This window comes from Elgaria multicarinata, chromosome 15 (assembly GCF_023053635.1).
Source record: "Elgaria multicarinata webbii isolate HBS135686 ecotype San Diego chromosome 15, rElgMul1.1.pri, whole genome shotgun sequence".
Lineage (NCBI taxonomy): Eukaryota > Metazoa > Chordata > Lepidosauria > Squamata > Anguidae > Elgaria > Elgaria multicarinata.
In genome coordinates, this window is record NC_086185.1 from 11844250 (window position 1) to 11988428 (window position 144179).

Consider the following 144179-nt stretch of genomic DNA (forward strand, 5'->3'; position numbering starts at 1 on the left):
TATAAGGCCATTGAGTCCAACCCCCTGCTCAATGCTGGAATCCACCTCAAAGCATCCCTGACAGATGGTTGTCCAGCTGCCTCTTGAAGGCCTCAAGTGTGGGAGAGCCCACAACCTCCCTAGGTAACTGGTTCCATTGTCATACTGCTCTCGCAGTCAGGAAGTTTTTCCTGATGTCCAGACGGAATCTGGCTTCCTGTAACTTGAGCCCATTATTTCATGTCCTGCACTCTGGGAGGATTGAGAAGAGATCCTGGCCCTCCTCTGTGTGACAACCTTTTAAGTATTTGAAGAGTGCTATCATGTCTCCCTCCATCTTCTCTTCTCCAGGCTAAACATGCCCAGTTCTTTCAGTATCTCTCCTCATAGGGCTTTGTTTCCAGACCCCTGATCCTCCTGGTTGCCCTCCTCTGAACACGCTCCAGCTTGTCTGCGTCCTTCTTGAATTGTTGAGCCCAGAACTGGACGCAATACTTAGTTGTTGTTGTTTTAAAAAGAAGACAAGAAATTTGAGATCCTTAGAAAGGAAGCTGAATAATAATAATAATAATAATAATAATAATAATAATAATAATAATAATACATCTGCATTCCAAAGGAAGCTTTGAAAACCAAAATTATCATTTCTACCTCTGTTTCTAGTGTCCAGTTCATTATCTTTGTCTTCTTGGTGTGGAATGAAGTTGCCACATTTCCCGGTAGTCTTCCATTGAAGTTTATTTAAAAGGCTTTCACTGCAATTGTAATAAATCCTTTGAATGGTCCAGCTTATTCTTCATTCCGTTTCTTTTCACTAGGCTAGGTCTATAAATTAGATCTTTCTTCTCCTCACCAGTCTTGGATGAATGGTTTAATTAACAAGGGAAGAAACAAAACAAGACAGAAAAAAAGGGCTTTCAAATGCTTTAAAAGCTGTTGAGCAATATAATTTCAAAGTTTTTTTTTTAAAAAAAAATTGAAGACACCAGGGAATATGCAGGTGACAAAAAATCATTCTTCAGCTTTTTTCTATAAATTGTGCGAGTTGCCTCGGCGTTGTTATCCTCCCTGCTCCCCCTCCAAAACACACACACACACCCTACCAAAAATAAAAATAAAACTGCACAGATGAATTCATTTGTAAGTTGTGGAGTAAGAGAATGGAGAAGATTATGGGCTGGATCCAGATTTAGTCATGCTTGGAGTAGACCCACTGAAATCAACGGGACGAGTTAGTTCCATTAGATTAATGTTCTCAGCATGACCCAATCGAGATCCGACCTTGCATTCTGTAAATATCTAAAAACAGAAAATTGCCGACATTGGTAATGTACTAGCTAAAGGCTCATTGTTATGATGGCTGGGAGGTGACTGGCTTGTGTATTGCAAGACCCCTTGGAGGGTGCAATAAGTCTCCATGCACAGAGGTACATTGCCCTCCCCTTCAGGAGCCTCATCAGTGATGCCAAGGCACCCCAGTGTCAGCAGCGGAGCCAAGCTGAGGTTTGCCCTCACTGCAACCCCATTCTGAGTCAGCTCTAGACTAGGGTCTCTTAGGTGCCATCAGGGGCCATAGAATTGATCTCTTCCCTAAGGCAATGGGCAATACAAACTCACAGGAACCCCCTAAAGTATGTTATACACTATAAAATACATTATACCCTATAAAATGCAAAATGGCTGACAGCAGTCTTTAGAAACTTACAAACACATTTGGAAAGCCATCCTATGACCTCTAGCCAGAGTCCGAGGGGGACATCAGACAGTTTGGTTTCCTGGAACCACAGTTGGAGACAGTGCTCTGACCCGCTCCCTCCCCTTCACCATTGGCATGGAGAGAACCACACCAGCTGCCTCTCTGGCCCTGTTCAGAATTCACCTTGAAACACAGCTTTAACCATGGTGAATAAGGCTTGGTTAAAGCTGTGGTTTAAGGTGTCTTCTGAACAGGGCCTCTGATTCGCAAAGGCTTAGCCGTGTGCAAAGGCCTCCCAATCCTTCTTCCTTCCCCATCTAGCTAAAATACCTGTGTAGCCTAAAATGCAGTGTGGAAGGTGGGAGCACATCATAAGAGTTCAGTGGGTGACGGTCATTCCCCCCCCTCCCCATTGTGCCTTTGTACAAGAGACAAGTTCTTAACCTGAAATGGTTGTAATTGCTACATTTCCTTGTGACGTCCATTTACGCATTTATACACTGAGTAGCAGGGAGTCAGTGGGCATTCAAGACGGACAGTGCTAATCTATAATGTATCATCAGTGCCTCAAAAGCAAACCATACCTGAAGCCACCAAAGATTACTCGTTTCCGCCAGTTGCAAGGAAACCCTAAGATTCCAGACTCCTTCTCTAGCTACATATGAACTCCCCAATGTTTTCCTTGCTAGCCCACGAACAGCCGATTGAGTGTCCAGGGTAGCTGGTAGTAGTCATCACCAGCCATAAAAAGCCATCATTGCTCATTTTAAGGAAGCCTCTGCTACCCTTCATTGCTCATTAAAGGAACATCTTTAGTGATCAGCCAGACGAATGCCTAAAGTAAAAGTAATCTCCTCTCTGCATGTCCATGACATTATTAAATATTTCTCAAGCTAACAGTACCACAGAGGTAAACATACGCACCAGACCTTGCAGACTTTAATTGTATTTTCATTTCAAATGGCCAATAGGTACTTATTTTGTTTCACTCCCATAAATGGCTGACGCACAAATACATTCACAGTCTGAAAGAGGCACAGCAAAGAAGTAATTTCTTTTCTATTCAACTTGCCCCAGGCTCCAAAGCATCAAAAGAGATCTTGCAGGCCAGCCAGGTTTATAGCATAAATCCCACCTGGGTACTGTTTTGGTTACCATGATGAATGCTGAATTGGAATATAATTGGGATTTGTGGGGAGGGGAGGAAAGGAGAAAGAAAACAGCAAATTGGCACCATTGAAAAATTGGAGATAAACAGTTAAAGGTGAAACCATTATCAGGTTTCCCCATGTCTACACATGGGGAAAGCCCTGTGGTGGCTGTGGATCTGTGCTACTTATTATTATTATTATTATTATTATTATTATTATTATTATTTTCTGTGCTGCATTTATAATTGTTGTTGTTGTTGTTGTTGTTATTATTATTATTATTATTATTATTATTATTATTATTATTATTATCATCCCACCTTTTTTCCAGTACTTGGACTCAATGCAGTTTACAAGATTAAAACATGTACAATTAAAACATATAAATATAAATTTACAAAAGTACAATGGAATTAAACCTGCAGTAAAATTAAAAACATGTTAAAAATTTAAAAACAGTAACAGATTAAAAAGCGGGGGGGGGGGGATTCCAATACATTAACACAGGTCCAGAGTGGTTCCAAAAGCCTGCCTGCCTCCGAAAGTGTAGCACAGAGGCAGGCAGCCCAGCCTTCCTGGGATGGGAGTTCCAGAGCCTTGGAGCAGCCACTGAGAAGGCCCTCTCCCACGTACCCATCAGGCGTGCCTGGGATGTTGGAGGGACTGAGAGAAAGGCCTCCCCAGAAGATGTCAGAGCATGGCAGGCTCATATGGGAGAAGACGGTCTTTCAGATAACCTGGACCTAAGCTGTATAGATGGCACAGACACAGGTTTGCAGCCACTGTGGGCCTTCCCTTTGATGCTGTGATATGAACAAGTCAGGGATTTCCAACGTCAATACAGTGCTTCTGCCATCTGACATTGCTCTGGGGACAATCTAGAGTCAACCCAGGGGTGGAGCTTGATGGAAGGTGACTAGTGATTGGTCACCTTCCACCAGGAAGCGGGCGGTGGTGGCTCTGGTACCTGGATGGCCACCCAGAAACCCTGCACTTCTTCCTCAGCCAACCCAGCACCATGAAGAGAGTTTCCCCAGAGATAACTTTAGGAAAGAATTCCAAAAGTCTTTCTGTATCCATTCAGTGACAAACTCGACATATCACAATGTTGTTGTTGTTGTTGTTGTTTTTCTTCCCCTAAGCATTCTAGCCAAGTGCTATGGGGAATTGGCTATAGTCACACTGGGCAGGGAAGAGGTAAGCCTCCCCTCCCCACACACGGTGTTCCCTTTAAGGCTCCCCCCCCCACATCTCTAACTAGACACACCTGTAGTTAGGTAAGTAAAAAAAACAATAGTGAGAGTTCTGATGGGTTCTGACTGAAAACTGGAGCAGATTTGCTGCCCCACTGACATTGGAGCCACCAGCCTCCACTGTGTGGTGGTGCCCACTGCTTCTCTTTCTAGAACACCGCCCTTGTTGTCTGGGCCGGAACAAGAGGCAGGCGAGCAAGCAAGTGGCAATGGGGTAGAGGAGGGGCAACTCCAACGGTCCCCATAGGCATGCGCAAGGGGTGTGCTGGGTGTACCAAGCAACCCCAATGCCTCATGCAATAAGCTCTGAATTGAGTGGGCCATTGAGTGGGCCATTAAGCTCTGAATCTCAAGCAATAAGCTCTGAATTGAGTGGGCCATTGAGTAGGGATCCAGAGGGGGCTCAGCTGCCACCACCCTGAGAGCATGCCATTGCTCCTGGCAGCAGGAGCAAGAAGAAATTGCTCTGCCGGGAGCCACACTTCAAAGAGACCAGGAGGAGGAGCCCCGAAGGTTAATGTTGCCTTGCAAGCCCCTCCTTCAGCCAGTGTCATCACAAAGCCCCACCAATACTAGGGCCTGAGGAGCATCTCTTCACCCTCACCTCCAATGGCCCTCCCGCAGGCAGGTAAGCCAAATGCAGAGTTGGGCACCTACAGAGTAGGGTGTCTACAGCGTTTAATAAAATAACATGAATAAAAATAGTGTCCTTTATGATTGAGTATTCAATAAATGATCACCTTTAAAAATAAAAATTCCCTGGGTGCACCCCCTAATGAAATGTGTTGCACACACCTGTGACGGTGCCTGGGCAGGTGCCTCCCCTTGACACCAGCCCTGGTGTAATGTGTGAAAAAGCCAGGGATGGGCATGTTGGATTTGTCTCTTGGAAACATTTCAAGGCAGCTATGAAGGTGGTTCTGTGTGTGATGTCATCTAACATAGCACAGTTCATCAAACTTACTTTGCTTTAAACTTGCAATAAAAATAAATCAATCAAAAGCTCAGTCAATCCAGCACAGCGAACATATCCAATTCCAATAAAAAAAGTAACTCTATTTTGGCCTGCAATCATATACCCAGTTACCGGGGAGGAAACTGCATTGAACTCAGTGGGACATACTTCTGAGTAGATACATACAGTACTGCGTTGTTAGGGTGTCCAATTGTAAAGGAACATCTCAGGCATTGGTCAAACCATCCATATATCAACGTTAAGAACATAAGTGCCATGCGGGATCAGACCCAGAGTCCATCTAGTCCAGCACTCTGTTCACACAGTGGCCAACCAGCCATTGGCCAGGGATGAACAAGCAGGACATGGTGTAACAGCACCCTCCCACCCATGTTCCCCAGCAACTGGTACACACAGGCTCACTGTCTCAAATACCAGAGATAGCACACAACGTTGATGTTGTTTTACAACCCTAATCCCCCTCCCCATTTCTCTTGCAGTGGTGATAGAAGATTTGAGCTATATGAGAAATACATCCCAGGTATGGAGGTGAACACTTGACCAGAGAGATTGCCTTGCTACAGATGTGTACTTACATTGTCATCTTGTGAGCAAAAGAGGAGATACACGGAATGAGCATACTTGCAATGTGCAAGTTCAGCTAACTAGCAACATTGAGGTGCCATGCCAGAAATGTGCCACCTTTCAAAGGATGACAGCTGGATGAATCTACCTCTTCAAAGCTCTTCTTAGGCAGGAGGCTTATTGGACTGAATGCCAAAGGCTCAGAGATCATCCCTCTCCCACACACACTCACACACTCCTGGGAACTCAGCCTCTGTTAGAAGGGGAGGGGACATTGCAATGGACAGATCCCAGCATCTACTGTTGGGCCAAGCAAGCAGACTTGGGAGCAGGTGGGAGGCAAGAAGCTTCTCCCAAAAGACCCTCCCTGAGTTAAAGTGCCTGTTGGACTGTGGGTAAACAGTCCTGCTTTAGCTGAAGGCAACTGCCTACCTTTGTTAGTCAAATTAATCTTAGAGGGTAGCTCCTAGCATTCACACTCCCTTCAGATGTGACGAGATGTTTATTTGTTGAAAGAAAGCTTTGTGGATTACAGAGCAGACGTCTTTATGGTCTCACATCAGTGGGATGGCTTGGAATCGCGACAATATGAACCTCTGGGGTTCTCCAGGTGGCCACTCCCCCTTCCCCAGGCCTATCACTTTCCCTTGCCCCCTCCCCCAACCTGTTTCTCCAATGTCCTATCATTTGGTGGTTTCCCCGCTTTGACAAAGATTCCGCACCTCCGTTCTGAAAGGTTGAAAATGCCTCTCCGAAGGCTTAGTCCCTAACAGTAAGAGCTCAAAGCCACCCCTTTTGCCTTCAGCCCTGCTCACCACTCACATTCGACACCCCACCCCAAGATCTTAATGTGATTTCATAGATTCTGCTCCTGCCACTAAGTTATGTTGCATGTGTGCGTGTTCTATCGAAGTTAGCAGAGACTTTCCTCTCTTTTTTTAAGCTCAAAAATTCTTTGTTTCTATCTACATTTCAGATATTGAGTGCTATAACGCAGCACAAAAGCCACTGCCCAAGCTGAGTTTTCCGCTGGACTTCCCGAAACCCATACGACCTGGCACCAAGAGGAGATCAAGACCTTCCATTGTAAAGGCAAGCACAAGATTGAAAATAGAAACATTCAAAACAAATCTTTGGAGCATAACACTAGCAAGGAAGTTCCACTGAAATCAATCAGGGCCTGTTTTCACAAGAAAAAGTTCTAGTGCTTCTCCCCTTCAGGAGCTTAGCAAATCACTAACTGTTCTGTTCTTTGTATGAAACGTTGAAATGAAGTGGACTGGCTCCATGGAAGGGAACTTAAAAAATAGCTCTGTTTTTAGCTGATTGTTTAATATCTGCCCCAATGTGGCCAGCTCATCTTCTACGTTTAGTAGACTACACTTATCAGCATTCCCTCCTTTCTTTGAACTTGTAGAGAATAGTTCTCTAAACAATAAGACAAGTTTCTGGGTCTCATTTTCCTGCAGCATTTTAACCATATTTGCAGCTGTTCTTTCTCCTTTTATGTGCACAAACTTGATCTTCTGAGAAGTGTTGCAATAATAAATTCCGTGCCTTTGCATCTTTGGAGTCGCATCTTGCAATGACTTCTTCTCCTGTCCTGGGTCTCTCTTTATCCAGTGCTTCAAGCTGGTTTCTCAGTCTGAAGCACATACTTGAGAGTTTCTCTGCATTTAGTTTGGGAACCATTATTTGCTGCTCCCAGCCATGGCTGCAATTTTAATAATAATAATAATAATAATAATAATAATAATAATAATAATAATAATTTGTTTTGTTGTGTGAGTGGCTTCAGCCTTTAAACTGGCCACCCACGCAGTCCCTAGTTATTTAAAGAAGGAACCCATAACTGATGTTGAAAATCTGCTATAAGTCACAACAGACTCTCCAACGAATTCTTCCATTGGAGGGATGAATACGTCCATCTCTATATCTTTAGTAGAAATTCATTCTAGGTACACTGGCAATAAGCAAACATAAATTCATACATTGCCAGGTAGCAATTGTCAACCTCTCCAAAACAGCAGCAGCAACAACAACCTCACCTATTGATGAATATATTTGCCAAAACAGGTGTAGCAAAGCTGAAACAATGTTGATTGAAAATAGCCTTTTCCCAAAATTTCTCCGAAGTTCACAAGATCCCAGGTCACTCTTTATCCAGAAAAACAACTGCTTCTTTCATAGGGAAATAAAGGGCTTGTGAAAGGTGGAAATAAAGAGTTTATGAACCCTGCAGAGCACGCGCGCACAAAACAGATGGAAGGGAAATTGGTGGACAGTAAAGGATACGTCTTTAGGCACTCTGGTGCCTAAAGGTATCACAGTGGGGACCCCAAGAGTAGCATTTTAAGAAATAAATTATGGAGAATGTGGAACTTGGGGAAGTGGTGCTCGGTGCCAAAAAGTTGGAGTATTGTCAACCATCCATGGTTTTTCTCAACATAGCAGATGTAACTGCACTTAGCTAAACCCACCTTGTCTTCTATGCTCCTTATCTCCACCCCATTCTCCCCATGGCTGAATTACTAACTTGTAGTTTCATTATTGCCCCCTTTTCAGCAATATGGCAAGCCTCCAGCTATAGCCTTTGGATGTCCCATTCCTCAGATACCATTTCCAGTACCTCTCAAGGTCTCAAAACAGCCCAGCAAAGAAGAAGAAGAAACCCCAGAGAAGTTATCATTGTGGGGTAAAATAAAAGCTAAATTACCATGTTTCAAGAAGAAAGAGCCCCCTGAAGAAGAGGGATCTATTAAATCTGAAGATGAAAAACCACCCAAAGCAGAGTCGGGAAAAAGCGTGCCTCCACAAATTCCGAGTCCACAACCACTGAAGGTCTCTGTCTCAGAACAGTCTGTGGAATCAGACTCAGATAAGCCAAAAGAAAAGTTATCATTGTGGGGTAAAATAAAGGCTAAATTGCCATGCTTCAAGAAAAAAGAGGAACCTGAAGAACCACCTGGAGAAATAGTCAGACCACCAGCCCCAGAACCAGCTGCAGGACCATCCTACGTTAGCGAGACACGTGAGGTCACTACAATCCCTTCATCGCTACCTGCTGCCTCTCCAGAAACTAAATCTAAAAAACATATCCGAGTCAAGAAAAATGACAAATTGAATCCTCCACCAGATGTAACAATCCCAGTGTCAACGTATTCAATATTTGATGAGTCCAAGGCATTGCCTAAGTCCTATGTTCCTGAAGTCATTGTCCATGAACCATCCAAATCACCCAAAGGGATATTGAAAAGCTCAGAAGAAAGAGTGCAACCTGGCAAATCTGTCTCCATCACTTTACCACCAGAAACAGACAGCAGCAAGCTGTCTCCACTTTCGATACCAAAGACTTCGACTACTCATTTTAGAAGTCAGGAGATGGCATCTGTAACTAAAGACAGCCAGTTTCAACAGGCTCCACAGAGAAGAGTGCTTGCATCACCAGCCGATGAATTTCACAAAGAGGTGCCTTCTGCTTCCCCCACCTCTCTCTCCTATCAGAAGCACACGCCTCTGTTTGCCAGAATTTCTGCGCCATCGCAAAATGATGCTGTGAAAGATTCCAGAAAAGTAAGGGAAGAGGCCAACCTTCACCCCATTGCAGCTCCAGAAATAGGGCTGCCTGAGCCATCCAGTTCTTATCCTATAGCTCAGTCACCAGCTGGAGATGTACCCACGTCATCAGCGTCACCCATCCAGATCCACAAAGAGCTTGTTTCTGTGCCCGTCACCTCTCTCAAATCTCAGAGGCAGGGACGTCTGTTTGCCAGAACTAGCGCACCACCAGGAAAAGCTGCCATGGGAGATTTCAGAAAAGAAAACGAAGAGGCCAAAACTGCAGTTACAGTTGCATTTCCTCCAAAGCCTTCAACGACCCAGGAAACACCACCTGCAACTATCCAAGTAATGTCACCAACAGCTATGCAAGAAATGACACCAACATCTAGACAAGAAATGACACCAACAACTAGGCAAGAAATGACACCAACAGTGACGCAAGAAATGACACCAACAATGACGCACGAAATGACACCAACAATGACGCACGAAATGACACCAATAACATTGCAAGAAATGACACCAATAACATTGCAAGAAATGACATCAACAACTACTACTCAGGAAAAGTCATCTGAAACTGTAAGCAAGTCAACCCTGCCATATTCTCAGAAAACACCACACAGAACCCCTGAAGGTAACTTCCGCAGAAAGGCACCTTATTTTGAGGAAATCTACTCACCTGAGCTGAGTCGGCGACTGTATGATGGCCCTATAGAAAATTATGGTGAAAGAACAGTCAGGTTTTCTCCCATTGCAACAACAGCAGCACCTCAGAGCACACCATCATCGAGACGCAAAACTGCACCGCTGGTGAGTTAAAAACGGAGAAATGCACACTATTCTTCTTTTTTTTTAAGCACTTTCACATTTAAAATGCACACTTTTCCAGTTTGAGCAAACCAAAAAAACCATGGCAAGTAAAATGCAGGAGGGAGCCAAGCCGAGTTTCTGAAGGAACTCTGGTGAATTTTGGCAAGCTCAAATATCCCAGATTCTCTGATTTACCTCTTACTGTGCAGCTGGGTAGAATCCTGGATGGAGCCTTTTCCTTAGATTTCCACAAATAAAAGGAACTAGAAAGGTCTTTTTAAAAAGCTGAACATTCAAAAAATGGCCCTAGTACATTCTTGAGGGGGCATAATAATAATAATAATAATAATAATAATAATAATAATAATAATAATAATTTAATAATTTGTTACCCGCCTCTCCCTTTGGATCGAGGCACGGAACAACATTAGTACAGGAATCAACACATCTTAAAAAACTCTTGATTTTACATTGTCTGGGTAGGCCTGCCGGAAAAGGCTAGTCTTCAAAGCTGCCTTAAAAATCACAGAGAGAGTTAATTTTACGAATCTCGTCCAGCAGGCCGTTCCACAATCCAGGGGGCGACAGAAGAAAAGGTCCTCTGGGAAACTGATGTCAGCCTAGTTTTGGCTGACTGAAGTAAGTTCTCCACAGAGGACCTGAGTGTGTGGGGCGGACTATATGGGAGAAGGTGATCCCATAGAAGGCTTAGCTTCCCAGGGCCCTGTGAGGCTGCAGTCCTGCATGAAAAACCCTTTTTGTTTCAAAGATGGTCTTTCCTAGGCCTAATGGGGTAAGATGTCCCAGAGCTCACACCTGGAAGTAGCCACATCATCTGAATGGTACTTACATCTTAGTTGACATACATAGGATTGTGTAAGTGAGCAGTATTTAACACACACACACACACACACACACACAGCATTCTGATTAGCTCCTGTTTTAATGAAACCTTGTCATTCCATTGCTGGGCAATGGCAACTAACAAACAAAATAGCTACAGATTCTTTCCTCTGCAACCATGTGAACCCAGGTGGAGGAAGAGGAGGAGGAGGAAGAACAAGAGGAAGAAGAGGAGGAAATCTTCTTATCTGTTTGTATAAAGTCAAATGCAGTTCAGAACATCTCTTACCCGCTAGCCTCCATACCTCAGTGGTCAGAGCTCAGTGATAGAGCTCATTGGTCTGCTATAGGATTGAGTCTTTACGTCTCCTTGTCACCATAAGGCTACGGAGCTCAGAGGAGAGAGACAGGCTTGAATTCAGTAGATTGTTGTTATCGGAGCAGCAAAAAGATCCAGGGTACATACCCCAGCATGCCGTCTTCTAACAACACCCATCCTTACTGGCTCAGCCAATTTGTATCCAATGCTTGTATTCATCACCAGAACATACAAAGAGGTTCTCAGTTGCAGAAGCTGAACACTCTTTTGCTAGTGATTCCCACACTGTTAAGATTTCAAGACAGAAACTCTTAATGTAATGCTGAATTCAGTTCTGATGTAGATACCTCTAAAACAGGGGTGGGCAGTAAGTGGGAGGTGGGGGCAAATGACTGCTCCCCCAATCATCCATGCACCAATAATGTCAGGGTGTGTGCCCATGTTTCTGACATCAGGAGGTAGGGTCTCACATGCAGACATAATTTGGTTCACGGGTGTACATTGTCTGGGACCCTGTTTCCCTGTGGGATGGGTCCTCCCATTGGGGGAGGCTGGCAAGCCATGAAGCTCCCACAACTGTGTTGGCAGCTGGAGGAGTGACCCAGTGAGTACTTCATCCAGGGACACTTGGCCCATGTGATGCCTTTCCATTGGGAAAGATGCCACAGGGGTGAGTCTCCTGCCTGCCCGTATCCCCTGCTGTTATCTCCAATATGTAAGCAGTGATAACAGTGAGGATTCCTCCAGGGTGCAGAACTTGGAGGCTGATCCTCACTCCAGGAAGAAATCTGGGAAGGCTCAAGTGGCCAGATAGGGAACCTGTGTGAGACAGAATTTCCCTGCCCTGCGTTAAAAGAATTGGTTTCTATGTGAATTAATACCTCTAGCAAGAGAGGAAAATATTATCCCAGTCCAGCTGTATTCAAAGAGCATCAAACTTCTTGATTAGTTTTCTAATACAGCTACCTTATGCTGGAGTCTCCCTTTGAAATTCCTTTGCTGAAGAATGAAAACTTTCAGGTCAGTATCTTGAAAGGTTCTCCGTTTTCTCTAGGGTGCTATTTCTGATGTCAGACTTGTGGAATGGCTTAATGATAGAAGTTTGATTTCATTCAGCAGAGAGAGGTTCCGGTATGAAATAGCTGAATTGGAAGACGGATTCTGTTTGTCATTCCAGCATGTACGGAAGGAATGTTTACAGCCCAAGTCTATGCATGTTTACTTGAAAATAGGTCCCTATTGGGGCGTACTCCCAAGTGGACATAAGATCGCACACACCTGATATATTTTGTTTTACTTTAATTTTCTCACATTTCAGTAATTCTCACAACTCATACTGGGCACATTGAGTATTAAATAAACACTGACCTTCACATTTGATTAATTGCATAATTAGGCATTTGTATACAGTGGCAAAATTGGAATATTTTTCTTCATGCATTTTTATTTATTTGTCATTGTTATTCATCCCACCCTCATGCCTTCTCTCTCTCTCTCTTTCCAGCCTGGAGCAAAATGGGTTCATAAATTCATTTAGTTAAAAAGAAAGCAAGGACGATTTTTCCAGTTCCACCACATCACTTCTCTCCTCTGGGGATTCTTCAAGCAGCAGCTGTTTCGAAGGAACAGCTCTTCTTTTTATTAAAAGCTAGCAAATAAAACATCGCCAACAACCTATGATTAGCAACTCAAAGACCTGGCCTGATTGTTTTGGAATTACCGCAATTGGCAAAGAATGATCACTCAGTGGTAGAGCACTTATTCAAGACTTCAGGGATGGATCCCTCCACCATCGCCAGGTGATAGGACCCAGTAACAGGTAATTGGGCAGCTCCTTCTCAGCCGGAGACACCGGAGATTCTCCGTCTCAACCTGATGCTCTCCAGATCTTTTGGACTTCAGCTCCTGTCAGCCCCAGCCAACGGTCAGCAATGCTGGGAGTTGTAGTCCAAACATCTGAAGGGCACCAGGTTGGGGAAGGTTGGAGTGGATAGGTTTGACAGACAAATCAGGCAACTTCCCATGTTCATGTGCTGGTTCCTTTCTTTCTTTATTTAAAGCATTATTTTATCCCTCTCTTCAGCCCAAAAGCCTCCCAGAGTAGCCTACAGATAGGGCGACCGGAGAGATCTGTAAATGAATCACATAAGTTTGCATTTCTATAAATCTGGCGCATGAATTCAGCAGCAGACCAGTTTTCCAAAGGGCCTTGCTAGACCTACCTTTGAATCTGGCCTTCAGGCGCGGTGAGCCCGTGCTACAATTAGCACGGGCCGTCGCCCCTATCCAGACGTCAGACGCGACGGGGAAAGGAAAGCCCCGTCGCGTCCTCCATTTTTTAAAAAAAAGTTAAAGGGGACATGTGCGCAAGAGCGCACCAACGAAAAGGTAGATCTTTTTTAAAAAAAGTGTTCCCCGCTCCCCCCTGCCCTGATTCCCCCCAATGTCTGATGCCCCCTGCTTGCCCCCCCTCGCCTGCTTGCTCACCTGCTTGCTTGCCCCCCCACTCGCCATGTCTGATGCCCCCTCCACCACCACCCTGGCCGCGATCTCCCCACCCTGGCTCCACTCTCCCCCCCATCTCTCTTGCCGGGTCCACTCTTCCCCCTCTGGCCCCCATCGCTCCCCCCCATGATTCCCTTGCCAATGGCCCAATGGGCACAGAGCTCCTATGGAGCACTGAGCCCAGTGTGCGGCTTCTCCCAGCTACTCGTGAGTAGGTGAGCAGCCGGGACAAGCCATGGAACCAGCTAGACTTGGCTCAGCCCAGGGCTGCAGAAAAACCGGGCCACAAGCGGATCCGGTTATCCCGGGTCAAGGGAGGGTTTAGCCTGGCCTGACCCCGGGATCCCCTGTGCGTCATCTGCACACACAGCAGGGAGCCCACGCCTCGCATCGGGCTAAACCCTCATCTAGGAAGGCCCTAAGTCACAAGAATTCCGTGGATGATTTTTTTTTTAAAAAAAAATGCAAATTCGGGCAAATTGGAAATAATCAAATTCCATTAGTGAGTGGATGATGGAATGAAAGGCACTGACGACCTGCAAAACTGATAATGGATTTTACAAAATCCATAACCCCTGTTTACAGATCACTGAAAAAACAACACAGATCCTGATCTCAGGCTAACCATCTAAAAGACATGGTTAAAAGATATGATACACGAAGACATTAAATTGATTTAATTGGCTTGTCTGATCTCTTTTTAATCTCCCTCTCCCTCTGTCTCTCTCTGGCCTTTGCTAGACCAGGGGTTATCCCGGGCTGATCCCCGGGATCGCCCCAGTGCATCCAGATCCTGGGGGATCCCGGGCTCAGGGAGGGATCATCCCTCCCTGGCCCCGGGATAAAGCCCTACACTTTGGGCCCACTTTTTCTCGCAGTCTCTGGCTGAGCCCAAGACCATGAGCATGTGGCCCATTTCTGTGGCTTTTCCCGGCTCCGCGCAATTACTCACACGTAGCCAGGAGCTGTGCTGCGCCCATCGGGGCTAGGGTGGGGGAGCAGGGAAATCAAGTGGGGGTTTTTTTTTAAAAAAAACCACTTACCTTGCTGCTCATCCTTTCATGAAGCCAGCCCTTTAAAATATTTTTTTTTAAAAAAAATGGTGGGCGCGTGATGGCTCTCTTTTTGAGCTCGTCGCTATTCACATGTAAATGAGGGCGAGCTCTCGCATTATTCATAATATGAGGTCTCCCGTCCTCTCCCCCGGATTTTCACTTAGGTCTAGCAAAGGCCTCTGTGTGTGTGTGTGTGTGTGTGTGTGTGTTTGGCTACATATACATATGTGTGGCTACTGCCTCTTTCCTGGTAAAATGGTAAGAACCAATGGATATATGCAATAAACATAAATGACTGTCTGACCAATAAAAATAAGTAATAAGAATTCTATCTGATAGCCTAAGCCCACATAACTGACTCCCCTTTTCAAATATTAGCCTATCCACCAGTCATTTACCTACACCTGCTCTCTCCAACCTGGTACCACCAGATTTGTTGCATTGTTACAACTCCTATTATTCGCAACCAGCGTGGAGTTGAGTTACAGTTCAACTCATCTGAAAAGCACAAGGTTATGGAACAGTGATCTATGCCTCTTCTCTATCGAAGAACATAAGAAGAGCCCTGATGCTGAATCAGACCAAGGACCCATCTAGTCCAGCACTCTGTTCACACAGTGGCCAACCAGCCATTGGCCAGGGATGAACAAGCAGGACCTGGTGCAACAGCACCCTCCCACCCATGTTCCCCAGCAACTGGGGCCCACAGGCTTACTGCCCCGAATACTGGAGATAGCACACAGCCATCAGGGTTAGTAGCCATCGATAGCCTTTGCCTCCAGGGATTTATCCAACCCCCTTTTAAAGCCTTCCAAATTGGTGGCCATCACTACATCTTGTGGTAGTGAGTGTCGTATTTCTCAGAAAACTTCTGCTTTTGATGGGAGGCTTTTGATGGGAGGCTTGCTAAGTAATCCACAAAGCTTCTATTAAGCAAGAAACATCTCTTCTACCTGAAGTGAGTAAAAACTCCTGGAAACTCCCCCTAGGCAAAACTATGCAAACTAAGCAAGACAATTGTCCGCTCAAGAAGAATAGGAAGCCTGTTCCCAAACGCCTGTAACTTCAGAGAGCCTGGTGCAGAGGTAGCTTCTGGCGCAGTCCTAGTTGGACCAACTTTTTTACGCCTTCCTTCCGCTTTGCGCGTTTTAGCTTCCAGCGGACCCTAGCATCAGCCAGCTTGTTGGGATGCTCTCCTCTGGAAGAAAGCTCTCTTCCCACTGAATGTGTAGGATTTGGCCTTGAGGAGATAAGCTCTGGAGAAGGCTGACTCCCAGCTGGGGAATCGCCCGTGAGAGCTTCCTCCCCCACTGGCACAGGCTGGCTGGTGTCTGGCGCTGCGTCTTCTAGTTCTGAATCTGATTCTGATTGATTACCTGAAACACCTTTTCCCAAAACAGGAGCAGTAGGGTGAGACATGACAGCGAGTTCCATAATTTAACTAAGCGCTGTGTGAAGAAGTCCATCCTTTTATTTGTCCTGGATCTCCCACCAATCAGCTTCATGGGATGACCCCAGGTTCTAGTATTCTGAGAAAGGGAGAAAAATATCTCCTCATCCACATTCTCCACACCAGGCATAATTTTGTACACCTCTATCATGTCTCCCCTGAGCCTCCTTTTTTCCAAGCTAAACAATCCCAGTTGATGTAACCTTCATCGTTTTAGTTGCCCCTTTCTGCACTTTTTCCAGCTCTCTAATATCCTCTTCATCTACATTTATGCCCTCTTCCCACTTTTTCAACTGACACTACTCACCGACACCCACACTAACTCCACCCACCACTCTACCGCACTCCCCTACTGTCATTCATCTTTCCATTCATTATTCTTTTACACTCTTTTAGTGCTTTTTCTGTCATGGCACTGCAGCTTTGTCCATTCATTCCCTAGGAAAACTTGCCTGGTGACTTCTTTACTAGGGATGTGCTCCGCTTCTAATCGGACCGGAGAAGCAGTAGCGGAGCGGGGGGCTTCGCCTGCCCTTAAGGCGGAGGCGAAGAGGATTGGGGGGCCGGCGGAGCGTGGCGAAGAGGATCGAGGTGAAGGCGGATCCTTCGCCTCGATCCGGAGCTCCGCCGGAAAGGTAAGTGGGGTTTACCGGGCCCTGCCGCTGTCGCCCATGCGGCGACGGCAGCAGGGCCCGGTAATGCCCCCCGCCCTCCACTCCCTTACCTGCCTTCGTCTGCGGTCCGTCAGCGTCTCCAATTGAGCCCATGGTTCCAGCAGGAAGTCTGGGCTGCACTTGCGGCCCAGACTTCCTGGTGGAACCACGGGCTCAATTGAAGACAGTGACGGACCGCGGACAGAGGCAGGTAAGGCCCCCTCCCCCTTGGTCCCTTACCGGGCTCTGCCGCCGTCGCCGCATGGGCGGCGATGGCGGCAGGGCCCGGTAACCCTCCCACCCTCCTCTCCCTTACCTGCCTCCGTCCGCGGTCCGTCAGCGTCTCCAATTGAGCCTGTGGTTCCAGCAGGAAGTCTGGGCCGCACTTGCGGCCCAGACTTCCTGGTGGAACCACGGGCTCAATTGAAGACGGCGACGGACCACGGACGGAGGCAGGTAAGGCCCCCCTCCTCCTTACCAGGCTCTGCCGCCGTCGCCGCATGGGCGGCGATGGCGGCAGGGCCCGGTAACCCCCCCTATGGGGGGGGACCGGAGCTCCGATCCGGATCCGGAGCTCCGAGCGGAGCGGAGTGGGCACAGGCGGAGTGGGGGCGGGGTGGAGTGGGCCGATCCGAAAATGGCGGATCTTAAAGTGAAGCGGAGTGGGGGGTCCGTGCACACCCCTATTCTTTACTGCGATATAGGAATCAAAGCTAAGGATGTCGTTTCCCCAAGCTTTTAACTATCAAGCCTTTTAGTGATATCGTTTTATGCTGGTTTTATTCTGCACTTCTGTTTTAATATGTTCTTATTGTTCTACTGTTTATTTTTTATGAACTTTTTATAAGCTACCTTTTTGGAAATGTATGTGTGAGTGTGAATGTAGGGTTTACATTCCTTAAATTGATAAATAATGCTTGAATTGCCTTACAGCTTGAAGTGCATCAGCAATTTTCAAAATGTGTTTCATGAAAGAATTGCAACAAAGGTCACACATACATACACACACACACACCTACCTTTTGGAGATTTATTATATATATATATATATATATATATATATATATATATATATATATTTCTGATAAAACCTGCTCTATAATCCATTGAACTACCTTAAAAGAATTAAAAGATCTAGCTGCCTAAAGCTCAGAATATGTTTGTGGAAGCGAAGCAAAGTAATAAATGGCAATGAATTCTGAAATATTAATTTGGCCTCTAGCACTTAACACATTGTTCTGCATTAATTAATCGGAGAGGAAGGTTGTATCACTTTTTGTTGGGCGTTTGGTAGACACTTCTATCCATAGCTAATCTTTCAAAAGAGTGGAGGGGAGCTCTATAACTGCATTCTTTACTGTGATTTATTAAACTTTACTAAACAACATTGCAAAGGAAATGAAATACAACTCTTTTTAATTAACATGTTGCTTCATTGCTTTGAGTTGGGCACATATTTTTGCAGCCTTAACTTAAGTGATCACTGCTGTTGGTTTGCTTTTTGTGTGTGTGCTTTTTTGCTCTTTTAAATATCTGTTTGCTTTTTGAAGGGAAGTTGAAAGGTTCAATTTTAAAGCTCCTTCAGATGGGAGGGATCACATTCCCTTACCAAGGCTCTGCTTCCTGCTTCTCTTCCGCAATTACAATGAGGCCTCATGATCCTTCTGACTTTTTGGGTTTTAAGCAGGAGGTACCACAGGGAACTTTACACGAGGAAGAGAGCAGCAACCACATGGCTTGTACAGCTTAATGCAGTTGAAAGGGACAGCACTGTCTAGTGGGCATTTTATAGCCCACCCATGCCTACACATGGCAGGAAAACCCAACTAATATTGATATATCCCAGAAGAGTCAGGTTTTCAAAGGTTTCTTTTTAGCACTAAAACCAGAAAATGGAGCAGAAGAAACACAGGAGGCTGACAGTGTCATCAGAATGGCCCGCAAACATCCGTGAGTGTGCTTAAAAAACACTCATTTAAAGCAGCTCTTAGACTAAAAAGCAGAGCGAATAACCAGATGCTACATTTATTCTGCTCCAGTGCAAGAGATCTACTGGTAGGTATCTGAGTGATTTTTCAGGAGATCCAAACTGGTTTCTGACTCCAGCTAGTTTAACGATAACAAAACGAATAACAAGAAAGAAAGAAAGAAAGAAAGAAAGAAAGAAAGAAAGAAAGAAAGACAGACCCCTCCTCCACATGCCACCTTCCCCAGCTGCCCAAAATAGGCTGCTGAACTGAAGAAATCTGGGAGGGAAACAGGGAGTAGATTCTTGCTCAGTTTTGATATTGATATATTTTTTTTAAGGCAAGCTGTATTCTGTCGTCTTTTGCTCCTGAATTTTAAGGATGTTCATCCCCAACTTACTATTTTGCACCTGGCTCTTGTTGTTGTTGGATCATAGGGTTCCTATTTACACACACACACACACACACACAAACCCAAGCCTTAAGTTCGCCCATTCCTGTCCTAATGACTTATCCCAACACTACAAATATAGAGCAGGGATAGAATAAACTGGGCGATGGCTCCATCTTCTGACCAAAAGGGGGAGTATAAAAAGGGGGAAATAAAGAGAAATTCGACGATGAGCAGAGATATAGCAAAAAGACTTTGCAATTTCTCAGGAGTAGCTAATCTGGTTTAGAGATCTACCCTAGATCACGCAGTTTTGATTCTTGAAAATCTCCAGTCTCTAATCGTACGATTTTCTAAAAGGCATACCGCCTTTTTCTTAGTAGCCTTCCAATACTGTTCTAGAATAGGTCCAGCTCCTTCTGAAAGATCAGACATCCAGCTTGGGGCTGCTCCTAGATCTGTCATTGTCACTTGAGAAGCAGGTGGCCAGGAATGCCATTTATCAGCTTTGGCTGGTATACCAGCTGTGACCTTACCTGGACAGAGATAGTCTGGCAACAGTTATCCATGCTCTGGTAACCCTTCCGTCTACCCAGTTGGGATTACTGCAATGAATTGGGAGGGGCCATAGCTCAGTGTGATAGAGCACATGTTTTGCATGCAGAAGGTCCCAGATTCAATCCCCAGCTTCTCCAAGAAGGGTGAGGAAAGAATCCTGCCTGAAACCCTGAAGACCCACTGCTGCCAGTCAGTGTCGACAATACTGGACTAGATGTACCAATGGTCTGACTCAATATAAAGCAGCTATGTTCCTATTGCATGTGGGGCTACCTTTGAAGATGGCTCAGAAACTTCAGTTAGAGCAAAACAGAGCTGCTAATTTACTAACTGGGACTTGCAGATGCGATCATGTGATGTGAGTACTTTGTCAGCTGCACTGACTTACTGTCTATTTCGGAGCCACATTGAAAGTGTTGGTGTTGACCTTTAAACGGGGCCCTACCATTAGGCAGAGTGAAGTAGCTGCCTCAGGCAGCAAATTAGATCATGTCATGAAAAGATAGCAGATTTGTAGTTCTTTGATTTGTTGTGGTTACATCTTGACTGCCAGGAACGCGGAGAAGTGCTGGTGGGCTTTACTGGCTCAGGTGCCTGTGGAGAGTAGGGATGTGCTCCGCTTCTAATCGGACTGGCGAATTAGAAGCAGATCGGGGTGCTTTGCCTCCCCTTAAGGTGGAGGCGAAGAGGATTGGGGGGCCGGCGGAGCGTGGTGAAGAGGATCGAGGTGAAGGCGGATCCTTCGCCTCGATCCGGAGCTCTGCCGGAAAGGTAAGTGGGGTTTACTGGGCCCTGCCGCTGTCACCCATGCGGCGACAGCGGCAGGATCTGGTAACCCCCCCTCCTCTCCCTTACCTGCCTCCGTCCGCGGTCCCTCAGCTTCTTCAATTGAGCCCGCGGTTCAACCAGGAAGTCTAGGCCGCACTTGCGGCCCAGACTTCCTGCCTGAACCGCGGGCTCAATTGAAGAAGCCGACGGACCACGGACGGAGGTAGGTAAGGCCCCCCATCCCCTTGGTCCCTTACCGGGCTCTGCCACCGTCGCCGCACGGGCGGCGACGGTGGCAGGGCCCGGTAACCCCCCCCCCCGCCCTCCTCTCCTGGCCTTACCTGGCACCACTCCCCTCCACTGCGGAGCTCCGATTCGGAGCCGGAGCTCCGCAGCGAAGAGGAGCGGAGTATGGGCGGATCGGCCCGCGGGGCGGAGCGGGGGGTCCGTGCACACCCCTAGTGGAGAGTGTCATTTGCTGCTCCCCCTCAGGCAACAAGATACCTGGATTTGCATATCTGTACCTATAAATTAGTGTTGCAACTGTGAATGCAAATTGTGGTCCTCTTTTGTCCTCTTCTTTTGAGATGTGTATGCGGCCCAGCTTACTAGGGAGACCCCCACTACTCTAAAATGCTTCTTCACTATCCAAAATCCATCTCTCTCCATGTGTCTGATTCTTTTTGATTCTGCATCATAGAATCATAGAATAGCAGAGTTGGAAGGGGCCTACAAGGCCATGGAGTCCAACCCCCTGCTCAATGCAGGAATCCACCCTAAAGCATCCCTGACAGATGGTTGTCCAGCTGCCTCTTGAAGGCCTCTAGTGTGGGAAAGCCCTCAACCTCCCTAGGTAACTGATTCCATTGTAGTACTGTTCTAACAGTCAGGAAGTTTTTCCTGATGTCCATCTGGAATCTGGCTTCCTTTAACTTGAGCCCATTATTCCATGTCCTGCACTCTAGGAGAATCGAGAAGAGATCCTTGCCCTCCTCTGTGTGACAACCTTTTAAGTATTTGAAGAGTGCTATCATGTCTCCCCTCAATCTTCTCTTCTCCAGGCTAAACATGCCCAATTCTTTCAGTCTCTCTTTGCAGGGCTTTGTTTCCAGACCCCTGATCATCCTGGTTGCCCTATAGATCAGATGGTCTATAGATCTTTTTACAGTCACCTGGATGACATCACCCCCATACTATATCTTTGATGGTTTAATCTTTGTTTACTGCACAGTGAGCTTTTGTTATGGGTCAGTAAAGGCATGCAATAAATAAATACATAAATAAATGGGGAGTCAATTAGAAGTGGGGGATATCTCAGACAGGGCTCAGGGACAGGAAAATTCTTGGGCTTCAGAGGAGCCGAGGAAAGATAGGAAAACCATGGAGGTAAACCTTCACACAGAGCCAAGAGAAGCTGTTTGTGGTTGGAGAAGAGAGGAATTCTGGTGGATCTATGGGCTTGGGAAAGTGCTATAGGAAAACAGCAATCTTAGAAAGACAATGTTTTAGGAGCTACTTGTGTTGGAGATCTTCTACTATGGCTGGTTCGTTGACTTGCTTGCTTTTAAACAAAGCTGCAAGAAAAGGCTTCAAAACACTTTCCCCTGAAATCCAATATCGGGCTAGACAAATTAAAACTGGCTTTTTAAAAGAAACTGAATGGCTGTCACTGTGCAAATCGGGGAGGGGAGGAAGCTGCTTGGTTGGCTGAAAGCTGGTATAATTTTATACAAACAACCCAAAAAATGTTCCAAGGATGGAGGAAATGGCAGCCGGACGTTGCTGTTTTCTGTTTGATATTACTGTCTTTGAAATATTATATCGGCTTACGATTTGTACTGGAGCAGAATTGTTACAGGCCCTGGGCTTGAACAATAAACTAATCAAGTACTTTGAATAACCTTCACTTGGGGCAACATTTCACAAAGACTAAGAGCTTTATCACACCAGCGTTATACTGTGCAATCATCACTGCGAATTGCGTGCAAAGGACTCTGAAGTTTTCCAGCTTATAATCTGCTTTTATTGTGAAGTACTCCCATGCATCCTGCTTTAATTGTGCTATAAAGGCAAAAGACTCGCCGTATTTTGATACTAGTTTTTGAGCGTTATCGTCCAAGCGGCCACTGGGGTACAGGAGCAGGATTTGAAGAAAAATTAAAACAAATGCTTACATCTGCGTAAGCTTGAAAGATAAAGACATCAAAATTGGCACAGTAATAGATATTAAGGAGAGCTTTAAGCATACCAAATTTGAATCGGATTGGGTCATCTGTTGATTTTTTATGATTTTTTTACATTCCCCACCCCTTAAACCCATTTCCTGGTATGCAAAGGATCTTGCCGCCTGGTAGCAACAACAACGCCGACAGTTTAGCACTGTAGGGATAATTCGACGCACGTGGGATGAAGCTTTAATTGCTGCCAGTGTGACTCTGCTTGCCCCGTTCTGCTTATTCAGGTGTTGTCCTCCTGCCTCCTCTTCTATATGTGTCAAAAGGGACTATTAATAGGTTTCAGAACTGCCAGCACAAGGACATCCAAATCTGATTCTCTCGGCAGGGGACAGGGGGAGGAAATATCTTCTTCAGCTTGATGCAGAGGGTGAGAATTGTTCTGATGCTGTGCACAGGCATTTTGCAAACCCTTGCGAGAGTGACTTTAAAAAAAGAAAATTATTATTATTATTATTATTATTTATTTATATAGCACCATCAATGTACATGGTGCTGTACAGAATCAGAGGTTGCAGTTAGGGTGTGTGCATTTGCCTTGGAAACAAATGACTGAGCACCATTCAATTCAGTTATAGAAGTGATGGGCAACGTATGGGCCTTCTCATGCTTTGGCCTACAACTCCCATCATCCTTCATCATTGGCTAGGGCTGATGGGAGGTGTAGGCAAAAAAAATCCAATGGGTCGTTCTGTGCTTTGCTGAAACAGCCTGTACAGGTCACAGAAGGATTACCTTGGCCTTGAAGAAGTAGCAGGATATCTGGCAAGTTCATGTGATTTTTGGAAAGAAAACATCAAAGTAGCAGGCAGCAGAAGACTGGCTGGATCTCCCACTGAAATCAGTGGCAAACAAAAATGAATCTGAATAACCGAAACAAATGAAATAGTTTCAAATCCATTACAAAAATGAATGAAAAGCAAATAAACAGTTAATAACGAAAACAAATAGAGTAACTAAAACAACAACAACAACAACAATATGATTCCTGCACATCTCTAAAGGACATCAGGCAGGAGAGCACTTAAAGTTTAAACCTTAAAGCAACGTGCATATACACGTGTCAGCCAAAGCAGACTCAAGTCCCACAGGCATGTTCAAGGATGCGTGCCTGTCACTCACTATTCGCTATGGAAAGTGCCAGTGCAATGCGCCCATTTTGACAGTGCAATTTGTAACCAGTCTGATGAAAGACGTCATCCCTCCCTGATCAGTTCACCGCACACCGCTATTAGGTACCACAATTGGAAAGGTGCATTTTCTTGCCCTCCCCAGCCAAACTGTCAACAAGAAGGCTTCTGAGCTTCTTAAGCAAGCTCCTACATTCTCCAACTCCATCATGATAAGGAATGTTCTATCTGCAGAAAGAGTTGCATTCCCCCCAAAACACTTGTGGGGTTCAATGCTGTGAAAATGGGGCAACTCTGAAGCAGAAGTGCAACTTTATTGGTAGTATCCCGCACCACCACCACCAGGTATTCCCTCCACTATTAAAGGCTGGTGGGATATTGAACTATGATAATCCAAAACAGGAACACACAACAATTAGAGTGTGCTAACAGAGGTGGGCAGAGATCTCCAGATCTTTTGGCCTACAACTCCCAGGGTCCATCGCCACTTGATATGCCAGCTAGGGCTGATGGGATTTGTGGTCCCAAACATCTGGAGGGCCATAAGTTGGCCATCCGTAGGATACTCTTTTGCTCCTAAGGTAGAAAACGAATAAAACTGATAGCACAAAGATTGAGTTCAGTAGGCAGCCTGGGACTGGTCTGTTATGCATATGTGAAGCTGCCTTACTGAGTTAGACCATTGGTCCGTCTAGCCCTGATTGACAATGGTCTTTCCCAGCCTTCCTACTCAGAACTCCAGCTAGAGATATCAGGGTTTGAGCTAGTAGTGAGACCATTGTTTGCCTTCTCTGGACACTGGCATATCGTGTTCCTGCTGCTTGGGCATCATGTCATTCCAGAATATGGGGGCTATTCGTGCGTGTAGAGGTAACGAAGGTTCAAGAGAAGACAATTTAAACCCTCCTAGCACTACTGTCAGCCTCCTCCTTCAAGGCGGAGCTGTTAAACTTTCCCAAATACATCCACCAGGGTATCAGCTGCAGCCCCAAGCATGACTTGAGGGGCAGAGAGGGAGATACCTTGGATCCATAAAGATTCTATCCCCATGGTCAGGTACCACATTCCAGAGTTCATGAGCTTTGAGTGCCTGTAACTGGTGCTAGGAATATGAGACAGGACAAGGATACTGTTGGATGGCCATCCACCCTACTGTCCAAGAGTTTCTCTGCCAGAGCTGACAAAGGCAGTCTTGGCTGTGTTGTCAAGAGTCCTTGGGATTTCATGGTGTCCAAGACAACCATGGAATGACTCATTCGTTATCAGTCGCCAGATGTGGCAGGGCATACACTTTTTTTGGTGTTCTGTTTAGGTATACTGGAGGATAATTGAGTCAGGGGACCCTTTGGTGGCTCCGGTCTCATGGGAAGATCATTACCTAATCAAGTTGGACCTTCTGGTTGCCCGCAACCTCTGTAAAGATGCGGTATTAAATTTGATGATACACCTGCCAGAGGATGATGAATTCAGCCGGTTTTCCGATATCTCTGAAGAAAGTTTCCTGAAGGTCTGGTTCTGTTGAAACCTTAATTGCTGTCTGGAATAGAAAGGTGACCAAGTCTAGAGATATGATTGCTCTGATTGACCAAACTGAAGAGGTGTCATCTCCTCAACAACTAAAATTAGATGGCAGAAAACTTGCTGAAAACACAACGAAACACAAGTAAGCATCCATTTACAGATTAATGGTGTGGCAGTGATGGCAAAATCTTACTTTACTATCACCATTGCATCCACACAATTTTGACCAGCAGAGCTATTTAAAGTGGTCGATCATCTTCTTGGTTAGAGGTCTTGGAGAGCAGAGTGCAGAATGTTCAGGAGCCTGCTGTGGTTAGTTTGTGTTACATTTTGCAGAGAAAATAATTTGCATTTACACCAACTCAGAAGCCATGGTTTTAACAGTCAGGTATGGATGGGACTATTGTTCTGTTATGGATACTTTTCAGCTTGTGAAAGCTCAGGTTGTGAACAAACTGATTGGAGAGTTGATTTCGATCACTTATTTTCTGGAGCCAAGCCCGTCTTGGGTAATAGACACAGCCAGGTTGAGTTTAGGGACTTGGATTTTGGAGGTAGTTAATACTTTAAGAAAGGCCATAGTCCCAACTTTTCTGAAGGAGGCAGTGGTATGGCCTTTGTTAAAGAAATCATGCTCTGACTAGATTTTGTTGTTGTTGTTGAGAAGTCTCATCTTGACACTTACCTGTCTTTTTGGAACAAGGTTCTGGCCTGGGTTTGAGATGGAAACAGCCATCCACAAAAGCTTATGGCAGGAACTGAACAGGGGGAACACAACTGGTTCATTCTTTTGGATCCCTCATCGGCTTTTGATACCCCTGACCATCTGGACTGTCCCATTGAGATGGTCTTGTGAAGGGGGGAACTGTATTGCATGGCTCCAACCTATCCTAGCAGATTGATCTCAAACATGGTGCCGGAGGACGTCTGTTCCACCTGATGGCAATTGGTTTATGGGATACCTCAAGATTCTATATTGTGCCCATGCTATTTAATATTTAAATTGGAACTATGGGTGCAGTCATCTGGAGAGTTGAGCTGCAGTATTACCAATATGTGTATGACACCCAGCTCTATAATTTCCCTCAGCAAGTCCCAGGGAGGTTGTGGAAATCCTGAACTGATGCCTGGAGATAATCTTGAGATCAATGAGTTCAAACAAGTTGAAACTGAATCCAGACATGGAGAGATTCTATTAGTCTGCACTTCCTCCAAAGGACCAAATTTAGAGTTCGAGGGATTCTTCTGAACTCAGTCCTAGTTGTAGAAGTGAAGGTGGTGGTGGTGGCACAGGGCTGCTATGACAACTCCAACCCTATTTAGAGAGGTCAGATATTGCCTTGGTTGTTCATGCTCTGTCCCACGCTTTTCTCAACCTGGTGCTCTCTAAATGAGCTGGAATACAACCCCCAGTCAATGAGCATGCTGATTGGGGATGATAGTAGTTGCATCTGGAGGTACCAGGCAGAGAACAACCTGCACCTCCAGGTTGTGATTCATTCACACTTGATAACCCACACTCACAAGTTGAACATGAGTTGAACGTAGGTTGTCATTGAACTGGCTTGTTGAGCCATGGGTTGCTATGTTGTCTGAACACAGCCATAACAAACCATGACTTGTTAATCACAAACAACCCAAAGTTCACAACCCAACCATGGATTCTCTTCATGGGTTGTTTGTGGTTACAAACCATAGATTCTTAGCACAGCTGGGTTCAGACAACACAACAACCCACAGTTCAACAACCCAGTCTCTCAGACTACCTGGAAGCTTCAGTTGCTACACAAAGCAGTCGCCTTGATGTTGAAGGGGGGCAAGTGAATGGAACATATAACCCCAATTTTTATCAGCTGCACTGACTGCCAGTGCATTCCCAGAGCCACTTCAAGTGCTGGTTTTGTCTTGTGAAGCTCTAAAGGCTTTGGGACCAGTTTATGCGGCAGGGTCTTGCTATTTACTGTGTTATCTGTACAGCACCATGTACATCGATGGTGCTATATAAATAAATAATAATAATAATAATTTGAAGGACTGCATATACCCATCTGAGCCTGCCTGACCATTAAAGTCCACCAGTACAAGCTGATGGGTTGGTGGGCACAAGAGATGGAGCCTTTTCAGCAGCAGCCCAGATTTCACATCTCCCACTCCATTGTAGTACATGCAGCTACAACACTGCCAGTTCTAAAACAGGTCTTAAAAAGCCATTTATTCCGGGGTGCATTCTCAAAAGCGGTTTTAAAATTAATGACCCACTTCAGGATCGGGCATTCATATTTGTTTAAGAACGTTAATATTGTAAACTAACATGTAAGTTATAGTTGAATTCTATGCTGCTGTGTGGTTTTGTGTATTATGATTTTGTTTGTTGTGAACTGCCTCAAAAGGACTATGTTCAAAAAGGCGGCCCATACATACTGTGAAGGAGGGCCAACATGGCGGTAGTCCTGCCCCATTAGTTTTGCTCAGTTTGGCTTCAGCCTCCGGACCGGGAGGAGGAAGATCAGAGGGGTGTCAAGCCCTCCTTGTCTTGTGGGAGCAACACCTGTGTGAGTTATTAGTTTAGCTCCAGTAGCCAAGGCTGCGCTAATTGGGGGGGTGATCGGGGTCAGCTGGGAAACGGCTTGGCAAGGGAGGGAGGGCCAAGGATCCACGAGGAGCCAGGGATTGGCTAGCGTGAGTCATGAGGCTTCCGAGTCTGAGAAGAGATAAAGGAGTGGGCAACCAGGGGCCAGACATCTTCCCCGGATTTGTGCGTGCGTAATATGGGAGATTCCCGGTGAGCTGGGTGAACGCTTGGTCTTCAGTTAGGTTTCTTATGTTCAAGTGTCTGGAGGTTCCAGGGGAATCTGCTTGCCTAAGGGCATGGTTTTGGGTTGGGTTAGAGTCTTAGTGATTGCTGTGTGGAACTGTTGGGAAATGGTTTGTCGTGAAGTGTGTTTTTAACCTGTTAATCCATTTCCTGTGTAAAGCCTGTTCTTAAAGTATTGTCCCAACTTCCCCCTCCCACTTTTTAGTGTTTTGTTGTCTGTGTTATTTCTGTGTCCGACTGAAGACTTACGTGTAAGTCTAGACCTTTTAATAAACTTGCTTCAGTCCTTAAACATGTGTGAGTGCTTTATTTCCCAAAGGGCTGGCTTGGGCAGGGTTAGGGTGGGGGCTAACCGGGGAGTTGGATGTTTGGTCTGGAGGCCTACCCAGCAGGACGGTTGGGTTGACCCCAGCCTTCCTTCACAGATACTACTATAAATAAATATAAACATTTAAAACACACGTTTTGCTTTGGAACGCTCCAGAACTACAAATGATCAAAGTTTTGTCACTTTAAAAGCCTTATGAATTTACTTTTTTTATTCTAGTACCCATAGACCTTTTAATTTGAAGATGCTCCTTATAGACTTTCAACAAAACCAATATATACACGTTTCTAGGTTGTCTTTGGCATCTATCATGAGAGAGAGAGAGAGAGAGAGAGCGCACACCATTTTTAGCAGCATGGGTGCAAAGAACAACATACTACGTAATACAATACTGGATACACCCTTAAGAGAATGTAGTACAATGCAAACTTTAATGTCAATATATACAGAGCCTTAAAGAAAATATTTTTTTTTTTAAAAAAAAAGGAAGGAAAAAAAGAAAAAACTGAATGGAATAAATACAATATGATACAAATCCACAATGTTCTGAGAAATGAGTTACAATATTGACAACAGGGTTGATGTGGTAAATGAGACTGTTGTGTGTGATTTTAAATCTTTAGGAAGTGTTGCACCCCAAACAGCATGTACCGTATTTCTTCAATTCTAAGATGCACTTTTTCCCCCATATAAACATCTCTAAAAACAGGGTGCGTCTTAGAATCGCGGGTGTGTCTTAGGTTTTTTTTCCTCTTGTTGGTGGTATTGAAATTAGTGTGCATCTTACAATCGATGGCGTCTTACAATCGAAGAAATACGGTAATTATAAATTGCACAATTGGGTTTTCTCCTAACGTTTTCGTGGTTTTGAGAGTCACAGCCAGTCACATGCCAGAACAGTTTTAAAAATGTAAACTAGTCAATGATCCGGTTCAGACACAGCATAACTCAGCTGAGAAATATACAAACCATATGCATACACACCCCAACCTTCCCTCTATGGCATGCCACAATTGAAGCCTTCCTCAGTTAATTAACCACAGTTAACTATTATGTTCAAAGACTGAGGCCTTAGCTAGACCTAAGGTTTATCCTGGGGTGGTCCCTGCCTGCTCCCGGGATATCCTGTGTGTCATTTACATAGACAGGGATGACCCCGGGATAAACCTTAGGTCTAGCTAAGGCCAGAGATTACAGTTTCAAGAATGGGAACAAATCAGGATGCGAAACCAGCTTAAAAAACCATTGCTGTGGATCCTGGCTTTCCCACTTTGGACGCAACAGTCAACTATGGTAGTCTTCAGTCACACCATGCGGACAGAGAAGGAGTGGCACGTGGTAACACAAGGCCCATACGTATCTTGGCTATGCAATGTCAAAACCAGACCACTCAGTGCAAGAATGCCAAAGTGCATGGAGAGTTGGAAGAATGCAGCATAAGCAAATGACCACCAAAACAAACATAAAACAAAACGAAAAAACCCCACGCCATAATTTGAACATTTCCATCCAGAAAGGAGATGGCGCTTCTGCTTCTTTCTTCAGCAACCGAACCAAACACACCCACCCACCCCAGCTTAATAAAACTTTCTGGAAAGGATGTACAAGATTTTGGGAGCGGGGAGAGGCTGCGGGATACATGCCTCATTAAAGGAACTGCCCATTTAAGAATTTAAAACTGCATTTACTTATATCTTCCCAAAGGAAAAAAAGAAAGGAAGATGGCTTTTGATTTTAGTTTAATAAGGTTTTATTACTCATCTATTAGTTTCAGGCTACTCAGTATCTCTATTTCCATCTTATTTTAATTAACATAAATAGTTAGTTTTATCTTTATCCCTTAACAATACTGCAGGGTGGGAGCAACTGTCCCTCAATCCACATAGGAGACGCGGATCTAAAAACTACTGGAAAGTTTTTCCGGTGTAAGCTTCACTGAAATAAAGAAGCACTGTGCAAGGATTCAGATGGATTCTCGCACAACTGCCATTCATTTCAGAGGGACCTGTGAGAAGACTTTCCTACAGCATCATAACCATAACCAGCCTGTAGTCACTTTCCGTAGTACCGAACACAGAAAGAGAGCATACCGTCAAGCCCAGACTGAATATAGATCTGTACAGGCACAACCACCGATTTTCACCAACAGGACTATTCTAAAGACAGGTAACATTGGTTTGCCTAAAAATGTACCTCCTATTGGATAGCATAATAAAAATAATCCCTGTAACTAACGCTAAAGTTAGGAGTGAACTTTTAAAGGAGGAATTTACAAAGTAGTTTTATTTAAATGCCCGCTTAAAAGAAATACATGCACAGTGCCCTTTTTTGGGTAGGACATATTCCACAAGTGCTTCAACATCAAAGATAGACGTCTTTTAAAGTACAATTTTGTTTATTCAAGACATCTCAAAACTTCTCAGGAGTTATTTCTCTTCATATGACACATTCTGAGGATGTGTGCACTCGCTAGATCACTTGCATTTGAGAGGTTTAAAAAACAAACTCAGTCGCTCATACAAAAGACTCGTTTCTGGTGTCCTAGTGCAGGGTGTGGGCAGAAAGTAGATCTCCAGATGTTTTGGGCTTCAACTCCAACGTTTCCTGACTACTGACTACTCCTATAAGTGTACAACTGTTTAACATTTAACATTTGGGAATATAAAACATAATGCACGCTTAAGAGCAATAATTTGGCCCCAAAGAAATAGTCACATTAAATAGCTAACGTACGTGGGTTTGCATAGGACTATGTTTTCTGGAAAGTGTTCAGTAAATTGGCATACTTGACAGGTTGTACGCGTAAGATCGTTCACATGGCTACCTACATTTTCAGGGAATTCCCCTCTCCTGCCCCCCAGCTAAAGCATTTTTGTAATAAATCAAGGAAGCCACATGCTAGAAGTTGCATCCACGCGATCTGATATCTGAACAAGTTTTCAAAGAGGCTCTTGCCTAAGAACAGCTTCCTGGACAAGCGGATCACCACGTCAATTGCAGCCAGCACTTTTTAAAATGCAGATTTCTGAGAAATGTCGGCCAGAGCTTGAGGGAGGGAGGGAACAGTTTTCAACAACCTACCTAATTCCTGACAGGTAGTTGAGCAAAGAGGACTTCAGAGACATCAAGAATATTATTGAGAAACTGTGTGGGGTCTTGTAATCATCCATCAAATTTGCCATAGCCATGATTCCCCCCCACCCAGGTGACGGAGTTAAAGCTTTGTGTTCATACACACATGCCATAGGTGGAAATTCTTTGCATTTGAACAACGTGCAATACTGCTTCGAGGTTCCACCTTTGCAACTGAGTATGAGCCTGCCAGTCTATCCTCAGCAGCGGTGCTCAACAGCCCTGCCCTTAACAATGGGCCCGCCAATTAACCATTGGTCAAAATTCCATATGAAGATTCTCAAGAAATAATATCTTTAGAGAAGCAACATTTAAGAAAAAAAAAACAATTATACAATTGGAAATAAAAGGACAAAACTCTAGAAGGGTAGTGGTGGAAACAAACCTACTTTCACAGTTATAAAATCAAGATCACTTTAACAGGGATTAGTTGATCCATAAAACTCTTTAACAAATTTCCCCCAATTAGAGCAAGTTCATATGAGTGCCTTGGAGTACACAAGGCCACTTCTGAACTTGCAACCAGGAGGTGGTGCAGTTTGTATGAAGTGACCTCACCACAAAGGACCCACACACACAGCGGTTGTGATTTCCGCAACGGCAGCAGCTCAAGGAAGGAGATGCTGTGATTGTGCATATCATGTCACCCATACACCCAGCTCCCTAATGGTGGTGATACACGGCATCTGCGCATGAGCACTTCCCAAGATACTTGGGTAGTGCCAATAAATAGTGTGAACCAGCCCCTGGTGTAGCAAAATGCACGCTGAAGGGTAAAGTGGTGATTCTAGACCACTTGAAAAGTAGAGACTATGGGAACCATGGAAGGCATGAGCAAGATTGTTCAGATTTATTAATGTAGGGTAACCAATGAGAATATTCTGAATGTTCTATTTCCTTTGTGCAGCCATCTTTAAAATTGCCTGTCAAGCGTTCGAAAAAGGCACTTCATACTTTAGGCATAAGAATGAAAGACGATTCACAGTATTATTCAAATCAGACCTATGTCCGTTCAGCACTGAACCCTGTTCTGTAAGCAGGCTAACCTAGATGCATAAGGAAATGAAAGATAAAACACATACACCGCTCCTGGTCACTCCTTCTCCTTATGACAGTGAAGATGAAGGGCAACATAACACAGTTAGATGGATGCCCTGATCATCCATCCTAGTTGACAGTTATGATCCTAACTTTCATTCATGTGCTCTCTGGAGAGGAATTTCCCCCCAAAGGGGATACCTTGTTCATTTGTTGCAACAAAAACACACACACAGAGAATAATGAGGAGTCTTGCTGTGCCTTAAAGACTAACAAATAGATTGTGGCAGAAGCTTGTGTGGGCTGGAAACTGCTCCATCAGGTGCAGGTCTCTGTTATATTTATTGTTGAAATGGTAAAAAAGTCAAAATGGCAATATTTAACTTTTCCATGAATGGAAGGCACTCTGTATCTTTTACCTGTTCCGCTATATCCCCCCACCCCCAAAGTGGAATTATCAGGATTATATGAAGATCACTAAAGTCAGAAGATGCACCGATTTATGATAACTGACTTAAGTAATACTTATTTCCATTAACTGTCTTTGCTCTGGCAAAGTAAGTTGCTATTAAACAGTGTCACTTTCGAATTGCCTACAACATGCTTATAACACCAGCAGAATTTGTTTTTTTAAAAAACCCACTTGTATCATGTACTCTTATTCTCCGGAACCAACACCAGCGTGAATACTGAAATAATCAACCCAAAGAGCCGGTTAGCCTTTGGATGGCTGTCATTTTTGTGGCACTATATACAATATCCAAGATCTTTTTTATTGTGGTAACCATCCGTAAGGGGTGGTATCCAACAGGGCACAACCTCTAACATAAATTATGTTGTTAGCATAAATTACTCTTGCACGATGCACCAGCTAAGGCTACAGATGTTGCACTAAAAGGGGTTTATGCTAGCACAACATAATTTTAAATTAGTGGTTGCACCCCGTTAGATACTGCCCTCTGTTGTTTGACATTGTGTAATCAAAATTACAAATGTGAACCATTTTGCCATGACCAAGCAAATCCATCTGTTATCCTGTTCTTCCAGTATTATTCGATGCATCAGTTTGCCTTGCACTTTCACATGGTCTTAGCTAATTAGTAATCATCAGCACATTTTGAAAGTTTAGTGTTCACATTCATACTGGTTAGAATGTCAGACTAGGACTAGAGAATCTCGAGTTCAAATACCATTCAACCACAAAGTCTGCTAGGTGACTTCATGCCAGACGATGCATGTAAACCAACTCTAGCTCAGAGTTGCTGAGTTTCACCCTCCAGTTAAAAAGAGCAGGTAATAGGTATTGTGAAAGATCCCTGCCTAAGACCCAGTCACAGTAGACAATACTGGTTTAGATGGTCAGAAAGCCTGATCTGGCACAAAGCAGCATTCCTATATGGATAAAGAGGAACATATACCATATATACTCTCTCTTGAGCTCCTTAAGAGGAGGGTGGGATTAAAAAAAAAAGTAAAATGACATTGGGATGGGGGGGGGAATGCAGTATATTTTCATATGCATTATGGTCAGAAGCTAGTTTATCATATAGTCCCAGCTTTCCTTTCTAGACATGTTGGACATACAACTCACATTGGCCATGCTGGCTTGGGAAAATGGGAGTTATAGTCCAATACATCTATAGGACTCCAGGTGGGGAAGGCTGGTATATTCCTTGAAATGATTTCATGAATGTATAAAATAAAATAATCCAGGATATTTAATAATACTCAAAATATCAGCAAGGTTTTTCCCTGCGTATTTCGTTGCATGTAATTCAACAAGCTCTCGCTCTCTCCCTGTGTGCATTAGTGGTTATTCCAAGAAATCAAAATCAAGTAGGTGATTATATACTTTCAACATGAAGTTTTTGATTAGCAATAATAATCCATCCTCGTAACAAAGTAACTAAGGAGCTAATATTGGTGTTTTTTCCTCTTTGGGTTCGAGGCTTATGCCATTGCAGATTCTGTAACAAAATATCAGGGAATTATTATGCCGCCTAGGCTAAAGCTTAATGATATGTGCTTCTTTTATAAAAATCACATCCTTCTGAGAAAACATACCAATTTGCAATTTACCCAGATCCAATATGAGTTAACTTAAGCATTTGCTCTAAATATTCCTAGGTCACATTCTAGACTGGCCTTCTCCTTATGAAGTACCACAGCAATTATCATCTGCTATGGCACATGAAGCTAGAAATGGCAGCAAGATTTTTCTCTCCCCCAGAACCCACTGAGACAAGTTTTGATCCAGCTTGGATCAGAAAAGTTCTAGAACACATTTCAAAGCTTAGATCCAGCAGTTATAGGAGGACTTAAAATAAGACATGGATATTAGCATTTACCTTTGAAATCTTTATAAAATGTCTGAAAAATGACATCATATAACTTTTTTTTTCTATAAAGTGTGAATAAATAAAGACCATTGTGAAATACGTTATGTGATAAAAACATCAGTATCTTACAATTCAGGGTGAATTAACTGCTACCCCAATATGAAAAAGCCCTGCCAAAATAGTAACCAAATCATGGAGGAAAGAGGGAAAAGCAATAACAGAGCACAGTGGATTACCAAGGTAGATTCACAAAACTGCCTGTATTAAGTAATACCAGTCTTTCAGTTCTCGCTTTTGAGGGCTTATATTCAGAATCTCAGTGCAGATACAGAACCTTTCTACACCCAAGGATTATCCCAGGAAAATGGAGGAATTGTCCCTGCCTGCTCCTGGGATCCCCTGTGTGCCATTTGCATGCACAGGGATGATCCCACGACAATCGCTGGAAAAAGGCAGGTGTAGAAACAGCCATAATATCAGCCCTTCTATGGTAAATGAAAAGGGTACAGCCCATGTTATGGAAATGGAACACACTTACTCCCTTATCACAGAAGGGTCATACTGTTGGAAGGGGCTTGTCTAGACCATCTCACAGCCCTAGGATATTCTATACCTAAATGTCTTATTCTATACCTAACGCATACACAACAGACACCTATTCACCCTTTTCCTGAAAACCTCCCATGATAGAGATGCCATATGTTAATATATATTTATATATCTATATATCAGGTTATTATCCTAATCACCACCACCACAACCATCACCACCACCATTCAACGGCCTTACATGAAAGCACACCCAGTCCTATAGTTCTAATGATGGCTTTCACACTATAATTCAAATGCAGGGTCATGGCTGATTCTCTTTGTACACTTTCTTCAACTGCTTGGCACCAGGCAGATCTAGGGCCTCCATTTTAGCACTCGTGCATTTTGCACTAGCATATCACTTTTGGTTGGCCTTGTCTTGTTGTACCAATGAGCTTAGGGTGAATGGAGTCCATTGGTAAAGTGACCCATTTACAAAACTAGAGCACATAAGTCGAATTTCTCTCTCTCTCTTTACAATAAGGCCAGATAGCAAAAATACTGAACACTGACTCTTTTTCTTTTTTTTTCAGTTTTCAATTTACAACTTCAGTGTCTATGGTCCCCTAAACCATTTCTTTATAAATTGGGCAAAAACTATACAGTATTTAAAAGTATTAACATAATGCAATAGGACTGCGTACAGAAACTCCTCATGATCACTGGGATGTACCCTGATGCTTTGCTTCTATGAACCACTGACACTTCCCACAAAACGTATTATGAATCCCCCTGAACCTCTGAACGTTTCTTTTCTTTTCTTTCTTCAACAGAATTCAAGTAGTGTAGGAGGGACATGTATATGCCTTTTAAATCACAGGCCAGGCAGATACAGAGCCACTTATTGGATTTTTTTTCCCTTGCTCCACTTTGGTGTAGTGCCCCAGTGGAACTATAAGTCTGTTGACGTTAGCTTTTTCATACTCCGCCGTTGAGCTAAGCTGGAAGCTGCGACAGGCTCCAACACAGGCTGAAATGTCTTGTTATTCAGTGCAGAATATGTGGCAGCCATGGCCCCCTGGAAAATAATGAAGTCAAAAGAAATAATCACATCCTCATTCCTCACCACCACCACCACATCTGGGCCATAGCTAGACCTAAGGTGTATCCCTCAATCATCCAGGGGTCAAATCTGTTCATCTAGGTGACACACAGGGGATCCAGTGCTCAGGCAGGGGTGAACCCTGGATGATCCCAGGACAAACCTTAGGTCTCGCTGTGGCCCTGATCTCCCACAGATATCGACAGAGCAGAAGATACTAGTTTTACCTTTACAAGATGTGGTGCATCCTGCCTGGTAAGCTGGTAATGTGGCAGCTGGTCCCTACAGGCTATCCATGAATGCTTAAGAACTTGTTCTGCAGTATATCGTTGGTGTGGATCTACATGTAGCATATGAGATAGCAAATCCTGGATTAAAATAAAACAAACAGAGCTCAATCTCAGCAGGGGAGTGGAGTGCTAAGGGTTGGAATAACTCTTCTGGTATCATCAGTCATACCCCATTTAAAGTGAACTTTTTTTGCTCAAGCTTTCAACATGGCTGGCATTCCAAAAAGGTAACAGCAGGCAATACAGAGATCAACTGAACCCAGCCAGCTTGTTTGCTCTGTTTGCATGAGGAGCAGAGGCTTCACCACTGACGTCAGTGGGAGACAAATATGTGCCTGTTAGGGGATGTGTGAACAGAGTTCTGCCGCTCTTTGGTGATGTGAATATGGAAGTGCAGTGAGCTTGATACCAGAATAATGGCAAGGAGTTTAGTGAGTTCCCACAGCTATGTCCGATACAGTGGCCTGAGGGCATACGGGCATACTTGTAGTTAACAAAGTAGGCCTCTCACACAATGTAATTTACAGCTTCACCTGTGAATAACCATGCAGCTGCTTGGCCTCTGCTGAATTCCTTTATGCCTCCAAGATAAGGAGGAGGGCTTTCTCCGCAGTGGAACGAGCTCCCCAGAGAGGTCCGCCTGGCACCTACACTGCATTCTTTTCGTCGCCAGCTGAAGGCTTTTTTATTTTCTCAGTATTTTAACACCTAAATTTAAACTCTGCTGTTTTTATTCTGTATTTTAATCCTATATCAATTTCTGCTGTGTGGTTTTATCCTGGTTGTGCTTTTTATATTGTATTTTGTATTCGGGTTTTTAGATTGTTGGATGTTTTATTATGTTCTTAATGGTTTTAATTTTTGTGAACAGCCCAGAGAGCTTCGGCTATTGGGCGGCATAAAAATGTAATAAATAAATAAATAAATAAATAAATGAATAAATGTTTTGCCCTGCCTCACTTAAAAGCTGAGAAACTCCCCCTCTCTTGCTGGATAGCTGGAGCCCTGTTCTCACAAGAAATCTCCCAGCCTGTGAACATGGGAGATAGTTATATAAGCTGGTGGTCTCGCTCCGGGGGGAAATGTGCACTGCTGGGCTGGAGGAATTTGTAGGTCTGTGAGACAATGCCCTGTGCACTGTGCGGACAGAAGCACAGTCAGCTATGACAGAAACCTCCTTCGATCAGCTGAAGGGACACGTGAGCTATCTTTGCATTTCTTTCTGCACCAATTTATTATCTGTGTAGACTCAATAAACTGTTTATTTGATGTATCCATGACTCCATTTCACTTTGGCAATCCTCGCATCTGGTCTGATCTGGTTTTGTGTAGATCCGGATCCCAGAATTAATACAGGAAGCCCATCGTGAAAGGCTGTATTGCAGCTCATGTGGGGCTTTGTATTTTGACCACAGGGCACTAAGTACACATTTTAGGAATGCAATAGATCAGGTTGAGAAATATATTTTGTACAAAGTATCCCCGTATTACCTTTGGCTATCATCCATAACCTACACTTCAGCTTGGTGCAAATGCGAGGTTCGCAATGTTCTAGTAGGACTAGTAGATTGGAAACAATACATCAGCACCAGGCTTTATTCATGTAAAGTCTCAACAGAGTTTCATAAATCTAGAGCAATTCTTCCAGAACTAATAAATTACACAGATTGTAGATTGCAGACGTTAATGGAGAGTTCTATATAATAGTAATATGTCCATTGTTTTGCATATATTTTATCCTATGCCTTTACTACAGGGATGCACAACCACGTGTTGCCGACTCAGGGGTTGCGCACACACACGCACATCCCAGGGATCCAGATACATATGATTCCTTGCTGCTAGCAGAGGTAGGGGAAGAGCAACTGGGAGGGAGCAACTGGGAGCAACCTCTGAGGGAGGGAATGGAGCAGCAGCGTTCAGAGGGCAGGAGCCATAGAGCCCTTTGAGTAGTAGGCAGAGTGGCAGCTTCCTTTTCAAGAGGTTGCTTGGAGGGAAAAATGGGTAGCGGAGGGAATAAAATCTGCAGGAACAAGATCAACAGTGGTAAGACTTGCCTTGCCACAACTACTATAGTTAATTGCTGGTGGCAACAAGAAATGGGAGAGATGGGGGGAAGCAGGTAAAAGCTTAGGAGGATGCATGTGGACTCTGGGTTGTTCACCTCTGTATAATACGGATTTCTGTGCCATTTTAAAATCATTTTACTATCAAGTGCCAGAGGGATACAACAGGATAATCAAATGTGGCCACGATTTACGTAATTAGCTATATAAGTAGAAATGTAAAGAGATATACATATCTGCAAGCGGAGTTCTAAAATAACGACCTGCATGCTTTTTATTACCTCTGGTAAACGTTCTTTGGAAGCACATGTTGGAGAGCCTAAAATGATGTGTTAGGTACCGCTTTCAAGATTAAAAAAAAAAAAATAACTTTGAAATGTTTAAATAAAGTGCTTTAAAATTATTTGTGAGTTTTCTGTAGTTTGCACACTTTAAATTATTAAGCTCTGCCAAAAATGTTATTTTGTTATGCTTACACAGTTGCTCTATCTCATAATTACAGTATTAAACTCATTTACACCTTTGCTGCATCTGAAACAGTATCCCAGTTGCCTCCGCTTAAAGAAAAATTTCCGCTGCCAATTCGTAACAGGATTTCCTCAGGGGTATCATTGGGACCATTGGCAAAAGGCGTATACCTGGGTTTCAACACAAAAGAAAAAGAGTACAATAAATTGTCTTCTATTGCATTCATCTTACACCAGTGTGGCTTTTCCAACACATCAACCTCTTTGATCATTTAAAGAAAGACCATCAGAGCCTATTCACTACGATTAAAAACTGCTGAATTTCATACAGGATTATAAATGCTGTGCCACAGCTCTGAAGATAAGCAACATTCAGTATTATGATTAAATGAGGAGGAAAGAAACAAACATACCCAGCCAACATGGTATAAAGCAGGACACCCAAGCTCCAGATATCACAAGCAGCATCATAACCCTGTCTCATGAGAACCTACAAAATAGATAAGAACACAGGCTACATCTTACTGTCTGAAAGAATTATCAGTGGAAAACCACAAGTAAAAAAGGCCTTAGAGGAAATCCAAAAAAATTTACATGTTTGTTTCAACATGTTAAGAGCATATTTTATCCTCAACAGTTTTCATAATGCTTTACTAACTGTCTTGAGTTAAAAGAACAGTTGTCAACAAATGTGGTAAATAAGTTATCAGCTAAGATATAAGAAAAGAAGATAACATAATAATTTATTTTTTATGCTCACCACTCCAGAATCTATTTTAGATATGGAGCGGTATATAAATATTGTAAATAAAATAGATAAACAATTCATCCTATCCCATCCCCCCACCCCCGGTTAGAAGACAAAGATATGTTACAAGGGCAAAGAGATTTTACAACGTAACTACTTGGAGATGCTGCAAAAATGTGCGCTAAAATGTACATACCTCTGGTGCTACAAAGTTGGCAGTGTAGCAAGGGGTTAAGAGTAGCCCATTCTCCCCCCGAAGTTGTTTTGCAAAGCCAAAATCACAAATCCTGATGGAGTCAGCATTATTAGAGTCATCCATATATAAAATATTACTGGGTTTAAGGTCTCGATGTACTACCTTAAAAAACACACACAAACACACACACAAGACATCAAATGTTTATACTGAAATATGGAAAAGGAAAAAAAAGCAGCATCTGCTATCATGCATGGGTTTGTTTTTCAAATGACAGCCCAGATAGATGCGACAGTCAGGAGTGCCTACTATGAGCTTCGGCTGATACGCCAGCTGCGCCCCTTCCTAGAGTTAGAAGACCTAAAGACAGTAGTCTGGTAACTGGTAACTTCAAGGCTTGACTTCTGCAATGCACTCTACATAGGGCTACCTGTGTGCCTAATCCGGAAACCAACTACTAGTAGTTCAAAATATGGCAGCCAGGCTGGTCACCGGTACACCTAGGGGTGACCACATTACACCAGTTTTAAAATCTCTTCACTGGCTGCCGATTAGTTTCCGGGCGAAGTATAAAGTGTTGGTATCACCTTTAAAGCCCTACATGGTTTGGGTCCGGGCTACCTGTGGGATCGCCTTCTCCCGTACAATCCGCCCCACACACTCAGTTCCTCTGGGAAGAATTTACTCCAGCCAACAAAAACAAGACTGACAACTATTACCCAGAGGACTTTTTCTTCTGCCACTCCCAGTTTATGGAATGACCTGCCGGGAGAGATTCGTCAATTTAACAGTCTTCCGGAATTTAAGAAAGCCATAAAGACTGATCTCTTCCGGCAAGCCTACCCAGTTGAATTTTAAGATGCCTTTTTAAGAATGTGCTGTTTTTAATAATGTATTATTTTTTAATGTTTTAATTAATTATATGTATTTTATGGTGTTTGTATTTGTGTTGTACCCTGCCTCGATCCAGAGGGAGAGGCGGGTAACAAATACAACATCAACATCATCATCATCATCATCATTATTATTATTATTATTATCTTTTTTTTAAAGAGTACTTGAGACACAGGAGCAGAATAATATGCATATGGACACAGTATGGGTGATTTAATTTTTTGAGTCAATTTACAATTCAAGTCCAATCTAAGTATTATAACCAGATTACTAATTAAGCTTATTCAACTGCAGTAAAAAAATAAAAACCTTCTGAATTGATGTTCTCAATTCTTTCGCAACACTAGGTTCAGATGACTAACAAATAAAGATATATCGTTGGGCTTATGTGTTTCAAAGTAACATTTCTGTTGCATATAACTCTTATTCCGTTAGTTATCTGACTAAACTTTTAAAATGCAATATCCTACAGAGCCTTGGTTATTATACAGCAGATGTGGGCAACACATGGCCTGCCCAAGCCATTTTTGTGGGCCCTGCCACAAACCCACCCCGCCAATTGACGGCAGCAAAAAAGCCACAATTTTCTTTTAAAGAAGTCACACAAGGAGCATGTGTCTGGGAAGCAGAATTGCACTCTTGAAGACCTCCCAGAAATCAATTCTGCTCCCTGAATGCCTTGTTTTAAAGGGAAATTGTGCTCTCCTTCCCACTGCCTTTTGGTGGCAGTGGGAAGGAGGGCAGCCCTGGGTCCCACAGAAGTTGCCCACCCCTGCTATACAGAGTATTACCGGATTGAACTTATTTTTTAAAAAACCCAGCATGCCTCCTAGGAATTAACGTTTAGGAATGTAATTATTACACAACATGGGAAGTTATTTGGACGTGCTCAACTTACTCCTTGACAATGAAGGTAGTCAACTGTTTTAGTGATGGTATACAATACAGCACTTGCTTCCCGTTCTGAGAAATACTTTTGTCGGAGAATACGATCCAGCAGCTCACCTCCCTTCATCAGTTCTGTGACAAGGTAGATATATTTACCATCATCGTACACCTGTAGAAGTTTAATACAGTTGAGAAACAAGTATTCCAAGGAATTTGTACAAGGTATATAAATCACATAGTCCATCTGGATACACACTAAAGAGGCAGGAACTGTGGGTGTAACTTGCTGTTCTCAACCCTCATTTAGGAGCATTCCTATGTCCATTTTAACGAAGTTTAGAAATTGTCACTTGCAACATTGAACCAAGGGATGTAGAGCCAAGGGATGGGCATTCATGTGAGGGAAGCAGTGCTACAACTCAATGACCTACACCCTAAACCTAGCCTTCAAGTCAAGATGCTTATCTGTACTTTGCATATGCAGAGTTATCTTGAAGTCATTTCAGACATGGTGATAAGCAGGGAAAACAGGAAATGCAAGTCAGTGTTTGTTTCCTATCACAAGCCAAATGGTTCCCATGGTGGATTCAAATGTACATTTATCATGTCCATACCATTTCCTTTCATTGCATATGTGAGTCCTTACAACTGATTGAAAACCAGGCATCAATTAAGGCCGGGAAACATACTATCAAGAAATAAATGAATTTATTTTTACAAAAATATTTCTTGGTCGCCTTTCAGGGCAGGAAGCCTCCCAGCGTGGTGTACAACAATAAAACCCATTGTAAAAACTGATGTAGTAAGAAAAACAAACAACAACAGCAAGCAGACATTCTAAAAAACAAACAAACATCAGTTTGATACAAAAACAGGCATCAATTAATGCCAGGCGCCAGGAACATACTAACAAGAAATTTATTTATTTAAAATAATTCTTGGCCACCGTTCATGGGCAAAAACCCCTCCCAAAGCAGTGTACAACAGTAAAACTCATAATAATAACTGATGCAGCAGGAAAAACAGTAATAACAGCAACAGCATCAAACGTTCTAAAAACATCAACAAACAGCAGCGTGAACCAAAACCTATAATGCACAATTGCAGCTACGACACACTCCGAAGATGAGCTTACATGACAAGAAAGATGAGCTTACACTGCTTACTCAGGTAGCGTTGCTGCACAGATTTCTGCCTGCATTTGTATATCTGTGATTGTTGACCTAAGCAAAGAGGTGTAGTCTTTGCCATTGCAAGGCTACATGGGTAGCTGAAGACACATCACAGCAATGGGTTATGATGATGACTTTTTAATGAGGTACACTGAAATAATGAATATTTTTCTGACAGTTATTTAAAAGGTTGCCTTTTCCATATTCTATTGGAGAGGGAACCACAGGACATTGTTACACTGCATCAATGTTTGCAGACCAGACAGATACTATTTCAGAAACCAACTAGAATACATACATCTTTTAAAGTAATAATGTTAGGGTGCTGTCCATAGCGCATCAAAATCTCAATTTCTTCAGAGGGATCTCTTTTACTTTTGTCAATTATCTGGAAATATCAAATGGCATGAAAAGGTTATACAATATTAAATTCAACACTGTAGGAAGAGGCAATAATGAAATCAAATTAGGCTTGTCATTAAAGTCCAACCCCCACCCCCCAAAAAACTTACATCATCTATGGAAAATTTTAACGTTCAGACTCTGGTGCATTTCAAGGAAAGGGTGTTCAATACCTGTGGGGCAACCACTGAATCTCTCTTGTCATCAACCCCTGTGGTACAAGGTTGGTGCAGAAGTTGATAAATAGTCAAAATTGGGCTTTTAGACAAGCTTAAAAATGGTAGCTTGCGAACAAGGCAGCAATCTCTATTGGACAAAACTACTTAGGACTCTATAGATCAAAAGAAACTTTGAATTGTTTCCTGAAGCTAATTACAAAGACTGTACAATACCTGAAATCTGTTTCCTGAGCAGATGTAAATTCTTTACAGAACAACCATAAGCAAGGCATTTAAGAGCCTAGATTTTAATTACTAAGCTAAGTAACTAGAGTGGGAAAACACTGCTTACTACTGCTACATCTGCCCTCGACCATTAGCTGAATATATCAGCTGGAAGTCACGACTCATATGCTCAAGTTTTATTTATAGCTAATGGTAATTACATGTCTGTCTGGAAAAAGGGGACAGCACTAATGGTGAGGATCTGATAAACATTTGGCTAATACAGATCCTGTGTCATACAATTATACAATTGCATACTATGCCCTTTTTTCCTTATTTCCATTTATACTCAACTTTCTCCTCAAAGAATCAGGTGATTAACAACTTTTTGGTTTATAGGACACAAAGAATGAATACAATGGCACCTTAGAGGCTTACTCTAATTACTTGAATATCCTAGGTAACTCCAATAGAGCATAAGTGTTTTCATAGGTCACAGCCTAATTCCACAGGTGTATAAAGGTGAACACTACATATGCTAGGATATAATCATTTATTGCAAAGTTTACAGGTAAAATAACTTATGAGTAGGCTTTTTGAGAAAAAGTAAAATGACAGGCCTATGTTTTATAAATGCTAGTTCTTGAAATCTCAGCATAAACCAGGTAAGAATTAAAAGCTTCAAATTAATCAAATATTGCTAAGAAAGAAGATTCAAGATCTATAAAATACTTATTGAAAGACATGAATTCCATGTAGATTCTTGTAAATTTTTAGATATTTACTAGTAGTGCCTACGAGGGAAAAAGAGTTTCATACATACCTTTACAGCAAACTCCATGTTTGAAGCTATGTGGATACAGCGCTTACACACTGAGTAGGAACCAACACCGATGTCCTCCTTAAGTTCATAGGCATCTGTAAATAGTGCACTATTCCCATGAAGTTGCTAAAAGCAAATATAAACTGTCATTTAAAACTTTGTATTATTAATATACACAATTCTTAACAGAGTTTTATAAACTCCAGTAAACGTTTAAACAATTCCCAAACATATTATACCAAATATACTATTTATTTATTTATTTATTTCATTTGTATACTGCCCCATAGCCGAAGCTCTCTGAGCGGTTCACATAGAATTGTTAATTAGATGTTTTATCAGTGCATCCAATGTGGGAGAATAGTGAGAACAAATAGGTGGAGCAATGAGAACAAACCAGGAATGCTGCTGGGTAACTTTATTCATTCTACTTAAATACTGATAGTTTTGACAGCTCTAAACAGGAACCCCAGCAGGGCAGATGAGAGAAGCATAAACCAGACCACATTCTGGTAGTCTGCAGCAAAGTTCATACAGTCACTTAGCCAAACACTGTTGTTATAGGGTTATGGGGTGGAGGGAGTCGGAGCACCCATGCCATACACAAATGAGACATTGATTCTGAACTCACAGTTCAGTTCAACTTGCATGTGCAAGAATGAGCCACAGATTCCTCCTGCTCTTGCTGCACAACTGGAAGGAGTTGTTCAAAAGCTTTTGCTCAACCACATTTTGTCATGCTGTCCAGACAGACAAACTGTGGTTAACATAAACCATACTTTCAAACAAGCCAATTTCCAATCACACCTGCTGAAATTGGTTCGTTGGAAAGTAACCATAGTTATGATTAAATAGTTTATCAGTCTGGATGATATGGCAAAACAAAGTAAAAGCAGAAGCTAAAGCTTCCAAACCATTTCAAAGCTTCCCACAGGAGGAAGAGGGAAGAGTATGAGTCTAAGGCTCACGGCAACTTGTCCCTGCTTCTGCATGTCACACTGAACCACGGATTACTTTGGGGTGCCAATCTGGCTACAGTGTCACCTAGACGCTCCACAAAAGCCCATTTGCTTTCACCTCCACGTTAAGTGATTTAAATAAGCTGTGGCCAGGAATATGCATATCCCCCCCTCCTGCCCCCCATCCATAAACAACCATCTTCAGATAGGCAAGTGTGTGACAAAGCCCTTTCAAATTCTGAGACCAACAACTTTCTATCACTATCTTTATTTCTGAAGATGCTGTAGCATCTTACAAATCAGAAAAGCTGAGGCTTATATAAGCAACAAATTCTTAACAAGCAATTATTACAAATCTTAACATACACTAATTGGAATGTGTTGTTTCAGTAGGGAAAACATAGGTGGGGGAAAAAAACGTTACCTGTACTATTGGCAATATATTGTTGAGAGGGGAGAATTTGTGGTCTTCTATGGCAGTAGTTGCAACAAAGCTAAACCCTTTGAAGAGCTGGTGAGCATTAGCACTAGGTGGAACTCCTGGAGAATCTAGTGGTGAATTCACATTACATTAGTATTGCTCATAATATATCTAAAATGTAATATATTTTATTCACTACAGGTTTATAAAACACCCCCCCCTTTCTGAAAAATAATGGTGTATAAATACCAAATTGATTTACATTTCAAGAATTTAGCAGACATATAAGCAAACAGCAACCTATGAGAAAGGTAGAAGGGAGAGAACAACTTGGACTTATTGCCGAGACATTTTTTTTTTAGAAAAATACTAAGCTTGGAAGTAACATAGAGTAGAATAAAGGTTTTAAAAATCTAAAAAAGGAAGCAAGTTACTGATATCTTCAAGATACTGATACAGCTAATGTTCCAAATATATTGAAGAGATGATTGTAGATGTGATCCCATTCTTATGCCTGATTTTTAATTGGAATATTATACTAGTGTGTGACATACATATGGTGGTGGGGGAGATAATGCATTATATTCTTACCTTTTGGTGTTTTTGCTGTGAATTCTGGATCAAAACAAAATGTGTCTTCGGGTCTTCCAGAAGCAGGTTTAAATGGGGGCTGAATCTCTCTCCTGTATAGTTTCTGGAATTAAAATCACAAAATATTACTTTCACAGATTTCCATGGGTTGTATCCAATTGTGTCCCTCAACTCATGGGAAGTTCTTTGCCCCAGCAGAGAAAAAAAAGCAATTTTTGCAAATTCTCCTTTCTGCTGGAGCTCCATGGCCACTTCCCACAGTGTTCCAAAAGGACCCACAACCCTCTGGAGTAAATTAGGAGAAGGCTGAGAGGGTTGGAAACGGAAGGAAGAATTTGCTCGATTGAAGAGCCCTCTATAATTGGATACAATCCTATATATTTTGCACAAAACTCTCCTACGTTAAAGGATCAAAATTTAGATGCTTCTCTTTAAACTGGATTCCACTGATTTTCTACTACTTTTTTTCTAACACCCCCCACCCCCAAAGTCTCTGTTCATATCAGGAACACTTGTCAAAATAGTGAGAGAGAGAGAGAGAAAGGAAAAGAAAAGAAAAGAAAAGAAGGATCATTTTCTCCCAAGTCATCTCTTGCACACACTAAAACTTTTATTTCTTTCTTTGATAAAAATTACACGAGTATATGTCAGCTGTTTTTGCTTCAACTGTTTGACATATTTCCCCACTTTAAAAAGCTGCAAGATTTACAAAGAAATGTGTTAAATTTCAGTCATTACTAGTACAACAGTATGCCAATAGAGACATTTGTTTTGTGTACTCACATTCCAGTCAATAGTTGAAAAGAAGGGATGCCTCTTTATTTCTTCAACACCATCAGGACCCGCTCCTGTAATTACAGGGTACACAAGGTACTAAATTACTGTAAATCAGGGTAAAGAAATATCTTTGGGCATCCAGAAGAGGTCCATTCACCACCTTGTCCAGGTTACATAACAAGACAGTTTCAAAACTAAAGAGACTTTCAAAATCAGCTTGAGGTGGGACACAGTGGTCACAAAAACACGAGTCAAGGGCTACCTATAAGCCCTTGGACACACCTAAAGCAGCTCTTTGGATCTTAGGCCTTAGCTAGACCAGGCTATATCCCGATACAAACCCTGGGATCGTCCTTGTGCGTCCAGATGATGCACAGGGGATCCCGGGATCAGGGAGGGATCATCCCTCCCTTGCCCCGGGTTATAACCCTCCCCTTTGGGCCTGGTTTTTCCACGGAGCGTGTGGCCCATTTCTGCGGGTTTACCAGGCTCTGCGCAATTACTCACGTGGAACCGGAAGCTGCACCCATCTGGGGGGGGGGGGGGGGGAGCGGGGAAAGTAGTTTAAATTTTAAAAACCCTTACCTTTGCGCATGAGCGTTCATGTGCTCTGTCCCCTTTAAAAAATAATTTAAAAATGGCGGCCAAACTGCCTCTCTTCCTGAGGTCGTTGGCCTTATGTGTAAACAGGGGCGAGATCTTGGGTTAATCGCAACGCAAGGTCTCCCCTCCTCTCCCCCGGACTTTCAGTTAGGTCTAGCTAAGTCCTTTTCCTCTCTATATAGCTAACCAAAGAGAACGTCTGAGGATATGAAACAACTCCATCTATGGCAGTTAAAATAAAACAAGGGGTTGGATTCAGACTTGGGACTGAAGTACAACTGATTTCAATGGGTTTTCTCTAAGTATGACCAATCTATAGCCAACCCATGAATTCTAAGGCTCACAACATGTCTTTTTGCACCTGTAGCTACACCAAGCTCATTTTACAAAGTAATTTTAAATGAAAACAAAGAATCAAGAATCACTGACATTGTAGTATCAGTACATCACTACAAAAATAAAATCAAAATCAAAATCAAAACCCTGGTCACATTGATTAGGAAGCTCGCACCAGTTTCTTTTTGGCACCATAGTACTTTTTTAAATTCTTCATGCTATCGGCCCAGCTATATAAATGTGAAAAGTTCTTTGTGAAAGTCTTGACTTTCTATTGTAGCAGTCTCACAAACTGCATGAGTAATATTAATGAATTATGGCTCACCATGATGAAGCTAAGCATGATTCATTACAAATTGGGCACAAGTAGTTCTTAGACGCTTAAAAAGGAAGGTCACCAGGTTGCAGTTCTAGAACATCCCGTTTATTTGCTGTCCTCAATTTACATGGGTTATTTTTTATGCCCTCTTATTTCGTTTTTTAATGGCACGCTATTAATTGTGGTAGGACGCAGCAGATTGTGTTACTGTAGCTTCCACGGTATCTTAAACTCCCCCTCCAGTACCTTTGTTTTACTTAAAGGTGACACAGGACTTTACTAGCCTCCTCACCTCCAATGTATTCGTAACACATTTTGGCCCTGTTCAGAAGACACCTTAAACCATGGTGGTGAAAGCTTTTTTTGTTAAGGTGTCTTCTGCACAGGGACTTTGAGACCTGCTCCTTCCAGTATTGCCACAGAGTAAGTTGTGCCATGGTAAAGAACAGGCTCTCATAGTACTTGGTCCTAAGCAACAGGATAGCGTGGCAAGCAATGGTGCAAATTATAAAGACAATCCCCCTTATTCTTATGTTGTGCATCTTATTTACATTTCCCTCTATGCTAGTGGCTCTTTCAAAACTTTTTTTTTGACTGCTGTGCTTTCTGGACAGCATGAATCACTTAACAGATACTCTGGAACAGTATTAAAAGGGCTGAAGTTCCATAACACCCAGTGTCAGTGTAATCTGGTTAAAATACCGTATTTCTTCGATTCTTAGACGCACTTTTTTCCCTAAATAAACAGCTCTAAAAATGGAGTGCGTCTTAGAATCGATGGCATCTTAGAATCGAAGCAATACGGTAAGAGGAGGTAAGAGGAAAAGAGGAAGCTCCTGCAGCAGCCTCGAGCCATGCGAGCGAGGAGGAGCTGGGAGGGTAAGCGCCTGGTTTTTTGTTAGTCAAATTTATTCGTAAGTCCCATCGATTTCCATGGGACTTACTCGTGTGTCGTCGTCCCCTGGTGCACAGACAAGTAAAGAGCGGGACTGGAGAGTTAAGCGTTTTAGCCCCTTAATCGCGTCTTCTCCTCTCTCTCCCCGCCCGAAAATATTGTTTACTCTTTGTTTCAATGCCCCCCCTTCTTCCCGTGCAAACAGCGGTTTCTTCTCTCACAGAGGGAAAAAAGAAAAGGACACAACCATTAGAAGAAAGCGCGGAGGGGGGGGAGGAGGTTGGCTGGGCGGTGAGGGAAGTATTTCTTCGATTCTAAGATGCCCCTTTTTCCCAAATAAACATCTCTAAAAATGGGGTGCGTCTTAGAATCGATGGCGTCTTAGAATCAAAGAAATACGGTAGCACCAAACTTCAATGCCGTTAAAATCCCAGACTGGTTGACTTTGGGAAAGCTCTCTCTCTCTCTGGGCCTGTTCACATGTCACAATAAGCCACGCTAAAAACGAGCCATGTTGGATTGGTTAATGAGTCACTAAGCCATGCTGCTGCCGGTAGACATTCAAGGTGTTCACCAGGTTGCCATGGTTTGTTTCTCTGTTTGTCCTCCCACCTGCTTCCAGCACGTATCCCAGGGGCCTTTGCAGAATAACTCATCTATACACCTGCTGTGATGAGATCCTCCCCACATCTTTCTTGTCTTGTGAAGTGCCTGTGTTCACATATATATGCCATATGAAACTGTAGTACAACACAATGTGGGATTAATCTTTGGAGTGTGTGCATTGGGGGTGGTGTCACTTTTTAGGATGAGGTTTCTGAGGGTTATTTTCTATTTTCTTTCTTTAACACTTCAAAAAGGCCTCCTTGGCTGCTTCTTGCAGCCAGAGAAGAGCAACATTCCCCTTGCTAGCACAGCTATGCATGATTGACCTAAGGGTAAGCATGTGCAGCCCAAATTTAGGACTACGGTGACTTGCAGATTGTTAATGTTTCACGGCACTACTTGTTTAAGGACTAGACAAGTTTTCCCCAATCTGGATTCCTCCAGATGTTGTAGACCGTAGCTCCCGCCCCTGGTCATTAGCCATGCTGTCTGGGCTGATGGGAAGTGTAGTCCACAACATCTGGAGGGTCCCAGTTTGGGGAAGGCTGATCTAAGCAATACTAACTTACCTAACCTATTTGAAGGATTCCGTTTAAACAACATCCTCAGAAGACTTTGAGCTTCAGGACTAAGGAACTGCGGCATTCCAAGTTTTGCTCTAGGAAAAGAGAGAATTCACATTCAAAATATACTCACTAAACAAGAAATCAAATGAACATAAGAAAAAGCAAGCAGTTTGTGAGCTTTTCAATACACTGCAATAGCACAGAAAATTAAGTGTGCAATCCTGACTGGGGCAATGGGGCATGCTGGGAGTTTTGGACATTTCTTTCTGCCTAAACTGTTTTTAACTTTCTTAAACCGCCCAGAGGGCTTCGGCTATGGGGCAGTATATAAATTTAATAAATAAATATGGATAGGATTGCACCCTAAGTGATTTAATCCAAATATTCTAAAGTGCACACTTAGCAAGAAGGGTTTTAAAAAGAGTTTTAACTATTCATGACACTGACTTCACATATTATAACAAGTAGAGCATTACATTTTCCAGTTTAATCTATTCTAGCTAAACAAATGAACTTTTTGAAAATACTATATTCCATGGTGCTTTCATTAGCTGGCTGGCTGTTTGGTGGTGGAATCACTTACAAAAATGCTGTCCCCATTCTCCACCAGGGGTGGGAAACCTATGGCCTTCTGGATATTGTTGGGCTTCAACTGAAGGCCACTGGTCAGGAATTATGGGAGTTATAATTCAACAACATCTGAAGGGCCAGCAGTTCTCCCTTCGTCACACTTAGAATCAGCGGGCAAGCCTCAAGGACAGATGCTGCCTCTCTTCTCAGAATCAAGTCATGAAAGCTCTCACCACAGCAGGAGAGGAAAAACCAAATATACAGCCTTGCAAGGAACCCACTGTTCAACAATTGTCTGAGAAACTTATCTGTCATTACATAAGACTTTTAAAAAAACAACACACTCACAAGAAATGAAGACAGCAATCTTAACATTTGCACAAAAAGCTGCCAGAGCAGTTTTCCTCCAACATTGGTCTAATGCCATAGTTTGAACTACTGCTGCAGGCAAGCCTGAAGACCTTATTGCCAACACAATTCTAAGGGTTAAACTATTTGCCCCTAAGTTTGATTTCCTATTTAGAAAACCTAATAAGCACTCTAAGAGGACTGAAAGCTTTTAAAAAATACTTTTAAAACAAATAAAAACATTCAAAAGTTCTCGCTGTAACTTATACATCTTGTAGACAAACATCTTCTAATAACTTTGGTAATGAAGGAAGCCTTTTTCTAAACTTTTTAATAATTTTCTACGTTACAGCCAAGTTGGTATACATATGGTTATGCGTTGTCAATGGAATGCAATTCATGTTATATTTCCCTCATTTGAAAATACTTAGAAACAGAATAATTTATAGATAGATAAAATAGAAAAAAAAATACTTACTTGAGTATCATATTCATAGTTTCATTTCGATCTTTACCTTGAAATGGTAGTGTACCAGTAAGCATTTCAAACTAGGAAAGAAACAAACCAACAGCAAACATTTAGAAAATAAAATTTTAAACTGTGAAAGTTGGATTTTTTTTTCTAAAAAAAGCTTTAAGGTTCATTATAACATCTTGTCATGATGGCCTGAATTCCATTTATGGCAGAAAAGCAGCATACAATTAAGAGTTTAATATAAACAGTTCTGATAAGTTTGGTACTAGTAAAAATAAAAGAAATTATCATTTGCTTAACACAGAGTGATATTCCCTGCATTAATGCAATATTTCATACGAAAACCCACGGTGCCCTTGCCGTAGTGGCAAAATGGAGGATCTGCCTCATTATTTGTTCTACTGCCCTATCTATTCTCAAATTCATTCTAAATATTTAGATTGTGGGGGATTTTTTGAGAACAAGTCCAGCTGGTCTGATTCAGAAAGAATATACTTTTTGTTTACATGCAATAACAAGACTGAAGTATTGGCACTGGCCAACTTCGCTCTTACAGCCCAAATGTATAGAGCAAAATTTCTGACTTTGCAGAATGTGTGATTTGTTTTAGCATTGCTTTTATTAAGCATGTTGTAACCATTGGTTGAAACAATAAAGCTTTACTACTACTACAAAAACCCACGAGGGCTGATAATTCATCTGTCCATGAGTTTGTTCATTATAACCACAAAGGCATTTACACAGTGTAATATAATATTCCTCATTCAACCCCTTTGCTCTACACCAAAATATATTATGACTGTCACTGTCAAAACATTGTTTTAAACGTTGCTATGTTTTCAGCTACTTACTTTGGTTAATACACTTTAATTAAACTGCTTTTAGCTCAACTCAAGAAACAGTAGGCAGTACCCAATGCTGCTGATGAGCCAGCGGGACTGACTGCTAGTGAAATGGAAAGCTAGTGTTTCATAAAGCAATGAGCCAAAATGCTCATTTTTTGGAATGGAGCAGGTCAGAAGAGCTCACAGAAGAGAACTATCTATCACATTCCTGAAATGTATGTTCTGTTTTGTTCCGGAGGTTGCTCTAGAAAGTGTTAGGTTCCTGTTACGCTGGCAGTAAGTTCTGCTGGAGCAACTCTGGCCTTAGCTAGACCTACCTGTTAGCACGCGACGGAGGAGGGAAGATCTCGCAATGTGGTTAGCGCGAGATCCCTCCTCTGTTTACACGCGGTGACCTCAGAAGGAAAGGCATCACGCCCACCATTTTTTAAATATTAAAGGAACAGCAGCGCACGAACGGTCATGCGCAAAAGTTACTTTTTTAAAAAATGTAAATTATTTTCCCTGCTCCCCCCACTCTACCACCGATGGGTGCAGTTCCCGGCTCCTCATGAGGAATCCCGAGGAGCTGGGTCAACCCGCGGTGCCCGGCCATACGTTCCATTGTCTCGGGCTCAGACCGGAGAAAAAACGGGGCTAAAAGGGAGGGTGAGATCCCGGGGCAAAGGAGAGATCATCCCTCCCTGAACCCAGGATCCCCTGTACGTCATGTGGATGCACAGGGACAATTTCAGGGATCACCCCGGGATTTCACCTTGTCTAGCTATGGCCACAGTCAGCAGAAGCAGCACCTGGATACTGCCAAATTACCAAAAAAAAAAAAAAAAAAAAAAAAGAGTCAAAGACAAAGTACTATTAAAATTTAAATTTGTTCTCAGATTGTAACCTCAGCAACGTAGTACTGTACTAAATCTGTCCACAATTTTGGATGGATAGCATTCGTATTTCCTTGGCAACATTAAGAAGCACATCTGCTTGTTATGTAAAAATAGGCAATGAAATAAACAGTACCATGAGAACACCAAATGACCACCAATCGGCACTCTGGTTGTGGCCTCGCCTGTTTACCACTTCAGGTGCCATGTACTCCACAGTGCCACAGAAAGAATAGGCTTTCTTCTCTTGATCGACGGATTCTTTGCTGAGGCCGAAGTCTAAAACAGTATTGTAAAGATATACCAAGTAAAGAAACTTTGTGCAGCAGTGGCTACAGATTATTCAAAATATAAACAATGGCAGTCATTTAGGGGTATGTATATAACCAGGGGTGAGGATCCTGTGGACCCCCAGATGCTGTTGGGCTCCAATTCCCTTCAGCCTAAGCCAACATGGCCAATAATTAGGGTTTTTTATATTATGTTTGATACTGTATTTTTAAAGTTTAATTTGTTTGCAAACTTTCCAGAGAGCTTTGGTTATTGGGGGGTATAGAAGTATAATAAATAAATGGAGTCCATCAATATCTGAAGGGTCACAGGATCCCCTCCTCTGTTATATACACTAGAAATGGGAATCATTACAGCTAATCAATGAAATCTCAAATTAAAGAGAAAATCTGAAATGCTCCTGTACAAGCCCCTCTGAAATTCATGCAAACAGCATAGTATTGCTTATTGGACCATTTCCAGTAGTATAGTGGCTTCAATTTCTCAACTTTAATTTATATTATATGACTGCCCCAAATGACGCATGTTAGGTAAGTTGTGGTTGCTGTGCTGAAGGATTCCTGTAAATATTTATTAACTCCTCCTTGGCTTATCATATTTCACGCAACATAAAAAGCTATTTTTTAAAAAATGAACCTACAAAAAGTAAGGTATGTTGCCAGCTTGAACGGATTATGCATATACAAAAAGAATGTTTCTTTTTATCTGTACATTCAATGAGGCACCCGATGAGTACACACAATGGATAAAAAGCAAGCACAGCTTAGTAAATTAAATGAACAGCTCTCTTAACAGGATACTGACTCGGTTCACACAACCATTAGGTAGTAAAATAAACCACAGTGGCTGGTTAACCACCCCTGTGCATACTGGTCATGTGCCACCTGATTTACCTAATGGCCCTCACTGGGTGTGGCTTGTTGTGACATTCAAATCAGAAAAGGGTGGGTGGCTGGAGTGATTAATAAACCGCCCAGAACCCACAGCCTGTTGCACCCTCACTGGGTTTGGACATCATGATAAGATGCGCCCAGTAAGGGTATTTAGGTAAATTGGACAGCCCATGCAGGGGTGGTTAACAAGCTACTGTTACCTATTAACCACCCTTGTGTCATGCAAACCAGGCCACTCAGTAAACAGGGAAACCCTCATCAAATCCTTGTAATATATTAAGCATGTCATTCAGAGTCAAAGCTAAATGGTTCATGAGACAAATGGAAAAGAGTTGGTGTTTTTTTTTATCTATCCTAGCAAATTATGGGTATGATCCAAAAAAGTCAGATAGAAACATGCTGGCAGCAGCTCACATTGACAAAAAGACAAGGTGCCATTTGGTTTTAAAAAGCCACTGTTATGAAAGTTTTGAGGAGGAAATATGTACAGGGCATAGCTTTTGGGGACCATGGCTTTGATCACTGCATGGCTTCCACCAGTGTCCAGAAGCAGAGTCTATAGATTAATAAAAGGGTACCAAGACAAAGCTAGTTGCTTTCAACTAAGAATCATTGCTGCATGTATCTCTCTTTTTTGTGGACAGTGAACTTCAATTTAAGGCAACTTCCTCTTTGTATCCTAACAGAAATGCTCCCAGCATGAAAGAGCAGTGTGTTCTTATCAGTGCCGAATTGCCTAACCAACAGGTTTACATACTGCTTCCCCCTCTCCTCCCACACACTAGTTTTCTCTCCCCACTTCATGTTCTGAAGCCAACTATGTTGCAACATTATGCTTGCATGTGGGAGGTTAATTTTAATTAACCATGTTTAGCTCCAAGTTGTGATTTGCAGCTATGGCCAGGGTTTAAGTTGTGGTTCGAGCTAACCATGGTTAGGCTCTGAAAATGAAATGGAGGTGGAAATTTGCATGAGTGATGGGAGGCCTAATGACAGTTAGAATCATAGACAATAGTACTTCAGTTCTAGGTTGAGATGAGAGATCTACATGAAGCTGGTTCTTGAAAGCCAGAACTGGCTCTTGAGCCATCACAAAAACCAGAAGTTAGCTCTAAAGTTTACATTCACAGGATAGTAGGGAGCCAATTGCCTATTGAACGTTTTCATAATCCCCTATTCCACATAGATTTCATCAAGGTGTAATGGCGGGGAGGGGAAGCAAGTATGTTGTCCTCCTTCATATTAAAGAATTTGAACATAGCCACAAAGGTATGAAACTGTCCAGGAACTGCCCCATGTCACCCTCACTACTACGGCAACTGCAATAAAGCCGTACAAAATTGTTTTGATTTATTTCCAGAGGGTTTTTCAATCTTTGCTTTGTAGCTCAATTGTGGGACACCTATATATACTCTCAGGACTACAGAAACCACTTTATCTCCTTTAGCTTTATGACACTTAGAACTGCTTATGATAATCTTGAAGCCTTTAGTACAGAAACAGCCAAATGGCAGCTCCAGATACCACTTTGTATAAACCATATAACAAGATAAATTTCTAATTTAGACCAATTACTTCTCCAATAAACAACCATTTGTGCCTATGCAGATATAGGAAAGGAAAGGAACCTCTCGTGCAAGCACTGAGTCATTACTGACTCTTGGAGGGACGCCAGCTTTCGCTGACTTTTTCTTGGCAGGCCTTATAGCAGGGTGGTTTGCCGTTGCCTTCCCCAGCCGTTATTACCTTTCCCCCAGCTAACTGGGTAACCTGAACACAATTACTTTCACCTTTGTATCATTTATACCAAGATGATCTTTATGACAAATTTTCCCATAAATCTCTCAGAGAAATAACATTCAGTATATATATATTCAACTCATGAGTTCAAGTACAATCTTTTAAAACATAGTGCGAGATCTCTTTTAGCTCTTGGTGCCGCTTTAAAAGCATATATGCTTCACATCTTGACACTGTCTTTCATACAGATTCACTGACCTTGCTAACAACGCTACACTGAAAGCTGAGCAAACTGAATATGACAACTTACTCTCACTTTTTTGTTATAGCTGTGTGAAAAGCTGCCAAAACTTCACCCATACGTGCCCCACTCTGTTGTTTTGCACCATACTATAAGGCTGAAGAGGAAAATTTGAAGATTGCTTATTAATTAGACTCTTCACTAGCAACTTCCAAATGCATGGATTCCCCCACCCCCACCCCACTTTCAAGCTCTATTGAAATTGCAGCTTGCAAAACAATGCAATACACTGGTTGATTTCCTCACCTAAAAATTCCTGAAAGTCTTAAGTGGCCTACTTTTTTTATATAAAAAAATTAATTGCCTTGAATGTGAGGATTACTCTAAAAATATTGTCTCTCTTTTGAACACCGGTGATGTTCAACCTGTTCTGGAAAGGGTTGCACTCCCACTGAACAATCAGCTTGGTAGTTTTTTTTTGGGGGGGGGGGTTCTCTTGAACCCAGAACTGTCACTTGACACACAAGTGGAATCAGTGGCACAGAGCACTTTTTATGAGCTTAGGCTGATATACCAATTACGCCCTTATATAGACAGAGATCGCCTAGCTAGTTATCCATGCTGTGATAAACTCTCATCTGGATTACTGTAATGTGTTATAAATGGGGCTGCCTTTGAAAACAGTCTGGAATCCTGAGGTGTTCAAAACTTTATGACAGTACTTTTCCAGCTGCACTGGCTGCCAGTCCATGTCTGGGCCCAATTCAAAGTGCTGGTACTAACATTGAAAGCCAGGCTATCTGAAGGATCACCTCCTCCCATATGTATATGCCCAGATGCAAAGATAATCTTCAGGGGTCCTTCTCCTTGAGCCCCTGCCAAAGGAAGTGAGGCAGGTAGCTACAACAAAGAGGACCTTTTCTGCTGTGGCACCCTGGCTGTGGAATGAGCTCCCTAGAGAGGTTCGCCTGGCACCTACATTGTACTTCTTTCAGTGTCAGGTGAACACCTTTTTATTTCCTCAGTATTTTAGCATCCTATTCTTTTAGTTCTGCTACTTTAAATCGATATTTTAAATTTCTGCATTGCTGCTCGGTTTTATTCTGGTTGTACTTTGATATTGCAGTTTTAAGCTTCTATATTTTATGCTGCATCTTGCGTTTTTAATTTTTGTGAACCGCCCAGAGAGCTTCGGCTATTGGGCAGTATAGAAATGAAAATAAATAAATAAATACCAAAGTGCATCACAACTGACACATGGTAGCCATACAGAGATAGTACCAAACACCACATCCAAATGTAGAACTGGGAACATCAAGACAGGAAGCAAAGTCCAAAATGATAACTCAAAATCCACACAAAATCCTACTTGGCTTTATCTCTCTTTTCCAAGGGCACTACTTCTAAAATATCTTGTTTTATGCTGACTTGTGCAATTACTCTATTTCTTCGATTCTAAGATGCACTTTTTCCCCATATAAACATCTCTAAAAATGGGGTGCGTCTTACAATCGAAGAAATATGGTAACAGCACGAGAACCTACTGTTTTGGATGATACCTTGGTGTCTATAGCACAAAGCAACAAAAAGGATGAGAGAACAGTTTTTAAATTCAAAATCAAGCTAACCATAAATTGCTTAAGCCAGCCTACTGCATACCCTCCTTTCCTTTCAATGGCGCTTGTGTTGGGCTGCTACACAAGCCTCATCAAAAACCAATGGAAGGGACACACACAGTCATGCTCAAAGCACCAAGTCATGACACAACTGTGTACTTTGATTCTTCTATAGAGGAAAACAAATATACAACAGTCTATTTTTTTAAAAAAAAAATAGCATCAGAAGAATCAGATGTTAAAGACCCTCAACATTTTACACTATCTTAAAATGAATAAAATGTAAATGATTTATCATGCACAGGCATACACACATATACATCATGTGAAACGACAGTGATCTGAACACCATTTTGGTATTCCTTTGCATGAACAAAAGGTTTTATTATCCTTTTAAAGCATTATTTTCTTGCCTCTTGTTAAAGGCAAAGAGCAAGCATTTCAGCTTAAATCTCCTTGACTACATTTTTTCAGATAAAGAAATGGCTTATCATTAACATTACTGTATATCACTCTTTGATCTAGGTAGAAGATTTGTGGGGGGGGGGAGGGTGTTTCTAAAAAAACTAAACAAAAATTCTCAAACTTTAATACACATATGAAATCATCATATGAAGGCAGTATCCCTATTCTACAACGGACTTAAATTCTGTATCTTAAGCTTATGCTTTGTAGCTACTAACAAACGTTTGAAAAGTTGTATTTGCATTTGATTTAAAGTTCTATTTAATAACTTTACACCTTGTTTTACAGTTTGTTTACTACTGTTCTATGAGCCATTATTTTTTTTAAAAAAAAATACTATGAGTGCTTAATGTAAAGAAAAATGATGAATACATTTTGAAGTTGAATAAATATCTAAGAGGACAATCGCATTAGCAACGTGAACACATCTTCCTTTGAAGATGGTTTGGAAGCTTCAGCTGGTATGCAATATGACCCAGATGCTGGTAGGGGCCAGAAACTTGGAATATGTAACACCAATTGCACTGGCTATGTTCCAGGCCCAATTCAAAGTATTGTGGTTAACCTTTACCTCAAGTAGCTTGAGACTAGGTTATCTAATGGACCACCTTCACCCATACGACTCTGTTCAAACATTAAAATCAGCTTCGAAGATTCTGTTCACGTGCTCGCTGGTAAGATCAATTAGGGTGGCAAGCACAAAAGACAGGGCTTTCTTGGTGGTGGTCCCACAGCTATGAAGTTGTTTCTGGAAGAATTACATTTTGCCCCATAGTGCAGCATTTCAAACAGTCCTTAAAAACATATCTCATCCAGCCTGCCTTTATTTCATGTATGTTAGGCTATGAGATTGCCCTCCCAGCCTTATCCTTCCAAATTGAAATCTTACTGCTTCTTTCAGACCTTCAATGCTGAGGTGTTAGAAATTTGTATCGATTCATCCATTTTTTTAATCTATACATCTTCTTTACAATGTACACCATGTTGCAAGGGCATGGCCCTGAAAGGCAGCCTATAAATACTTTCAAAACATAAAAAACAAACTAGACAGGATGCCTGCCAAACTGGGCCATCTGCCTATTCTTCTATTGCATACACTCCTTATAGCTAACCAGCCATTTTTGCGTTTACCTGGATTCAAGGAACTAAACTAGAGCGTGAACATCCGTTTCCATCATAATTTTGGACTGAGACATGGAACTAACAGCTGACATCCACTGCAGAGAGGTGGATTTAGATTACAAAAGTCTTGAGGGGATATTAATTGTGCTTTATATTTTGCAGTTCTGATCCACCCAAGAACACACTGCTAGAACCGCTTATACATCACTCCTGGAAATCCTTCCAACTATCCTTTGTACCCAAAGATGGCATTGTACTTGGAAGGCACTTCCACGTATGCAAGCTAGGTACGCATTTTTAGTCATTCTTTCCGCAGCCCTCGCCCATTGCTATTCTGGTCCGACAACTACCAACAGCACATGTCTAGGGGGCATGGGGTGAGGGCAGTGGGGAAGTTCCATTCCATGCACAGAATGGAAGTCATGATCCAAGCCGATACGGTTTCCTTTAATATCTTGTAGCAGATTAGGGTTTGTTCATTGTACCCTGATTTAATGAAAAGTCTGCCTGAAGTTCTTAATATTCACCACTGCGATGTATCATAGCAGGTTAGCCAGCTGGACAGGACACTGGAAAAAGACACGAGAGATGGAAAGCCACTTCTGGCAGTGAGCACAGTATCCTGGCTAGACTTTAATCTTTGTTAATCTAAAAGTCTAAGAATGACTGAAGCCCCCAAACATACAAGCACATATTAAAATATCTAGAAATGACACAACCTAATACAAAATACCTGCTATTAAAACTATGTGCTCTATTCATGAAAATATTTTTTTTAAAATAGCTATACTAGTAAGTTCCACCTACCTGTTAACTTGATATGTCCTGCTTCATCAAGCAAAATGCTGAAAATTAAAATTCACATTCACCAATACACATAACAAGAATATTTATAAGACATTTTAATAATGCAACTGAACAAACAAGAATTATGCCAATATTATGTATATATTCTGTTAACAAATACTCCATTTTTTATATTAGAAAAATAAAATAGTAAAGCTAAGCTTTCATGTAATTCTGCATTTATATTATGAGAAACACAAATACATCTTTAAACAAGAGTACTATAATAGAGGATAAAATACATTTTACTTTACTTTTCTGGCTTCAGGTCCCTGTATACAATTCCCAAGCTGTGCAGATGATCCAAAGCAAGGGCCAGTTCTGCGAGGTAGAATTTCACATCTTCCTCTGTAAACATAACCTAATAAGAACTATATAGATTTACATTCTGATCTTGTTAAATTTCTGCATATCTGTTTATATATTAAGATTTCAAAGTAATAAACTGTTGCATGCATTCACCATAATCCAGGCTGACCGGAGCTCAGGCTGCATATACGCCATGGGAAAAGCCAGGCACTAGAGAGGGTTCAAGGCTAATAATGAGCAGATGGGAAGAAGGGCAGTGCAACAGTGCTAAACTGCCTGACACATCATGTGCTCTGGTAGCACATCCACTTCTTCCATATGAAAAGAAGGTTTTGATTGCAGTCCAGACACTTCTTCCTCCACCCAACCCCTCCCACTGATCATCTGGTAAGCAAGATGGGGAGATATCCACAAGTGGTTCTGCATTCTCAAATATATGGATGGGGGCGTAGGGAGATTGTCTATAAAGTTAAAAGGTAGATGGGATTTAACATGCAAAAGCTGGTCTGAAAATAATGAAAGCAACCGTCAGTATAAAGATGTCAGCAAATGTTTCGTTTAGAAGACAGCCATTTACCACAAATTTTGCAACTAGGAATCAAGTAGGAAGAAATGAAAGTGCCATTACAGTACACGTCAAGAAGTTCACGTAAACAAAGACTGATAGAAGAAAACAAAAAACCAAAAGCAGAATCAAGGTTGGTTTCTATTTTCTCTTGTTTTGGGGACAAACAAATTCCTAAACATACATTTTCATGTTATGAATGAGAAATTCTAGCATTTCTCAATCCATACGTTCTACAACTTACTGCACCATCCTTGCGTAAATAAATCCCAGTGCGTTCAGTTGGGCTTATTCCCAGGTAAGTGTTCATCTGGACCTCTGTGTATGTGTTGTTTATATATTGCATTTTTAAATATATATATATTCGTATTTTAAATGTTTTTAAATGATTTAATATTGTAGCATTTTTTATTTTTTTTTGTATATCTCTGTTTCAACTGTACGTGTTTTAATTTGTAAAGCTGCGTTGAGTCCCAGTATTGGAGAAAAGGTGGGCTATAATAACAATAATAACAATAATAACAATAATAATAATAATAGGATTAGAGGCCCAGCCATTCATTTATCCAACTTGCTTATTAGTTTTCTCAGCACTCAAGTTATCACCAAACACCAAAGCCCAGGGGTAGATATCTTGTGGCCCTCCAGAGGTTTTTGGCTTATGACTACCCTCAACATTGGCTTTGTTGGCAAGGGCTGATGGGAAGTCATGGGCTAAAATGTCTGGATGGCCCAAATTTTCCCACCCTTCATCAAAATCAATCAGGAACTACCCCATGTATTTTCCAATGATCATTAAAAACCAAGAGAAAAGGAAGTGGGTATGTGTTAATACTTTGGCTTCTGTAATTTAAGATACTCCATAGTTGATTATTCTCTCTAATGATTACAGTTTAAAAATAAAAGCCAACAACCAGGGGACATTTTTTGAAAGAAGAAGAAATGTGGAGAAGTGTATAATAATCTCCCAGCATGTGGAGAAATGTATAATTTACTTATTAATAAATTGTATCTAACAGAATGTTTTACTCAGAAGCCTTGTATTTCATTCTGATGAATTCCAAAGACAGACAACGGCACAATCCTTTATAGAGCTGGGATAGTGTAGCACATATTTATTCACTGCATTTATATCTTGCCTTTCCTCCAAGAAGCTCAAGGTGACATATATTATTTTTGGCTACCCCACCCCACCATTTCATCCTCACAACAGCCCTATGAAGTAGGTTAAGCTGAGAGAAAGACTGATCAAAGGTCCCCCAGTGAACTAGGAATAGTGTCAAATTTGGGTGCGGAAGATCCAAGATCAAGTTCTTGCTGCAACTGTTATTTTGTTAACATGGTGGTGATCATGGGACAGTCTGCATCTCTCAGCCTAGCCTACCCATTACATCAGCTTTCTTCATCCAGGTGTAGTCCAGTTGTTTTGGACTTCAGCTCCCATCAGCCCCATTCTACATGCCCAATGGTCAGGAATGCTGGGAAATGTACTCCAAAACATCTGGAGGTTACTGGGTTTGGGAATGGCTGCCACAAATGGATGTGAGGATAAAGACATATGGGAAATTCCTTGGAGAAAGAGCAGGATGACATTTTTATAATTTTATATTTGTATTTGCCATCTAATTAAATGTAAATACATACCTCTTTGGATAATCTTGTGAACACATCGCCTCCCCTGAGAAAATCCAATATTAAATATAGCTTCCCTTCAGTCTGAAAGGCTGATTTGAAAAATCAAATCAGTATCAATGTTACATGACAATAGATAAAATATATACCCAGAGTAAATAACTTAATATATAATACGTTTTAATTCAAGAGCACGTGGTGTTTCCAGAGTTAAAACTATTCAAGCAAACGGGATTAATAGCATTACATTTAACAAAGAATAGTTGCTCAAAGTACTAAGTTCAGACCCACATATTTCGCTACTTCCATTTACAAACTAACCTAACGAGGACTTTTAGTTTATACTCAAATACTTAAATATCTAATTTTATAATGCGAGCGACTATTGAGCTTTTAAAGTAATGCAGGGGAAAGTCATATGGGTCTAACTTTTAATTCAACATATGCCTGTGTGATTTAACACATGCGTGTTTAGCAACTGGGCGAGGAAGCCAGGACAGTAAACTCTTCCCCTTCCCTTCTCCAGTAACTTTAAATTAAAACAAACAAACAAAGACTAAGCTCTAAATAAACTCCCTACCTTCTCCCAGTAAGAACCTCCTAGTAAAGAAACCCTACAACAGCAATAATAACAATAAAAAAGATCCGTTATGAAGGCAGAAAGTCAGCAGGGGTGTGGGGGCTTCCCAGTGTATTTCACTGAGTGCCACATGTACGACTATCTGCCTGCTGGACAGAAATCATGGGCATGTGCTCGGTGTAATGAGGTTCTGGCTCTCAGGGAACAAGTTTGTTCCCTTGAGGCCAAGGTTGCTGACCTGGAGAAGAAGAGAGACAGAGATGAGACCTTCAGGGACCTAACAGCAACGTCACACTTCATTGGTGACAGCTCCTCTGCAGTCATGGAGAATGTGGGTCTCGAGGAAGGAGGCCGTCACTCCGAGGAAGAGGGAAATGATCCCTTAGAAGGGACCCATTCCTCAGGAGATGTGCAAACATCCTCTCGCACCAAGGATGTGCCTCCGGGGGGAGGAGGGCTTGTGGTAGTAGGAGATTCGATCATTAGGCATATAGACAGTTGGGTTTGTGATGGGCATACAGACCACATGGTGAATTGCCTTTCTGGTGCAAAGGCTGCAGATATCACGCGCTGTCTAGATAACATAGTAGACAGTGCTGGGGTGGAGTCAGTTGTTGTGATCCATGTTGGTACCAACGATGTGGGGCAATGTAGTCGTGAGGTCCTAGAAGCCAAATTTAGGTTGCTAGGCAGGAGGTTGAAATCCAGAACCATCTCTGAAATGCTACCAGTTCCGTGAGCAGGGCCAGCTAGACAAGCACAGCTGAGAAGTCTCAATGCGTGGATGAGATGATGGTGCAGAGAGTTGGGGTTCAGATTTGTTAGTCACTGGGGAATATTTTGGGACAAGCCGAGCCTGTACAAGAGCCTGACAAGCTGGGCCTGCGCTTAAACCAAAATGGAACCAGACTGCTGGCGCTAAACATAAAGAAGGTGGCAGAGCAGCTTTTAGACTAAATTCTGGGGGAAAGCCAACAGGAGCTAGGAAGCATCCAGTTCGGGTTAAATCATCTAAAGGAGACGAATATGAAAATGTTTTTGATTGTCCCAATACAAAGGGGAGCAAATTGGCCATGAGTACAGGATAGAACATGATAGTCAAAGAGGCTAAAGTGCAACCATGAAAAAGGGACACATCACACACATATGGGGAGGGATGCCATGTATAGGTGTTTCTATGCAAATGCTAGAAACCTCCGAGCCAAAACAGGAGAATTGGAGTGCTTGGTTTCAAAGGAGAACGTGGACATAATGGGCATTACGTGGTGGAACCGAGAGAACCAGTGGGATACGGCCATCCCTGGATATAAACTCTACAAGAAGGTCAGGGAAGGGCTTACTAGGGGCGGTGTGCACCAGTATGAGTCTGAAGCATCATAGCGGAGATGCTCCAGCCCCTTAATCATTTTAGTTGCCCCTTTCTGCACTTTTTCCAGCACTATAATATATATATTTTTAGGTGTGGTGACCAGAACTGTACACAGTATTCTAAGTGTGGTCACATCATAGATTTGTATATACAGCCAGTATGATACTGGCAATTTTATTCTCAATTCCTTTCCTTATAATGGGGAACGTGGGTGGGAGGGTGCTGTTGCACCATGTCCTGTTTTGTTGGTCCCTGGCAGATGGCTGGTTGGCCACTGTGCAAACAGAGTGCTGGACTAGACGGACCCTCAGTCTGATCCAGCATGGCACTTCTCGTGTTCTTATCTGCATAAGCAGCACCCTTGATTTTAATTCTGCTGAACATTATTAGGACAGACAAGCAAATATGTGCAACAAATAGCCTTCATGAGGGATTACAGTTAGCACTTCAATCTGGTCATGTTGAGGCAAAAATCTCACATTTAGCAGACTGTAGTGAGTGAGAGGCTAACAACACAGCACACATTAACAATGGTGCAAAATATCCTTAAGCAAAATACAGACTGAAAAGATAACCCCATCTTTAAAAACTGGTGCTTATTAAACTATGATTATTTTCCGATTGTCCAAATGCAACCTTAACACAGATTGAATTGTGAATCAAATTTCTCATATCTTCAGTGTCAACACTTCAAAAAGTGTCTCTATGTTTTCTTTATTTTGGTATTTATAGGAAATATAATGCTTTATAACAGGAGAAGAGTGCTGGACTAGATGGACTAGTGTGCAATGAGGAATACACCAGGTGATGGCTCCCAAGAGAGTACCTCTTCATGCAGGGCATAGCTATAAGAATGGAATTCATTACCGCAAGATGTGATGATGGCCACCATATTAGATAGCTTTAAAGGGAGATTTGCCTGATCCACCATGAATTTGTTTATCAAAGGCTAGTAGGCATGATGGTATATACTATCTCCAGGATTACAAGAAGCATAGCTCTTAATATCAGCTACTGGGGAACAACAGCAGGCGAGGGTTATTGTTGGGCTACAAAGGCCTTTAGTCTAATCCAGCAGGGCTTATGTTCTTTATGAAGCCAAAGTCATTGACTAAATTGGATGCCCAGAACATGTCTACACAAGGTCATTAGTGTGGGCTTGCCTATTCCCAGTCAGGAAGCACGCCCTGATAAGCAACTCTTAAAGAAAGATGGGATGGATTAGTAGTTCTAAAAGGTAAACTTTTTATACAAGTTATGTGCCTCCTATAAATTTGGGGAATAATGTTTAAATGAATCCAATTTCACTGAAATTAACAGAAACAGTATCATGCCACTAGGCTGTGGGGATCATAAACATATGTAAACAACATTAATTCAAAGTCTAATTTGCCCTCCAATTTTATTAAATACAATTCAAATTTTAGAAGTGGGACACTGTTCTATTTGATAAATCTGCTCCAATTCATGCTACTACCGGAACAAAAATACTCACCATAGTGCAGTTTGACAATAAAAGGATGATTTACTTCTACTAAAATATCTCTCTCCATCTTTGTACGAACTCTATCTCGAACTGCAAACAGAAATAAAAATGATCTATTTAAACAAAGCGTTTGACTTAAAACATTTTCCTTCCAAGGCTGCTTATCTCTAACAATCCCAGTTTACTCACAATCCTATTCTCCAAGAAATTTATTTATTATATTCTTAGCAAGATTAATGTATCTCCACCCCCACCCTTCCGGTTAAAATGTGTGGATATTTGTGTCTCTTGTTTATATACTGGCACATAAACACTAAAACCTACAATAGATGCCATCCGTGAAAGACTTTATCTATGCAAGAGTTTTTCTATTTACTTCCATGGAGATTGCACAGGAAGTATTCAAATGATTGTACTTGTCACTATGCATGTGTGTATATATATATATACACACACACCCCAAAACATCATGAGAAATTCACTACAGTAGTATGATTTAGTGCTACGATACACAGTTTCCAGAGGGATAGCTGTGTTAGTTAGAGGCTATTCACATAACACGCTAACCCACACTCACTAGTTGAGTGTGGGTTGTTTTGAACTGTGCATTACTGTGTTTGAACACAGCCAGGGTGGCTTGTCAACCACTCCGAACAACCCAACAACAAACCATAGGTTCTCAAGTTGGTAAGCCACAGTTCGGTTAACAAGACACCCTGGCTGCGTTCAGACAACATACTCACGGTTCAAAACAACCCCTTAGTTTGTTGCAGAAAAAATAGTAAAGAGTCTTATGGCACCTTAAAGACTAACCAATTTGTTCATTCTGGGCTAAGCGTTTGTAGACCCTGTCCACTCCATCAGATAAATGAAGTATCAACCTCAAACAGGCTGTTTCATACACACACGTGGAGGTGGGAGAGGGGAGATGAAACACGATTGTAGAACGGAATTAAAATGCAAAGAACTACAGACAGCAATTATTACCATTTATTCATTTTTACTTTAAGCAAGTTAGCTCATAGTTATTTGGGAACATTTCACATAATGTCTCTGCAAGTCAAAAAGAGGGGCATGGAGCTATGCTGCTTCCTGATCCTTAGAAAGTTTTCACTAAGCATTGCCCACACACTTTCAAGAGCATGTTAAGGATTAGCAACTTGTTTCTGTTTTGTTTTTAAAAGAGAAAAGATAGATAGCTAAGAATCTCAAGGTTTTGATTTTTGCTCCAAGCACAAAGCAATGCTGCTGAGCAGAATAATTACAGAATCTACACATCTGTAATTGTTCTGTTCAATTGGGGGCGGGGGGGATCCTTACATAAAACTACTTCGGCTTAACAATATTGTGGTCTGGACTGTTAAGCTGTAATCCATAAACAATTCAGGGGTGAATATTTCCATTCAGATATAAACACTAGCCTCTTTTTCCTTGGCCTAGGGTGCCCTGCCCCATAGTCCCATTCCAACCTTCCAGATCTCCTGTGGAAGCCAGCAGTATTTAAGGTCTTGATGTAAATCTTTGCTAAACCCTATAGTCGGGGCGGGGCGGGGGCGGGCAGGGGGAGAAAGCAGATCCCCAGTTGGGACTCCAATTCCCAGAAGCCTCTGCCAGGCCAGCCAATGAACAGGAATGCTGGGAATTGAAGAACAAAACATCTGGACATCTACCTCTTGCCTACCCTTGCTCCAGTCATTTGAATCAACCCAATCTAAATTTGGAGGAAAGTGAAATTCTATATTGCTGAAATACAATTCATTAAGAAAATCAACAATATTTCCTGCGTTTTGAATAACACAATCCTGTGTTGCTGTTGTTTTAAATCACGCTACATATGTTAATCTGCTCATTGTTTCAATAAAGTCTGTGTTATCACCCAACAGCATTTTGTGAATGGCAACAGTTAAGGTAATTATCACTGCCTGTAATGAATACAGAATGACCAATTTGAGTCATACATCTGATGAAGTGGACGGTGTCCACAAAAGCCTGGGCCTGAATAAATTTGTTAAGTCTTTTAGGTTCAAGAAGACTCTTCATTAGGTAGGTACAATAAACTAAATTTGGAGAACCCATACTCACAAGCTCATAAATTAAATCCATTTTAAGACAAGCCCTAAAAATGGTATAATTTAAAAGGCATGGCTTAACATGTAGTCTTAGATCACATTTTCAATGTCTGGAATAAAGTCCTTTGCACTTAGTATATGTAACCAGTGCCTACACATTTGTGATTAGGCAAAGGAGCTTTTACATCACAAGGAGCAGAACTGAGCCTCACTGGTTAAAAATGACAGCTTCACTGAAGGAAGCAGCTGGGTTAAATAGAAGTCTGCTATCTTTAAATTTTGTACTTTGATGTAATCAATTACCCACAGTCATGATACCCCTATGTCCTTGAAGAACTGTAGTCAAACAAGTAAACCTAAACATATTTACTTAGTACTTAAGTACCACTACCTTCAATCGAATTGCAAGTATCTTTAGGATAGGGATAACTACTGAACCATAAAATCCTTATATTTAGCAACTAAACAAGTATGCAAAGCCAATGAAAGTAATTCCTTTACTGTGTTAATAAAAAGCAAGCACACCTTTCAAAGAAGCTTTCTTCAGAACTTTCATCGCATACAGCTGTCCAGCATCAGGACCAATAATTTTCCTCACAAGGAAAACCTAACCAAACAAGAGAGATTCTATATTTCACAAGCAGTAAGATTGAAGATAACAAAAAACTCAGGGCCTCTAATTAGCCAAGCTTGTGCAAAACCTGCTATGTAAGTCTACAATAATACTTCCTATAGACATATTCTATAGAAATAAAATATAATACACACATTAAGAATGGATTGATAGGCATGTCTCTTATCAATATGAAAACTATTACAAAATCTATCTTGTACTATTACTATCTCCCTGGGGAAGAAAGGGGACTGACATAGTTTCATCTAAGCGTTATACTTATTCCTTGAATGCTTTACAGATTCAGTGCCATTACATGTGATACTGAATTTGCAAGTACAAGAGAGCCCCCAAATTTAAAAACAAACAAACAAAACTCTTAATTCTTTTACTCCAAGACCAGTAGAGTAAAATCTAACCGTGTTTAGGAGATTAGGTACAAACCTCAGGCTCACATGCTACTTTCCAAGACCCCCTCCTTTTCAATTTTTAAGTCAACCACGGTGTAACATGGCTATGCCTATACTTGTATTTAGTTTGCAAAACCATTTCTAATCATATTTGCAAACTGTTGTTGGGAATAATCAAAGGTAATAAAGACTCTGTGCAGATATATAACAGTGCCCCATGGGGAAGGAGGGCATGTGTGGTGTAGGGGCTAAGGTGTTGGGCTGGGAGTCAGGAGATCCGGGTTCTAATCCCCACCCTGCCATGGAAACCCACTGGGTGACTTTGGGCCAGTCACAGACTCTCAGCCCAACCTACCCCACAGGGTTGTTGTTGTGAGGATAACATGGATAGGAGGAAGGTTGTGTATGCCACCTTGGGTTCCTTGGAGGAAAAAAGGCGAGATATAAATGTAATAAATAAATGTGAGAACATGAGGAGGGGAAGGAGGATATGAGGAAACATCAGGAGGAAGGGAGGAGAAACATGTAAGCCTGTGGGATGCTCCTAATCTTCTAACCATGGTTAGGTATCAATCCTATGATCCCTTGGATCATTTTTGTGAACCGCCCAGAGAGCTTTGGCTATTGGGTGGTATAAAAATTAAATAAATAAATAAGAAAGCATCCCAAGGAACATAGGATTGTTTGTAGTCTTTCTCCCAAGGCAATACACACTGCTACGGCCTCAGGTGGGGCATTCTAAGTTCTGATCCCCGGTCCCCTCGCAGCCGCTATAGAAAGAACTGTACCGACTGCTCCCCAAGGTCGCAAATGTGGTCTCAGAAGGAGAGAAAAGGAAGTGTTCCAGTGGGTGGGGAGGGGAGAGGCCAGGATACAAGAACTCCTATGGCCTCTCCAGCTCTGCCCCAGCCCCTGGCAGCCTGCCTCTCTAGATGGGCACTAGATGTTTTTAATTTTTGTGAACCGCCCAGAGAGCTCCGGCTATTGGGCGGTATAGAAATGTAATAAATAAATAAATAAATAAAGGCTGGTCTAGAGGAAGCCTTCCATTGGAGGCTTCCTATGGAACACACTCTTAGGTGATCAAGCTAGATTAACTTCTGCATGAGGGCTATCAATATTAGAATTAATATGACATAACCAACATTATGTTTATTACGCACACCAATTTAGAAATGGATATAAAATGCTTCCCTTATCATATGGACATATTTCTACTCCTGTTCACATTTTAGCCCTTAGTATTAAGCAGTGTTAAGAGCAAAATTTGTAAATATTACTATATAAGAAACTGCTAAAGCAAAAGGAAAAATGCAATAATGATTTTTTAAAGTTGTGTTCTGGAGACAAAATTTAATGTTTCAATCATGGTGCAGCAAATGAACAGGCATGTACTTAAAGGGCAATTTCATAGCTTTTCAATTATAATGACTATTTGTTTTCTTTCAGGAAAACTAATACTTTTTTCCCCATCTTTCTCCTTCTACCAATTCTCATTAAGATGACTGAAACTTTCAAAAGAGTAAAGTGTCTTGTGAGAGAAGGAGGGGTTATATTGAAGTTTAAGTTTCCCCATCACACAGAACTCCATTCTCCCATCTAGCACAGAAATACAAATCAACCATGTATTCAGTTGAATGACCGGGCCTATTAGGACATACAATACAGCAATCAGAATAAAAAGTCACGACTTCTGCCTTACCTTTCCAAATGATCCCTGACCAAGGACTTTAAGTAATTCAAATTGTCTAGGATCTGCCTTTTCACATCCTTCTTTCACATGGTGGGTAATAGGTATTTCTTCTACATTTCCTTCATCCTATTCAAACAGAAAACAAAAACAACAACCACTGAAATAATAAATTTCCGTGCCCCTATTTGTAAGGGGCAATGTTTTATAATTTATTAGTATTTATTAGTATTAGCTGGACATCAGGAAAAATTTCCTGTTAGAGCAGTACGACAACAGAATCAGTTACCTAGGGAGGTCATGGGCTCTCCCACACTAGAGGCCTTAAAGAGGCAGCTGGACAACCATCTGTCAGAGATGCTTTAGGGTGGATTCCTGCACTGAGCAGGGGGTTGGACTCGATGGCCTTGTAGGCCCCTTCCAACTCTGCTATTCTATGATTCTATGATTCCTGCATTGAGCAGGGGGTTGGACTCAATGGCCTTTTAGGCCCCTTCCAACTCTACAATTCTATGATTCTATGGTAAGTAGCATATGACTCAATGATTTCAAATTAAAAGGAAAAAAATCTATGTGTTTTGGAGTGCAAGCATTCAGGCCGAAGTAGAACCAAAAGTGCCACCACCACTTGCAAGGCAAAGAGAAATAGGGTAGGGGTGGGGGTATCCTTTTCATAATTATATGGGCACATAAACCTCTTGAAATCTTAAGGCCAAGTTGTGAACGGTCATCTTCCCTCTAAACACACAACTAGAATCACAAGGTTTATAATGGTAAACTTAAACACCTGCCTTATTCAACATTACACCAAATCATAGCTACGTATGAAACAAACAAACTTCAGTGAGCCTCAGTTTGCACACTTGCTCTTCCCCTCTCCTCTCCCATGCAGCCGGGAGGAGGAGTACTTTTTTTGTTGAAACACAGCTTGTTGTGTTGTCCAGAGACACAAACTATGGTTAACATTGTATGATTAGTCTAAAGAGCCAACTTCAACCTGTGCCTCATTTTAAACCAACCATTATTAATATTAACCAAGGTTTGTCAGTACAAATAACACTGCTTAAGTTTCTAACCCACGCACCCACCTACCCCACGACATGCCGGAGGAGCAGGGAGCACATGATCCCAAGGCAATGTGACCTGTTGCACTGCATCTTTTGGACTTTAAGCCTGAATTCAGCAATGTCCTATTAGTGATCATTATTTTTCGGTAGAATAAAATTCAGCAAGATAAAATGCAATTACTTAAGTAATAGCAAGCATGCTTCCTATGCAAGGGTTCATAGCCCGTGGCCCTCTAGGCCTTAACTGCACCTGATCCTCCCCTCCCTCCACTGCCAACACCACCAAAACCCCACCAACAACTCCCTGCTGATTGTACTGCTGTAATGGCTGCCACTCTTGCCCCCAGCACCCCTTGCTAGCCTTCTCTCCCCTTCCTCTCCCAGCGTTCTTGATACAGGTCATTCTTTCCCCACTAGCAGCCAAGAAAGAGCAACCCGTATCAGGATCGCTGGGATGTGTGTCTACACATGCATGTGTTTGTGAGTGCAGACATGTGGCCCCTGACCCTCAAGGCCAAAAAAGCTTGTGCACCTGTTTCAGTGTGATATTCAAATGCAGCCAGTGAGTCAGAACATTGGTCCATCTAGCTCCATTATTGTCTACGCTGACTGGCAGGGATTCTCAGATTTTTGTCTGATTTCAGTCAAAACCCCTTTTTGGTTCAACCTAGGGGTTAAACTTGGGACCTTATGTATGCAAAGCATTGCTTTACTACTATGCCACATCTAGTATTAGAACTAAAGTCTAAAACGTTTTCTGAAAGGTGAGAACTTGTGTGCATCCATCAGGGGAAGAAAAATTCAGCTCCTTACATCCTTTCAATAGTGGAGCCCTCCTCTTTGCTGTCAAAATGATCCTTTTGTAAGAAACCAGAGGATGGTGAGAGCCCTGGAGAAGATGGAGCATGGCCTAAGACCTCTCAGGGTCAAACCCCCTTAGAATAATCCCACTCAGCAGTTCCTTATATTGGCTGAGGGGAAGCAAGGTGCACTTATTTCCCTTCTGCCAACATGGCAACACAATTAATCTTCCCTGATTACTCTAGAGTCTGTACAGTGCCTTCTGCAGCAGTATGAGGAAAGTGTGAATGTAGAACTCTCAGCCAGTCAGGTTAGGGAAATACTAGAATAATTCCAATTCCTGCTTGCTCTGAAAGAGTAGATGACCTCTGGGTATCCACATGACTAACATCCACTTTAGCGGGGAGAAAGAGCGAGTGAGTGTATATGTACGTATATATACATGCTCACACAGTATATACCGACACTCACACACATTTTTTACTCATGGGATACTGTCTTACAGACATAGGTATTTAGATAACATTAGAGAAAAGTATCAAACTTCCGCAACATTATATGACTCATGCCTACAAACAGCTGCACGAGGATAAGGCATACCAAGTCATTGTATCAACATTAGATTACAAATCACGACATTATGTAGACAATGAAGATATGTTATCCTAGTACTGTGAATTAACTGACTAGCACAAATATTTAGGATCAAAGTACAAGACCTGAGAAACCATATAGCAAACCTTCCTCTTTGGCTTGGACAGTAGTACATTAGATATACAACTGCGTATAATTGGGTGAAAGCAATACATACAGCAAGCTTCATCAACTCAGTGCCCTCCACATGTTTTGGACTACAATTCCAAGCATCCCTTGCCATTGTCCATACTGTCTAGGGCTGATGGGATTTGCAGTCCAAAACATCTGGAGGGCACCAGGATTTGGAAGCCTGTCGTAAAGGAATGAAATAAAATGCTTTAAAAAGATCTTCCAATTTCCCCTATTTTTTAGCTTTCAGAACTGACAATTCATATTTGATATTTCTTTGAAGTATAGGATCTTTAAAAGTTCTCCTGTGTGCTTCATAGATTTTTCTGGCAGCAGACCTTCCTCTCCACCAGCAGAGAGAGAGGTCCACACAGCTTCCAACAGTCTCTCAGCTGGTCATATTGGGAGCTCAGGATTGCTCCTATAAGAGATGGTAATTTCTTTTTCAAAATATGGGAACCCAAAAACTGTTCCTTTAAGAAGTTTATGTAATTTTATTACGATATGACTGTGAGTTAGCATTTTAATTATAGGGTAACAGGGTCTCACAATGTGGAAGACAACATACCCATGCAGGGAAAATACACACATGAGGAAAGACATCCATACCTTCTTTCCTAACATGAATATTAGAGATTTTTTAGTCATCTGACAATTGGCAAACAATAAAAATTCCATATTCCACGTTAGGGAAATACTTTTATTAGGCCAACCCAAACAGTGTACAAGCTTTCTTCAGAACTCTTGATCAAGGATGGGGAACTTCTGACTAGTCTGCCAGGTCTCCCAGCAGTCCACCTATTTATTTATATATTTATTACATTTTTATACCGCCCAATAGCCGAAGCTCTCTGGGTGGTTCACCTGCCCTTGCTGGGCCTCATGCCCATAGTGACAGCTACACTCTGCCCCTCCTTGACTTGCTTCTGGTACACTGAATCGAGACTTTAAAAATGCTCCCTGAAATCTGGGACAGAAAATCAAGTGTTTTGCTGTCCCAGTTTTCTGCCATCCGTACCAGAGATCTTCAGGGCCCATTGTTCTTCTCCACACCCTTGTCTTGCTCTCCAGAGTTCTTTGGGGCTCTTTATACTTCTCTGCTGCCCTTCGGAGCTGTTTGTGGCTGATTGTGTGCTGCCAATGTGGATGTGCTCATGCTCGGTCATGGTTAAACTTTTCCTGTTGAAGTCCTGAATGGTGGATCATTTCTTTTCTTTTTGGTGGGGTTGGAGAGGCTGCAGAGAACTGAAAGTGCAATCTGTGGAGGCATGTGTTCCTTTTGGTTGATGTCTGTTTGGGGATTATTTTTGTACAGCAGGGCTGCAGAGATCTGAAAGTTTGGGTTGCTGGCTTAGATTTTTCTTTTCTCCTGCAGAGAAGTTTAAGGCTGTGATCCTTCGCATACTTACCTGGAGATAAACTTCATCAAATTCAATGGGGCATATGAGTAGACATTCATGGGAAGATTGGCAAGATCCCACATTTGTTGGTCCTGTCCACTTACCATTGACTCTGCCCGCTACGGGAATGCAGTCCTCAAAACAATTCCAACATTGGAATTTGGTCCTTGGGCTCAAAAGGATTCTGTACCCCGGAAGATAGTCAACAAGGTAAAGGCACGGGATGAGGAAGAAGAGAGGTAATATGCTGGCTAGTATTGAAGCCATGGATTCTGCATTTAGTCATAGCCTTAAGATATAACATGGGAAGAGCTTGCAGACGTTTTAATTAAGCTCTAGTACAGCTTTTCCCAGTCTGGTGCCTGTCCTGTTCTGTGGTTACTTGAAGCTCACAGTGGAAGCTATGCACGGACAACCCCCCAACCCGCTTCAGAGGCCGATTCGGGCATGATTCGCTTTGGAACTGATCTGACCCACTTCAAACTCCAGATCCGAAGCAAGATTCGGAAATCCGTACTATTCAGATTTTACATCTACCCATTGACTTGTATTGAAAACAGAAATGTCCATAACTTTTTTAGTTTTATGATAAATACATGCACTTGCAGCCTCTATAGAGGTCAATGAACCTGACAGTTAGGTCCAGTGGCTTTTGTGCTAGCCATGCATAACGTTTCCTTTCTACTAAAACAAAAGGTTAAAAAATAGCCCGATCAAGACACACAGGGGATTAGAGTCCTAATCAGGTGTTTAAGTTGACAATAAGGAGGTTACTATCCCTAAGCATTGGTGTAGGCGTTTTTTGAAGTGCAAAATAACCCCTCTCCCCTAGTTTCCTTTTATCTGTCTTGAATCTGCCACTATTCAGTTTCACTGGATGTCCTGAGACTCTCATTAAAGGAAGAAAAACCTCTCTTTGGCTGCAATACACATTACCTGGGAACAAGCCACTGAACTCAGTGGGGCTTATATTTATTGCAGTGCTCCACTTTCTCTACTCCATATAATTTTATAAACCTTCCCCCTTATTTACTTTTCTTCTAAGTTAAATAGTCCATGCATTGGCTCTATTCAGATGACACGCTAAGCCACGGTAGTTATGCATTTTGAGCTAAACATTATGACTTACCATGTCATGTGAACCATGACTTAGTGTGTAGTGTGAACCATTTCTAACCATGGTAGCTACATAACCACAGTTTAAACATGATCACTAACCATTTGCTGCAAAAGAGTTAGCGACCTAACCATGGCATTATTTATTTATTAATTAATTACATTTATTGTCTGAACTGACCCACTGAAGTGTTTCCTTATTGAGGAGTTGTTCCAGCCCCGATAATTTTGGCAGCCCTTTTCTGCACTTGTAAAAGGAAGGGTAAGTTGAAGCACACATTTCTTAAAAGTGCACATAATAGCCTGATCATGTACACAAGGAAAAACAATCGACAAGCAAACAAGCATCAGGCTTTTGCCACAGGTAAGAACAAGTGACAGGCTTTTACCACAGGTAATTTTCCCAGTGTTCCTTTAAAAAATAAAAAAAATAAAGGGCATCTTACAGGGAGCTAAGTCATAGCCACCAGCAATACCATCCAGCCATCACTCAGGTGGGCATGTTCAAGGCTGGCATAATCCCCCTGGCAGTGACTGTCACTGGCCAAGGCTCAGTTCTCCCCTCCCAGCTCTGGTTTTTCCCCTTCCTACTCTTAGCAAGTCGTTACATGTCCCATACAGGCTGTCTGGGCTTCTGAATCATCCGAAGCATTTCGGATCGATCCGATCCACTTCAGACAGTTCCAGTCCAGCTTTGGTTTGGAATTCCAATCCAGAGCCAAAGCGGTGCATAGCCGTAATGGAAGCCAACATCATCTGATAGGGTCAGATCTGGACCAGGCAATCCAGTCTTGATCAAACAGCCAGGTCAAGGCAGATGAGACTTAGTCAGGTACATAGAGTCTGAACAAGGTAAGTGCATCAGGAACAGCAAGCTAGACAAAGGAAGAAGCTCTCTTGTATAAAGAACAGCTGCAATCAGGACCATGGATAGCTCAAAATGAACTTTGTTGGCTAGAGTTCTCTCCTACTAGAAATATAGGTGTCTGTTGTCTCAGCAGGTAGGTAAAGCCAGCTGATAAGATCTGTTAAAGGTTTCTCACCTGATTTTGTAGCCTGAGACTTCTGTGAGACTGGGAAGATAGTGATTTTGCCTCTGAGTCCGAGGATGATGGTAGGGCTGTGTCCTCTGGCTGGGACAGCCGTGAATAAGGCAGTGATTGACCTATCCCCAAGCAAGTAGCCTTAGTCTCATTCTCATCAGAATCCTTTGCTGCACACTGGAAGGCCCAAAGGCTGGGGGGGATGGCAGTGGCCTCCAGATGTTTGGGACTAAAACTCCCAGCATTCCTGACCACTGGCCACGCTGGCTGTAGAGGTCTAAAACACTTAAGAGGACACCAAGTTAGGGATGACCACTCTAGTAGGTGTGGTGATATTTCTTCATCCCAGCAGCAATAGGGAGGGTCCTAGGTTTAACCACGAGCCATCACTTACTAGAGCCTAATTTGAATGTCTACAGCCTCCTCCTTCATGATGAATATTTCTGGAGAATTCAAATGTTTGCACACTATTTTGTGATCTCTGGGTTGGCCTAATAGAGATATTGCCCTAAGAAGTATTTGATATTTTTTCTTGTGGCCAACACAGCTACTTTTGCTTTTTGCATAAATAAAAATTACTGTCCAAACAGCTGGAAATATCATCATGAGCAGAAATTTCTATAATTTCTTGTGAAAATGTTTTCAAACCAAAAAAAGAAAAAGTTAGATTTAAAAAAAAAGTTAGGAGAAATGATAAGAGCTTTATTGCACAACAGATCCTTCATTATGTCACATATATATTAATAATAGCCAGACTAGTTTAGTCACATCAGACTAAGAGACAAAGATAGAATACCCACTATGTCAATCAGCTGTAAGAAAATGTACAACAATGGTAAAATGGTATAATTTATTTGGTTTATTTGTGTGTGTTTATTCTTATATTAACAAATCTGATAAATAAAAGGGAGTAAACTTTAAATCAAAAATAGAAACCACCATTTTGTTTAACTAGCCTCCAAGAAAATTCATCATGCAATCACCTAAGAACTAGGGAAGTTACATATCCAACACAAAACATATGGGGGATAAACCTGTCCAGATCTATCATATTAAAAAAAATGTGTTTTATTTGCATTTACTGCTTACATTTCAAAAAGAGATATTAATCCACAAAGCAAATTATTGCTGCAATATGCATGAAACATTTCTGATTCATTAAGGGATAAATTGCCTCCAGTTCCTCATTATGCTGAGAAATATAGAAGCTACAAGGTCTATGTTTTCAAAATTGTGATGCATCTAAGATGCATAACAGCAAACCAGAATCGTTTTTAAAGTACTCAGCTTGCTCCAACCATACACTGAAGCTATAAACACTACGAGCTCTAAATTCCCAGTGTATAAAAACACTTACGTCAGTCTCTCATTCTTCCTCTCACATGAGATTAGATGGCATCTAAGTACTATTCTCATGCATATTAAAAATGCATCCTTTTAAAAAGAAAAAAGTAGTTCATATGCTAGTATTCATGTTGCTTAGTGACAGAAAAAATAGAAGTCAAATCAATCAGCCCTAATAAAATCTTTAATAGCTACTGATGCCACACGCAAGACATTCAACAATGTTGTTTTCAACTTAAAATAAATCTGAACATTTGCCTGAAAAAAATACAATTTTAATAGTTCATCTGTTTCAGTGTTTACCACCCTCTTAAAGTCACTATCCTCTGACATCACAAATTGTTTCTCTGGAAACTGAAAATGATATAAGTAAATAGGAACTTAAGGGGGGAAACATTGTTCATGTAATTGTCAGTAGAAATGATAAAATGCTCTTCTATAACACAAATTTGAACACTTGCTGGCTGACTAACTCTAGACCCCATACTAACTCAATTATATTCCTCCGTATATTCACTAATTTGAAAAGCTACATCCAGTGGATCCTAAATACTGAGTAGCAGCCACATAACATAACAGAAGGGAACTGAACAGAACTTGGAAGCTCAACAGCTGTTTAGCGTGGGCAGTAGTAACAGAAGCCCAGCATAAGTATCAGGGACAGAGAAAACAGGTGTTGGGCAACTGTAGAGTGGACTCAATCCGTTTTTCCTTAACATTCAGCCCTTTTCATCCTTGGTTTCCTGGCCTACATCTCTGCAAACTTCTCTTATCTTTACATTTCCTTACTCTTCCTACCTTCATCTATTTACGAGTTTTATTTGCTAATACAAAGTTCCTTTAGTTTCTGCATTCCAGCCCCTTAATTAGTATGTCACAATCTGGAACATTTGCAGCATAAATGAAGGCCAGATGGGTGTAGTCTTGATGTGCGGAACTGCAGCTTTAAGTACTTTTACAGCTACTGTAAGCAGCAGGAGTTACAACAGGAATGGGCAGCAGGTAGTTCAGGATCTACTGGTAGATCCCTGGGTGATTTGCAGCAGCTTGGCAAGGGTTTCTGACTCCCAGGTGGTTTAGCAATCACAACTAAAAAAGCTGCCTCCGCAGACACCTAAATTAGATTGCTGAAAAAGAACATTTGGGGAAAACCAGGAGTGAGTTTTTACGTGAAAGGACTTGTGAGCTTGGTTTTGATATTGAGCACAAATTCCTGGGCTGAGCATGTGCTAAGCATGTGTCTGTTCTTTAATTCTTAGTGTATGTCTACCTGTGCCACTATTTTGCACCTGGGCACTGGCTGCTGTACCTAAAACTTGTAATAAAAAACAAAGTAGATCCTGCAAACCTGAAATCTGCCCACACCTTCCTTGCAGAATATCCTCATGTAACTGCATGCAGTATTGTATTTCATATTAAATAATGAATAGATGACTTTTAAAAAAAAAATGTAGATAGATTTAGTTTAAGCAGTGAAGGTAAAACTTCTTCAGTTTTAAAATGAAGCTTCAAAATGTAACATATTACTAAAAACTAGGAGTCTGCAGGAAAATAAGCCTCTCTCTTAATATTAGAGGCTGGCATCATCCAATCAAGCTGACTGGTGGGAGATTCAGAACAGTTAAAGTACTTCTTCACACAACATACAGTAAAACTATGGAATTCGCTACTGCACTGTACTGATGGCCACCAGCTTGGATGGCTTTAAAAGGGAATTAGACAAATTCATGATAAAGCTATTATGGTGATTGTATGTATCACAAGTAGTATGCCTCTGAAAGCCAGTTGCTAGGGAACCAGAGAAGGAGGGTGCTAAACTCTGCTTGTCACGCTTGTGGATTTCCCATAGACATCTGGTTGGCCACTGTGTAAACAGAATGCTGGACTAGATAGGCCTTTGGTCTGATCCATATTCTTATGTTGAGCAGCACAAGAGACTCAATGAAACAATTCGTAATCCCATACTATAAATGAGTTGAGCAGTAGTTTTCCAGTACTACCTTCTGGATTCAGTCATTCAAGTAGAGGAAGAACCACTGAAGTACAGTAGCCCCAATCCCCAACCCAAGCAGCCTGTCCGGAAGGATAACATGGTCGATGGTATCAAAAGCTGCTGAGAAGTTCAAAATATTGAGATGTCCTCCTATCCTTCTAATATAACATAATCCATTAGGTTGACCATGGCAGCTTCTGTACCAAATCTAGTCCTAAAACTACATTGAAATAGATCCAAATAAACTTCACCCAAGAGTGATTGAAGTTGCATGGGAACCACCCATTCAAGTACCTTGCCCATGAAGGTTATTTGTGATGTATTGATAGTTGTTAGAATCCTCTGAGTCCAAGGACAATTTCTTCAGAAGCGGTCTATGAAACAGCCTCCTTCAAATATGCTCATGACATGTGGTTCTATATTTAAGTAACTAAAATTCAGAATTGTATTTCTTCCAGTTGGTCTTAATTTCAACTAACTAGTGTTTTAAGCAACTTACTAGTGCTTTTTATACTGTATTTTGTATTTGTTTTTAACCTGTTGGTTGTTTTATTATGGTTTTAATTTTTGTGAACTGCCCAGAGAGCTTTGGCTATTGGGCGGTATAAAAATGTAATAAATAAATAAATAAATTTATCCATATTGCTCATTTTGATATTTGCACATCTAATAATAATAATGCTTTAACTGTTTTACATCTTTGTATGTTACCTTGAATATTTGGAAAGGCAGTTAACACATTATTTTAATTAATGAATAGATAATGTAATTAGAACTATTCAACTCTTAAGGAAGCATTAATCATCTCTTGGAGCCAGATGATTAGTCCTGTTAGATGTTATAAGCAATGAAGGACAAAATCTGAGCAAAAAAGTGGCTGGATACACTCCACTAAACACCTTGTTCATATTCTTAGACTGCAGCAACTGTAATTCATCTAGTAAACTAGGGTCAGATGATGATGTATTGGATTCATCTCGGGGCTGTATTGCAGAATTGGTAGCATCTAGGTTGAGCGTTGTTGGAAGTGACTTTATCCTCACTATTCCTCACTCATCCTTCTCTTAATTTTTCCTCAGAGTCCATTTCTCACTGGAAATACTCAGTCTGGTAATACTCAGAAGTAATTTGGTGCAGTCTGAGAACTAGTTTTCCCTTCAAGCAGATTTGTAACTAGTCATCATCTGGATTGTCTATGGCAAGTACATATGGACTCCCAAGTGATAGGCAGGGAAGCTTTACAACACAAGTCTCCCACCCCACAACACCTAAGGTCACATATGACTAACAAAGCACACATGGACAGGCATGAAAATAAATTATTATTATTATTATTATTATTATTATTATTAATAATAATAATAATATAAACTATTACTTCTGTGAACTGTGAGAATGTATTTCCAAGGTTTCGTTCAAGTATAACAAAAATATAAAACCTGAAGTTTAACTAAATCTTCAAAATGAAGGCAAACTATGCCAAAGAACATTGCCAATATACTACTTCCTCCTACCCTAAACAAGTATCAGTACTAACTGCAATGCATATATAATTGGAATTAATAAAAATACTACTTGATTTGCATGCATCAATATTTTAAAACTTGAAAATGCCCTAACTATTTCAAGAAAGATTACACATCATCTTTCAGGATGTCTAGACTGACCCACGTATCTGTATTTATATGTACTGCAGTAAGCTTGTGCAAAAGGAAATCGTCCCTGCTAAAGAACCAGGGTAAGTTTCTCTTGCTTCTTTTTGATCTCTCATTTTGTCTCCCAAGATTTATGCTAGTTTGGTTACTAATACAGTGCATAAACCTCCCAAAGAAGATTATATTCATCTATTTTAAAATGTTTTGATGGCAACTGCCATCATTATGAACTACTGAAAATATACTTACATTATAGGAATATGGTTCTCCTTCCTCCATAGGTTCATCCACCATTTTAATGCCATTCAACTGCAGAAAGAAAGTAGTAATAAAGTTAGAGAGAAAACAAGAATAAACATAGCATACTTCCAGTATACATGTATTGGTCATCCAATGATCCCTCATCAAAAAGGAAATTTGAAAGGCTGATGCCAAACTGCTGAAATTGCTCTCAATATGTGATTTGCTGTTTGTGTGCAGTACGCAGTTTACAGGTAATGCAATCTCTGTCATGGAAGTGACATGCAGGTGTTCTGTACTACCACACCAGTGTTTGTCCAGAATGTATTAATAAATTAGGCCTTTATTTTAGCTAAAAGAAATAAAATAGGAAATGTCAAAACTATATAATCACCACTATACAAAACAGTTTTGTAAGGTACTAGCATATTTGAAATAAGAACTTGAGGCATCACACTTATTGCGTCCTGATTACTTTGCATACAATTCCAACTATTTCATCAATATTTCTAAATAGGTTATGGAATCTATAGAATACAGAATCAACCATTGTTAAGTCTCTAACAAAAGGAAGTTAGTCTACATGATGAAGACATACATATTTCTGCACATTTGCAGGCAACAAGACAAAGTCTTTCCAGCCGTGCTAGATTTAACGTCAAGCACTTCTGAGTAAAGTTCTAGAACATGTATGGAAAAGAAGGGCAAAAAAACAGCATTTCTTATGAATAGCAAGAGTGCCATTTCTAAAGATCAAATTCAAGTCCCATGCCAAGTGTAAGCAATCCTCCAAAGTTGTAGTGCTATACGGAATGTTGTTGCTACATTTTAAGAGTTTTGGAAATTGTGACAGTATTAGCCTCATGCATACTGCTAACGGCTAAACTGTCCATTATGTTAAACTTGTGATCGCATGTAACAACTTTAACATAGCAGCTGGTGGGGGGATTGGGATCAGAACCATAGCATGCATGAAGCTGGGGTCAATCCACCAAGATTATGATGAACATCTCGTCACTCCAGGTGATATTTTCTGTGTGAATGGATTTGCTATTGATGCTAACAGCAATTTCTCTACAGTCAAAGTCCTATCCCCATCCCCATCCCCACCCCTGTGGCTGCTTTCTCTCCCCCACCCTTTCTCTCTTTTTAAAAAAGAAATGTTTGGTCATGGTTTTAAATAAACAATAGGGTTGATACACAAAAAGGCAGCATATAATTTGCAGTCGAGCCAAGGGATGTTTATGCTTAGCAATCTTACATGTGTACAAAGAGAATGAAACAGAAAGATTTGATTTCACAATTGCTCCCCAAAGAAGATATAAACTCTGGAGTGCAAAAGTCCAGAAGTTTTAAATTATGCTTCTGAGTAATATAAGGGCTCTACATAATGACAAACAAATCTTTTTTTATTATATCACCAGTTAGTATGAATTCTTGTTCAGGAAAAAGAAAGACTTGAAAATATATTTTTAAATGAATTATTCAAATTGCCTGAATTTAAAAGTCAACCCACTCTATTGACAGAATTAAAATACTTAAAGAAGAGCATAAAGAGGTATTTAGAAGTGCCTGTGCATATGGGTCCTAGGATTCAAATTACAGGAAGACAAACTACTTTAAAGTTTCGCAACATTCTAAAAAGTTCAACAAGGGAATCAATTGCTAACAAAGTTTGTAGCTTTCAAGGAACAAGGCATATACACATTGTTTTATTATGGAATCCTGGGTATTCAGCTAGATGGCTCACGAAATCTCCCCTTAAATCTAATTATATTACAATGACTCAAATAAGCCTTACTAAGTTACACTATACATAACACTATTCAATCTTTTTTTCTCTTGCTATCAAGTTGCTAAATTTGGTTAAACAGTTGAACCTTACTAACAGGGATATGGTCTTGCCCTGACATGTAGAACATATTAATTAAACACTGGAAAAACCTGATAAACAAGGCAAGGATAATTATTCATTTTTGCTATATTAATTACCAAACAATTCAGTAACAAGTCATTATTAAAACCTCTCTACCTAAAGTGGCTCACAACAAGAAATAAAACATTTAAAAATTCAATAGCAATAAAATATAATGTAGCATAGAAACACAAGCCCAGAGACTAAAAGCAGCTTAAATCTAAAACTGGTTTTAAATGCCTGGGGAAGGTCTTCGCTTGGTATCAAAACAATACATTAGGCACCAGGAAACCTCCCTGGCAGAGGTATTCCACAGCTGGGGTACCATCACCAAAAAGGCCCTCACCGTCATAGCCACTCATTGGCCGGGTTCGGATGATCAGTGGGAGAAACAATGCAGCATTATTGTTTCCCACACCCATCATATCAACACAGTAAGTAAGAAAGAGACCCTACAAGAAGGGGGTGCACCTCACAGGACTGGGAAGAATGTTTTTGGCAAGACCCCCACAAACCTGATCAAGAGGGCTTGAAACCGATGGGTGGGGGGCATAAGCCCTGAACAAAGTATTACAGAGAAATACACAAAGGAAGAGACAAGTCAGCGGAATTGGATCCCAGTAAATTGTAGGTAAATACAGCAAGGAAACTGGGAAGGAGCAACACCCATGGACTCAATATCTAGATAATAATGTGCAGCGCATAGGAAATAAACAGGATGAACTTGAAATCCTTATACAAGACGGTATGTACAATCTGATACATATCTCTGAAACTTGGTGGGATAAGACTCATGATTCGAATATAGCCATTGAATAGTATACCCTGTTCAAAAGGAGTAGACCCAACAAGAAGAGAGGTAGGGCAGCATTATAGGTAAAGAATGTATGCAACACTGTGAACATCCATGAATTTCAGAATGGAAGCCCTGTTGAAACCATTTGAGTAAAGACAGAGGGAGGGAAAGGCAAGAGTCATATTGTTATGGCAGCCTACTATAGGCCATCCATCCATAAGGCATGGATGATGCCCTCCTGGAACAGATGACAAAAGGGCCATGTATAAGGGATGGAATGATGGACATGTTACCAAGGAGTAGAATTGCCCAAACCTGTAATGATGGTGTAAAGAAAGCAAAGGCCCAAAAAGAGCTGAGGGGATGCTAAAAACAAAAAGGGCTTCTTTGGTTATGCCACAAGTAAGAAGATCAAGGAAGGGAGAGGTCTGTTGCTTAGGAAAGATGATGAATTGTTAGCAGGTGATAGTGAGAAGGCAGAATTATTTTGCAAAGGTCTTCTCCCATAAGGGCACTGTGTTTAACCTGGGACAAGTAGAAAAAAATGTTATAGGAAGATATTTGCAACTCATAATAAGTAAGGACATTGTTAGAGAGCACTTAGCTACTTTAAATGAGTTCAAGTCTCAAGGGCCAGATGAATTACATCCCTGGGTGCTGAAGAAGCTTGTGGACCTTACTTCACAGCTGCTATCTGTAATCTTTGAGAACTGGGGACGGGCAAATGTTGCCCCCATCTTCAAGAAGGGGAAAAGGGTAGATCCAAGAAACTACAGACCAATCAGCCTGACATTAATACTAAACAAAATTTTCAAACATATGATTAAGTGGTCAGTCTGTGAGCATCTAGAAAACAATGCATTAATTAATAGGAGTCAACAATGGATTGTCACGAATAAGTCATGCCTGACCAACCTGATATTGTTCTTTGATAGAGGTACTAGTTTGGTAGATCATGGAATGCTGTGGACATAGTATATCTTGATTCCAGCAGAGCCTATGATAAGGTTTACCATGATATCCTTGTTGACAAGATGGTAAAATGTGGATTGGATAATACTACAATTAGGTGGATCCACGCTTGGTTGAGCAACCATATTCAACAAATGCCAATTAATGGTTCAGCATCCTACTGGAACGAGGTCTCTTGTGGAGTGTTACAGGACTCTGCCTAGTTCCTGTGCTGTTCAACATTTTTATAAATTACTTGGATGAGGATGTTGAGGGGTGCTTATCATATTGCAGATGACATGAAGTTAGGAGGGATAGCCAACATCATAGAAGGCAGAATCAAAATTCAAAAGGATCTAGAAAGCCTGGAACACTTGACCAAATCTAACAAGATGACATTCAACACAGTAAGTACCAAAAAACTCAGACACAAGCATAGGATAGGGGATACCTGACTTGGCAGCAGTACATGTGAAAAGGACCTAGGTGTTTTAGCAGATTACAAGCCGAATATGTGACAGCTAAGAAAGCTGATGTAATCTTGGGCTGCATTAACAGAGCGTCCAGATCACGGGAAGTAACAGTTCCACTCTATTCTGCACCAGTCAAGCACATTTGGAATACTGTGTCCCTAGGCACCCCATTTTAAGAATGACACTGACAGGTTAAAGTGCATCTAAAGATTAACTAAGATGGTGAGGGGTCTAGGAACCAAGTCTTATGAGGAACGAATGAAGGAGCTGGGTATGTTTAGCCTTGAGAAGGGAAGTTTAAAGGGAGACATGATAGCAGTCTTCAAATATCTGAAATGCTGACATGCAGCAGATGAAGCGGACTTGTCTGCTGCTCCAGAGGGCAGAATAAGAACCAACAAGTGGAAATTGCAGAAAGGCAGATTTCTGCTAAACATAAGGAGAAACTTCCTAACAATGAGAGCTGTTCAGCAGTGGAAGAGATTGCCTCAGAAGGTGGTGAGTTTGCTTTTGTTGCAGGTATCGAAGGAGAGACTGAGTGGCTATCTGTCAGGGATGCTGCAGTTGCATGATGCAGCACAAACCTTCATCAAGCAGGAGGTTGGACTAGATGATCTCTGAGATACCTTCGAAATCTATGATTCTATCCCAATTTTTATGTAGGAAATAGAGATTGTGGGGGTGGTGTAGATTTACCAAGGGAAACTGGCAAGTGGATGGGAGGAGCATTTATCCCCTTTTGCACCAATTCTCCTGTGAAAATGCTTTTGAGCCCTAGCATTGGTATTACAAGGGACAGACAGAATTGGGAACCCTGAGTTTGTGCTTTGACATCTAGTTTCACCCTGAATTTTAGCAGATAGGCACATCACCATGCTTTGCCTACCTTCACCACCACTAATCAATTTAGATGATTTCAAAGCTTCAGAAATTAATTCCTATTGAAAGAAGTTGCATGTGTTCACAGCCTTTTATATTGCATTGTAATATAAAAGTCTTATTAAGTCTTATTAAGGCAACCAAATCCGGTTGCCTTAACAAGACAGTCTCAAAAAAAAAAAAAAAGACTTAAAATTACCAATCAACACAACCATGTAGAGTTCTCTTGTAGACTTAGTCCAGGGTTTGATTATTCCTTTCAACAAAAGTTTGATTTTGAAACACAATTTAATAATGACAGTGAAGAACAAAATAAGCGGTTCTATCAATAAAACAGCAAATCTCAAAAGCCTCTTGTATCCACTAGCTCACATAAAGCAATTAAGCATTTACCTAAAATCAAAGAACTATCTGCAGCTGCCATCCCACTGCACCCTCAAATAGTACTAGCTTATCCAAATTCTTATTCTCAGTTATTACTTTTTTAATTATCTATTTTATATACATGGGGTTGGATCTGGGACTTGCCTTCCATCCATGGAATGGCTCTGCTCTTGGAAGGTGCCTCTACCTGATCTTTGGGGATCCTCCCCTCTCCCTCACACTACAACTTATTCATCCCGTTCCTCCAACCCTGTATAGCCATGGGAAGCAAGGACAGGCGCAGCTGCCTCAGGCTGCCTAGCTGCACTCACCTAAATCTGGATCCACCTGCCACGACACAGGTTCTGAACAACAGCCCCGGCCGCGGACACTCCCTGCTCAAGCCAAGCACCACTGCTTGATACGCCTGAGGCGAGGGACAAACACCGCCTTTCTCCAAACTATGTGGAGAAAGGGGTTAAATGTAGAAGGATTTCAATAATAAAATAATGCGCTGTGAATTATATGTGCTGAGGTGAATTATTGTTAGAGTGGGTGTTAAATGTAAATAACTTCAGATAATAAATGCCAAAATGATTAAAATTTATTTTTAAAAGTTCACAAGCTTTGTTTCAAATTAAAACATTTCAAAACCTTTTTGAAACCTTTCATCCAATCCTTTCACCCATTCACATACACGCTTTCCTTTCTCTCACACAATCACTCTTGAACTTTATTATCACTAGTGTTTATTATACACAAAATGTCTATCTGCACCCCACCCTCACAAAACTCGACTCTCTATACTGAACTTCAATCTCTCCAGAACCCAAGTACTCTACACACAGAGAGCTAAAGCACTAAAGGCTAAAGACTCTAAGAGTACCTAAAAGTCTCCCTCAATCCCCTCAGTCATTCCCTTATATATCACTCCTCCCCACTCCTAAGACATTCTAACTCCACCCACTCAGGTCAACATTCTAAGCACCACAGACTTACCATTAAGGAACTGACTTGTGGGGTGTAACGCCACCCCACCCCATTGAATTTCTTCTGGCATAATCTACATAATTACTTGTAATAATAATTACAAGTAATCCCCCAGTTACTCGTTTTGAAACTGTAAAACCACTGATATGTTAGTTCCCAATAAAGACATAGTTCCAGCAAACTGAAAAGTTAAGGCAAATCCTTGTCAATGGCCAAACTAACAAGGGACTAGTGAAAATCAATAGGAACATGGAAGACAGACAGCGCTGAAACATTAATTAAAACCATTTTCCTCCAGTAAAACCACAAGTGTAGATTTACACATAGGAACAAACTTCTGAATGCCAGAAACCAAATAATTACATAAAATCAAGGTATTATCTGTAGCCAAATAAGTTTTAAACCTTATTTTGGATGAACAGTTGTAAACATCCAGCATGTCAGTGCTTCATTACCTCTCTGTAAAATGAAAGAGTGTAATTTTGTATAAACACTCACTGCCACAACTACCCTATTTCTTTGATTCTAAGACACACTTTTTTCCCCATATAAACGTCTCTAAAAATAGGGTGCGTCTTAGAATTGCGTGTGTGTCTTAGGTTTTTTTTTCTGTTGGTGGTACTGAAATTAGTGTGTGTCTTACAATCGATGGTGTCTTACAATTGAAGAAATGGGCTGGATGAGGGCCAATAAGACGGAAGCCCTGTGGGTGAGTGGTTCCCGAGTACAGGAGACAGGCTCATTGCCTGTTCTGGATGGGGTTGCACTGCCTCTGAAAGAACAGGTTCGTAGTTTGGGGGTACTCTTAGACCCATTTCTGTCGTTGGAGGCTCAAGTAGCCACCATGGCTCGGAGTGCCTTTTACCATCTTCAGTTGGTTCGCCAACTACAGCCTCTCCTGGACAAGGATAGCTTGACCCCGGTGGTACAGGCATTGGTAACCTCAAGACTGGATTACTGCAACACGCTCTATGTGGGGCTGCCCTTGAAGCTGCTCCGGAAGCTGGAGCTAGTGCAGAATGCTGCAGCTCGGCTGTTGTCTGGAGCTGCCCCTTTCCAGCATGTGACTCCTCTGCTGAGGGAACTGCACTGGCTGCCTATTCGCTACGGGCCAGGTTTAAGGTTCTTGTACTTGTGTACAAAGCCCTAAACAACTTGGGACCAGGATATCTGAGAGAGCGCCTTCTCCCTTACCAACCTGCCTGGTCACTGAGGTTATCCAAGAGTCTGCGCCTGGTGGTTCCACATAGATCCATCCTCCGATTGGAATCCACCAGGGGAAGAGCCTTCAGCGTGGTGGCGCCCCTCCTGTGGAATTCCCTGCCTCTGGAGGTCAGGCAGGCGCCAACATTGTACTCCTTTCGGCGCCTCCTGAAAACATCTTTATTCCAAGAAGCCTTTCTTTAATATGCAGCCTTGGATTTCTGTTTTTGCTTCTTTTACATTTTGTTTTAACTGTTTTATTCTGTTTTTATTTTCATTTTACCTTGTACACCGCTCAGAAATTTTTCAATGGGGAGCGGTATATAAATACTCTAAATAAATAATAAATAAATACAGTATAATAGATTCCATGACAGACTACAAGTATACCACATTAATTTTGGAGAACACCTCGATAGCTTGTTAGGCTTACTGAAATTGAAACTAGGAGCATGTGAAAATTAATGTTAGGCTGCAATCCTATGCACATATACTTGGGAGTATGCCCCATTGAACCTAATCAGACTTACTTCCGAACAAACATGCATATAGAGTTGCATTGTTAATCATTTAACATGGCCTTAAAGTGCCACCACTTTTCAAAAACCTATACATAATACATATAGGTCAGGATCTAAAAAAGTGCATGTAGTGTGCCCAAGGTTTTGGGTATTCCTAGTAAGATTTGATTTTTCCTTTGAACTGCAGTCCTAATACCGTATCACAAATTGCTTTGGAAAGTCTCCTAAACTTCAAAAGTAGTTTGCCATAGTGTATGTATGCACACTGTTCAGGAAACACAAGCCCAAATCCTCCTTGAGTGCATGGAACTAATTGTAGCATTCTTTGTCAGGCTCCAAAAACCGTACACAGAACTGAAACACAAATTTTGAATAAACTATAAAGCTTATACATTTTAGGGTTATTCAGTAATCTACAGTTTCAAGTTTAAACCAACACTCAGAAAATGTTGTGTCCATGTTAACTATCGGTTATGACTAGCCAGTTAATAGCCATATAGACATTTTTATGTCTGCAATACACAAGAGGGCTAAATGCATTCTTGTAAATAGCTACTAGCCTGGTCACCTAAGGCCAATATTAACTCCAGGCAACCAAGTATTAATATATTTCACTAAAAAAAATCTAGCATTATCATTATTAAAAGTTTAAGAATTTTGTAGATAACATTTACCATTTCTCTCCTTGCTAGCAGTGGACTTTCCTTTGACATATTAGTCATTTCTAGCTATGGGTTGTTGTTGTTTTTGTTTTTTTAATATTAGGTTCAGCTAACCAATTTTAAAAAAATTACTGAAATAACTTTTGACAAGTTTATTTAAAGTGTTATGAAGATTCATCCCTGCTTGTGGACCTTTATTATCCAGTTTATATCAGTGGTTTTTCAGGTGTGCCTGTCTAAGGAGCTGACAGGCACACCTGTTATTTCTTCCCTAGGCTTCCTTTTACATACTGCAGGATTAACACATGGCTGTTGTGTCAATGTTGTGCTAATTTTGTTACACCCTGAACAGAAATAAAGTCTTGTTCTCAATAGTCACAGTAAGCACAATGGTCAGATACTGTGCATCATTCACACTTGCATTGTTGTTTGTGGCTTATGGTTTCTGTGTGTTCACATTTCCTTCAAGAACTTTCTGTTCAAGAACTTTTCCTCATCTATCCAGAATCCTTTTAATACAGCACGAAAGCACTATAGAAACAAAGAGGCCAGATGAACTCTACATAAGCAACCGCCCAAAAATGTAGTAATTGGTACTGACTATAGACACATATTTCACACTATCAATGATTATAGGAGGTTTGAAATCCTAACAGTCTATTTATGCACACACAGTACTCTTTGGAAAATGCAATTCCTTTGATGGGGATGTTTGCCAAAATGTTATTCCATGTTTAGTGAGTTGACAACCTAGATAAATAAATCAAAATAAAGACAACTATAAAGAGCAACTAAAAGTATGATGTAGAGACCAAGCTGATAATCTAAGGATGCACTCTTCTTTCTCACCAATTCCACAATGAGAACACATACAAAAGAAGCATTGAGCTGGCAAAGCAACAGAAAGGGCAAGGTTCAATTCATATTCATGACAATATTTGCTGTCTCCAAATCCAACAGCATTGTCCTAAGTAAATATTCCTTTTGTTATGGCTGAATAATTTCATTTCAGGCCACTATGTTATTCTGGCTTTTGTTTTCTTCATGAACTTCAAAGAGTGAAACATTTTCCCATGTACAAATCTACTTTTCAGAAAGAGTAAGAAAAAAGAAACTAGAAGTCTGAATGTTTGGGCCTAATAATCTACAAAACTAAGAAATATTAACAAGATTTGAAAACTGCACAAATTGTGATTTAATTTATAATATAATTCTATATTAAAAGGAATCACCCTCACTCAACAAATACCCAGAATATTACAGGTGGAACAGTTTCTGTAACAGCACCCACTTATCAAATGTACAACTGGTTGAAAAACGTATCCGATAGAATCCAAGAATGGATGCGGAAAGCATTATAGGTGAATCTTAATCTGTGCAAAGTTAACAAGTATATTGTGACTGACTTTAGTAGTTTTCACAATCTATCACAGATGCAATCAAAGATTTCATTACTATTTCCATATCATCTGCTAAACATAAAACTAGGAATTGGATCCACAGTGATGGTCTTTTAAAGGCAACTTTAATTTCAAAAACATCCTCAACTCATTTGATAGCAAGCAGAACCTAGACAACAATAATTCAGTATATAACATCAATAGAAAAAAATGCAGAAGGTATCATTCCATTTATATTTTAAAGCAATAGATTTTTATAAAGATTGACTAGAGTGAGAGAGAGCATAAAATGCCAGGACTCATGCACAACAACCTCATACTTCTGGTTTCAGAGTAAAATAAAAGTGATCTCCTTTCTAGCAGCAAATGCATGAGCAGACAGGAGACTGAAGCTGGACTGGGAGACAGGAAGCACTGAGGAAAGAGGCTTTGTATAAGCATTAACAGGCTGGAAGGGAATAGTTGAAAACACAAGGTTCTTTAAATGGGAGACAAACCTCACCAAGAAGTCACAGTTACTAAGGAAGGCTCAGAACAGAGATGCAGAGTGGCTTGCAAGTTTGGCTGGCCTTTCCTGCTTTCCTTCCACCAGCTCCACCTCCACTGTTTCTGCTTTCAGGGTACAGCAGGGTATGCAAAACACTTGGATGGGTTAGTAAGAGGCAGCAGCATGAACACTTTGCCCCACAGAAGTTTATCCCCTCTCAACTGAGGGACTGGCATACAATCCTTTTGGCAGCCTGGTCCTCAACGCATTTATCACAATGTGTAGTTTGGGCTCAAGTCCCACAAAGTTTAATAGGAATTACTCCTGAGTAAGTGTGCACAGGAGTGCAGCCTTATAAAACAGTAACTACCATCAGAACTGTGACATACATGTTAACTTAACTAGCTATGTAATATTTGAACGAAAACAAACATGCCTTCTTGCACACAGGCTCTTTGGAATAATGCTAAAAAATTAAGTGTTTGTTGCCAGTGCAGCTACGTTATATTTTAACAGTTCCAAGCATAAACACCAATCTTCAGCACACTAGGGGTAACTGGCTGTTTTTATTTAGATAACTAATAATGTAACGTTATAATATTTTCCTAAATTACTAAGTTATATACACCCTGATTAAGTATTCAATCACTGAAATATTTCAAGTGCATACAACTATAATGGAGAATTGCATAGCAATTACAGTGCTCAGGAACAGCACTCTATGGACACACAAACAGAGAAAGTATAAAATGCTAAGATTACAATGATGCAGACAGGTAGCCTGCTTAAATCCCACTGACTTCAATCTATGCATGCTTACTTTGGAGTTACATCCCACTGAATTATGTAGGACTTGCTTCCAGGAAACGAAAGAAAGTGACTGCATTTAAGATTTCATTCCTAACAGAGGACTAAACTGTCAACTTATTCCCTTATGCATATACATAAAAACACAATAATCTCTAACTGTAAAGGAATCCCTCTAAGTGGGCCATTAAAAAAAACTAGTATGTTTAAAAAAACAAACTTGAATTACAACCAGAGGCAAGTCTGACCAGTTTTTTGAAACAGTATTTAGATAAGATCTTTCATTAACATAGCATGCAAATTGGCATTTAAAGCATATATGTAATACTTCAGTTCAATTCTCATCCACCAATTCCAGAAACCTGGGGTCTACTGCAAGGTACAACCTCGTTTATATTATTATCGCATAAATACTTCCATATCATATAGCACTCCATAGTAGAACATGATTATTTACACAGTGTGAGTTTTTTGAACTCAATTTCCAGCAATAGCCATTTTGGGATTAGAGCTGCTAAGAGAACTGACCAATATTTAAATAAATTCTTACTGAGATTGTTGCTTATTTTTTACCATGAAACAGCTGAGTTTCTTAGAAAATATATCCAACATTGTTGGAATTGTCATTAATTGATGCATCGAGTATGTTTGTTTAATGAAACCTCTGGTGGTATCTGGGACAGGGAAAAGAGTCAGTAGACAGACTACTACAATTAAGCCACATAAAACAGGACAAAAGCCATTCTGATAAAAAAACAAACCTGTAACAACAGGTTAGAAGTGAATACAGAAGATCCTAAATCCAAATGGGATTTTCTAATATCTTGGCAATGATAACACAGAATATAGAAGCTGGGCATACCAATTTAGGGATGTCACGATATATACACTATTCATCAGGTTCCATTCACCTGAACAACATCTTGCAGGCTCTAACCTTGTACAAGTTGTTTTCCATAATAAATGAGCCCTTGGGAGGACAGGAGGTTTGCCACTTTCTCCTTGGCCTAGAAACAGTAACCACATAGGTTCTTGGATCCTCTAAGGACATGTAAAGCCCAAAGTGTGTGCGGCTTATAGAGATTTAAAAAAAAAACAGGAGGAGATGAAAGATAGAATAACTGAAGGGAGAAATTGTAAGGAGCAGCTAGAATCTTAAGAGATTCATGAACCTAACCAGGTTTGGTCAGTGCAAGGATGGAAAACCATATGGGGAACCCCATGTACTATATTGTGCTCTGTTAAAGGAAGGCAGAATAAAAGTATAATAAATATAACAAGACGTTATTTAAGGTGGCTGGTAGTAGCAAATCAGGACCATCTGAAAACAGCTTGACATCTTTTGAAAGGTACAACAAACTCTTATTTTTGCATTAAGCTGTACAGAATATTCCTTATGTCCACTCCCAAATCAAGTGGTTGAGATATTCACTGCACCTCTTATTTTTAAAATGGAATGCTAGCCTCATCCAGTAGGGCTGATATATACAAGACATAGCTGGAATTTAAAAGTCATTAGGGCTAGTTAAAGGAGACATTTGAAGGGCAAAGCTAGGCACTCTTGAGGGCTGAAGTTCAAATAAGGGTTGTGGAATATAAGGTGGAAGTGGATAATTATTTTGGAAATTAATAATCTTACAAAGCACAGTAATTTACTCCAGTAATATATTCAGAATAAAGTAGTTCAGTTTTGCAGGAGCATAACTACTGAAGGAGCAGTTTACCACCACCACCCACTGCACTGGTAGCGTACAAAACATTTCAATGCTGAAGTAAGAGAAGGAATTTATTGTTGGACTAATCATTATTTATAGTATTACTATATTGCCTTCTAAGACCAACCAAGGTGGTTTACACAAGGTCCAAAATATAAAAGCCACAGCAAAGTCTGGAGTAAACTACTGCTGACTGAGAAAGTAAGAAAGAATACATTATATTACAGTCTTTGTTAGAGTAGTAGGGTACAACGACACCTGGTTTGCACGATCAAAACAGGCCAGTGACTAGATTTAAATCCTGGCGCATGCTGGGCACCATTTCCCTAATTACCTGCCCAGGCACAGCTTGCTGTGTTGTCCAAACCCGGGCAGCATGGCTTGTTTGAGGAGGAAACAACCCTCAAATAACACATGGCCTGTTGTTTGACCACACAAAGCAGGTAGAGGGGGTGAGGAACTGTTCAGTTCCAAGAATTGGGAAGGTCTCACTCCTAAGAGTCAAGAAATAAGGTGGTACATAGGGGGCATAGTACCCCAGAGGGGCATAGTGAAAATCAGGGTAGAAAATGGATGCATCAGTGCTTTGTGTTTGGGATTACCGAGCAAGGAATACTAAGAGAACAAAATGAGAAGTGGTTGTTAATAAGGAATAAACCGGGATCAGGTTATAAGAAAGTATGGACTGAAGGCATCTCACAACAGTTCAGAACTGGGCATTTTCAGGACATGGATCAAATCTGTCAAGGTAAGGAAATGAGACAACCTGTCACACTTGGGGAGGGAACCAGTGGAGAAGTGAAGGGAGAAAAAGAAAAGACTTTTAAAATTGAGTGGTAATAGGAATTGGATGTGTGTATTGGGGGGGGGTCATCTTGGGGTGTCATTGGCCTGGATTGGGGAAGGAAGAAGGGGGAGAGAGGAGATGGAAAACAGAAAGAAGGGAACTGTGGTCTGCTTTGATTGATTTATGGCATCTTTTTCAGACTGGCTGCTGCTGCTTGGAGAAGCCTGTGATTGAAAGGCAGTTTGTAAGTCGAGTACATTAATAAATAAGGCAAGTTCGTCAGTTCTCTCAAGGCAAGGACAATTAGGAGCAAGCAGGAGAAGGGGAAGTTATGGATGTGTGTTTGGGGAGCCAGGAGAGTCTTGTCTAAGAGGTCTGGATTAGGGGATGGGGGGGGGGGGCGGGATGGGGTTTGACAGCGAAAGTGAAGAGGGGAGGATTGAGGAGGAGACACGGCAGATTTATACTTATGGGGGGTTGAAGAAAGAAAGGGGGGAGGACTGAGGGGGAGACATGGCTGACTTATACTTATGGGGGGTTGAAGAAAGAAAGGGGGGAGGACTGAAGGGGAGACATGGCTGTCTTATACTTATGGGGGGTTGAAGAAAGAAAGGGGGAGGATTGAGGGGGAGACATGGCTGTCTTATACTTATGGGGGGTTGAAGAAAGAAAGGGGGAGGATTGAGGGGGAGACATGGCTGTCTTATACTTATGGGGGATTGAAGAAAGAAAGGGGGGAGGACTGAAGGGGAGACACTGCTGATTTATACTTATGGGGGGTTGAAGAAAGAAAGGGGGGAGGAGTAGGCAGGCGAGCTGAAGGGCCAAGGGGGAGGGGAGGGCGATAGAGGACACGCCGCGAGGTCGCGTGGAGTGGGCGGCGGTGGGTGTCACGAACTCTCCGCGTGCCTTTCACAGACGCCCCCTCCCCCCAAAATACACACACACACCCCTCAGACACCCGCAGGTCTCCACAGACCCACGAGGAGCAGGAAGCGAGTCGTGGAAGGAGAACGAGGAGGAGGAGGAAGAGGAAGAAGGGAGCAGGTAACCCCTAGCATTCCCTTCATGGAAACCCCCACCCCACCCCACCCCCGCGCGCGCGCGCCCTCCTCGTCTTCCTCCTCCTCCTCCTTCTCCTCCTCACCGCCCCCCTCAGAAGCGCCGTCTCTTTTACCTCAAGTTCTCCCTCTCGCCGCCTGCCTTCCCCTCCCCTCACGGACCCAGCGCGTTTCTCCCGCTCACCTCTCCGCCTGTGCTGCCGCTGCTGCTGCCGCCGCCGCCGCCGCCTCCCCCTCCGCCGGAGATCTCCATGAGGCCGGCTGCGGCGGGGAGAGAAGGAGGCGGGGGCGGGGGCGGAGGGCAGAAGGGCTCCGCTTCGGGCTCAGGCGGAGGCTCCTCCGCGCCCTCCGGCGGCGCGAAGGGCACCATGGCGCTGCTGCTGCCGCCGCGGCTGTCGTCGTCGTCGTCGTCGTCCTGGTGGCGGCCGCCGCGCTGCTGCTGCTGCTGCTGCTCCCCCCCCTCCTCCTCCTCCTCCTCCTCCTCCCCGTCCTCCTCGTCGTCGTCTCCTTCTCGTCCTGGCCGAGGCGGCGCCGCGGCGGGCAGGGACGGGGCAGCCGCTCATGCTCTTCCCCTCCCCTCGCTCTGAGGGGACGGGAAGGGAGGCGCAGCGAAGAGAGCCGCGCTCGCCTAGGCAGCGGCGGCAGCTCCGGCGCGGCTCATGGCTCCCAGCAGCCTTCCCAGTCCATGGAGGAGGAGGCGGCGGCGGCGGCGGTGCTGCTGCTGCTGCTACCCGGCGAGCGGGGGCGGCTCCGCGTTACGCCGGCCCTCCTCCTCCTCCTCCTTCCCCTAACATGGCGGGAGGGGAGGGGAAGGGGGCGGTCCCTAAACAACTGCGAGTGGAAAGGGGGGAGAGAGAGAGAGAAAGTGACGTCAGCTCGGGTAGGAGAATCCCCCTGCGGGAGGGGGAGCGGCAAGCGCCGCGCAGGGTCTCTGGGTGGGTGATTGGGTGCGTAGGAAAGAGAAAGTGGGGGGGGGGGGGAGGAGAGAGGGAGGATAGCAAAAGAGGGGGGGGAGGTGGAGGTGTGACGTCAGCTATTGCGTGGGCTCGGAGAGGATGACGTGCTTGGTGATGACGTCGGCGCACGCCTCTTCCCCTCTTTCTCTCTCTCCCCCCCCCCCAAAAAAAAACCAGGACAATGTTCAGGAGACGGAGAAGATGCGGCAGCGACCCCTGTTACACCGCTCCATGCAAAGCGGTCCTGCATGTAAAGGAGGGCAGGATCTACGCTACTGCTTTAAAACGGTTTATAGCAGTAGTGACAAGTTGTTGGGGGTCAGGACACCGGCCGTATACAGTTTTCAAAACGTTTTCAAAGGGTCATATCCTGCTTGGTGGTGCTGGCTGCTGGGTAAAGTGAAATAAAGCACAATAAGGGTGATAACACTCAACCACAAAGTAAGGGTAAAGTGAAATGACAGGGTAAAGTTAAGGGTAAAGTGAAAAGACAGCCGAAGAGGGTGGTGGGGACAGCTTGAAACTTGGCTGAGAGACTGAAGTGGACTCTAGCTGATGCCGCACAACCCGGATGTGTGTGTTTGCTCGCAAGTCATTGGCTGAGTTCGGACGACATGCTAATCGACTGGGGGTGGGTGGGTTAATAGGAACAGAATGGGATCAACCGTTGATTAGCGTGTCGTCCGAACTCAGCCATTGAGTTCAGTGGGGGTGAACTCCCAGGTAAGCCTGTATGTAGGGCTGCAACCTTAAGGGCGCGATCCTGTGCATATCTAGGTAGGGAAAAGTCTTACAACTTCCAGTATTCCCCAGTCAGCCATGCTGTAGGGCTTTTTTTCCTGACTAAACATGCATAGGATTGTGCCCTTAAATCAACTGCAACCCCTAAACACGCTTTCCTAAGGAGTGCTCTCCTTTGACTACAACCGGATGTGCCTTGGAGGAAACACTGCACGGTTAAAGGTGCAGTGTTTTACAAAAGTGATGATTTGGGTGGGTGGGTGGATGTGTTTTCAGTGCAGACGACAAGGCTACGCCTATGAAATAAAATAGGGGGTGAAAAGAGAGAGGACTGACGGACTACCGGAAGGATGGGAGGGTGGGAGGAAGGAAGATGCAAAGTTGTAACCTATTTTCATGTCAGGTTGCTCAGAATGTGCAAAGTGCAAAAGCGTAAGAAATCTAGTTCAGAGTGCCTTTCTTCCACACTAAGGCCTGTGTGCTTGGCTGTGATCACAAGGCCTGCCACTGTGTTCAGTATTTACCATACCATAACATGCCATACTTCCATGTACTCCTGGAAGAAAATGTGATGTTTCAAAACAAAATTGTCTACATCACTGCAGATATGCACAGGCTGAGCACCACCTAGATAGTTGGGTAAATAATACTATTTAGTATTTATATAGTACTTTTCCTAAATGCTCAAAGCATTCCACTTATGTTCTGACACATTGTTAGAACATCCCTGTCATATAGGCTACTATTTGTGTCATTTCCACATTGCAAATGGTGGTGGAGAGGCTGAGTTTTAAACACGGTGGCGGACTCACAGCATATTTTGGAGGTCAGGCAGGCTCCAACTTTGTACTCCTTTCGGCGCCTCCTGAAAACATCTTTATTCCAGGAAGCCTTTCTTTAATATGCAGCCTTGAATCTCTGTATTTGCTTCTTTTAAAATTTGTTTTAACTGTTTTATTCTGTTTTTATTTTCATTTTATCTTGTACACCGCTCTGAAATTTTTCAATGGGGAGCGATATATAAATATTATAAATAAATAAATATTTTATTTTGCTATGGCTACAACCCTATGCATATTTATGTTGGAGCCTTCCACTTAAGATGATACATTTTACTTCAGAGTAAACATACATAGGATCAGGTTGTATGCTGATGCCCCTGAGTAAAAGTACCCCCTCGACTTATAGGAGTAGGGAAATACTAATTGGTTAAAGGAAGCAAAGTCCAAACAGATTTTTAACGTTGCAGCTTCTCTGGAACAGTATGGGAATGTACCTCAGAGTAGTGTTAGCAAACAGATCCTCCTGTTCTCCAGTATTTGCCTGGCACAAATACACATTTTAGTTTTATATCGAAAGAGAAAGCAATGCTTCATATCTATTGTTTCTTTTCCTATCCTCGGTGAACAGGGCAGACCATTCCTGCTCCCATTTCTTTCTGACATCCCTTGAGTTATTGACAGGCTGTCAACCTGCCTTCATCCCTGCTTAATCTTCTTCCCTTCAGCCTTTCCACATACTATTGTTCTTCCAGCCCTTTTGTCATCACAGTTATCCTGTCTCTCTCACACACATACATACATAAATGCACATGTCTCCTGGGTAAATATGCTTAATATGTTCACCTTTCTACATATGATTTAGAGACCACTGGTCAAACGGGTGGGTCATATCTGTGGCATTACATTTTTCTTTGTTTAAGGGAAGTGGGAGGATAGGTTGGGAAAGAAAGTGAAAAAAGAATTCTGATCCAGTAATCCTATATTATTTAAATTGGCTTCCATCACACACAGACACCCAAAAACCCTGAGAATTTTATTTTAATGCACAAGCCCATGCTATGTATTCTGTTAGAGACTGCCGGCACTACCCTAAACTGCAATTTATTTATTTATTTATTACATTTTTATAGCGCCCAATAGCCGAAGCTCTCTGGGCGGTTCACAAAAGGTTCCCCTAGTAAGACAGAGTGATTTCCCCAACAAAGGAGGAAAACAGAGATTACATGGAGGAGTAGGGGGATATACATTAAAAAAAAAGCGTTCCATATTGCAAGTTTGTCCTAGGTTTGAAAAGGCTGAAGTCTATTGCTTGATACCGTGTATAACCCTCATAAATCATTTCTTAAACCAAGATGCCCCAAACTGATTGCTGTAAACCAGGCAAGTTTGCCTTAGGATGCATGAAAATGTACGCCATGTAGAACAGTAATAGTGATGTACATTTGCCAAAGGTGCACTTTTTGCAGCCTGAACATTCACCTGCTCTAGAAATCATGGTCTCTTCTTAGCCATCCCACATTTCATTTGTAGGCATCTAGGGATGTGTACACGCAACCATGGCTTCACCGAGAAACATGATAAGGGGCTCCCCATAGTGTGAAAATCCCCACTTGTGTTGATTCAAGCGTTTTAGCACCATTCCTGTGATTAATTCTCTCTCCCACCATTTCCTGTGTCACCACAGCAGAAGCGGGCACTGCAGTCACTTGTTTAAGCATCTGGGTTTGGCTTCTCCGCAGGAACTAAAAGATGTAGGCGAGGCAATGTTCTTTGCTCCCTCCCATGCCATTTCTTTGCAACCATCCATGTCCAATGACCTTAAAAATATTGTGCAAGGGTGACTAGCTAGAAATACCTAACACTGGCGGGCGGGGGGGGGGGGGAGAGACACTGTTTAGGACAGGTTGCACAGACACTACATTAAAATTCTGCATTAGTGATACTCACCACTACACACACAAACACTGATTCAAAGCATATTTTTCTACTTTCCAGTGTTTCCAAGTTGAAAATAGGGACACAGTTTTGTGCTTATAATACCCTTCTCCCATCACCAAGGATCACTGACTTAGTGCATCTCCTTCACCCCCACCCCCCAATTATTATGGCTGCAGTGTTTAATTAATTAGATCAATCTATTAAAATAGTCTTAATCAACTAAAAATTGCTCCAGTTAATTGGGAAGCAGATTTTTAATTCTCATTCACACACACGCACACACATTATTTTTAGTATAGGTAATTATAAATGCTGAAGATGGCAAGCACCATCTTAAAAGAAGCATCCACCTTTTCTATCACACAGGAGGAATTGTCTTTTAAGATGATGGCTGCTATGACTCATGTGCATTACTTTTTAAAAAAGTAAGTAAGAAAGCTGGCTTCAGAAATGTAACTTTTGTACTTCTGCAACTTTAAACAATAAATCAATTGAATTAGCAACTAAAACTCATGTGATGAGTTGACCAACAGTGCAATTGTATACATATTTACTCAGAAGCAAGACACAGTGGCCCCATTCAGAAGACACCTTAAACCATGGCTTTAACCATGGTGGTTAAGCCAGAAAGCTGGGCTGTGTTCAGAAGACACATTAAACCATGAATTTAGCCATGGTGAACAAAGCAAAAAGCCTTATTCACTGTGGTTAAAGCCATGGTTTAAGGTGTCTTCTGAACATGGCCTGCCTTTCTCACTTAACCACCATGGTTAAAGCCATGGTTTAAGGTGTCTTCTGAATGGGCCCATTGAGTTCAATGGGGTTTACTCACAATAAAGTGGATATACAATTGCATTGCCAAATTTCTATAATCAGGCTTTCCTTTGCCTGCTATATATGATTCGTTTATTTATTCATTCATTTATATCCCACCTTTTCCCCCTCAAGGAATCCAAGGTAGCTAACTCTCCATTTTATCCTGACAGCAACACTGTGAGGTAGGTTAAACCAATAGTCACCCAGTGAGTTTCACAGCCGAGTAGGCTTGAAACAGAATCTCCCAAGTCCTAGTCCAACATTATAGCTGCTTCACTATATTGGCTCTTAGTATTCATTTACCCTACAATAAAGTAGCTGGTTCTGCACTGGCTTCTGAAACAAGGCATATGAGAAAACTGACAAGAACAATTGCCTTAAAAATACACATCTTTAATGGAATGTTTCATCCCACAATGGATCTGGTAGTCATTATTAAAGAATGGTTGCCAATCAAAGATATCCAACAATATCTATTCGCTCAATAGGTAGTTGTGGAATGAGGAAGGTCAGCTAGTTCTATCTAGTACACTTGTGTGCTATATACACTATTTTTTTTGTTTTTTAAATGCATCCTCAAAAACTTTCGAAAGGGCAAAAGGGAAACCATGATTTTACCAAGGGCAAGTACCAGGAAACCAGGACTATACCTGATATATAGGGATAGTTAGAACGGATTTATTTATTTATTTATTACATTTCTATACCGCCCAATAGCCAGAGCTCTCTGGGCGGTTCACAAAAATTAAAATCATTCAAAGTATAAAACCATAATATAAAATACAATATAAAAGCTCAACCAGATAAAAACAGCAGCAATGCAAAATTACAAATTTAAAACCATGTTATTTAAAATTTATAGATTGTTAAAATGTTGGGAGAATAAAAAGGTCTTCACCTGGTGTCTAAAAGCATATAATGTAGGTGCCAAGCGAACCTCCTTAGGGAGCTCATTCCACAGCCGGGGTGCCACAGCAGAGAAGGCCCTCCTCCTGGTAGCCACCTGCCTCACTTCCTTTGGCAGGGGCTCGCAGAGAAGGACCCCTGAGGATGACCTTAGGGTCCGGGCAGGTACATATGGGAGGAGGCGTTCCTTCAGATAGCCTGGCCCCAAGCCGTTTAGGGCTTTAAATGTTAATACCAGCAATTTGAATCGGGCCCAGACCTGGACTGGCAGCCAATGAAGCTGGAAAAGGACTGGTGTGATGTGGTCTCGTCGGCCAGTCCCTGTTAGTAAGCGTGCTGCCCTGTTTTGTACCAGCTGAAGCTTCCGGACCATTTTCAAAGGCAGCCCCACGTATAACGCATTGCAGTAATCCAAACGAGAGGTTATCAGAGCATGGATAACTGTAGCTAGGCTATCTCTGTCCAGATAAGGGTGCAGCTGGTATATCAGCCTAAGCTGGTAAAAGGTGCAAACATCACCTCGCCGGACAGATGAACCACCCGCTAACAGTACCTCCGTCTTGTCTGGATTGAGTTTCAGTTTATTAGCCCTCATCCAGTCCATTACCATGCCCAGGCATATGTGCTTTATGGTAACTGGCCCTGTTCAGAAGACTGAACAGGGCCTGTTACAATAACAAACCTCCACATTTCATGGAAATGTTGCCCTTTCAGATTGATTCCTCCAATGCAAAATTTGAAGGTGTCTTCATGTCTTTGCTTTCATTTGGCATTGCTTATAACTTTTAGAGCATCACAGAATACTCTAGTGAGTGAAACAAGAACAAGGGATTGCATGGGCCTGTCAATTTCCCCCTCTTTACTTTTTGTAACATTGGCAAGAAGGATGTAACAATCTGGTGCACCACATGGTTCAGGAAAGGATTCTCTCTCTCTCTCTCTCTCTCTCTCTCTTTGTTCACCGTGAGTGATCACATTTGTATATCTGGGTACAAGTTACAGGCTGTTGTAGTTTATCTGAATATGTTGGGAAGGACTACATGTTTTATTCAACTAACCATAATACATTGTAACACAGTTATATGATTCCAAAAGAACTGAATATCGTAGGTGTTGAGAAATATGCACACATGTAGCCATATCATGAATAACAAGTTCTGTCTTTTTAGGAAAATATGTGGTGCCTTTGTCAAAAGCCTAGAAATTTAGACTCATTGTTTCATAAGAAGGGCTTTACCCAAGGCAGCATTTGAAATGGCCTATGGGTGATAGCAATAAAACAATCTAGAATAATCCAAAACCAGTTTATATGCAAGGATGTAGGACTTTGGGGCACATTTATTATCTCTTCAAGAGAGCGTCAAAAAGTCTGCTTCAGTAGGCTCTTTACTGCCCCCCCACCAATATTACTGCTTTCTAGTACTGACTGGGTCATTTTACTTTCCCAAGAGAAACGTACATCATTTTTTTAAAAAAAATATTTCCTGCATCTTCATGATAGTTATACCAATCTTCACGATGCACTTTCAAAGTTAGTTTCTTACATTCCTATTTTCCGCACAACTTTCTAGTATGGAAGGATCTGTACCCCTCATAGAAGAGAAATATTTCTCTAACTGCAACTTTTTTGAATATATCGATTCAAATAATATTGAGTCAGATCATTGCCTGCTCTGAGTGGTAGCAGGTTGCCTGAGAACTTTCCTACCTCTGCGGTCTTAACTCCTTTTAAACTGGAGATCTTGTACATGCAAAATATGTATGTAATGGAATGACTGGTTAGTCTGGATGGAGGTGGGGGGCGAACATATACACACACACACACACACAAACACACACTGAAACAGTTTGATGTGCTTGACAAAAAGAATAGAGGCTTCCTTTCTAAATGTGTCAATAGCTACTCATATATCACCTTGTAGCTCACCCAAGACAGCTTTATCGACATTTGTTTTTCAAACTACCATCTAAAACAGGTTTATTTATTTATTTTCCAATGCAATACTCTTTTCAGTGGTCTGTGCTCTTCTTTACCACCAGCATATTAAGCAACCAAACCGGTATATTGTGCTACCCCAAGCATCAAAGTACTATAAATGACCCTTTGTTGTCACTCATTTCTATATACTCCAAATATTCCCCAACCTTCTGCTATAGGGAAGTTAAGAAAAAATAGTTAGTACTACGACAACTACATAATACACTCATTCTATGTCTATTTTGTGTCCAGTCACAACACCAAAACTGTAAATGTCACTTTCCCTACTAAGAGGATGGCCAGTTATTATTATTATTATTATTATTATTATTATTATTATTATTTATATAGCACCATCAATGTACATGGTGCTGTACAGAGTATTGTCCTACTATGCAGTGAACTGGCCTTTATTTATTTTTATTTTATTTTATTACATTTTTATACTGCCCATCAGCTGAAGCTCTCTTCTTATTTGAAGATCTGTCAGAGTGCAGTCCTCTGGTGGGTCACCCAGACCAACGGCTCATCTACACCAAGCAGGATATTCCACTATGAAAGCGGTATAAAAGGCAGGAGCTACACTACTGCTTTATAGTGGTAATGAAATGCACTGACAACTGTTGGAGCCCATGACACATTTACACCAAGCAGGATATTACATTGTGAAAGCGGTATATGGGATGTGTCAATGGGCCCCAACAGTTGTCAGTGCTCTTCAATACTGCTATAAAGCAGTAGTGTGGCTCCTGCCTTTTATATACAGTTTTCATACTGCTTTCATAGTGGAATATCCTGCTTGGTGTAGATGAGCCCCTAGTCTGGTTTAAAGTCGCAGAACAATCCAAAGGAAAAACAGTGGCCTTGAAGTTACTGATCTATAGTATCTGGACAGCAGATTCTGTAGGCACTCAAGTCACCTGATCGCAATCTTCCCCACAACAGTGAGATGTTTTATAGTTACTATATCTACATTTGCATTAATCCTCCAATTTGCTGCCAATTCTGCAAAGTGTCATTCTCTCTTTCCTTTCTTGCCAATCCTGACATGGACTCTCAGCTTCATCCCATGTACCTGTTTCCCTCAAATTTTCCCTACAGCTCTAAGGTGTCTGCGTTGTTGTTGTTGTTGCTGCTGTTGCTACAGGGCGGCAAGATCCTTTGCATACCAGGAAATGGGTTTAAGGGGGGGGGAATGTAAAAAAATCATTAAAAAATCAATGGATGACCCAATCCGATCCAAATTTGGTATGCTTAAAGCTTTCCTTAATAACTATTACTGTGCCAATTTTGATGTCTTTATCTTTAAAGCTTACGCAGATGTAAGCATTTGTTTATTTTTTCTTCAAATCCTGCTCCTGCATCCCAGTGGCTGCCGGGATGATACACTAGAAAACTAGTATCAAAATACTGCGAGTCTTTTTCTTTTATAGCATAATTAAAGCAGAATGCATGGGAGTACTTCACAATAAAAGCAGATTATAAGATGGAAAACTTCGAAGTCCTTTGCATGCAATTCGCAGTGATTGCACAGTATAACACTGGTGTGATAAAGCTCTCTGGCTCAGTCTAACTCTTCCCATAGGCCAAAATGCTGTGATATCTATATCAAGACATTTCTCCATATCAGCAGGGCAAATCCATTTGGAATGGATGCTAGTAATTTCCCTTTCCCACTACTATTCCAATCACTTATACTATTATTATTATTATTATTATTTATTTATATAGCACCATCAGTGTACATGGTCTCACAATGGAACAGCATGGCTGCTATGGACTAAACTCAAATGTCAACCTTCTCCACACAACCTTCTCCAACTGATTGGCAAGGAGGGCACCAGGTTGGGAATGGCTGAATTAAAGCAAAAATAAAGTTTAAACAATACAATTTTTCATATGAGAAAACATTAAAATGCATAGTCAAGTAAGGCCCATCTCAATGAGTCCCTAGGTTAATCGGACATCATTCCCTACCTTAGAGGGGAAACAGGATGAGGCTACAGAGGGCCTTTGCCACACATTATGCATCCTGACATTCCAAACTGTCCCCGTGTTTTTACAGGGATTGGACTCTTTTCCCCTTTCAGTAGGGGTTCCGTAAGGCTCGGTGCTTGGCCCGTTGTTGTTTTCTTTATACATGCTGCCCTTGGGTAAGCTTATTCAATCTCATGGCCTCCAATATCACCTGTATGCCGATGATACACTTTTATTATTATTATTATTTATTTATATAGCACCATCAATGTACATGGTGCAACTTTCTCCTGATGTTCACGATCATTTCTCGGCATGTCTTTCAGATATCTCAGCCTGGCTGCTTCATCATCGTTTGAAACTTAATATGGCAAAAACTGAACTGCTTGTTTTTCCTCCTAAACCTTCTCCTCACCTCTCATTCTCTCTTACTGTCAACGATGTCACGCTTACTCCGGTCAAGGAAGCTCGTAGTCTTGGCTTTATATTTGATTCCTCGCTCTCCTTTATTCCTCATATTGAGGCAGTAGCTAAATCCTGTCGCTTCTTCCTGTATAATATTGCCAGGATTCGACCATTTTTGTCTGTCTCTTCTGCCAAGACTCTCGTTCACGCACTGGTTATCTCTCGGTTGGACTACTGCAACCTTCTTCTCTCTGGCCTTCCTTCGTCTCACATCAGTCCGCTGGTCTCTGTCCACCACTCTGCCGCTAAGATCATCTTCTTGGCCCGCGCTCTGACCATGTCACTCCACTTCTGAAATCTCTTCATTGGCTTCCAATTCACTCCAGAATCCAATATAAACTTCTCCTGTTGACCTTCAAAGCTTTTCACGGTCTAGCTCCTGCCTATCTCTCCTCTCTCATCTCACACTATTGCCCCGCTCGTGCTCTCCGCTCCTCTGATGCCATGCTTCTCGCCTGCCCAAGGATCTCCACTTCCCTTACTCGGCTTCGTCCTTTTTCTTCTGCTGCCCCTTACGCCTGGAACGCTCTTCCAGAACACTTGAGAACTACTAACTCAATCACAGCTTTTAAAACTCAGCTAAAAACTTTTCTTTTCCCTATAGCTTTTAAATATTGAGTTTGTTCTGATTCTATACTGTTAGCTTCACCCCACCCGGTGCCTGTTTACACTTCCCTGTGCCTGTTTGCATTCTCTTCCCCTCCTTATTGTTTTACTAGGATTTTATTAGATTGTAAGCCTATGCGGCAGAGTCTTGCTATTTACTGTGTAATCTGTACAGCACCATGTACATTGATGGTGCTATATAAATAAATAAATAAATAAATAAATAAATAATAATAATAACCACACAGCTAGTAGTCCTTAAGTTTGCTTTTGGATGTGCAGTTTGTAAAAAATCATCTACTATCATGCAAACTGTCAGTACTATTTGCCCTATCACTTGATGCTACATTATGAAATAATAGTAAGTGCACTTGTACTTTATAAAGTGTTATTATTCCGTTAACTGGTTTTTCTATCAGCCAAGATGAAAAATCTCTTCATTTTATAAAGACTGATTGCTCCGTTTCTCAACAAGCCTGATTTATTGCTGATATGCTTGTTGAGATTTAAATGAGAACTTTTCTTTGTCTCTCTCTCCCTTTCAAAATAATAATAATAATAATAATAAAGCAGATTGTATCTTTTCAATAGTATGTTATTTTGAAATAGTAGCTTTGTTAATGAGTTTGTGTTACTGAATAATGGGATCTGATTGCATATTCCTACAGTGGTTGAGAGGAGGGCATGAATAAAATAAATGAAAAGACTTATGTGTAGCGATGAACAAAACTTAAGGATTGTTATTGATAATGGGTAGCCTTAGGGCTAATAAAGTGTTACTAGGATTGGGGTGCCGCTTCTCAAAAAGAGGGCCAACCTAAAGATTTGCCAAATAGGCTCAAACCCTGAGTAGGCATAGTGGTAGAAGAAAGTGGAAAAATTAGGACATCGGCTGATCAGGCGCCTGGCAGAAGATGGGTGGAGGAGAAAGGGAGTTATGGAAAGGGTGAGCTCAATAGAAAGGTGCACTGGGGGGAAAAAAACTCACATCTGGCTTAGAAATAAGAGGAGGCAATGCCCAATTGTCAGGGAAAGAGTGTTGTGGCTATCTGGCCAGAAATTTTATCTGTTTGAAAAATCAAGGAAGAAAATATTGTTTGGAGGTAACTAGCAAATGCTTTAGCTGCGGGACTCTAGTAAATACACAGGTTTTACCATCTGGTATTATTACACAGCTTCCATATATTTGCATAATTTGCCTCAACTGCTTTCTCTTCTTCCATAATGAAGGCTACTTCCATGCCTTCTGTTCAACTCCCTGAGAGACCCAGCTTGATTCATCAATTCTTTATTTGGACTACATTTCTTCCCTACATCAGCTTTATTCTCAATGATGTCACCAGTTAATGGACATGTAATCCTTCCTTCCTATTCCAGCCTCTCGCGTTGATTTACTGTCATAATGCTCGCTACCCAGAATTCTCATTAGCACTCTATTTCAGGAATGCATTCTTTTCCGAGAAAGTATTTAGAAAGGTTTTATGCCTGTGGTTATATCTGATACTAAGCTGAATGGGGCTTAAACATACACAAAAAGCTAAATATGTTCAGAAGGGTTTTCCTATACCCAGTTGCCCTTAAAAATCCATGTGAGAAAGATCTCAAGATTCCCTTGCATATAAAATGTAATAGAAGGGGGAGAGGCTGTTATTAACCGGGGTGGGCAGAGGGTAGATCAGGATTCTCATTGTTTAAAACAATAGCAATAACTAAAAGCCATCCTCTTAACAGTGCAATTCTATGCATGTTTACTCAGAAGAAAACCCTAGTGTGTTCAATTAGGCTTACTTCCTGGTAAGAGTATTTATTTATTTATTTAATTAATTAATTTATATACCACCCCGTAGCGAAAGCTCTCTTGTCAACTAAGCTGCAGTGATAGGACAATGATAGAACAATGAAGTGATGAAGCGATAGGACAATGAGGTCAATTCTGATATTGAAAATAAATTCCTTGGCTGGGCATGGGGTCAGAGGCACCCTGCTCCATAATTCTCAGAGTACATCTGTACCCCTGAGACGTCTTTTGCACCTATTTCCAATTGGTGAACTTTACGGTTCTAGTAAAAACAAAGTAGATCATTTACATATGAAGTCTTCCCATCCTAGTAGTATCATCTTTCTGATAATTTGTAATCCCCATTTTGATCCATAGAGTCACTCCTTTTTATCCATACAACAATCCTCTGTAGTAGGTTAGGCACTAACAGAAAAAGGGAGAAAGACACACACACACACACACACACACACACAGAGGCTATGTTCAGACAACACAATAGTCAATGGTGGATTAATAGTCAACCGTGGTTGATTATCGAGGGGGTACTCCTCATACAACATGATTATAATTAACCATGGTATTGATTAAGGCCAGTGTCGAGTTGACTATTAGCCAACAGTGTGTTTAATTGACACATCCCCTGCCCTCCCCCCTGACATCCCATCAGCCATTGCAAGTTTTGCCAGCTGGACTACAGCAGCAGTCACTACTTTAGTCACTCTTGCTAGGGGACTCCAAAGTCGCTGAAAATAACCAACTGTGTGCAATGAAATAGTCAATGGTGCTGGACACACGAAATGATAGCCGACGGTTGTTCAAATAATCAACTCTGCACAGCATTGGTTATTTGCCTTGGTTATTTCAGCCAAATAACTAACCGTGGTGTGAAAACATGCTCCACAGACCACACAACCATTGACTATTTAACCCACCATTGATTATCGTGTCGTCTGAACCCGGTCTAAGATTTATTTAGCATATTTACATACCATTCTTTCGACAAAACATTCTCAGAGCAATTTGCAATCCGTAGTACAAGATAGTTGACAAGTAGGACTCGACCTTGGGGGAGCTAGGGGTGGCGACGGCCGACAGAAAGCTCTGGCATGGACTGGTCCATGAAGTCATGAAGAGTCGGAAGCGACTGAACAAATAAACAACAACAGGTTTCAATAAAGTTATTTGCAGCCTCAAGTGGGATTGGCATCCATATGCAGATCTTTCACGTTATGGAGAAGAGTCGGAAAGGAGAGTTTACCTGAAAAATAGCAGGACCACCTCCACCAAGCTTCCTCTGCTGCACGCAACTATAGAGGAGAATTGGTGTGTCCTTTGAATACTTTCAATTCATCACAACAGTGAAAGCTGCCCGGACCCTGCCCTCTTTTGTATCTAGCCACTCTAGAGGGATGAAGAGGGAATTTCACCAGGTGCTGCATGCATACAAATGACACCTGCTGAAATTCCCTTCTCTACACAACGGTTAAAGATACAGGAGCCCTGTCTTCCTTTCCGTAGGGTCACCTTAGTATAGGTGAGGCCCAACAGTCCTGGGCAGTGTCCTGTGTGGATGGTATATACCTTATAACATTTCCAGAATCTTCTGCAAGGTGCAGAAGTTCTGCGGCTGATGCTAATAAGTTCCTTAGCAAGACAAATCAATCTGGAAAGTATTTCCTGAGGGCACATCACTTGTGAATCACTGTCCTAAACTACTCTGTGGTGTGTCTAATGAGAATATCAGAATATCTGGCATGGCCTATTCTATAATGCACATCATCTGTAATATTCAGTATAGGCCAACTGTAGAGACACAATATTGGACTATACAAGTATGTGATATAATCTAGTATGATTGTTACAATCTTGACTCCCAGCTATTTCAATAGTTGTTGGAACAAGTAACTGCTGTCAAGATTAAACCTTGTCTGACTTATCTTTCCCCCCCCCCTTTCTTTCTTTCTTTCTTTCTTTCTTTCTTTCTTTCTTGTAGCTTGCAAGATTTCTATTTCAAGAACAATAGCCTGGCAATTTCTATCAATCTTTATATCTTAGTCATACCTTGATAACAGGCTAATCTCAGCTCCTTTCCATTCTTTTCTTCCTCTTCCTGAATAATACTTTTAATAAAACCTTACACAAGCATAGAAAATAATTAGATGCCATCAGTACAATCTGTTCAGGAAAAGATGGGTATATAGCAGAACACACTTTTCAAAGATTTTTCTTGACAAGATAGCATGGCATATATGAATCTATGTCTGTATATACACACACATGGTCTCTCTCTCTCATACACACACACACACACTGTAGAACTTTGATGAGAACCACCTTTGCAATGTATGTGTGATTTATTTAGTACTAGAGATTAATGATCAAACCCTTACATACAGTTTTTGATAGTATTCCAGTGGGCCTTTTGTAAGTGGTTGTAGAATTCCAATCTAAATCAAAAGATGAAAATTTAAGACAATGTTATTCAAGTTAGGGACTAACATGTCATACTTTCAAACAAACCAACAAACCACTAAATGACAAAAGACCATCTGTCACTGAGGCTTGGAAGAGAGTGCCACTACAGGGCTCACAAGTGATCACATACCAAAAACACACACTCAGAAAACAGAAATTCCATTTTCAGTCCCTCAGCAAGCCATAGTGATCCTGACATTAGCACTAGGTCCCAACTATCTCAGCAATGATCCAGCAAGACCTCACATTTAATGGAGGGGAGCATAATTCATTGATGGAGCACAGAGTTTGCACATCAAAGGCCTCAGATTCAGTCCCTGACATCTCCAGGTAAAAGGTTCAAAGGTGAAAGGGCTGGGAAAGGCTCTCTCCCTGTGTCCTTGGAGATCCACTGCCAGTCAGAAAAGATGATGCTAGATGGATCAATGGCCTTTCTCAGTGTAGGGCAGCTTTGCATGTTCACTCCCCAACAGATTCAACCTAGGGCAACAGAGAATCAGGAAGCTACACAGCACTACCAAAGCTCATGCCTCTACATGGACTCTGCCCTGTAAAGACTTTTCAGGACCAGAGCTGAGGATTACATTGAGTCAGAGATCAGGGATTACAGCAGCATTTAAGGACTTCACACTGACAGTTGTAATGTCTCATCTGTCCCAGCTCCTGGCCAAACAAGACTCTTGATGCCTCCTGGCCAGGTCCCTGGTGGCATTCTGGTATTCAAATTTCCCACTGTGTCACATCTTAGTTCCTCAGTCCCACCACGTCCACTTTTAGTGCAATTGAATACCAGCTCCACACTTTACAAAATTGTTCTTGCCAAGGTTCTGCAGATTAAAACCCCACTAGCTCCTGCTTTCTAATTCTCAGCAGGATATGGCCATCCCATGCCTCTAATCCACTGTCTGGAGGCCATTCTTATTTTCATTCATCCTCTGCTTGCACTGGAGTCCTGTGACTTTGGCCACAGCTAGACCTAAGGTTTATCCTGGGATCATCCAGGGTTCGCCCCTGCCTGAGCACTGGATCCCCTGTGTGTCACCTAGGTGAACAGGTTTGACCCCTGGACGATCCAGGGATAAACCTTAGGTCTAGCTACGGCCTTTGTCAAAGCCACCATGTTCCTTTACAATGTTGTGCAACTGACAGCCATTCCAAGAAACAAATGAGAGTACCAGGCAATGGCAAAGGAAAAACTTTGGTGGATCAAACTGGGAGGCTTAACAGACCTGATATAGAGATTGCTAGAATTGTCTGTTTTGCTTCCTCTTGGATTCTCATTTTTTTTCACTCTTAAATCTGGTTCATCCTGAACTTTGAGGATTCCTCCCACAATCTTAAATTCAGTTTGTCCTGAACTGTAAGATTTTGTTTGCTTTTCTCTTAATACATGCATTTTGTTTGCAATTTTGCCCAATATACATATTTTTTTTACAAAGAATCATAGAATAGCAGAGTTGGAAGGGGCCTACAAGGCCATCGAGTCCAACCCCCTGCTCGATGCAGGAATCCACCCTAAAGCATCCCTGACAGATGGCTGTCCAGCTGCCTCTTGAAGGCCTCTAGTGTGGGAGAGCCCACAACCTCCCTAGGTAACTGATTCCACCGTTGCACTGCTCTAACAGTCAGGAAGTTTTTCCTGATGTCCAGCCGGAATCTGGCTTCCTGTAACTTGAGCCCGTTATTCCGTGTCCTGCACTCTGGGAGGATCGAGAAGAGATCCTGGCCCTCCTCTGTGTGACAACCTTTTAAGTATTTGAAGAGTGCTATCATGTCTCCCCTCAATCTTCTCTTCTCCATGCTAAACATGCCCAGTTCTTTCAGTCTCTCTTCATAGGGCTTTGTTTCTAGACCCCTGATCATCCTGGTTGCCCTCTTCTGAACACGCTCCAGCTTGTCTGCATCCTTCTTGAATTGTGGAGCCCAGAACTGGACACAATACTCTAGATGAGGCCTAACCAGGGCCGAATAGAGAGGAACCAGTACCTCACGTGATTTGGAAGCTATACTTCTATTAATGCAGCCCAAAATAGCATTTGCCTTTCTTGCAGCCATATCGCACTGTTGGCTCAAATTCAGCTTGCGATCTACAACAATTCCAAGATCTTTCTCGTTTGTAGTTTCTATTCCCTAAATGAAGTTACCTAATATAATAATTCTCATATAATTTTCACTAATATATACATTTTGGTCCAAAATTCAAAGAATAAATTAGTTCAGGTCCACGAACTGGTTTCAAGGTACCAAATTAGGTAAATTCACATTCAAATGTGAACAGAATGAATTTCTTCCCCCATCCCATGCCTGATATGGCCATGGGCTGCATGTACAGAGAGTCTGGGACAAAAGATAATCTGTTTGAGTGTGGGTGTGATTACTTTATGTATAGGACATCCTACTTAAATATCAAGCAGTGCCCCAGGTGACTCAGTCATGACTTTCCAATCTCACATGATACTGTACAAAAGCAGATTTTTATCCAGAAGATACCACTTGGAGCTCGGGAGAGCTAGGTCAAAATACCTTCTCTTCTATGGATTTGCCAGGCACGAGCCAATCTCTCGGCTCCAGTTCTCCCACTTGTAAACCAGAAATATAATATTTTGCACATTTCAATAAACAAACAAACACCACATTTAGAAAATGCCTGCTATTGGGCCATGTGCTGCATAAATTAAAAGGAAAGTCCCTGGCTGTCAGGATCTGTCCTGCAGCACCACCTGGTGGCCGCAGTGCACCTTGCTGGCTCCAGAGTAGTTGTAGGATCCAGGCTCATATCATCAGGCACTCACAGATGGCCTGATGCAGACCAGCTGGGAACAGCCAGGGAAGGGCTATATAAGGACTGCATTTCCACTCCAGCCTTTGCCACAGCAACATGGTCTCCTGTGCCTGCTTTAGCCTGTTCCTGTGACTCCAGCCCTTGCCTCTGGCCCTGCTTGGACTCTGTTCTGCCTTTGGACTCTGAACCCTGCTTGTATCTGGACCTTGCCCTTTGCCTCTGGCCCTGCCTGGACTCTGTTGCCAGTTCCACTGCTGTCTATCCTGGCCCTGGCATTCCTGTGCTGAGGCCTTGCTGCCAACACCCTTGCTCCTGACACTGGCAATGGCTTGCCATCTTGAAAAACCTGAGACAGGAAGTGGGAATAAGAATGCTTAGCCACACTTCATCCCTTGAAGATGTGAGCCACTAATGCAGAAGAAAGGGTCCCCAAGCATGTGTAGAACATCTTTTCTTTGGGCTCCATCACACCTACTTTTCTCCCCGGGTTTGTCTCCGCAATTTCTAGCTCCGTTTCATTAGCGTGTCAAGCTAATGGCCCCTTTCACATGGGCTTCTGGTATCATGCTATATGGATGAAACTTCCCTTTCACTTGTTTGCCTTTCCACTCCACCCCACTTTGCCCCTTCTCCTTCCACCTCCTATTCATTGGTTGTAACATTGTGATGGGCGGGGGCTCCTCCCCCCATCCTGCTCTGGCTTTGTTGTCTAGCAATTTACCAATTTAACGGTTCATTGGCTGGGCTCTGTTTCTGCAGGCAATGGGTGTGGGGTTGGAGCAGTAAAAGTCTATTTGACTGACTCAGCACAAGTCTGTTGGGTCGGCACAGTGCTGGAGGAGGAGAACCACCCCACCCTCCCCTTCCGTCAGCAAGCTCTCCCTTCGAAGCACTCCCCCCCAACAAAGGAAATAGCGAGCGTCCGGCACTACACAGGGGCTGAAGGGCACTTTAATCATTGGGGAAATAATCCAGACTTTCCCTGCTTTAGGAAAACACGAAAAAGGGAGGGGAAGAGGCAGGGTGTCTGCAGGACAGGCACAACATTATCTGAGTGCCGTTCTGCAAACCACAAACCAGGCATAACGAGAGTGTGATAAAACGCTGGTGTGATGGAGCCCTTTATCACCGAGTGACCATGGCCATAACTGGGATTCCCACAATCAACAGTATTCAATTTCAAAAAAGGCTAGAATTCAAATACCTCTCTTTTTAGAAATTAATGGCGGGAACTGACTGTTCTAAATAGTTTTGCCTTGTGCTAGCCACAAAGGCTCCAGATTTCATTTTTGTCTTGTCCTGCTTTTAACGGCTACGTCGAAAATAGCAATTACTTTTGGGATGTATTTTTAAATAATGGTTTTTGATACAGAGAAGGACGGCGATGTGAATCACAGTTTATATAATTGTCTTCCTCCCGTTACTGCCTTTATTATTATTCTTTAAACCAATTAAGAAGAAAAAATACAAATCCAAGGCTAATAGGGATTTCCAGGTTCTTTACAGGAGTTTTTAACACCTTGTAATAAATGAAAATGTGATGGGCACAAGACGTTGGGGAAAAAAACAAAATAAAAAAAGTTAAGATAGCAAATTTTGACAGTTCAAGGGCTCCCTCCCTAATTAATGGGTAGCTGTAAACAACCATCGTGCAGGTTGCTGCATGTTACTGACTTTTCTTGAACATCCAGTTTGAGCTGTATTCGGTGTGGCTGAGTGGGGTGACCTGGAAGGTGGATTTGTTTTGTTTGTTTTACTGAGTCTTATCACCTGAGAGAGAAAAAAGGAGGAATATCGAACTCCTACATATCCATCATTTTCAGTCACTTGAATTTGCATGACACTGAACAACTAATAGTAGTTTGTTGTTACAGTGCCTATTCTCTGGATCCCTTTAAGAAGCAAATAGTCAAGTAGTGACTTGCGTGATAACAGATGATTGACTGGTTGGCACTGCTAATTGTCCATTCTTTAGACAAAGCTCTCTGGCAGTTTACAAATAATAATAATTAGATTACTGCAACACGCTTTATGTGGGGCTGCCTTTGAAGACGGTTCAGAAGCTGCAGCTGGTGCAAAATACAGTGGCCAGATTGATAACTGGAACCAGAAGGTTTGAACACATAAGACCAATTCTGGCCCGCCTGCATTGGCTGCCTATACATTTCCAAGCCCAATTCAAGGTGCTGGTTTTGACCTATTAAAGCCTTACACAGCTTGGGACCACAATACCTGACGGAACCCCTCTCCCAACATGAACCTACCTGCTCACTGTGCTCAACTTCCAAGGTCCTCCTCCGGGTGCCTACTTGGAGGGAAGCTCGGAGGTTGGCAACAATGGAGAGGGCCTTTTCAGTAGTGGCCCCCAATTATGGAATGATCTCCCCGACGAGGCTCGCCTGGCGTCAACATTGTTTTCTTTTTGGTGCCAGGTTAAGACCTTTCTCTTCTCCCAGGCAGTTAACATGTGCTGTTTGTTTCTAACTGACCCCAGAATAGCTGTTTTTACAAGGACACGGTTGTTTTTATGCTTTTTATGTTTTTAAACTTTTTATATTTGTTTTTAATGTTTACTGTTTTTAACTTTTGTAAACCTCCCAGAGAGCTTAGGCTATGGGGTGGTATATAAATGCAATAAATAAATAATCCACAGTAAAACAATGTCAGACAAGAGGGAGTTCCAAAGATGTCATGCCACAACAGAAAAAGCCCTGTTATCACCCTCTTCACTTCCAAAGGTGGACAACTCGGAGCAGAAACACAATTTTATATATCAGGCAATGCCCAACTTCCCAGAAAACCTGTACCCACCCACCATCTCACAGCTGGGGAGGCATCCTAACTTAATGATAGAGAACATGCGTTGTATTCAGAAGGTCCCAAATGTCATCTCCTAGCTTCCCCAGATAAAAGTATCAGGTAGTAATTGATGAGAAAGCTCTGTTTCTTCCTGAGATCCTGGAAAGCTGCTGCCAGCCAGAGCAAACAATATTGAGCTAGATGAACAAATAATCTGACTTAATATATAAAGCAGCTTCCTAGGGCCTAGGTAGCCCATAACAGATAAACTATCAGTTATGACCAACACAACTTTCAGCTGATGTCCATGATGCCCATGGGGCAATTCTTTTTTAACAGGGATCAGAAGAAGGAAATGCTGCCCTCTCTCTGAAAAGCGGCACAAGGCACGTGTGAAAGGGAAGAAAGACTGACATAGCAACAGAGAAACTGATTTTCAGTTTTGAAAAAAATTGTTGGAATGCTGTTGTATATATAATTGCTTATCGTTGTAAACTGAATGGTAACTTCCTGACTGTTAGAGCAGTACGACAATGGAATCAGTTACCTAGGGAGGTTGTGGGCTCTCCCACACTAGAGGCATTCAAGAGGCAGCTGGACAGCCATCTGTCAAGGATGCTTTAGGGTGGATTCCTGCATTGAGCAGGGGGTTGGGGTTGATGGCCTTGTAGGCCCCTTCCAACTCTGCTATTCTATGATTCTATGAATATACTAATTTGAAGAGTGGGATGTAAAGCCATCAAAACTTAGTGGCTCTCAAAACATTCTGTGGCAATGAATTCTCCATGTGAAACTATGCATTGTGGGAAGAAGCACTTTCTATCTTTTTTTCCTGCTGCAGCCAAACCTGTTTCACTCAATGACCCTGACTTCTAGTATTCTGAAAGAGAAGGAATCATTTATGTCTAGTCATTTTCTATACACACGTCACAATTTTATAAACATCTGTGTATGTCACATTCTGCTCACTTCTCCCGCGCCCAAAGTCAGATCTTCAGTTTTGTAAGCATTTCTTCATACGATCACATTCATCTGAGTTTCCCTTTTCTGTTCTGGAGTGGAGCATAACAAATTACCCAAAGCAAAGCAGCATGGGGAAGAATGGAATAGTGGGATGGATCTTCTGTCCATGCCTGCACAGAAGAGATAATTTAGACCCAGGGATAATTTGCCAGCCTGCATGCAATGTATAGAGAAGATAAAATCTCCAGTAGATTGCCACTAGCCTAAGATTTCTACCTCCCATTGTCACTTCTTTTTAAAAGCTTAGTATCACAATAAGATAGCGTTAAATTACTACTAATAAGGATCTTTTGTAGGAGGCTGTTTGCTGATTCATATGGGTGACCTTATGCAATTGTTTCCTTCCAGTTCCCATCATCTTGTGGGGAATTTTGTACCATGGAGATCTAAATCTTACAGCTAAATAATATATATAAAAAAGCAGCTTGCTTTTTCAGTGAGTTGATAACTATTGATTTGGATAGCAATACATAGCCAGACATTGAAATAGATCTACAACCACACTGTTCCTTGAGTCTTTTATTTTATAGTGCTTAGGTAGTTCTACAACTCAATCCATATCTACTCAGAAGTAAGTACCATTGATTTCAGTGAGGCTTACTCTTAGGTAAATGGGTATAGGGCTGCAGCTTAAGGAAATAGAAATATAATTATGAACAACAAAATTTAAACCAGAACAAAGGAACAACCTGAACATTGAACTAGTTTGTTGTTTTATATGCTTGAGCCTTAAAGACAGACAGACAGATGATATTCTCAAGACATTGAATTCTGTACAAGATATGATGGATATGCCTGATTAAAATCTGCAGTGTGGTGATGGATGTGTAGAACACATATAATGCTGATTGAAGGGACCAACCCTACAGGTTTCTTGGCAAGCCAGAAACAGAGAGGGAGAAACTCTTCCTATAATATACAAGTGAAGATGGATCTAGTCCAAAGCATTTGATTTCAGGTCCAGCCTGGAATGTTCTTGAAGGCATTATTTAGATGTCAGGTTAGTGTGTTAAAGTATTGCCAGCCATTGATTCAGCTCTGAGTCAGACTTAAAAGCTGCTCGCTAAATTACCAACAGCTTAGTGGTATTATGTGCCCTGCATATCACAATACTTTTTGTTGCCACAAATACATTTGATGCACAAATTCTCATTCTCTCTCTCTCTCTCTCTCTCTCTCTCTCTCGTGTGTGTGTGTGTGTGTGTGAGAGAGAGAGAGAGAGAGTGTGTGTGTGATATTATCTGAAATATCCTGATAAGAATTCCAGTTTTTGAATGGTTTGACTTTTTGGCAGCTTAGAAACCAATGGCAGGCTTGTAGCTTCGAGATGCATAGATTAATGGCATACTGAGTCAACATATTGCTTTGGCGTGGGAGAAGGGAGCAGTCGGGTGATGTCAGCCAGCCCTGTATTCTGCAGCCTTGAAGGAGCCAGTAATGATCAGATGGAGAGAGACGACTATAGTCAAAAGCATAAGCCCAGAGCATTCCAAGGGGAGCTGAAACTAAAGCCCAAGGAGGCATCCAATCAACAGCTAATTATTCCGGCATTGATGGAGCTTGTACAAGATTCAAAGTATGAATATGATGTTTAACATATAAGACCTGGTTGGATTTTTCACTGGGAATAAACAATCCAGGTTCATGATCCACCAGTACTGAATGGTTATAGTGCAGCAGAATCTCATTTACAAAAAAGAGAACACCGTCAGATCAGTCAACTCTACAAACCAAAGGGATTCTGAAAGTGCTATGGTGGGCCTTGCCAACTCTGCCACAAGCAAGACAAGATTTTCCATTCCTGTTTTGTTATAGACATTTTTACCCCACTCGCCAACATGTTCCCAGAAATAGAAGTTAAAAGAACAAAAGTAAAGAAATAACAAGAAGCCAGAAGACAGCAGTTTTAAAAGACCAGGTAAAACAAGTAGTGGATTAAAACAATTTTGGTAAAAAGCCTAGGAATTACTTTTTAAAATGTCTTTGCTTGGTGTTGAAAGGATATGAACATAGAGGCCAAGGGAGCCTCCCTTGGGAGAACATTCCCAAGACAGAGGGCCATCACTGAAAAGACCCTTGCTATGGTAGACTCCTGGGCAGGACCTACACTATTGCTTATAATGGTTTATAATGGTTATGACAACTGTTCAGGCCCAGGACACATTACATATACAGTTTTCATACCGTTTTAAAACTGTTATATCCTGCTTGGTGTAGATCGGCCCCTGCTGCACCTCAGATGGCAAAGGAAGCCAGAGCAGGGCCTCTGTGGAAGATCTTCATGTACGGACAGGAAGATGTAGAGATGGGAAGTCCTAAGATAGGAACATAAGAAGCTGCCTTATACTGAGACAAACCACTGGTCCATCTAACCCAGCATTGTTGACACTGACTGGCAGCAGCTCCAGGGTTTCAGGCAGGATTCTTTCCTCATCCTACCTGGAGAAGCCAGGAATTGAACCTGGGACCTTCTGCATGTAAAACATGTTCGCTATCAGTGAGCACTGGATGTGTGGAAATGCAACTAGCTTACTTTCTTGTAGTGTGACTCTGGAGACAGGCTGCGCTCATGCTCATAGCTGGATTACTCGCTACCCCCATCTGCAACATCTTTGGGGGACCGGGAGCTTAAGAGGCAGGCTCCTGCTACCTGCAATCGTGTCCATCTGATCCAGCCAGGAGAGGAAGCCTACAAAGGAAGGGGCCAATCAGCAGCTGCCGTTGTCCTGCCTTGGGGGTTTGTCTAGTCTGCGGAACCTTCCAACTGCCTCCTAGCAGACTCAGGCTCCCAGCACAGAACCATCTCACCCCCAGCTGCAACATCTTTTTGGGACTGGGAGCTTAAGAGGCAGGCTCCTTTGGGGGCGGGTCTGCCACCAGCGGGGTTGCCCCTGAAGAGGGCGACACCAAGGCGAGGGCCTGCCCCCTTTTTGTTTGTTTTGTTTTATCCTCCTACTGACATAATTTTGTTGTGTATTTTAATTTTTTTAAAAAAAATTCTTTTCCTATGTTTTAAAATGTATGTTTTAAACTTTGTAATACCGCCTTGAGGCCCAGTATTGGGCAAAAGGCAGGATACTAATAATAATAATAATAATAATAATAATAATAATAATACATTGGTTCATCCATTCTTGTATTTTATTCCACATTTCAATCAGAAATGTTTTTCAAACTATCATCATCACCATCATCATCATCATCATCATCATCTCACAAAAATTAAAACAATTTCTCCCCACCCCAAAACATAAATGAAAAACTTGTAAGTAACATATGTAGTGGCACATTTTATAATCCACTACGATGAAGGCAAGAGGACAGAACAAAACCAATAACAAATATTTCCAAGACCAACTGCAATAACTACTGTAACACCATTAAGAAAGACTTTTAGAAAATTATATATAATCTTCTCCTACATGTCAATGGGAAGCTGGTTAGTCTAACTGAATTTAGAAGGCGCCACTGTGAAAAACGACCCAGATGTAATCCACCATGCATCCAAATTTGCAGTGGGCCCTATCCTGAAGAACTCAATGATGCAGGGCCGGCCCAAGATGTTTTTTTGCCTGGAACGAAGGACATGATGCCACCTCTCCCTACCCCTCACCCCATTGCATGTACAAAGGCTAACTAGTCTGGCAGTTAAGAACATAAGAACATAAGAAGAGCCCTGATGCTGGATCAGACCAAGGGTCCATCTAGTCCAGCACTCCGTTCACACAGTGGCCAACCAGCTGTCGACCAGGGACCCTCAAGCAGGGTATGGTGCAACAGTACCCTCCTTCCCATGTTCCCCAGCAACTGGTGTATATAGGCTTTCTATATATACCTTTCTTTAAAACAGGCAGTGGGATAGTACATTTGAGTGCAACAGGCTTGCTGAAGGGACGCAAGACAGGCCACATGGCACGCACAGCTCTGTCCTCCAATGCATTGCTGCTTCTCCCTCCTTCCAGCATCTGTTTATTTATTTATTTATTACATTTTTATACCGCCCAATAGTTGAAGCTCTATACAGGAGCTAGCTTTACCATCATTAATTTCAAAATACAACTCAGCAGAGTTCCTTGTGTGTCTGTACATGTTTTGTTGCTTAGGCTCATGTTCCATGAGTGGCAGAAAATCCTGGGAATTTGACAGCACTAATGCAGAAGGGTATTCTAGTTACTGGTCACACAAGACATATCTAGTCACACAAGACATATCATGAACTGTAACTAAACTTTATTTAAAATAAAAACAGGGGGGGAGAACAGGAGCACAAACATGGAACAGCAGTTTTATGGATGTCATATTGCATATTTTATGGCATCACAACACCAACAGCTTCACTTGAGTTATCCTAGAATGATTTCCTTCATCTTAGAAGCATTGGTGAAAAGTCTGGCAATGCATGGAGTCTGTTGAGAGTGTCTTTGGCAAGGGAGAAGAAATGGGTATGCTTGATCAGAGTTTAGGTTCCTAGCTTCAACATCCTCTGTTGCCTAAGGTTGTTACCCCACTCTGACTAATGGTAGGGCCTGCCCTGGGAAATGTGCTTCTTCAGGTACCTAGGACCCAAACTATTAAGCGCTTTGGATTCAGGAAGATATTTTTCTGCAGGTTAGATTGGCTAGTAACCCCGGAGGTTCTTCCGCCCACATGGCTCGGTTTGCTTGCACAAGTAATCTAGCCCTTTCCCATCTGCTCTGCAGACACCTTTCTGCAGTGCATTTACTTTTCTGGCTTGTGACACACTGTGATGAACAAAGGTTGAGTGGGAGGAGGTGCTGCTACGGTGATGTCCATGCTGCATAGCAAGGAGCCTGAGCTTTTGGACTTAGTATGCATTTTACGCACTTGACTTAAATACAAAAAGATAATGGAGTCACAGCATGCGTTAAGATGCTGAAACTATGGAGAGAGAAAAAGACGCTTGTCCCATATTCTGCCATGATGGCAAGACGCTTTTCCTATATTCTGCCATGATGGCAAGATAGAAACACTGATATTAGTTAAACATAACATGTTGCACACAGAGGTCAGTGGCCAAACTCAAGCAGCAGCCAGAAAAAGCAGGCTTGGGATGAGACTCAAATACCACCGATGAAGCTATAATTTTCAGTCCAAAGAGGGCGATAAGTGGACTAGAACCAGAGACAGGAAAACTGACAAGCCTGGAAGGCAAGCCTAGAACAGTAATGCTACATGAAGAGCAGAACTCCATGAACATATGGGGAACTGTTGCTCAGGCAAGAGGCTAAGGCCATAGCTAGACCTAAGGTTTATCCCTGGATCGTCCAGGGGTCAAACCTGTTCACCTAGGTGACACACAGGGGATCCAGTGCTCAGGCAGGGGCGAACCCTGGATGATCCCAGGATAAACCATAGGTCTAGCTGTGGCCTAAGATAGGGTGACCATATTTTGGAAACCAAAAAGGAGGACAACATGGTCACCCCCAAGGGGGCATGTCCAATACCAAGGGGGCGTGCCCACCCGAACATAGCCTTGGTCACATATCTGATTTTACAGCACACATTTAAGACAATTCTGTTCTACATAACATCTTAATGTTAAAATCACTGAAATAAAGAACAAGTGAGAGATTCAATGTATCTGAAATTAACTTCACTCACTCCTACTTTTGTAGGTTTTGCTGTACTTTGAAGCTTTTGCTATCCTCTGTGTGTTACATTCTCCCCTTCCCTCAAATATCTTTTCTGACTGTATCTTCATTCATTGCAAGCTGCTGTTGTTGTTAACAGGGTTTGCTACTGGCCCCAGATCTGTTTCAAATTTGGTATGGCTAAAGCTCTACCTATATTGTATTTTGTATTATGGTTTTATACTGTTGTTTTATACTTTGAATGTTTTATTTATTTATTTATTTATTTAAGGATTTTTATGCCGCCATTCAGCCAAAAAAGGCTCTCACGGCGGCTTACAAAAGTATTTCTTGACAGTCCCTGCCCACAGGTTTACAATCTAAAAGACATGACACAAAAGGAAAGGGGATTGGGAGGGAGGAGGAGGAGGAGGGGGAAAAGGAAAGCAAACTCAGGCATTACAATCTTAGTTGGAAAGTTCAGCAGTTACAGTTGACAGCAGGAGGGAGGGGGCTCTCAGCTGGAGCTGGACCCAGGCACGGTGGAGAGGTGCCTGGCTGCTGCTTCCTCCCTCACTGGTGGCCTCTGCAGAGACAGTTGGTTTTAATTTTTGTGAACCGCCCAGAGAGCTCCGGCTATTGGGCGGTATAGAAATGTAATAAATAAATAAATAAATAAATAAATAAATAAATAAATAAATAAATCCTATCATGGTACAAAGTTTCATTTCTTTATCTTTAAAAATGACAATTTTAAAAATAATAATTTTAAGACCTCAATTTTTAAAAAATACCTAAAAAATCAATGGATGAACGGATCTGTTTCAAATTTGGTATGACCAAAGCCCTTCCTAAGAGCTACCATTGTACCAAGTTTCATGTCTTTATCTTAAAAAATGACGGAGTTATAAGCATTTTTGTTAATTCCCATTAGAGCTGCTCTTTGGGGGGAAATCCGGATTTCCCCTCCTGCCTCCCAGATTTGCCATCAAAAACCCGGACAAATCTGGGCAAATCCGGTCATATGGTCACCCTACCAAAGATTCATAGAATCAGAATAGTAGAGTTGGAAGGGACCTCTAAGGCCATCGAGTCCAACCCCCTGCTCAATGCAGGAATCCACCCTAAAACATACCTGACAGTCCAGCTGCCTCTTGAATGCCTCTAGTGTAGGAGAGGCCATGACCTCCCTAGGTAATTGGTTCCATTGTCGTACTGCTCTGGGACCCAGAACCATCTATAATAAACAGGGTCCAAAGGAAACCAATCCCAGAATGTGATGTGTGTGCCGGCCTAAAGGCTTAATGCCAGGGAAGCAGCCTTTGGCCAGTGCCAGCCAAGATCCTGATAGCTAGTGTAGTATAATTGCTGGAGTACGTGTGGACAAAAGGGTGAGCGTGGTCCACTGATAGACCACCAGCCAGCCTGTTGTTGCTGGTATTCATGCAAAGAATGTTGAATTAGGTAATATTGGACTGATCCAACCAGGTCAGAATGCACACTTAAATTACTGAACACAGTTTAGTAACATGATCTAGGCAGGATCTACACTACTGCTTATAACGGTTTATAATGGTTTTGACAACTGTTCAGGCCCAGGACACATTACTTATACCGTTTTCAAACTGTTTTTAAAGTGTTGTATCCTGCTTGATGTAGATCTTGCCCCAGAGAATGCATGCTTCCTTTTAAAATCTAAATGCATCAGCAGAGTGTGGGGTTCTAGTTTGTTTGTTTAGTGCGCAAGACTGACATTAGACCACTCCTGAGCTAAAGTTTGGGGTTTGGATGTGGGAGGCCAGTACTCAACCCCCTCTTAAAGCTCATGGGGAGATCTGGTGCAAGTCACTATATCTTCATCTAACCTACATCTAACCTAACCTGGACTGTGAAGCCCAGCCCAGACGGGCACCAGGATGTAGGAAGGAGAGTGATCCTTGCCTGCTGACTATCTAAAGCTCTGTGGCAAGGCCAGCCATCAGGGGTCTGGAAACCAAGCCCTATGAAGAGAGATTGAAACAACTGAGCATGTTTAGCCTGGAGAAGAGAAGATTGAGGGGAGACATGATAGCACTCTTAAAGACTTGAAAGGTTGTCACACAGAGGAGGGCCAGGATCTCTTCTCGATCATCCCAGAATGCAGGACATGGAATAACGGGCTCAAGTTACAGGAAGCCAGATTCCACCTGAACATCAGGAAAAACATCCTGACTTTTAGAGCAGTATGACAATGGAACCAGTTACCTAGGGAGGTTGTGGGCTCTCCCACACTAGAGGCCTTCAAGAGGCAGCTGGACAACCATCTGTCAGGGATGCTTTAAGGTGGAGTCCTGCACTGAGCAGGGGATTGGACTCGATGGCCTTATAGGCCCCTTCCAACTGTATTTTTGTATTTGTGCTTTTAACCTGTTAGTTGTTTTATTATGGTTTTAATTTTTGTGAACCGTCCACAGAGCTTCGGCTATTGGGGAGTATAAAAATGTAATAAATAAATAAATAAACAAATAAATAAATAAATACTGTTCTATGATTCTATATGATTTCCTCAAACAGGGCCGGATCTACACAGAGTCCTCGAGGCGCCCTGAAGGCGTTTGCGTGCGCCTCCAGGGTGCCTTGAAAGTCTTTGTGTAGATCCTGCCCACGTACCTGGAGAGAAGAGGCGGAGGAGGCAGTGGCGGCGGCCCCATATCGCCCCTTGCGGGGACAGGGCGAAGAGCTCCAGGGCTCGGCGGCTTTGCTGGTGAGTCCTTGCCGCCACCGCCGCCCACCTCCCCGCCGGCCTCCTGCTGCCGGCGAAAGAGCCACCCAGGTTGGAGAGCTCGGCCCAGTGGCTCTTTCGCCGGCAGCAAGAGGCCGGCAGGGAGGTGGGCAATGTCGTCGTCATCAAGGACTCACCAGTGAAGCCGCTGAGCCCTGGAACTCTTCGCCTCGTCCCTGCGAGGGGCGATGCGGGGCCGCCGCTGCCTCCTCCTCCTCCTCCTCCTCCTCTATCTACACTAGGAGTTTCGGGGCGCCCTGGAGGCGCACGCAAGCGCCTTCAGGGTGCCCCGAGGACTCTGTGTAGATCCGCTCCAAGTCCCCTTTCCGGGAATATGTCCTATCCCTATGCCCATCTCCCAATCCACATTGTGTACCAGGACTATTAGTTCCAAAGCCATTTTTAAAATGGTTCCAGAGTACTTAACCTCACAGGGTTGTTGTGAAAAAAAAGGGGATAACATTGTACACAATTCTAAGACCATTGGAGGAAGGGCTTATGCGAAATTAATCAAATAAAGCAGAATAAGGTCAGTTTACAAAGCTGAAGGTTGCGCAAAGCGGGAGATGACTGGCTGAACCAAACAGTTGGCAGAATTAGAACAACGGGGAGAGGGATGTGTGCACAGGAAGGAAGACGAAATTCAATAAGAAATATTTGGCAGAATTATTCCAACATGTTTATAGTACAGATGGGAATGTGCGTATGATTCACTCACTGAGCAAAGCTCTCGCTCCTTTTTAGAACAACAACAAAAAAGGTCCATTGTCAATATCACATGGTGGAATGGGCTTCAAAGGCAGTTTCTGAACAGGGCAATTGTCCGATGATATTGGTTAGAAAATGAACATGGTGTTATATGCTTAAAGAATCGCATTACAATCAAAGGTCATCTTTGCTCAGAACTCTCTTCTACTTAACCCTTCAACTCCCCAATGAGGAGCAAATTGTCTTAAAATAGGGAATTGAACAAGTGGGTAGAAACGGGCAAGTCATTTCTTCGTGTAGCCTACCTCGCAGAGTTGTTGTCCCATGAACACTGCCCTGAGCTCCCTGAAGGAAGGGCGAGCATGAGATCCATATGTGAGAGACAGGGGTAAAGATGCAGAAGCTCAAGTTTCTCCCACCTATCCCCACAGGCACTGACTTCTTTGTTAATGTATTTAAAATGCATATCCTTCTATTCAACCTACTATCCTACCATTTATAACAATAACAGTATTGTTTAGAACATTCACAGTTATATATAAAATAACAGTCATGAACACTGCAGCAACCTATTCAAAACTTACAATAAGGAATAGAGAGTTAAAACAAGGGCTTGGCAGAAGCTGCACCATAATTTAATACTCAGTTTGAACAGTGCAAAGTTGATCATTTAAGAAAGAGAAATCAAATGCACAGATATAATATGGAAGTGCCTAGCTTGACAGTAATGATATTCAGCTAGTTGATCACAAGCTGAATATGAGTCAGAGGTGTGATGTGGCTGCAAAAAGGGCAAATGTAATTTTAGGTTGCATCAACAGAAGTATGTTTTCTAAATCATGGGAAGTATTACTTCCATTCTACTCTGCACTGGTCAGACCGTATCTTGAATACTGTGTCCGGTTTTGGGCACCACACTTCAACAAGGATTCAGATAAACTGGAACAAATTTAGAGAAGGGCAACAAAGATGATCAGGGGACTAGAAACTAAGTCCTACGAGGAAACATAGAAGAAACTCAGTATGTTTAGTCATGAGAAGAGAAGACTGATGGGAGATGTGATACCACCTACTGAAAAGATTGCCACTAAGAAGAGGGCTATAACCTATTTTCTATCATCCAAGACTGTAGAACACACAATAATGGGTTCAAGTCAAAGGAAGGCAGATTTCAGTTGAACATCAGGAAAAACTTCCTAAAGGTCAGAGAAGTCAGGCAATGGAACCAACTGCCTGGGAAACTGGTGAGCTTTTCCATTGTTGGAGATATTTGAGCACAGACTGGGCAGCCATCTCTCAGGGATGCTTTAAACTGGATTCCTGCACTGAACGGGGTTGGAGTGGATCCAAATGGCCCTTTCCAACTGTACGATTCTGTGATTCTAGTCAAAGGTTTGCAGAGCAAATATGTAGTTGTTGTCGTTGTTATTCTCCAGAAAATCCCCAGAAATCTCAGGAGATGGTCCTTCCCCAGAAAAGGCAGTTCGCAAAGACAATGCCACTACAGGGAAGCCCCTGTCCTACATAACTACCAATCTCAGTCCAGAAGCCACAGTAAAGCTTGTTCATTTGAAATCGTCCAACGCCTGATCAACATTTATTTATTTATTTATTTATTTATTACATTTATATACCGCCCCACAGCCGAAGCTCTCTGGGCGGTTCGCAAAAGTTAAAACAGAAAACATTAAAAAGTATACAAAATTTTAAAACCATCAGAAACATAAAAACAAAAGTATAAAAACAACGGTATCCATTCCCATCTATACTAATAAATCAGATTTTAGCAGCTTCCTCAACAAGTAATTGTTTGCTCAGTTTATCATGCATTGAGCCACTCTGGGCAAACTACTTCCCATAACACATTGACCGCAGAAGTCCCTTGGATTCACATGTCTCTAAAATCAGTTGCTCGTTTGTGAAGGAAATGCGTTTGGACAATTATTGAATCCTGCATGGAAATTCTTGCACAGATGCTGAGCAAACAGCCTCTTGAGGCTCTTGTGCCATATCAGTTCGAAGTTTCACCCAAAATAACTCCATACACACTATCAAATGGGAATTTTCAAAGGGCAGCATCAATAATTCAGATGGAAATGCTATTTTATGTTAGGATACTGGAGAGAGGAACACGTGCTTTTAGACAGAAAGGGTTGGAGTGTGGTGAAGATAAATAAAATATTATAGTTACCTTCACCAACAATGATGCTTATGATTTTTTAAAAAATAATCTATTCTATTCCTCCTCAGAATTTCACCTGGAGGCAGTAAAACTTGCTGTGAAGGTACTGATCTATGCCAATGCTGATTTGTTGGATGAGAATTGAACCCGAGAGCTGGCTAGCTCTGCTTCACTTCTCCTACAGGGGCGATTTAAGCCACCGAGGGTGGTAGGAGAGAGTTCCTGGAAGGCTCCTTGTTCCTGGGGTAGAAAATTCCACCATTAACCATTCTCTGCCATTTGTGCTCCATCAGCAGAGAGGGAAAAAGTGCTGTGTTGGGACAGATCAAGGGAGGCTTTGGATATGATCCAAAGCCCCCACCCCACCCCGGTGCTCCAAACATGTCCTCAAAAAGAGGAGGGAGCTACATCAGACCTGGTGTCCTTGTTTTCCCACCAGGCACCTTCTTCCTAACCTGGCTGGCATAAGCCCTGCAGGGCTTTGGTAGCAATGGCGATCCTCCCTTCCCCACCCCATAGGATTTCTCTGCAAGACTGCAATGCTATACCCACTTACCTGGGAGTAAGTCTCTTTGAAGTCAATGAGCCTTCTGAACAGACATGCATGGGAGTGCTCTTGGAATCTTTCTGATCCTCCCTGTTTTCAGCACACACACACTTAAAATATATCACCTTTCAACTTGTGTTTTCATGGTACTTTAAAATGTAAAACTAAATGATTATACAGACAGGTAAAAAAAAATCTAATCAAATCAATGAAGCAATACAAATAATACAGTAAACCAAGTGACAGGTGGAAGGGAGAGGCTCAGCTTTCAAAGGCATGGGGGCATTTAAAAATAAAATAAACCTTCTGGGCTATAAGCCTGAGGGTAAGGACTGACTTATATAAGCTTCTCTAGGAGTTCTTTTGGCTGAAGAGCAAGGTGTGTTCTGGGCACAGTCCTATCCATCTTTAGACAGAAAAAACTCCTACAAATCCCAGTATTTTCCTGCCATCCGAGGCTTGCTGGGGAGTGCTGGGAGTTGTAGGACATCTTTCTGTTTAAGCATGAATAGGATTGCACCCTAAATATATAATAACAAAAAAGTATGAGTGTCTATCAATCTGCCTGTTCATCCATCAGTGCCGTAGCACCAAGACCATGAGACCTGAAACATGCCATCCATACTAAGGTAGGGTGACCATATCTGGGAAACCAAAAAAGAGGACACCTAGTATGTGTGTGGGGAAGCAGCTTTCTGAGTCCTGCAGAAAGTACTTTATTCCCCCGCCACCTTAAAGAACCCAATTGGAGTGGAGGAGGGGAAAGAATTTCATTCTGCACCACCACCATCCCCTCCAATTGGGGCCTTTTCTATAATGTCCATGAATGACCCACTTTCCCCTTTAAGACCTCAATTGGAGCTCGGGGTGGGGGAATGATATGCCTCAAGAAAGCATGTCACTCCCTCCTGCCATGCTAATGGCAGCCTTAAAGGGGAAGGTGTGTCATTCCAGGACATTATTGAAAATTATAGAAAATCCCCCCTGACACCATGGAAAGAACAAAAAACAGGACAAATCCGGGGAAATCCTGACAGTTGGTCACCCTATACTAAGGAGTCCCTAGAGGTGTGTGCCTCAGCGTTATTTTCTTTTAAAAATGCAATAATTAATTTGAATTAAGTAAAATGTTTCCATGTGGTGGAAGCCTATAATAATATCTTTAGCCACTAGGGACAGGCTTTCCTAACCAACACATGGACCTTGTTCAGAAGACATGATGCTATGCCACAGTGGTTAAGCACTTTGAGCTAAACATTATGGCTTAACATGTCGTGTGAACCATTCCTAACCATGGAGGCTCCATAAACATGGTTTAAACATGCTCACTAACCATTTACTGCAAAAGGGTTCACAGCCCAACCATGGCTCAGTGTGTTGTCTGAACAAGTCCATAGCTTCGCAGTCTGTATGGTTTGAAGCCAGGGGAGATTCATAGGCCAAAGGACACATTATGCACCAGTTGGCATGGTTTCACTGGGGCAAGAGGATGCACAATGTGTCCAGCTTGAATAGCTGCGTGCATTTGCTTGAAAGCTTTGCTGTGTCAAACTAAGGGTTAGTCCAACCTGTGCAACGCTGGGTCTGTTCACTATTAAATCCTAAATAAACAGATGTGCATTTTGTTGTTTTTAACAAGGGCTCCAGGGCCACCACTGTGTGGCAAGGAAGCAAGGGCAGCCTGGTTTGCAAAGTGCAGAAACAACAATTTGTTAAAACATTCTTTTTAAAGAAAATTTTCATCTGAAAGATGCCCCGAGTGCAATGGAGTGTTGCCATAGGTATCAAATAGGAGGCCCACTTTGACAATTGCCATTCATTGGTAGCCAACAGTAAGTGCACTGGTCCTCTTCATACACATACCTCCCACCCACCAGGGGCAGATCTACACCAAGCAGGATATGACACTTTGAAAACGGTTGGAAAACTGTATATGGAGTTTGTCTTGGGCCCCAACAGTTGTCACTGCTGTTATAAATCGCTTTAAAGCAGTAGTGTAAATCCTGCCCCAGTCTCAGTTTGGCTGCCGCAAACTGTACTGTGGAACTCTTGTTTTGCATGGACAACCACAAAGTAGACTACTCTCAAAGCTGGAGGGGGTGGGTGATAAAATGAAACCTGGTAATCTGAATCCTATTTTAAATGAGAGGAGAAAAGTTAAGATTATAACCAGCTTGATTGTGAGTTTATGCTATACTTAGTCATAAGCCTTAGCTAAACCTAAGGTTTATCCCGGGATTGTCCTGGGGTCATCCCTGTTCATGTAAATGACACACAGGGGATCCCGGGAGCAAGCAGGGACGAACCCGGGATAAACCTTAGGTCTAGCTAAGGCCATAGTCTAGGATTTAGTGTCAGCTAGTTTTCTTCTGGTCTTATTTGCCATGTTGTTGTTGTTGTTGTTGTTGTTGTTTCAGTTATGATATTTTCATCCCACTTTTCTTCAAAGACCTCAGGATGGTAAATCTTGTTTCATCCTCATAACAACCCTGTGAGTTTTGTCAGGCTGAGAGAGAGAGAGAGAGAGAGACTGTTCTAAGACCTCACAGCTGAGTGGGGTGTTAAACCTAAGTCTCCCTGGTCCACACCTAACACTCTATCCGCTGCTGCATACTAGATCTTATTTATTGGAAATGGGACATTTTCAGTAAACAATTTGAATTCAGCTGATTTTTAGTACATCTTTACCACCAGATGTCACTACAGCAGCATAGTTTACAGAGAGAAGGAATTTGCAAGTCCTGTTTCCCTTAATCAAGATTTTGACCTATACGAGAAGAAACTATGCAGCAATTTCCCCCATTTGCTTTTCGCAATAATTGTTTTTGTGCCTTATTACCTGATCCTCCTTTTAAAATTCTCATTTATCCAAGTTCTTCATTTATTTTATTTTGCAGTTACCCGCAAGCACAATTGTGCACAGTATTGAAAGGTACAACAACCACATGCAATGGATTCCTGAGACTCAATTATTTTAATGATTAAAAACAAAATAAAAACAGACACACACACACACACACACACACACAAGTTATTAGCTGTTAAGATTTTGGAGATCAAGACCACCCAGACTGAAATTCAGGTAAAAATCTGAAATTCCAACATACTAGAGAAATATTCTTAAGCTCTAATGTCTTAATATCTTTGTTTGTTACATTTATGCCTGCTTCTCCATTAAAAAAAATGTCCATGGTAGCTAACAGCTATAAAATCCACAATAAAAACGAGTAAATAGAATCATAATAAAATCAGATAGGAGCAGATAAATAATGGCAACTGCCTAAAAAAAATAATTAAATTTAAAACACCAATTCAAACACATAGCAGCAAAGGAAAACAAATCGGCCCATTTAAAATGGATTTTTCATTTCTTGATGTAGGGTTTAGGGTTTTCTTTTTCATTTTTGAAATGCAGTCTTTGGACCTTCCTCCTCAATTCAAGCAGTGCTTGCTTAGAAGGTAGAGAGGACAAACTCTGCATACAGACTGAAGAATTCAGCATGGGGCAACTACCGTATTTCTTCGATTGTAAGATGCCATCGATTGTAAGACACACACTAATTTCAGTACCACCAACAGAAAAAAACCACCCTAAGACACACCTGCGATTCTAAGACTCACCCCATTTTTAGAGATGTTTATATGGGGAAAAAAGTGTGTCTTAGAATTGAAGAAATAGGGTAATGCACATTAAGTCACCTGGAGGATGCAACCACAGGATTAAGAAGAAACCCCCAACCCAGTAGACTAGTTCTCCATTTACTGTTGGATAGATGAAAAGACCGATGCTGTACTAATCCCACAGAGCACAAAAAGCAGTAGTCTTGCCACCGGTCCCCCACATTTTCTGTGCCCCAATGGAGTAGAAAATGCGTATCATGGATGTGTCTGTGTTTTCTAGAAACCATCTGGCTTTGCTCCCTCTAGATAAAGCTGCTCATTTTTGGTTTTGTATGCATGTGCTTTAGCGGGCTGCTAATAGCTCCATCAATATTGCAAGCCTCACACTGCATTAATGATTTCAATCCAGCCTTTCCTGATTCGCCCCACTGTTGATACTGCTAATTAACAGCTTGTAGAGATGGAGAGTGGCGGTGAATGTTACAAAGGCAGCAGCTCCGTGTAGGACTTTCATCTATGCTTGACATAAGCAGCTACATCTGGCAAGGATCCAGATACAGTTAAAAGGAACATTCTTCCTCGTTCTGATGAGACAAGGGAAAAGAATTTTCAAAGAGAAGCAGAAATATGCTCTCACATGGATCTTATTCAAATTTTAATTTAAAAACAAACCAAAAAACCCCACACCAGTCATTTGCCGTAACCTGTTTCGTTCTGTTCATTTGAAACCGACTGGTCAAAATCCACCAGTCATGTATGTTGGCCTACCAGAAGACTGTTTAGCTTTCCAGCTTTGCCACTAGTCTGGGTCTGCAAGAATGGGAGGGCAACTGCTCTCTCACTAGCAACCCTCCCAATTTTCCAAATCCTATCCAGATCAAACCACACTATCTTGTTGGTGCCTTATTGAACCTGGGCTGGTGCGAATGGCTTAACTCTGCAAAGTTCAGAAAGGGCAGCCAAAATGATCAAGGGGCCGGAACAACTCATCATCTGAGGAGCTGTTTTGCTTAGGGGTGGGGGGACGGGAAGTAAGTGGGGGGGACATGATAGAGTTTAAAATTATACATGGTGTAGAGGAAGTGGATAGGCAGGTTTTCTCCCTCTCTCATAATACTTAGAACCTGGGGGTCATCCCATGAAGCTGATCGGTGGGAGATTGAGAACAGATTAAAGGAAGTACTTCTTCACATATACATTGTTAAACTATGGAATTCACTGCTACAAGATTTAGCGATGGCCATGAACATGGATGGCTTTAAATGGGGATTAGACAAATTCACGGAGAAGGCTATCAATGGCTACTAGTTCTGATGGCTATAGATTATATATATTCCCTGCAGTATCAGAGGCTGAATGCCTCCATGCCAGTTCTTGGAGAACATGGGTGGGAGGGTGCTGTTGCACTCATATCTTGGTTGTAGGCTTCCAATAGGCATCTAGTTGGCCACTGTATGGGCAGAATGCTCAACTAGGTAGGCCTTTGATCCAACCCAGCATGGCTCTTCTTATGTTCCTTCCCCGTCCCCAAATCTCTAGAAATGAAATCTCTGCATTGGGAGTGCATGCAAATGCATGAACACAAACACTAAAGTGTCATGTAGCACAGCCTGCCATGTAGGCTCAGCATCAGCAAGGAGCACCTCGGGGAGCTGTTTTGCTTTAACAAATCTTCAAGGTTACAGGCAAAGCAGGCTGGAAGAACGGCACCTACTGACAGGGCCAGGTAAGAGCAGGTGAGCTGGAGACATGGCAGATGCAGCTGGGCAAGGCTGAAGCAGCCAGCACCTTGGACAGAGCACTATGAGAAAGCTAGCTGGCATGTCCTCACAAATTGAAGTTGTGCTATTGCTTTAGCACACAGTGGGCAAGCTTTCTAAGACCTTATGAAAGCTAGGCAAAACTATTCCAGTTGCTGACCCCCACCCCCCAAATAACTATGTGTGCCCTTAAAAGGCCCACTGTTTTGTTCTGCTTCCATTGGCGCCTATGATGGGGGGGGGGAGATGGGGGCTACCCCAGAAGTCCGTTTTCTGAATTCGAGGGGTGGGTTAAGGATGGAAGCATGACCACAACTGCCCACCATTAGTGCTCAATCATTTAAAAGAGGAGGGATTTGAGGGGGTCAAAGTCATTGTTCGAAGAAGTATTATGTACTGATGATGAACATCTTATTGGTAAAGTATATAAACTGTTATTAAAGCTGGAGGGGGAGAAAGAACAAATGAAGGACTGTATGGTCAGATGGGAAAACAATGTGGGGCATAAGATTCCAATTTATTATGGAAAAATATGTGGACAAAAGGTTTAAAGTACACATTAAGTACCAGATTAAAGGAAAACTTTTATAAGATGATGTATAGATGGTACATGACTCCATCAAAGTTAGCGAAAATGTATAGTGGTTGTTTGGGGGACTGTTGGAAATGTGAAATACAAGAAGGAACCTTTTCTCATATGTGGTGGTCTTGTAAAAGAGCAAAATCATACTTGTATATACTTTTATCGAGTATATACAAGAACAGCAAAAGGATGATTTATTTGTTTGTGGGTTTTATATGTAACTTGTACCTTTGCCTTTGATATATATACATTAGCTAGTTGTTATGAAATTCATACCTGGCAATCTAGAAATAATGGATGTTTGCCGTCTGACATGAAGATCATTTTAAATGAAATATAGCCATATGTATTGTGTTTATTTTAGTAGATGTATGTGTGGTGTAGTAGTTTGTATAGTTTGTAGTGGTTTTTTGGTGTGTTTTATGTGTCTGTTTTTTGTGGAAAATAAATAAAAGTATTAATTGAAAAAATAATAATGCTCAATCATTGCCAGGTGACTGGGTCTAGATGCTGCCATTTTAATTTTCCCAGTGCCCCCGGTGTGGCATTGCTTTGGGGCAATATGGAAAATTAAAATGATGGCTCCCAGCTATCTGCCACTGATTGGAGGTTTTTCTAATGTATCCTTAACCAAAAGGATAAAACATTCTTCACTTTAAAAATGGTTGCATAGTAGACTTTGAAAGAGTAAAATGGAGGTGGTACCTAACCCCTGTGAAATTAAATAAAATAAATAAGATGAACTCAGCAATATGTTGGAGAGGTTGTCAAGAGAAAGGAACGTATTTACATATGCAGTGGGAATGCAAATACGTACAAAAATTATGGAAAATGGTATTTAAAGAGATAAAATAAATTTTAGGAATGGAGATTGAAGAGACACCTATTGTGGCATTATTATCAGTTTATGGAGAACTGAATTGTAATCAAGAGACAAAAGAATTGATAACGAATTTGTTGACAGTGGCAAGACTAATGATATCTAGGAACTGGAAGATTCAAGGGGATTATCATATAGAAGATTGGTACAAAGAAATATGGGATATTGCTATTAATGATAAATTAACATGTAACATAAAAGTTAGAAGAGGAATGATAAAAACGAATGATTTTGAAGGAATATGGAAACAGTTTTTAGAATTTGTACTATTAAAAGGGAGAGGGAAAACACCTCCACAGGAAGTAATGAGATTTTAGAAATATGAATAAGATCCCGGGGTTGGAGGGAACACACTTATGTTAATGATGTTATGTTAAATGGAATTAAGTTAGAACGTATGTTATTAAATTGTTTACTTTATATTATTGTGTATTATGGGGTATTGTTTCATATTGTATTGTTTGGATGTTTTTTTAGAAAATAAAATTATTTTAAAAAAAGAAAGAGTAAATACATATAGCTGGTTGAAGAGTATGGGAAGAAGTGATATCACACATCTAGCAGGACATCCAATACGTGCTGGTGGGTTGTGTTCATTTTGGTAGGATGCCGGGTGTTTTCATTGGTTCTGTTTGTCTTGCAATAATATCAAGAGTTGTCAAATACTCCCAAATATCATTGTGCATGCATGTTATCCTTCACAGTCTTGCTGCAGCACAGGTTTCGTAGTCTTCTGGCTGCATAAGCAATATCTCCCATGCATATGTGTTTACAGGAAGTGACTCTGCATGAGATGGTGAAGATGTCAGAAGAGTACAGAATGCTCATTGTTCTGCCATTGGGGCTAAAAACAGTAGGATCACAAGTTGTTTAGCTCTGATTTAGGCCAGGGGTGGGAAGAAGGTAGATCTCCAGATGTTTTTTTGACTTCAACTTCCAACATTCTTGACCATTGGCCTGGTGGCAGGGGCTCCTGGGAATTTGAGTCCCAAAAAGTTCGGAGATCTACCTTATGCCCACAAGAGGTTTACAGTATGTCATGTCTGCAACAGGCACTAGATACCATAGAGCACGGGTGACCACTGGATGACCAGTGTGCCTAATCCACATTCACTCATAAAGAGAAAGGCAAATGTTCTGAAACACTCCCAGATAGGTGTGCGCTTGGACAGTGGGGGGAGGTTTTCTACTAAGATTCCTCAGCTATAGCAGAGGAATCTGCACAGGCACAGAGCTCATATTTATGAATACACAGATTATCACTTGAAGAACTAGTTATAGATAAATGTATGGTCTCCTCATTTTAAAACAATTGGATTTCCAGTATAGGAGGCCAGAGAGGTTTTTTTGGGTTTTTTTTTTAAAAAAAGAACTGGATCTAAAACCTCATCAGCATCTATCAAACATTGCAATAAGTAAAGGGATCATTAATACTTGATACCTTTCAGGGATCATTAATACTCGATATCTTTCAGGGATCATTAATACTCGATACCTTTCTTCATAATGAGACTTTCAGTGAACTCTACCCACCCTTTACCTTCTAGGACATCATTTATTAGCACAGGACTGTAAAACAGTTTGATAGTGATATATATCAAAATAAGCCTGCTGTTGAACACAAAGAAATCAGGAAGAAAATCAAGGCTCTCTGATACATGTGAAATTTCTTTGCATTTTCATCTCTCACAGCCCACACTTAAGAAATTAGAGATCAATCCACAACTTAGAGATCAAAAGAGAAACCACAGGCTTCAGTTAAGGTAACAAGTGTATAAAACCCAGGAGGTATTACAGGAGAGGGTGACACTCAAGCTGTTATCAAGAGCATCATTTCAAACAGTTCTGTATACTATATATAATCATTTCAGCCAATAGCTTTAAAAGCACAGATTTGCAGCTCAAGACGTAAGAAAAACAGTACCTTGCTAACACCATTGTGCAGAGGTGCTAATGGGCAAAGCGAATGGAGCCCATACCTAGCTCGCTCCATTTGTTTTCTGCACACAAAACTTCAGCCCATAGTTTGGTCTGAAATATTTGTAATGCTGGGACAACCATGTTGACACCCTCTTTTTAAATTTCCCTCCAAGAAGAAATTTTAGCTTTTAATTTGGCAGCCTTTGTAGGGCATTTATAATGGGCTAAAAAAATCTGTTTCATGATTTGCCTAGCTCAGTGGGTTCCCCTTTATGGAGTTGTACCTTCACATCACCAGTCCGTCAAGCTCCTTTGGTTTTAGAACCTTGAGATGTCCTCACCCAAGGAAAGCATTCAAGACCGTCATCAATTTCCTTAAACCTATTGGTATATATGAAAGCAATGCCACGTCATCCGCGTACCACGTTCATGAAGTGTTGTGATTCCAAGCTCTCCCCCAGAAATGTGACACAATAAAGGGTTCTGCTGTGCAATCCACAAAGCTTTATTCAGTAAATAGACATCTCTTCACACCTGAAGGGTGTGTGAACGCTAGGAGCAGTAAAACTGGTACAACCTTCTCCTTCTGGTCTTCCAGGGACACTCAGCTCTATCCAGAACTCTGCCCAAATAATGCATTTAATAACCTGCAGGATCAACCCAAAAGCCTGCCTATGTTCCCCAGCAACTGGTGTGTATATAGGCTTACTGCCTCTGATATAACTATGCTTCCTGTCCTTGCTGAGAGAAGCCTTGTGAGAAAGGGGGAAAATGGCACCCTTCAGCAACCAGGAGTGTAATTGTAATAACTCTTCAGTTCACCCCCTACTTTGTCTCTCTTCACATATTTCCCCCCAATATCACTGCAATTCCCCCATATTGTATAACAGGCCTTAGCTAGACCTAAGGTTTATCCTGGGAATATCCCGAGGTCGTCGCTGCCTGCTCCCAGGATATCCTGTGTGTCATTTACATGAACAGGGATGACCCCTGGACGATCCCGGGATAAACCTTAGGTCTAGCTAAGACCTTACAAAGAGGGTGATAATATTGGAGGGGGCATCTTGGTTCAGCCCTAATTGGGAACAGTACTGCACTAAAAATATGCCCCAGCATTCTGGCATTAGGCCCATTTCCCCCTCTTGTGACCCTAGATCAGCTGTTTTGAGAGAAAACCAAATAAGGGAATGTTCCTCTCCCTTTATCCCCTGCAGGTCACCCCCTCAGCCCCAGGTCATCAGAAGTTGGCTAGATGTTGCAATCTCTTTTACTGTTCAAATATATAACTAATTAAATCAGTGGGATAGGCAGCTTCTTACTCAGAACATCTCATTATCTGAAATTGGGTTACATCCCATGATAAGCCATGTTTGTATCAAAGTCCGTTATTTATTCTGCTTCCATCTGCATAATCAACTATTTTGATAGTCAACATATAGAAAGAGAACCCATTGGCAAGATCCATTTTGCTAAAGCAAAACATCTTCTCAAGGCTGAGAGATGTTGTTTAAATAACTTTTCCGGTATGTTTGGAAAACTCCTCAAAATTTCTGTTTAGAAATTCCTGTCACAGTATTGGTATACAAGTACTGAGAACTAGTGTCAGAAAAAAAAATCAAGACAAAGATTATATCAATTGATAATAGTAACCAAAGACGTAGCCTCTATTTGTAGACAAGGTATATCTCTGGTTGCCAGCATCTGAGTGAAAATTCACAACCAGGGATGGATATTGCAGTTATGCTTTCCTTGTGAATCTTTCTGAAGCATCTGGCTGGCTGGCTGCACTTGGAAGACAGCCAGTTCATCTAACTTGGCATTAGAGATACTGCTGAAATTGGAATTACCTGGACTTGTGTAGTAGATTTTTAAAAACCCAGATGCTGATAATGTTTTCCAATATTGAGGATGGGGTGGAAGAGTGGGGAATCACCAGGCCAGGGTGAAGGTTGCTGCACAGATTTGGGTACACGAGATGATGAATTTATACCATGCCTTTGCTTGGAATGGGATTAGCAAAGCCTATGGGTGTACTGGCACTGAGGATGGAACAAGGGGAGTGTGTCCCTGTTGATTCTCTTGGATCTCAGTAGCTTTTGATACCATCAACCATGGCATCCTTCTGGATAGATTACCTGGGCTGACAGTTGGAGGTACTACACCACCATGGTTCCGCTCCTACTTGAATGGCCAATTCCAGGTGGTGCTGGGGAATTATTGCTCTGTCCCTTGATAGTTATGCCAAGAGGTGTCACAGGGCTCTATTTTATTTCCCACATTGTTCACAATCTACATGAAAACACTGGGAGAAGTTATCAGGAGATATGGAGTGAGGTGTCACCAAAATGCAGAGGACGCCCAGCTCTATCTCTCCTTTTCATCAAATCCAAGTGAGGCACTGGATGTTCTGAATCAGTGCCTGGTGTGGTAATAGTCTGGATGAGGATCAATAAATGGAGACTCAATCCGGATAAGGACAGAAGTACTGCTAGTGGGTGATTCTTCTGTCCAGATGAGTGATATTCGGTCTCTTTTGGAGGGGGTTGCACTCCCCCTAAAGGATCAGGTTTATATTTTGGGGGTGCTTTTAGATCAAGCACTGTTATTGGAGGCACAGGTGGCCTTGCTAGCACAGTTGGCATTTTATCAGCTTAGGCTGATATAACAACTACAATCTTATCTGGACAGAGATAGCCTAGTTATAGTTATCCATGTTCCAGAAAACTATCGTTTGGATTACTTCAATGCCTTATACATGGGGCTACCTTTCATTGGCTGCCAGTCCATTTCCAGGTCAAATTCAGAGTGCTGCTATTAACTTACAAAGCCCTAAATGTCTTGGGGCAAGGTTGTCTGAAAGGTTGTCTCCTTCCGTATATACCTGCCTGGGCCCTAAGATTATCCTCAGAGGCCTTTCTCCAGGTGCCCCCACAGAATAAGGTGAAGTGAGTGACTATTAAGAAGAGGGGCTTTTCTGTGGTAGCATCCTATTGTGGAATGACCTCGCCAGAGCAGCTTGCCTGGGGCCTACTTTGTGGTCTTTTT

General features: G+C 41.8%; 1 protein-coding gene across 2 annotated transcripts; it reads right to left on the reverse strand.

The window, feature by feature from the left end:
- Positions 1-35043: 35043 nt before the first annotated feature.
- RPS6KA6 (ribosomal protein S6 kinase A6) lies at positions 35044-98819 on the reverse strand. Of its 2 annotated transcripts, XM_063141640.1 has the most exons (22): positions 98742-98807; positions 83557-83616; positions 72136-72252; positions 69936-70017; positions 67351-67431; positions 63919-63998; positions 61655-61761; positions 61362-61399; positions 54323-54465; positions 52470-52540; positions 51077-51165; positions 47755-47819; positions 46972-47074; positions 46384-46508; positions 45001-45126; positions 43691-43780; positions 42231-42389; positions 40439-40600; positions 39908-39984; positions 39548-39665; positions 36899-37039; positions 35044-36647 (listed from the first exon to the last, which is right to left on the reverse strand). In XM_063141640.1, exons 2-22 carry the CDS (start codon positions 83599-83601, stop codon positions 36522-36524), a joined length of 2145 nt encoding a protein of 714 aa, XP_062997710.1. In that variant the 5' UTR covers positions 83602-83616; positions 98742-98807; the 3' UTR covers positions 35044-36521. The 2 variants fall into 2 exon arrangements, with proteins under 2 accessions (XP_062997710.1, XP_062997709.1); XM_063141639.1 differs by lacking the exon at positions 83557-83616 and having other exon boundaries at positions 98742-98819.
- Positions 98820-144179: the final 45360 nt, after the last annotated feature.

Coding starts and splice junctions, on each gene's coding strand:
- RPS6KA6 (XM_063141639.1), bottom strand. CDS start 98,810: ATGGAGATCTCCGGCGGAGGGGGAGGCGGCGGCGGCGGCGGCAGCAGC. Junction 61,762..63,918: donor TCACAAGATTATCCAAAGAG/GTATGTATTTAC, acceptor AGTTCTTATTAG/GTTATGTTTACAGAGGAAGA. Junction 47,075..47,754: donor TTTCAACTATTGACTGGAAT/GTGAGTACACAA, acceptor TTTTAATTCCAG/AAACTATACAGGAGAGAGAT.